The 144,179-nt window shown below is 44.5% G+C and overlaps 1 protein-coding gene, 1 long non-coding RNA gene and 1 other non-coding gene across 4 annotated transcripts; 1 reads left to right on the forward strand and 2 right to left on the reverse strand.

The window, feature by feature from the left end:
- Positions 1-39,321: 39,321 nt before the first annotated feature.
- LOC144688622 (uncharacterized) lies at positions 39,322-112,625 on the reverse strand. Of its 2 annotated transcripts, XR_013578449.1 has the most exons (4): positions 112,543-112,625; positions 110,803-110,859; positions 39,524-39,624; positions 39,322-39,409 (listed from the first exon to the last, which is right to left on the reverse strand). It is a non-coding gene; the product is annotated as an uncharacterized LOC144688622 (long non-coding RNA). The 2 variants fall into 2 exon arrangements; XR_013578450.1 differs by lacking the exons at positions 39,322-39,409; positions 39,524-39,624 and adding an exon at positions 85,853-86,055.
- Positions 112,626-115,153: 2,528 nt separating this feature from the next.
- trnat-agu (transfer RNA threonine (anticodon AGU)) lies at positions 115,154-115,227 on the forward strand. The gene has a single exon. It is a non-coding gene; the product is annotated as a tRNA-Thr (tRNA).
- An 11,646-nt stretch (positions 115,228-126,873) lies between these two features.
- Positions 126,874-129,832, reverse strand: neurl2 (neuralized E3 ubiquitin protein ligase 2). The gene is made up of 2 exons (XM_078555415.1): positions 128,878-129,832; positions 126,874-127,166 (listed from the first exon to the last, which is right to left on the reverse strand). Exons 1-2 carry the CDS (start codon positions 129,557-129,559, stop codon positions 127,051-127,053), a joined length of 798 nt encoding a protein of 265 aa, XP_078411541.1. The 5' UTR covers positions 129,560-129,832; the 3' UTR covers positions 126,874-127,050.
- Positions 129,833-144,179: the final 14,347 nt, after the last annotated feature.

Genomic DNA, 144,179 nt, shown 5'->3' on the forward strand with positions numbered 1-144,179 from the left:
AGTGTAGCGATACAGACTGAGCCAATCCAAACTTCTCAAATGTTCAGGCCTGGAACGTTTAAAGCGAATAAACAAGACGAACTTAAACCATCCAAAGAATACCCCCATGGCACTTCGGGCTCTCTGCACATCTCTTCAAATGATAGACGCCATCTCCCGGAAACAGAATCTCCAAGCAAACAAGGTATTGAAAGATCTAAATCAGAAAAAAAGGACAACTTCCTGGAATTTCAAGCTCAAGACAAACAGAATGTCATAAAAACTGAGTATTCACAAAAAGCCTACCCAGAAGAGAAGCAACATATCCCGACATCAGATCCTCAAGCCATAGAAGCTGTACCAGTCAAACCATGTCCAAATGGGCAGGGTCTTTCAAAAACCCGATCACAAACCTTAAAAGACTTCAGAGAAATCCCCATGCAAGATGAAGACCATTTGGATATCAAACCAAGAGGCAAAAATCATATTCCAAAATCGTATCTCCAGGGTAGGCAAATTCCCCAAGAAATTCCATTAGATATGTGGATAAATTATCTCAGAGATCCAAGCTGAAATCACCCAGGATATCAATAAATTCTCCACTGAAAATGACTAGCATCTGCAAGCACAAACCCTCAAAGTCAATGCAAACAAATCCAATTCAACATTTCCTTGCCAAATGAGCAAGACCACCCAAAAGTCTCATTCCATATCATGTAAAATCTCAGAATTATCCACTCCAAAAATTATCCTAATCTCCTGGAAGCTTATTCTAGAGCGAAACAGCAAAGGCTGGTAGTGCATTTCTCAAACAGAGATTACACAAGTCTCCCCTTTGTGGATTTAAGGATCTCTCAATGTAGACAAATAAAAACATCCCTCAGAATCCAGCTTCCAAAGAAGTCAGGATTTCTTGCAAATTTCCAAAGGCAGGAATTAACTTTCAAATATCCTACTCCAACATTGTGAAATTTTCCCCGTGTCATGGAAAATAACTATCAAAGAATACAAACACTTTGCATTCTTGTTTTCCTGCAAGAATTACCATTCTATAGCATCCCATACATCAGTATGCTCCTGCACTGTGAGTTACTCATTCTTCTTTGAAACTTGCCTGTTCTCTAGACTATGTGAAGAAGAATCTAGCACAGAAGGCTACCCCAGACCCAGCATAAGAATCATCACAGAGACAAGAAAATAAGGCCATTAGGTACTTAAAATGTCTTTAGGCAATAATTTTGGAACTTCTGGAGCAGCTAATTAAAGCAGTAAAACTGATTTTACATTGATTTGAAGCACCGATGAGCAGTTTCATGTTTTGTAGTTGTGTAATAAAACTTGCGCTCAATATTTGCTCCAGTTGTCCAAATTCATTTGAACCTTGAGCCAGATTTTTGCCCCCTCATGGAGTTGGGAATGGCAAAAACTCAGGGCTATATCTTCTGATGCCAAGCACGATGAATGTTGAGATGACTGCTTCGGTAGCGCTTTAGGAGCTGTTGGAAGTCCTGACCTATGCACATGTGTGGTAATTGCCCGACAAGTTTAAACCTCCAATGGGCTGATTTACGTTGTCTGGGAGGGGTCAGAGAGTGGGTGGGGGTCGGGGGGGCATCAGGATTAGGGGATGGGGGGATCGGGGTGGGGTGGTCAGTGGTGGGGGAGGGTCGGGTCTGTCGGGGAGTACCGTGGGGTCGGTCTGGGTCTTTACAATGGTTACTCAGAAGTTAGAAGAGGTTTTAATTTTTCTGAGCAACTATTGGTGTAACCTTGGAAGAGCCATCCAAAGTTTACAATTTCAACCACATTTTCTGATTGTTCCCAGAGCAGGGCAATTGTCCAGAGGAAGTGTGCACTTCTGGGCAATTGTAATGCAAACCCTTACCTGGGAGCTTCTGAGAGGGATTCCCCAGCGCATCTTTGGGGCACCCCCAAATCTGACGCTGGGAAGCTCAGAGGTTATGGCCCTATGAGAATGTCTACTACCCTCAGCTCAGTGGCAGAGACTTGAGCTAGATGTCTGATACTTATTTGCATTTTTACCCTAGTATTGTTTAATTTCTAGTGTAATTCAGTGATTAACAGTGTAACCCAAACCACCATACCCCATACATACCCCTGACCACACTCCTAAACATCTCTGACCTGACTGCCTACCCCGCAATCCCGATTACCTGACCACCAACCCAACAACCCACTCCCCTGAACCAGCTACCCACCTTCTCCTGACCCCACTACCCACCCCTAATCTGACAGCCCCCAACATGTTTACCTACATTCACCACCTAAACACCCACTAACTCACCTACCCACCTTACTCACCCACCAATTATCCACCCACCCATCAACCTACACACTCAACCACTAACTCCACTGAAACCCTTAAGCGCTTTAAAATTTTACCTGCACGCAGCAGTTGATATCTTAAAAAGGGAGTGTGTCCTCTCCCCTGCTCCTTTTTGTCATTGTCTTCATGGATGACTGCGCTGAATCTTTACTGATGTAGCTGGGACAGGAAGACTGAGCTACAAGGAAGAAAAAAGGTATGGTACAATTATTGTCACAATGAGCAGCAATACCCTCAGCATCGCCATGGTCTGGAAGATCTTTGCTTCTTTTCATTGGGATTTTGAATTTCCTACATCTTCCCAACCTCATGTCATTTATATATGGCCATTTTGCAGGTCAGGAATGGTTTGGGTCACAACTCACAAGCACATCCTCTGACATTGGGTTGCCATTGATAACCCGAGTGAAAATTTGTTTTTCCTGTCCCATCGCATGTTAGCTGGGTCAGTGTGATTTGGAAGGCTTCTAAAAACCTGCCTTGTTTCACAGTTCATGAACCCTGGAGACGGCCTGCTGAGTAACCTGGAACATTGTGATAGGTAAGTGTTAAATGATTTGATAGCTTCAAATGTCATTATTAGAAGCTGTATTATAGGTTAGATGCATTTTTACCAGTGATTGATCACAGGTTCTGTCTTACAAAGGTAAGTTGACCATTACATTGACTAGCATTGTATAAATTTTGAGATGCATTTGAGTACTTTTAACATTTGGAAAGTGCTATTATGCATTCAAAACTGAAGGAAACAGTACTTGGTAACTCTATTTTCATGATCTGATGTGATTTGAATCTCCGTAGCTCTTTAAATAAAAAAATCTGGTCTACAAGCTTTCATTTAGATAAAATAAAGACGCCTGTCCAGGACCACTTTAATTGACAGGACATCTGGTGTAGCTTAGAAAAACAATTAGCTAATTGTTTTTCCAGTTTCAATAGGTATAATGTATTCTTTTGATAACTGGGCCACTATGAATGTTTGGCTGAGTTTCAAAAGCTATAAAACCACATCTCAGCAGGGTGCTGTTTTTACCATTTAACTGACAGTTTGAAGAGTTTATTTAAGGATTATCTGTCTTTTATGTGGTTACAGAATAGAAGTTAGTTTGCTTTTACAACTGAATGGCCATTTTAGGGGATTTATTTTTTTAACACTGGGTCAAGGTTTTTTTGGTTTGTTTTCCACTGAGAGCTCTATTAGATTGTTAGAGTTTTTAAAAAATATCTATTTCAAAGCATTCTCATTGCTATTACATGATCCTGAGGATTGTACATTGCGGATACTGGGTGAATGGCTGTGGAGGATACATGGGTGCATGGAGGGTGCATGTGGGTATGAGGGGCATGGGGAATTATGACAGGGTATGAAAGGCACATGGGGCGAATGAGGATGCATGGAGGGGGCATGGGGAATAAGAGGGAGCATTGAAGGGTCATGAGGCTGGGTTGGTAGATGAAGGGAGTGAGGGGTGAGGGTAAGTGGCATATGAACAATGTTGGAGAGCTGGACTGATGTCCCAGCAAACTGAGGTGGGCCTTCTAACCAGCCTGCCTTAGCACCCGCATCCTCCGACGGTGCCTCAGAGTTGGAAAACACAAATGTTGCCTGCTCAAGTCTCCAGGAGATGAAAACATGGCGGGTGAGGGCAGAGATGATGGGCTCAGGTTTTTGAAATCAGTAAATAGCCGCATTCACATTTCCTGAGCCCAACACAAAAATCCAACAACTTCTGAATATTGAATCCAAATTACACATTGGGCCGTAACTTCCAATGGAGTGGCAATTGAGTCGGATTGCGACTCCACTCGAAAGTTCTTACCTTGAAATCCAGGTGATCCTATCTCACCTGACAGAGCAACATCTGGGCAGTGCCTTGGGAATGGTGGGGAGAATTGGGCCTGGTGGAGGTTGTGGGAGGGGAATTGGAATGGTGGGGGGCGAGGTCCATGTTGGGGGTGGAACGAGGCCCTTGGAAGTGGGGAGTCCCAGGGAGAGGGGGATGTCCCATGGTGGGGAGGTAGCCAGTGGTGGGGGGGTGGGGAGGTGGCGGAGTTCCCTGGGGGGTAGGGGTGGGGGAGACCAGTCGGAGGAAGGGGTAGGTAGGGGTTCGGGGACTCCTCTGGGAGTTCAGGGTGTGGAGGGAGACCTGTGGAGGGTTGATGTGGGACGCTAGAATTGGTTTTAATTCTTCTATCTTTCTCTGGGTACCTATTGTTGTAAGACAGTCAGAACATCCAAAGTTTGCGAAATACATTGCATTTTCAGATGTTTCCCATTGCAGGAAGTTTGCACTTCCCAGGCAAATGCCATGCAAACCTTACCTGGGAAGGAGTGGAGGGGGTTGGGGGTGTGGCATGGGGATCGCCCCCCAACATATCTTTGGGGCACCCCACCAAATACCACGTCATGGAGCTCGGAAGTTACAGCCCATAATCAATAATACAGGAACAAGTCTGGCTAAGTATAATTTCATAGTTTTTGAAGTTTCTATGAGATTACTAAATAAAGATATTTTGCCTTTGCATGTTTGGACATATATATATATATATATATATATATATAACATATATATGTTACACACACACCGTAAGGCTACCATAGTATAATTCGAAGTGAGAAAGAGGATTTGTTATTTTCTGCAACATGAGGGATGTTTATGTCGTATACAGGACATGAGTAGGATCGCTGATTTACAGTCACCCAATAACTATCTTTATAGAATGGTGCTCTGTCTTTTCTCCCTCGTTCTTTGGAAGTAAATTCTAAAACTTTATCCATTATTCTATAACGCTCATGATGTTGCATTTTCTTGCTTGGCTCAAAGTAAAACAGCAGCAAATCAGGAGTGAAGAGGTACAAAATGTACAAGCTGAAACCAAGGAAATTAGTTAGAAAAATCAGTGGCCTGAGAGCATGTTGTATATGAAATAGTATATCCTCTAACTACCTGTCACAGTATCCCTGGCCATTTTCTATTCGAATTTCCTTGATGTTGATTCACACTTCAATCAACCTATCTGACATCCCAAGGTCAGTTTCATTGGGGTGGCATCACACAGCCACAACTATGATATAAACTTTCTAAATCAGCAGCACGATTGCTCTTTTACTCAGCCTATTTCCTAACTGCAATCTGATGGTATTGAGATATGAATTAATCTTAGACAGTAGGACTAAATGGGCACTAACGAATTGGTCACCGATTTTACATCATCCACCTTTCTCTTCCATTGATTTCAATTGAAAAGAAAAACAGGCAGAGGGCAAAACAGACTGCTAATTTCCTATAACCTGTTGTGCACTACAAGGGTACAGTAGCACAGTAGTTATATTAAAATGCAGACACCGCAAGCAATAAGGAAAGCAATATAGTTTGTTAACCTTAGGGAGAGGCGGTGACATAGTGGTATTGTCATTGGATTTGTTTTCCAGAGACCCAGGATAATGCTCTGGGGACCCACATTCAAATCCCATTATAGCAGATGGTGAAATTTGAATTCAATAAAAAAAAATCTGGAGTTAAAAGTTTGATGATGAACCATTGCTGATTGTTGTAAAAACCTAGCTGGTTCACTAGGAAGGAAATCTGCCCTCCTCACCTGGTTTGGTCTGGCCTATATGTGACTCCAGACCCACAGCAATATGGTTGACTCTTAAATGCCCTCTGAACAAGGGCAATTAGGGATGGGCAACAAATGCTGGCCACACCAGTGACACCTACATCCTATGAATGAATAACAAAAAAATTAAAAGAGGTTGGAGTGTGTGAGTAAGGAAAGCTTACTTCAATTGCATAAAGCATGCGTGAGGTCAAACCTGGAGTATTGAGTGTTTTGTTTTGAATAATATGAAAGAACTAAACTTCTCAAATGATCCCAATGGAAAATCCCAATTGACAAGATTTCACTTTTTAAAACTGAAACAATCAAACCAAAATCAATACCAATTGAACATGAATTAACAGACAGCAGTCCATGTCCAAATGCAGCAAGACCTGGACAATATCCAGGCCAGGGCTGACAGGTGGCAAGTAACCTTTAGGCCACACAAGTGCCAGGCAATGACCATCTGCAACATGGGAGAATCTAACCATCGCCCCATGACATCCAATGGCATTGCCATCGGTGAATCCCCACTATCAACACCCTGGGGGTTACCATTGACCAGAAACTAAACTGGACTAGCATTATAAATACTGTGGCTACAAGAGCAGCTCAGGGACTGGGATTCCTGAGGTGAGTTACTCACCCCCTGACTCTCCAAAGCTTATTCACCATCTACAAGGCACAAGTCAGGAGTGTGATGGAATACTCTCCACTTGCCTGGATGAGTGTAGCTCCAACAACATTCAAGAAGCTTGACATCATCCAGAAAAAAGCAGCCTGTTTGATTGGCACCACATTCACAAACATTCACTCCCTCCACCAACGATGCACAGTGGCAGCAGTGTGTAACACCTACAAGATGCACTGCAGGAACTCATCAAGGCTCCTTAGCACCTTCCAAAGCAACAACCACTACCACCTAGAAGGACAATGGCAGCAGGCACATGGGAACGCCACCACCTGGAATTTCCCCTCAAAACTGCACACCATCCTGTCTTGGAAACATATTGCCATTCCTTCACTGTCGCTGGGTCAAAATCCTGGAACTCCCTTCCTAACAGCACTGTGGGTGTACCTACACTACATGGACTGCAGCGGTTCAAGAAGGCAACTCACTATCACCTTCTGCAGGGCAGTTAGGGGTAGGCAATTTCCCAGGTGTTCCCTCCAGCATGTATGGCATTAATCTCAGGCATAGAGATCCCACAAAATACTGTTCTTCCCAGGTAGAGTTTCAGTTCCTTTATTCATGCAGGTGTTAGGCCCAAAGTCCCATTCGACAGCAGCTTTACTACACCTGAGTCCCATGATACAATGTCCACCAAAAGGTTCAACTTTCCGGAATCATTTGAACTCTGCTTCCAGAAGTAGTCTTTTTGGTCTCCTTCTTCAGCTGTGTCATAACTTTCCACCTTGCTTGCCTTACGCTCGCAGATTCACAGCCATTGTCCTGTTCTTCTTCTGATGAAAAAAGACTAAACTTTTCAGAGCCCTGCCTATTCTGACTATTGGCTTAAATTTCACCTCTCAGCCTAGCGTTTGTTTTTTTTCTCTCAATCAGCTTCCATTTGCCCAGCAACCTCAGCCACAGGCTGATTTCATAGAAGTCTGATGTTACTGCCAGGAAATCCATTAATTAGTCACCCCTTCCCAGAAACCCAGAGTTGTTTTCTGTTTCAGTCAGGGACTGTCTCAAAAAACAGACTTTAAAACCACGATCAGTTCAGCCAACAGCTTGCAAACTTTCAATTTCATCACAATAGTTTTGGTCTCCTTACCTAAGAAAGCATATACTTGCCTCAGGGATGGTGCCACATACTGTTTTTCCCAGGTAGAGGTTCAGTTCCTTTATTCATGCAGGAGTTAGGTCCAAAGTTCCATTTGACAGCAGCTTTACTACACCTGAGTCCCATGATACAATGTCCACCACCAAAAGGTTCAACTTTCCGGGTGAAGAAAGGGTGAGGAAATGATTCCTAGGATGAGAGGGCTGTCCTGTGAGGAGAGATTGAGTAGAATGTGCCTATAATATCCAAAGACCATTTCCACTACAGCCCATACCAATCGTCATGGTGTGGAGGCCAATAGTGTGGATGTCCTGTATATGGGTCAGAAGCATGCAGTGTGGCAGATTGTAATGTCAGTCAATGCTTAACATTGATTTGGTGTCTGTCCTGCAATTTCGAACCTTGCTGCTCCTATTAACACACTCTCTTAAACAGGTGCATTTCAACAAGTGTTCAGGTGAAAGCAAAATACTGCGGATGCTGGAAATCTGAAATAAAAGCATAAAATGCTAGAAAAACACAGCAGGTCTGGCAGCATCTGTGGAGAGAGAAACAGGGTTAACATTTCAAGTATGTATGACTCTTCTTTAGTGTTCAAGTGAGGTGCTTTTGACTGTCTACTTGCTGCTGAAGAGTTAGTGTATATACAGAGTTGTTAGAGGTTTTGAAAGATGCACTTTAGTTCAGAAAGGAGTGGTGGTGGACCTTTGGGAGGAGTTGCATGCTTTTTTAAAAGTCTCTAAATACTCCACTTCACCAGGCAAGAGGGCTGTTGTTGCAGTTCCACTTTTGCTGCAGCATCAGAGAGTGTTGCAGAGATGGAGCAGTGGCTGCAGAGAAGACAAACTGTTTGCAGAGGGATGAGAGGGAGGAAGGGGATGAGGGCTCTCAGCAGAAGTCCTTACCTACCTAGGGTCTTTTTGATAACTTCTCCTTCCTCGACTTCAGCCAGCAATAGTGTATTCAGTGGCTGTGATTCGCCAATGAGATGGTCACTGAACCTGTATCACATCCTCGAAACCTGGAGCGCAGCTCCAGAGTAGTGACCTGTCATTGGCCATCAAGGTTACCTTGGCCTTCAATTCCTACACCAAAAGATCCTTCCAGGCTGAAGCCAGTGATCGCTAACATCTTGCAGTTCATTGTCTATCACTATATTAAGTAGATCACAGAGGCTCTATAAACCAGAAGTGGGGACTTCATTGTCTTTTCTCTCAGCAGAGAAAGGCAGGCAGAGAGGGCATGTGACTTTGCCAGGATAGCGGGCTTCCTTGCAGAGAGCCATTGACTGCAGATAGGTGGCTTTGAGGCTTCTGCATCTCATTAGGGAGATATACTGCAACCTAAAGGGATACCAATCACTCCATATTCAGTTAATGTGTGACCATGACCAGAACATCATTTTGATGAATTCTTGCTACCTTGGCAGCAGTCATGGTGCTTTTATCCTGCACCAGTCTGCTGTTCTAGTCATTGTTGAGCTACCATGTTGAACAATAGAGTTGACAACAAAGACTTTTTACTGCATATGTGGCTGATGACTCCTGCTCACAGCCTGACCACATATAGCCAATGAGCTTAGAATAAGAGCATTACTGCAATGAGGAACAATGTTGAGCAGATCATTGGCATCCTGATGTAATGGTACTATTGCCTGGACTGCTCAGAGGGGACCGCTCCAGTACTTGTCAGAGAAAGTCTGCCAATTTGTGATGGTCTGCTACATCCTCAAAAAAACCTGCCAATCATGGTGCCACAGTGCTGGCCACCAGAATTTCGATGACCACCTCAGGAGGTGGAGGAAGGGAGGGGGCAAGTGGCACACCCGCAGTCGGGTTGGGCTGTCCATGAACCTCTCTTCAGGCTCTGGTTCCCTACAATACACCCTGCGATCACCATTGCTCTCCACTTCGCCACCTTACAACTCTGTTACAGACTATCTCAGTGTCTTCTTGACCACTGTTATGTTCGTGCTGAACAAGCCAGATCTCAGATTGAATCTGCCTCATCTGATCCTAATTTTTTTTTGTATTGTAGAAACAAGGAGGGAAAGTTACTGAACACAAAAACACAGGACTATAATGATAACTCTTAAAATGTGAAGAATTAAAAATGTTTATTAAAAGACAGAAAAAAAACTTAAAACACTCAAGATAAAAGATACACAGTTAGAAAAATATTACAAAACAACCCCCAAAATGCTTTATCAAAGATATGCAATAAAACTATCTTTTTGGCAATAGCCCTTATAGATTCTTAACCATAAAATCCAGGAAATATTACCCAAACTGAGAAATTGCTTTAATTTTAAACAGAAGTATGATCCACGATTTCCCAGACAACTGATGTGGTTTTTCCAAAGGGAGATTTGAAACTAATAGTTTCTCAGGACAAATATTCTTCTGGCCTAAAACTTGAGTTGCTTTTCTTCAATTAAGAGACTTTCACAGCTTTTCCAGCACACTCCACACACACAGGAGTTGGCTTTCAGTGGGGCTTCCCCCACAGCAACTCTCTACAGCTGAAACCCTGTTTTCATAAAAAACCCTTTTCACCCCTTTCATCTTAGTTCTCTATTATCTTCATATATCTCTTTGAAAACTCAGTTTCCCAAATATTAAAACCTTTCACGTTCCTATTTCACTAATATTTTGGGTCAATAAAACTTTTAAACATCTGCTCCTGTTAACTCATGAATCTCTGGTAAAATGTAAATGTTCTTTGAAACTCCTTTGAAATGCAATAACTACACATCAATTTCAACACTTAACCCCCAAATGCAAATTTCAAATCTGCTCTGTTTACTTGTAAGTTAAAACCCACCATAAGGCTTATTTACAAAATGCAAGAAGATAACACATCTAGTCTTTTGTCCCTTACTTTCTACAGACAATCTGCTCCAACAACCTCGGCTTTTACTAAGATAAAAACAAAAAGCTAAAAGCTACTGCGGATGCTGGAAATCCAAAACAAAAACAGAATTACCTGGAAAAACTCAGCAGGTCTGGCAGCATCGGTGGAGAAGAAATCAGTTAACGTTTCGAGCCTTCACGGCCCTTCGGCAGAACTGAAGCATAGTTAGGAGAAAGGAGAAATATAAGCTGGTTTAAGGTGGGGGGGGGTGCGGTGGGGGGGGGGCGGGGGGGGGGGGGGAAGAGACTCTTCCCCCCCCCGCCCCCCCCCACCTTAAACCAGCTTATATTTTTCCTTTCTCCTAACCATGCTTCAGTTCTGCCGAAGGGCCGTGAAGGCTCGAAACATTAACTGATTTCTTCTCCACCGATGCTGCCAGACCTGCTGAGCTTTTCCAGGTAATTCTGTTTTTGTTTCGGCTTTTACTAACCCTGGACACAGACAGACACAATTTACCCTTACCTACACAGAATAGATACATGAACACAGAAATACAACAAAAAACACTTACCATCACACCACAGTGTTGAAATAAAAGACACTACAAACAACTTTGTCCAACATAACTTCCAATGACCCATACAACACTCAAAAAATAATCACCCTTATGCATTCTCTTAGTGTCTGTCTTGTGAGTGCCTTCGTGTGGCCTAATGCTCCTACACAGTCCCACCACATAGCAGCAACATGGCTGATGCAAGGTTGCTGACTTTTGGCGTGGGGAATTGCCAATGCTCTTGCTGGACCCGCTTGTGGAACCCTGGGCCTTGAGGACCTTGCCTTGGTCTGCACCACTCAGCATGAGTGGCAGCTGCCTGGGCTGACAGGAAACAGCTGGGGTACTAGCAGACTGGCACTGGTGGAAGGATGAATGTTGTCGGCCTGAGAGATGACAACTGAGGTGTGTGCCACAGAGACACTTCCACTCCCTCAGGCTGACACCTCAGCAACCCGAGTAATCTGTGGGAGGATAGATTGCTAGACTGCTCTGAGAGCATGCAAGCACCTTTGAGCACTGAGATCGACAGCCATGATGACAGCAACCAGAGCCTGCATGGAAACAAGCTAAGATCTCATGACCACAGTCTGAGCTTCCACCACAGCACTCAGACATCGCGTAGCTTCTGCCTGTGCTGCAATGGAAGATGAGCCATCAGCCATCAGAGACTGCACCATGGCTGGGTCTCCAAATGTTCTCAAGGGGTTAGCCACCAGTTCCCCATTGGAAAAGATGAGCTGCAGCTCTGTGAAAAGCCCTGTGACAAGTTGGAGCCGGGCTTCTCTGTGCTCCTTGACTGACGGTGAGCCATTGGCAGACGTGACAATACACCAAGCATTTCATTGTGCACATTCAATTCTGATGAAGAATCATATTGGACTCAAAATGTTAACTCAGTTTCTCTTTCCACAGATGCTTCTAGACCGGCATTTTCTGCTTTTGTTTCATTATGCATATCCATTAGTGTTTACCTGTATTCCACCTGATCAAAGTCCTCATCTGAGTCCTCTACAGCAGAACCTGTCTGTGATCCTGCCCTCTAATGTGTTGGCACATGCACGATCAGCCCACACATGCTCAGTGAATCACCACATACAGGTCACATCTCTATACCACCCTCTAAGGTTTGCGCAGTGCTAATATCTGAGCTGATGATTGTGAGTGTCTAAGCACGGGATCTTCAGAGATCTGTTCTTTTTCTGGGTTTTCATCCTCTGGCACCACTCCCTGGCCAGGCAGCAGTTCTTGGGTTGCTGGCAGCATGAATACACAGGGGGAGGATTAGAGGTGAGGGAAGAGGGGTAGGGGGAAAGGAAGAACTGCATGTTCGATCATCATCTGTTTGTGGGATTAGGGTTTTGAGAAAGTGCATAAGGCAAGAACATACCATCATCCTGGATGGCTTCAATGGTGCCTCAGCAATAGTCTACCATTATCTAATATCCTGTAGCTCACTATGAATATTCACAAACCCCTGGAACAAACTGTCATTCTCCCTGATCCCACAATTTCCCTCAGTGCTCCCAGATTCTGAGACCATATTCCTCAATTGTTCAAAATCCAAACACCTGCCTCAGTGTTCCCACATTCTGTTACAGAATGCTCTATCTAGTGCTTCCAGCCCCTGCAATCCCCTCAAAACACAATTAGATCATGAGAAGCTGTTACTGAAAGATTCTGGGACCCCCATCCCCATGTCCCTGTTCCCCAGGGCCGCATGAAATATCAGTGCTCTGAATAAGGGTCATACAGACTCGAAACATTAAGTCTGTTTCTCTCTTCAAAGATGCTGTCAGCCATGCTGGGTTTGTCCAGAATTTCTGTTTCTAATACAAAGAAACATTGGTGGAAGCAAAATCCATAATAGTCTGTAACAGGGAAGTGAATAAATACTTGAAAAAGGAAAAGAAATGTTTAGGGAAAGCACGGGGAATGGAATTAAGTGCATACATTTTTCAGCAAGCTTTCACAAGTGTGATGGGCTGAAACAAAAACAGAAAACGCTGGAAAAACTCAGCAGGTCTAATAGCATCTGTGGAGAAAGAAAAAAACAGTTAACGTTTCGAGTCCTTATGACTTTGAAGAAGAGTCATAAGGACTCGAAACATTAACTCTGTTTTTTTTCTCTCCACAGATGCTGTTAGACCTGCTGAGTTTTTCCAGCATTTTCTGTTCTTGTTTCAGGTTTCCAGCATCCGCAGTATTTTGCTTTTATCCGTGATGGGCTGAATGCCTTCTATTCCATGACTGGATGGGAGAGCCATGCTGCTATATACATTCTTCTAACTTATAAATGTTTTGTCCTTAATTAACTATTGTGTCCTTCAATTTTTCATAGCTCCGCTTTAATTTTTTTGGGCGTTGGCCTCCAGCTCCAGGTGGAAGTCCCGCCTCTTGGAACTGCTGGCCAATCAGAGGCCAGCAGCTATGCGCCACACCAGGATCAGTGGCCACTGGTACTGCAGGATGCCCTGAAACCAAGCCAACTCCAAGATGTCACCCAGGCCGGGTTGACAGGACACAGGGAGGGCAGTAGGGGGAGCATGTTGGACAGGGCAGAGAGGGGAGGGTGGATGTCAGAGGCAAAACTTCCAATTCACATAAGGAGCTTGGAAGGAGGCACTTGACCCCATTTACTGACCTGCTGGGCTACACATTGGGCTCAGGCCTCTCCTGTCCTTCATTAAATGGAACAGAGATGAGACCCTTAACTGAGCATTAATTGCCCACTTAAGGGCCTCAATTAGGCCACAGATGAGTGACCCACCCAAAGCCTCTCCCGTCACCCGTAAAATCATGGTGGAGCAGAGCTGGTTTGGCTAGCGGCGTACACGTGCTGATAGCTTGGCGGTTTAATTTGTGGGTCCATCTGCCTGTTTCCCCGCTTACGGGTAGCCTGTAAAATGCAGTCCTATATTCCCAAAAAGTGGGTATTCCAGGTTGCTGCTTACCTCTTCAGACTGGAGAATATGTGAAGGCTCCAACTGCAACCACTTTCCCCCTCCAGGCAGATAAGTTTGACATTTGTTTGGGTCAGGAAGGCACAATATTGGGCCTGGAATACATCTGGCTGCATTTTTTGACAACAGTCACCGGTATGATGTATGACTTTAAGGTTTGTAGCAGTGATCAACTTTTCCTCAGTGAGGCACATTTAGTCCATTGATCATTTCAGTCCAGGTAGTGGTTATTCCAGGCAAATTAGCCGAAACTGGAAACGTTTGGGGTTTAAGTATGCTTAAATTGGCCGGGTTTCAAAGGCATCCTTCACAACTTATGCTTGGAAATCATCCCCAATTACTTTTACAGTTTATACAGTTATGGATAGGTATTAATTTCCACCTTTATTGAATGGTGAATATCATTCCTGTCTTTCCGAAAGTAGTCTTTTGATAAGTGAATAGCCTATGAATTTGACCTCACTCATTTTTGGATGCTATGCAGCCGACTAAGCTCCTAATATGGTGGAAAAGAGGAAGGTGTACAGTTCATGCATCCCATTCACCTGGCAACAGTCATGAGCTAGTGATCCTGTGACAGTTAGTCAGTAACATGTGAACTGTGTCACAGCAGTCTACGATGAGAGCCATCCTACCATAAGGAATACCCTCAAGTAAGCATTCCATGATTAAAATTAAAATGTAAGAAAAACAGCTGTCTCACTCCTTATTCACCAACAGTTCCACAGTCCTTATCATTCTGCATATGGGCACCATCTGATTGCCTTCCCTCACTCAAATCATGAGTTTGGCCCTCGCTTTCATAACAAAGACACAACTCCAAAAGCCAAAGGCAGATCAAAAATCAAATTTTTCAAACAAATCATGTCAGCATTGACAAAAAAGAGTGAACACCCTTAGTGGTTGTGTGGCGCACTTGTTTTCCTATCCTGGTGATCTATTGAGTTGTTTCCTTAATGGGAGTTTGAAGGATGCAGCAGCTCTGGGATTAAAGGGCCCAACTGCAAACAAGCATCTTTCTTGGCAGGCTGGCAGAGTGACACCATCAAGAGCTCTGGTGGAGTGTCTGGGGGTGGGAGGGTGGTCAGGGTTGTGGTAGGGAGCAGGCAAGTTGTCATCCTGAGAGGGAACAGCAGATGACACCCTCACAGAGCCAAAGGCACTCTCCAAGATGGTGCTAAAGCACATTTTGGACTTTATTGGAGAATGCAGAAGTGATGTAACTCCCTTAAGACCCTTTTCAACAGTGCCCCCCCTCCCCCCCACAAATCCAGGATGGCAGTCATCTCCACTTACCAACCATGGCGAGCTGCCATGGTTGCTGTCAGAGTTGTTAGCAGTGGTTCCCTCATGGTGGCCATCAGTGTCATGTTCATAGAGCTTATCATTAGGTTCATATTGGAGTTCATATTTGGTGCAAAGACTTGGCACAAGTTGGAGCTGGATTCCTCCATGCTCCATGATGTTTTGCTTATAAGGGGCAGAAGGTTTAGTGAAGTATGGTGCAGTAACTGCAGGACAGTGTGGAGCAGTGTTGTGAGCCATTCTGATTATTGATGAGGCTGAGGGTAGTGCAGTCTTTTTACCTTGATAATTCAAATTCAATCATTGAATATTTTCTTGTGTTCCAGCCACGTTCTTGGGGCAATGCTCTTGGCATTGATGTACTTGGTTATCTCTTCCCACTGCCTCCTGAGTAAATGCCTCTGGAGCTTTTGTCCCCCTTGGAAAAAAAAGATGCTTCTCCTCATCTCCACTGCGTGACCCAAAACCTCCAGCACAGCATCAAAGAAACTTGGTGCTCATTTCTTCTTCAACTTCTTCCACAGTCTTTGCTGCTAGAATACACCTCCCTTTTAAACAGTGTTAACTGTGTTTATGAAGTGTCCTACACACCAGGTATTATTGTCAGGGTCTCTGTCTTAATTAAATAAAACACAAAATTATTTTCCTGCTGATATTTTTTTCTATTTCTGTAAACAAGTGACAATCTACCTGGGCATTACAATTATTACAAGTTGAACTATTTTTCATGGACGTAGAATAAACTTTAAAAACAAACTAATTTAGGAACTATTGCTGCAGTTTTTTAAATACCAGCAAATGAGGGGAAAATGCCTGATGACATCATTTTGCCATTATGATATCATAGCATTTGGGGCATAAACTTTTTACCAGCACTGAAGACTCTGCACAAGGATGGAGGCAAATCAAAGACTTTTACGTTAACGGCCCATTAGAAGACACTGTGTTCATCGATGTGATAGCTTTCCTAATAACTGGCTAGTAAGTAATGAAGGGTTGGATTTGATTTGAGAGTTAGGTTAACTCTCATCATAATAGCGATGATCATTTGTTAACGTTATGAACATTCGCAGGCTGAGCAATAACACTTAAGTTACGTTGATTAAAGGCAAAACATAGTTGTAAGATAATTGCTACAAACCATCCTGTGATATGATTCACAGGCAGTATAACAGAAATGCTTTTGTGTATGGAAAGTAATACTTTATGACAATTGAGACATAGTACCTTGATATTACTGAATACAGGGAAAATATTTCCCCTTTTTAAAATAGGCAATTTCATATCATTTCACAAAATGCATTAACAGATATGGTGAAGTTTAAAAAGTGGAATTGAGTTAATATTTGGATCCAAAGTGGCATCTACACACATCCGCCATAGCCCACACGGAATGCCATCTAGCTGAGGGTGTTAGGAGAGTGCTCTGAAAGTATGTAGAATAGGTAGATCATGACATCAGTCAGCCTATAATGCTGATCTGATGCCAGAGCTGCCATTTTTGACCTCCCCGTTCTAGCTAATATCCTTCCTTAACCTCATACAATGTTTTAGCAGCAGGAAGGAACCCAACCAGTGCTATTTAAAAGGATATTAGGAACTTGCGGGATATTTGCTGATTACATTCTACTGGTTCTGTTTGAGATTGTAGAAATGCTGAATGTTTTGAGGAGATCATTACATTTGGTGACGTTTGCAGTGAGTGGTGCTGTGCATGGAGAAGGCGTTGGTTGTAACCACAATGGTTCTGGTCAGATGATCACTCCCAGTCATGTGTGCTATAGTTGCAAATCCCCTTGGGATGCAGCATGAGAGGGAGATAGAGCAGAGGCAGCAGAGAAGAGGTCAAGCTGCTCACAGAGGAAGGAAGGAGACGGTTTAAAGGACCCTCACCAGGAGGCCTTATCCACTTCAACATTTCCAGGAGCATTTCTTTTATCTCCATTAAAGCCAGGAGCAGTCTGTTTTATGAAGAAAATGCTCACAGATGTCTGCCACCTCTTGCAACCAGACCTGCAGCCTCAGCGCAAGGTAAAGGCAGCACTGCTGGAAGCTATGAAGGTGACTGTGGTTTAAATTTCTTCACATCACAAACCTTCCAGGCTGGAGCAGACAACACCTTTAACGTCTCCCAGTTCGCTATGCACTACTGCATCAGAGAGGTGACAGGCTCTCTCTATTGCCAAAAGAGGGGAATTTATTGTGTTCTCTCTGAATAGAGAGAAGCAGGCAGAGTATGCATGTGGCTTTGCCAAGATAGTGGGCTTCCCCATGGTGCAAGTTGCCATTAGCTACACACATGTGGCTTTGCAGGAGCAGCATGAGATATACAACAAACATAAATGTTGTCATTCCCTGAATAGGCAGTTGGTGTGCGATCACACTTAGTAAATCATGCTTGTGAATGCCCACTAACCTGTTGCCAGTTTGCTGTCCCATTATCCTTTCAGCATCATGTCAAACCAGAAGGTGGTAACTAAGCAATAAGGGCTCTACATCTAGATCATATCTTCCCTCACTTAATCCAACCACATATAGCCAGCAAGCTTGCAAGGAGAGCCATGTTGTCACAAGATGCATCATTAGGCAGACCCACGGCGGGGCTGAAGCTGCTTTGACTGCTTCAGAAGACCCCCCCAGCACTCACATGGTGGTCTGCTGTATCATTCACAACCTGCCACCATGAGGACACAGCCTTTGCCACCAGCTGGCACATCTGCATTCTGGATGGGCTATTTGTGAATGCCATTGTACAACATTCCAATATTGTACCATCCTTCCATTATGGAAATTCATAGTGACACCTTGGCTACAATGCTAAAATAAAACTCACAACAAAACAATCATTCCATAGCAATCTTATCCAATAAAACATCCAATATTCCACACGATACTCAACTAAGCACCCTTGTACGTTCCATTAGTGCCTCTCTTGTAGGTGGCTTTGCCAGGCCTACTGTTCCTAAACAGTACTACAGCCCAGTGGGTGCAGCATGGCTGGTGGAAGGCTCCTAATGTTCACTGGAAAGATGGTAGATGCCCTTTCAGGATGCCCTTGTTTGTCTCTGGGCCTTGTGGGTCCTCCTTTGGGTATGGAAGGCAGCAGTCTGGGCTGGCTAGCTGAGAGCCACCAGCTGCAGCACTGGCAGTGTGGTAGGGAGGGGAGTATGAATGTAGAGAGGACAGCAAGTTTGTGCTCCATGGAGCTACTGCCACTCACATGGGGAAGCACCTCAGAAGTCCTAGTAACCTGCTGCACAATGGATTACAAACACAATAAACTGCTGTGAGACCCTGAAAGCCTGTTTGAACACTGGCATCTGCAGCCATAAGGCAGAAATCTAAGCCAACAGGGTAACTAGCTGTGACTTCATGATTTCACTCTGTGCTTTCATTGCAACACTCAGGTGGTGGGTGACAGCGGTCAACCACATCAACCGCAAGGGCTTCCACTCGCTGAATGTGCAGTTGGCGTGCGACCACTACAAACACATCCTGCAGGTCTGCGCACGGTTCCCAGGGAGTGTCCACAACTGCTACATTCTTAGTAGGTCTCAGGTCCCTGACACCTTCCAGGGTCCACAGATGCTGCAGGGTTGGCTCCTCGGGGACAAGGGCTACCCACAGAAGACATAACTAATGACACCCTTGCGGCGGCCTCAGACTGCAGCAGAGTTACAGTACAATGAGGCTCACACTGCAACTTGCAAGTTGGTGAAGAAAACTGTTGGAATGTTGAAAATGATGTTCCGTTGCTTAGATCGGTCTGGTGGAGCCCCACAGTACAGTCCAGAGGGTGTCACACATCGTCGTTGCCTGCTGCACCCTTCACAACCAGGCACTGCAACAGGGGGAGGAGCTGGCTGAGGAGGAAATCGAGGAGCTGCACCTCTCCTTGCACTCGACATTACACTCTTGGAGCCCTCATAGCTGCTAGATTTGTGGAGAATGATGACAACATGCAGTGAGTAGACACTGTAGATTCTCACATTGTATCTGTGAGCATTTGACTCCACTTTGGCTGATGGCAGTGCACATATGCTCTATGATAAGGCTCCTGTCATGGAGACGCAGAGGATGCCCATAGTCCCTACATTCCAGGAGGATGATGATGACGTGCAGCGAGGACACTCCATATATCCTCACATAGTTTATGTGAATGTCTGACTCCTGCCTGGCTGATCACACCTCACTTGCACTCTGTGAACAATGTCATCTCATGGAGATGCAGAGGGGAAACTTTAACTTCTAATCCTATGGCATAATTTGTGAGCTGAACCCTTCAGGACCACACTGTCACCATCACAGATACTGATGAGATGGGGGGGCCAGCCGTGCCTCAAAAGTGCTGGGAGCACAGAAAGAGAATGAGGGAACTCTGCTGCCACCGGCCCAGGACATTCTGGCAGCAATGATAAACACCATCGAGGTGCAGACATGACTGATGTGACCAGTGACAGTGGAGGCCAGGCCAGTACTTTGGTCTGAAGGTTACACAATGCAAAGGGAAGAGGCCTTGGACTGAGACACCTGCCTTATCTTGTGCAGGGACCAAGGTTTCATATCTGAGTGACACGAACACTGCTCATCATAACAAGGAGCCACAAGCAAGGAGACATTCTTGAGAGTTTATTAACAAAGTGAACATTATGTACAAGTGACTAACACCCGTGCCCAGGCTGTGCAACTACATCTTCTTAACCTTCCTAACCCCACCACTACATGTTGGTGCTTCCCCAACGTCCACAGTGGAGGTGGAGGCAGCCTGCTGACTGCTACACCCCGTCTGTGATGACCTTGGTAGCGTCCTCTGGAGGGACGAGACCTGGAGGACTCCGGTCTGCTTTCGGGATCCTGGTGTGTGGCAGTGGCACCCACCTCAGCCTGTGGAGCTGGATTTGCTGGAGTCACAGGAAGAGGGGATTCAGTTGGGCTGGACACTCCCAGAGTCACCTGGGTGGATGGCCCTGGGCTATGCACCTGCTGATCCTCCTCCCATGGGTGCCCAAGCTTGCCTTTGCAGCTCCAGTGACTGAGGTATGACTGAGTCCAGAGGCTTGTCATCTGATTCCAACTCAGCAGATTTCTGGTCTCCATCAGTCCTCCAAGTGCCGGAAACCTGGGAAGTCCCTGCTGCCGCCTGCTGTGGATCAGAAAGTGCGATGTGCTCACCAGATTGTAACCCGAGACTATTCTAAAGCTAGGTCCCAACAAAGTGCGTGTCTCTGCACTGGTGGAGTATGTGTGTGAGCACTGTGTCGGGTCTTCAATGAGGGTTTCTGCAGATTCCTCTTCTGAGGTGTCTTCGGTGCTTGAGTCGAGGACCTGGGTTGTGGACTGTCTTGGCCATTTCCCAGATGTACCTGCAAAAGCAAGGAGAGATAATTTGTGCATGGCAGTGGCTTGTGAAACAGGAAACGTCACTCACAGCATGATTGTCTGATGGATGTTGCACTATTGGATCCTCACTTGGTTGAGCACCACCAACCTCACCATAAGTTTCTCCTCTAGCAGTAAATTTGTTCTCACTGTGGGGTCTTGTAGGCCTAAGACTAATCAATCTTCAATCAGATTATCTTTTAGCTGTCCGAATTCACATGATTCTGCAAGCTGTGTTACATACTCATCTATGGTTTCCTTTTCCTTTGCTCTAGTGTTGAATACACAGCATTCATAAATAACGTTCACTTAGGGTTCAAAAATAGGTAGGAAAGTAAATTGTGAAAAGGATGTAAGGAGGCTACAGAGTGACATAAATAGATTAATTGAGTGACAAAGACCTGGCAAATGGAGTATAATGTGGACAAATGTGAAATTGTCCATTTGGGCAGGAAGAATAAAAAAGCAAATTATCTAAATGGTGAGAGATTGCAGAGCTCTGAGATTCAGAGGAATCTGGTGACCGAGTGCATGAATCACAAAAGGCTAGTATGCTGGTACAGCAAGTAATTAGAATAGCTAATAGAATGCTATAATTTATTGTGAGGAGAATTGAATACAAAAGTAGGGAGGTTATGCTTCAGTTGTACAGGGCACTGGTGAGACTAACTTCTGGAGTACTGTACATTATTGGTCTCCTTATTTAAGGAAAGATGTAAATGCATTAGAAGCAGTTCAGAGAAGATTTACTCGGCTAATATCAGGTATGGGTGGGTTGTCTTACGAGGAGTGGTTGGACAGGCTAGGCTTGTATCCACTGAAGTTCTGAAGAGTAAGAAGTGACTTAAACAAAACCTTTAAGATCCTGAGGGGTCTTGACAGAGTGGGTATGGAGAGGATGTTTTCTCTTGTGGGAGAATCTAGAACTAGGGGTCATGGTTTAAAAATAAGGGGTTGCTCATTTAGGACAGAGATGAGGAGAATTTTTTTCTCTCAGAGGGTCATGAGTCTTTGGAACTCTCTTCCTCAAAAGGCAGTGAAGCTGGATCTTTGAATATTTTTAAGGCAGAGCTAGATAGATTCTTGATTAACAAGGGAGTGAAATGTTATCAGGGGTAAGCGGCAGGTTACAATCATATCAGCCATGATCTTATTGAATGGCAGAGCAGGCTTGAAGGGCCAAGTGGCCTACTCGTGCTCCTAGTTCGTATGTTTGTATGTTCGTATGTTCGTAAAATGTGTGTTCAAGGCTTTCAAAATCTCTGTCGTCTATTCCTTTTGTTCGTCGGTTAGATTTAGAGTGGTATACACTTTGTAGCAGTCCCTCCTCAGCAGTGTTAGAAATGTAGCTACTCTTATTGGTTCCGGCTTATTAAGTAAACCTGTTGCAAGTTTGTAGTTTTGCCATTGCAAATGGAAAAGCTTCCAGTTCTGCCGCATATCACTTTTCATTTCGAGAGGATCTGGGAGGAGGAAGTTTACAGCAGCTATATTTCTCACTCAGTATCTTACTTAAAGCATTTGGTATTTGTTCACTTTTTCTTGTCCTTTTTTCAGCAGCTTTTAGCAGAATGAACATTTCTGTGTGCCTGCCTGAGCTGTGTTTTCTCTGCAGCAATTCCAGGATTTTTAAAACTCAGTTTTATCACCACTTCCTGACACTATGTTACATGTTTAAAGACAGCAGAGCTTCTCTGTGCTTTCTTATTGTAAATCTTTATTGAACTGATCTCATGATGTCTGCTCACAGAGACTGCCTCATGGCGGAGGTTTCCTGAATACAGAAAGCCAGATATGACATATAGAACTGATTGCATTTCAAACCCAAGCAGACCTGGGTGTTGAGAGCATTTGCGTACTGTGCCAATTGTCTAGTACCGACTGAAGCCCCTATCCATTCAGGCTCATAGCCTATCCATAGCGCAGGAAATGGTTGATCCAGAACCTTCATAGTCCCAGTATAAGCATCCTACAGAGATGCTATTACTGGTGCTTGAAATCTTGCGGGAAAGGCCCAAATGCTGTATTTATGGAAATAACAACACTGTCCATGGTTTACTAAAGAATGTTGATGCCAAGCTCTGAGGTAAGTTATCAAAAATGTGCAGCAACTGATGGAGGTGACTCAAAGATTTATTATTCTCATTTGCAATGATCAGTCCTGTAAGGCTCCTTATAATTCTGTCAAATATGCATCGCTCTCAATAAGAAGCAAATTCAGAGCTGTTACATGCAGTCTCCATCTAAAGGTTGGTGATTGCCTGCAAAATAATGTACTCACTTGGTTTATCACTTAGTAAACTCTTTTCCAGATTTACATTTCTGAGAGTTGCTTGAGATTGGGAAAATCTTTAATTTACTTTAGATCTTTCAGGTTTTCACCATGTTTAAAAAAAACCTATAATCAGTTTGACCAAGTGAACTCAACTTAACTTGTTTCCCTTCTGGAGTTCACAGCTGAAAGTCAGGTTTGATGATATGTTTGCATTTAACAATTAAAGTCATTGCATATTCAAAGTGCATCACTAGCATAAAACATCTAAAAAAAAATCCTCTTTTTGCAAATTGCAATTGGATGGAAGTCATTTTTTAACCAATCTAGAGACTTATTGATAGAAATTAGTAACAAAAAAATTTAAAGATTTCTATTCTATGCCTCCAGATGCAAAACGAAGGATTCTCTTTGACAATGTTATTTTTCTATTTCAACTGACACCTTTAATAACCTGTGTATCTGCACAGTAAAATCCATATATTCCTGACTATTTAAAATTTTATTATCTGTTGTGTACTTCCTATCCCTATCCTTACTTTCAATATACATTGTGTTATATTCATTTATTTAGGAAAGTGTTTTCCATTAGTCAGGCCCATTATGCACTCCTATATTTATTTTTTTAATCTATCCTCTCTCTTGCTTCTTCAAATAATTCTTTTCAGTTGGTGAAGTTCGACTCACCTTTTAGAAAAGCTTGTTGATTGGCTCAGCTTCTCCAAGTGCTCAGTAATTTCATCCACAGTTGCAGACTCTAGGAAATATAAATTTGGTCATCAATTTGCCCAATGATCAATTAGCATGGCTAAGTCCTTTACCTGAAGAACATTTGAAAAACATAAATACCATATTGGGTTCAGATGATTTCCAAGCATGCTGGACAACTGCCTAAACCAGGCATTAGTCCCCTACAATAGAAGGTGATCCGTAGAATAAGCTAGAAAATGATCTCCTGCGAGAAATTGGATGTGTATGTGGCCCGGGAACCAGCTGCCATCAAAAATTTTAAATAATTTTGAAAAGCCTTAAAAATGTTAAAACACGGAGTCAAGAGAAGCAATCTAAAATTAAGAGCTGGAACTTGTTGGATTTAATATATTTTAAAAGATGGTATTGGAGAAAACAATGGGATTTGGGTAGACCAGTCTCCAGGACCTTATGTTTTCTACCCTAGAATACTAAAAGACACAGGAAATGAAATTAAAGAATGTTAGTCATAACCTTCCAAAGTTATTGCAGGCAGGTAAGGGGAAAGTAGGGTGGGGGTTCCATCTTTGTAATGCTGCCACTGATCTACAAAGGGCAACCCCTTTCCTTCCCGCCCTTTGATGAAATTAATTAATTTTAAAATTCGGGCTGGCCGATCCCGCCTGACTGTCCATGCCAAATGTTTTATGGCGTGGACAGTGTATTATCAGGGACAATTGGCTTGGTAACAAGCCTAACTGACCATTGATTACCTATGTAAATATGGTGGGTGGGCTGCCAATTTTGGTGCCCGCCCCCCACCCCCGTCTTATGGGGGTGAGTACGGGGGTGGGTGGGAAGTTGATGTGGTGGGAACCTGCCCTATTTTACGTGCCTACCAACTAAAAACTGCCTGGCGAAAGCATGTAAAATGCAGCCCATGCTCTTTAGCTCTCAAGGGGGTTAAATTACAAAGGGGAAGAACTTATGCTTGCATCAGAAAAAGCCTTATCCAGACCCATTCTGGAGTAGTGCATTCAACCTTGAGCACCACATCTCAGAAAGAATATATTAGCCTTGGAAGTAGTGCAGCCCAGATTCGCCAGAATTATACCAAGGCCAAAAGGGTTAAATAATGAGTATGGGTTTCATGAATATAGCTTGTAATCCCTTGAATTTAGTAGGTTTGAAATGATAAAATGATTCAATAACATAGACATGGGAAGATATTTTCTTTGGTAGGGGAGCCCAGACCAAAGGGGTGCAGTCTTAAAATTAAAGCTAGGCCATTCAGAGATGAAATTAGGATGCATTTTTTCATGTAATTGGTAGAGAGATCTGGAAATCTTATCTTCAAAATGCTTTGAATCTGTAGCAATTGAAACTTCAAGATTTAGATCAACAGACTTTTATAAGGTAAGAGCTTTAGGGATATGGATCAAAGACGTGTAATGAAATTGTGGTACAGATCAGCTAAGATCTAACTGATATAAAAACAAAAAACTGCGGATGCTGGAAATCCAAAACAAAAACAGAATTACCTGGAAAAACTCAGCAGGTCTGGCAGCATCGGCGGAGAAGAAAAGAGTTGACGTTTCGAGTCCTCATGACCCTTCAACAGAACTGAGTAATATTAGGAGAGGGGTGAAATATAAGCTGGTTTAAGGTGAGGGGAGAGAAGTTGGTGGGGGGGTGGTTGTAGGGACAAGCAAGCAGTGATAGGAGCAGATAATCAAAAGATGTCACAGACAAAGGAACAAAGAGGTGTTGAAGGTGGTGATATTATCTAAACGAATGTGCTAATTAAGAATGGATGGCAGGATACTCAAGGTACAGCTCTAGTGGGGGTGGGGTGGAAAGACTAACAGGGCATAAAAGGTATAGATTTAAAAATAATGGAAATAGGTGGGGAAAGAAAAATCTATATAAATTATTGGAAAAAACAAAAGGGAGGGGGAAGAAATGGAAAGGGGGTGGGGATGGAGGAGGGTGTTCAAGATCTAAAGTTGTTGAATTCAAAATTCAGTCCAGAAGGCTGTAAAGTGGCTAGTCGGAAGTTGAGGTGCTGTTCCTCCAGTTTACGTTGGGCTTCACTGGAACAATGCAGCAAGCCAAGGACAGACATGTGGGCAAGAGAGCAGGGTGGAGTGTTAAAATGGCAAGCGACAGGGAGGTTTGGGTCTTTCTTGCGGACAGACCGCAGGTGTTCTGCAAAGCGGTTGCCCAGTTTACGTTTGGTCTCTCCAATGTAGAGGAGACCACATTGGGAGCAACGAATGCAGTAGACTAAGTTAGGGGAAATGCAAGTGAAATGCTGCTTCACTTGAAAGGAGTGTTTGGGCCCTTGGACAGTGAGGAGAGAGGAAGTGAAGGGGCAGGTGTTGCATCTTTTGCGTGGGCATGGGGAGGTGCCATAGGTGGGGGTTGAGGAGTAGGGGGTGATGGAAGAGTGGACCAGGGTGTCCCGGAGGGAACGATCCCTACAGAATGCCGCCGGGGGGGGTAAAGGGAAGATGTGTTTGGTGGTGGCATCATGCTGGAGTTGGCGGAAATGGCAGAGGATGATCCTTTGAATGCGGAGGCTGGTGGGGTGATAAATGAGGACAAGGGGGACCCTATCGTGTTTCTGGGAGGGAGGAGAAGGCGTGAGGGCGGATGCGCGGGAGATGGGCCAGACACGGTTGAGGGCCCTGTCAACAACCGTGGGTGGAAAACCTCGGTTAAGGAAGAAGGAGGACATGTCAGAGGAACTGTTTTTGAAGGTAGCATCATCAGAACAGATGCGACGGAGGCGAAGGAACTGAGAGAATTGGATGGAGTCCTTACAGGAAGCGGGGTGTGAGGAGCTGTTGTCGAGGTAGCTGTGGGAGTCGGTAGGCTTGTAATGGATATTGGTGGACAGTCTATCACCAGAAATTGGGACAGAGAGGTCAAGGGAGGGAAGGGAAGTGTCAGAGATGGACCATGTGAAAATGATGGAGGGGTGGAGATTGGAAGCAAAATTAATAAATTTTTCCAGGTCCCGACAAGAGCATGAAGCAGCACCGAAGTAATCATCGATGTACCGGAGAAAGAGTTGTGGGAGGTGCCGGAGTAGGACTGGAACAAGGAATGTTCCACATACCCTATAAAGAGACAGGCCCATGCAGGTACCCATAGCTACACCTTTTATTTGGCCCGCTTCTATCTCCTATCCAAAATCCACAAACAGAACTGTTCCGGCAGACCGATTGTGTTAGCCTGTTCCTGCCCCACGGAACTCGTTTCTTGTTATCTTGACTCCCTTCTCTCTCCCCTTGTCCAGTCCCTTCCCACCTACATCCGTGATTCCTCTGACACCTTACGTCACATCGACAATTTCCAGTTCCCTGGCCCCAACCGCTTCCTCTTCACCATGGACGTCCAATCCCTCTACACCTCCATCCCCCACCAGGATGGTCTGAGGGCACTTAGCTTCTTCCTCGAACAGAGGCCCGAACAATCCCCATCCACCACTACTCTCCGTCTGGCTGCACCTGTTCTCACACTGAACAATTTCTCCTTTAACTCCTCTCACTTCCTCCAAATAAAAGGTGTGGCTATGGGTACCCGCATGGCCCCAGCTATGCCTGTCTCTTTATGGGGTATGTGGAACATTCCTTGTTCCAGTCCTACTCCGGCCCCCTCCCACAACTCTTTCTCCGGTACATCGATGATTACTTCGGTGCTGCTTCATGCTCTCGTCGGGACCTGGAAAAATTTATTAATTTTGTTTCCAATCTCCACCCCTCCATCATTTTCACATGGTACATCTTTGACACTTCCCTTCCCTTCCTTGACCTCTCTGTCTCAATTTCTGGTGATAGACTGTCCACCAACATCCATTACAAGCCTACCGACTCCCACAGCTTCCTCGACTACAGCTCCTCACACCCAGCTTCCTGTAAGGACTCCATCCAATTCTCTCAGTTCCTTCGCCTCCGTCGCATCTGTTCTGATGATGCTACCATCAAAAACAGTTCCTCCCGCATGTCCTCCTTCTTCCTTAACCGAGGTTTTCCACCCACGGTCGTTGACAGGGCCCTCAACCGTGTCCGGCCCATCTCCCGCGCATCCGCCCTCACGCCTTCTCCTCCCTCCCAGAAACATGATAGAGTCCCCCTTGTCCTCACTTATCACCCCACCAGCCTTCACATTCAAAGGATCATCCTCTGCCATTTCCGCCAACTCCAGCATGATGCCACCACCAAACATATCTTCCCTTCACCCACCCTGGCGGCATACCAGAGGGATCGTTCCCTCCGGGACACCCTGGTCCACTCCTCCATCATCCCCTTCTCCTCAACCCCCACCTATGGCATCTCCCCATGCCCACGTAAAAGATGCAACACCTGCCCCTTCACTTCCTCTCTCCTCACTGTCCAAGGGCCCAAACACTCCTTTCAAGTGAAGCAGCTTTTCACTTGCATTTCCCCTAACTTAGTCTACTGCATTCATTGCTCCCAATGCGGTCTACAGTGGAGAGACCAAACGTAAACTGGGCAACCGCTTTGCAGAACACCTGCGGTCTGTCCGCAAGAAAGACCCAAACCTCCCTGTCGCTTGCCATTTTAACACTCCACCCTGCTCTCTTGCCCACATGTCTGTCCTTGGCTTGCTGCATTGTTCCAGTGAAGCCCAACGTAAACTGGAGGAACAGCACCTCATCTTCCGACTAGCCACTTTACAGCTTTCCGGACTGAATATTGAATTCAACAACTTTAGATCTTGAACTCCCTCCTCCATCGCCACTCCCTTTCCGTTTCTTCCCCCTCCCTTTTGTTTTTTCCAATAATTTATACAGATTTTTCTTTTCCCACCTTTTTCCATTATTTTTAAATCTATACCTTTTATGCACTGTTAGTCTTTCCACCCCACCCCCACTAGAGGTGTACCTTGAGTGTCCTGCCATCTATTCTTAATTAGCACATTCGTTTAGATAATATCACCACCTTCAACACCTCTTTGTTCCTTTGTCTGTGACATCTTTTGATTATCTGCTCCTATCACTGCTTGCTTGTCCCTACAACCACCCCCCCAACTTCTTTCCCCCCACCCCTCCCCCCACCTTAAACCAGCTTATATTTCACCCCTCTCCTAATATTACTCAGTTCTGTTGAAGGGTCATGAGGATTCGAAACGTCAACTCTTTTCTTCTCCGCTGATGCTGCCAGACCTGCTGAGTTTTTCCAGGTAATTCTGTTTTTGTTTAAGGTCAAACTGAATGGTTGAAAAACACTCAGGGCTAAATGCCCAGCCCCCGGTCCTATGTTCCTATATTATGCATCATTGTCACAGAACATTTACACATTTGTTACAACCAATCAGGACCCAGCCTTTCTTTGCCACTCCTCAATTGATCGTAACAGGGTTTTTTTTTTCAATTTATAAGGATGAAGGTATTAACTCAGTGTCTCTACTTAACCATTTATCTTCTGATTGCAAAGAGCTCAGCCTGACAGGCTTTCTTGTGTTTAAACATAGGGGGTTAGTTTATATTGTGCTAAAAACCCACCCAGGTAAAGATATAAAGATATTTTAAAAAGGCAAATACATGTCCTGACCTTTGCAACACACACACTCAGAAGCATGCAAAATTAGAAGTTAGACAGTAGCAGGTTATTTCCTGACCAAATTTAAGATTCGATGATAAAAGGTAAAAAAATATATAGCGAGTTCACCGTTTATGAGTCCTGCGCTGGTGTTTGTGGATGGGGCAGATTTTTTTTTGAAATTCCAGTGGGTTTGAGACAAATGCAATTTCTGGAGTCAGTCTCCCTTTTAAACATAATCCATCTTTTCCAAAAGTCGATAATGTTGCACCTGTGGTTCCTTTCAATTGAAATTCTCTATCTCTGTGATGAATTCCAAGCTGTAACAGAGACAGGCTCTGAACTTGAAAACAAGGGTAAGAGAGATGGTGTCACTGCTGCATTGGCATATTTCTTCTAGACCATTTTTTTTAACAGCTTGGGTGTTGTAATAAAAGATATTTCAAAATGGTTATTCTAGTCACATGACCTCTCTCCCCATAATGATGAGTATTCTACAAAAGGTAATTGCTTAACTCATGACTGGACAGACCTTGGCTATTGTATTATGGCCTATGTGATTGGTTTCTCTAATGCCTCAGCCATCACTTCTGAATACACCATTCTTCCCTGTGATGAGCTAGGAAAAACTTAACAACACACTCTATTTAGCCATTGTCCCAGTAGACTTTCTGTCCCTGCCTGAAAGGTAGTTTTATAGAAATGCAAATGGTAAGAGCCAGTTACAAGTTTCAGTACATCTGTGTAGTAATTCTTGACATCAGCAGGTGTGAAATTTCATAGGAGGTTGCCGTGGCATGTCTTACTTGTAATCTGCATTGGAAATTTCCAGAAACTGAGCAACTTGTAATACCAGATGTGTCAGGTGACCTATGGCAGCCATCTTAAATCAATGTATTTGTTTGTTTTAAAATGTCATTTTAAAGAAGTTAAATATATAGTTGACCAGTTGATGGAATTAAAGATTTAAGTCAAAATTCTTTATTCAAGAAAGGGCCACATTGGCCTAAAAAGCCCACACGGCTACACGCATGCCATTACTAATACAAAATAATTTGCAGAATCTAGCCTGATGTAAAACTTCTGATCTTGCTGTATGATTTCATGGTGAATTAGATTAATAGTGCAGCTCAGACAAACAAAGCACCTTTTAACTGACTGAATACAATTGTTCCCTTCAGGTTGGGATATTGGGCAGGCATTTTCTGTTATTACAAGGACCCAATGGTGCAAAACATTAAAGGAATTTCTTATCTGGATATTAAAGACTGAACCATCCTTTCCCACGAAATGTTTTCCAGGTCTGGATGCAGTATTGAGCAGAGTTCAATGTTTGCCTGTCTGGAAAATTAATGTCTATTTGCAGGATTTTAAAAAAATATGTTGAGGTATGACTGTCTGGTCCTGTTGCATTGTAAATTGCCTCTGATGTCTAGCATGTTTCCTATTACTTTGATTCTAGTTGCTTGTTCCATGTGTGGCATGAAGAGAATACATGATGACTAACTGTGGGATATGTTATATACTTTATTTGTGGTGTTGATGACAGTTGCTAGTCAGGTCACCTGTGGGTTAAAAATTTTATTTTATGCATTTTGTAATGTAATTTTTCTTTATTTATTAATTCTGAATTTTAGCTTTCCTTAAAGTAAAACTTGTGTGCACAGTACAATATCCACAGTAATGGCTTTATTAAACCTATGTAGCAAATTACTCTTTTTATATTAGTCACTACCTACATTTTTATTGGCCCAAAAATTGCTCCAACCAGCACCTGCTTTTAGTTAGACTTGATCTTGCCCATTTAATCTCTATGGGATGAATTTTATAGGGTACCTTGGTCCCCACCTCACCCACCAGCCTAAAATGTCGGGGGTGGGGGGTGTAGCCTGCCAAGGCTCGCAACAATTTAACATTGGGAGCAACATTAATTGCTTTAAGGGGAGACTTCTACTCCTTTCTCAGGAGGAAGCCCCACTTTAGTGACCTGCCAGCCAATTGGATTGGTTAGCATCTGTAACCCCAACTGCGCTGCTAGGAGCCACTGCTGGGACTTGGAGAAGTCCCCAGTGGTGAGGAGGCCAGACTGACAGGTAAGTCTGGGGTGGGGGGTCTTGGCGAGGTGGGGGTGAGTGTGGAATGGCGAGGTGGGGGCAGGTTCAAAAGACCAGGGGGAAAGATAAAAGCCGAGGATGTTGTCGGGTGCCTCCAATGGGCCCAGGGGACTCCCAAAGGAGGTGTTTCCCCACCACCTGACAGCAGCCCTTGCAGCTAAAACTGCCAGGCTTCCCGCATGGCATAGGCCTCCCCTCACTGGTGGTAAAACACTGCCAGTGGCAGGATGAGGCCTTTAAATGGCCATTAATTGGCGGGCCCAAGGGTGAGTGGGGCATCCAATGCTTTCTCCACTCCCGGTAAATTTCAGACAGGTTTGGGGGGAACGCGGGTGGATATATAGTGGGAAGGCCATCTGCCTTCAAAATCCGCCGGCAGGGGAGCATGAAATGCAGCCCCATATTTTGCCCTACAAGCTGCTGAAATTGAGATGAGAATGTATGGCACCCTCTACAGGCCATCTGGGATCTGAGTGAACAGGGCAATCAACTGTGTATTTCCTTAACCAATCAGGTAACAGGATTGTGAAATTAACAGTGCAGGGTCTGAACAAGTAAGTACAAGTTAAAATGCTGAATTCAATGTCAACTCAGGTACAGAAGGAGAAAAAAAGTGCAGGAATGAAAGATTGAACAAAATGAGAGAGAAAAGGGGAGACAGCAAATGTAAGAAAGGGGAAATTAAATTTTACATTTTATTTCAAATCTCAAACAACAGTTAAAATCTGAAGGAATGAGACTCCATACTTGTAATAGTTAATTTTCAGTGCCAGATATGTTGGTTGACAGTAACTAACAATTTATTAAACAGGTACTTAGACTTGACAACATAAGAAATACCAGCTGGAGTAGGCCACTTAGCTCTTCAAGTCTTCTCCACCATTCAACAAGGTTATGATTGATCTTCAACCTCAACTCCACCTCTGTATGGTGAGTTTATTGTATATCCACTGTGCAAGCACAGAAACTTCACACTGCTCAATGCATTTGAATGGGGAACCAGGCACCAAGATGACATTTTGCAAAGCTAGGGGCAGAGCCATGCATTTCTGACAGCTACTTTAATTTCAGCATTTAATCCAGCATCTGCCCTCACCTGAAGTTGCTGTTGCACATAAATAACAGGGAGTGCTATTAGCCTCATGGCTATTTTGACAGCAATTTTTGGACCACTATATTTTCCTAGAAGCACATAAACTCTAGCCTTAACTTGTATAGCCATTTTCATTTTAAAGCTATATAAAGTGTTTTCAAATTGCTGGTGTAAACAGGAACTGTTATTTTTTACATTGTTATTTTCAGAAAGTTAGAAACATATGATTGCTGCAAAGTTGACCAAGTATGGAGGAAAACAGATCCTTGGATGGCAATGATCTTAATATGATTATGAACCATGGAAGAGACAATGAACATGATGAGACACTGCAGCATGTTTCTATATGTCTAAATCTTGGACATATTCCTGTGAATAAGGTGAATTCAACAATCAATGGTAGAACAATAAATATCTTTGGAGATCAGTCAATTACCATACAGGATGAACATGGAATGATCAGAAATATTTTTCATGGGTTTTGTAACAAATTTGATTTCCCACTAGATGCTGATCTAGATTCTCTGAAGTTGATTCCTTCTAGTAGCAACAGCATTACTATCAGCATTAGTCAAAAAATAAGTGCCATCAAGGCAGAAAAGTTAAATACTCCCATTATATCCAACACTTTGTTCCAACCCACTGGCAATCCAAAAAAAAATATTTCATGCGACCCAGAAAAACACAATACCAAATCCAATAAACACAATACGTCAATAAAAACTAATGATGAACTAAGTCTGCATATGCCACCTGTCACTGAAGACCAAACAACACCCCTGATTTCATTTACAGGCCAGAAACCCCAAAAGACAGACGGAACGATATATGAAAAACAACAGTCACTGTCTCAGAACATGGATACTGAAAATCTATTGATAGCTGACCATCAAAAAAACGAAAAGGAATTAACACTACCACTACCACTCAAAGCACTTAATGGATGCCAACCTATACCTCCTGTGACAGATAAGGATTTACAGCCACAGCCTCCTGAGAGTGAATGTCTGCCATCACCTCTCAAAACAGTTGAAGAACACGTGCCACCAGCTCCCAATGTGGCTAATGAACATCTCCCAATAGCTCCTGGGATACATGATGAAAATCCCTCACCACCTCCTGAGGTATGTGATGATCTGTCAACCCCTTCTAAAGAGCTTGAAAGTCATCTGATTCCTGTTCTGGATACAGGCCGTATTCTCAGCAAGGAAAGGATAATCCCTTTGAACCCTAAAGCACCCAACTGGGACTTGAATTATTTCCAAGAGAAGGGTATTGAAACGCCACCAAGGCGCACAAAATCATTACCCAAGACTGACGCAATATGTAACAAGAGCTTGAAAACCTGTGAAAAGTGTGAGGTAGAAAGAAATATCCAGACATCCACCACTGATTTAGGCACAAAGCATCGATCATCTAAATCAAAACAAAAGAGAGAGGCTAAACATGACAAGCAAACACAAACCAAAGATTCCTATCATTACAGTCAATATATTTCAAAGTTCTTTCCAACAGAAAGACAAGAACTAAAAGCACAATCCCCAGTCACACAAGACATTAAAATATCTGGTGATCAAAGAGAAGAAGATCTTTTGGAAAGCCACCCTGAAAACAAGCAACATAAACCAAAGGTTTATCTCCAAGATGGACAAGTATACTCAGAAATTTCTTCTGAAAATGGACAAGATCTTCTAGAAACTCATTCCCAAATCAAACAAAGTGATAGAAATGCTCATAGCCAAAACCAACATAATTTCTTGGCTATACAACCTGATAAGATGCAAGATAAACCAAAAGCGTATCTCCATGGTGGAGAAGCAGCCCCAGAAATTCCTTCTGAAAATAGACAAGATCTTCTAGAAACTCATTCCCAGCTCTTGGCTATGCAACCTGATAAGATGCAAGATAAACCAAAAGCGTATCTCCATGGTGGACAAGCAACCTCAGGAATTTCTTCTGAAAATAGACAAGATCTTCTAGAAGCTCATTCCCAAATCAAACAAGATGATAGAAATACTCATAGCCAAAACCAACAGGATTTCTTGGATATTGAATCTAAAAAGCAGCAATATATCACAAAACCCAGCTCTGAAAGCAAAGAACTACCCTTGAAAATATCCTCCCAAAATGGCCCAGATCTCAATAAGGAAATAATAACCCCTTCAATCCCAAACACACCTGAATGCCTTTGGAATTCTTCTCAAAAACAATGCAAAGAAACAGCACTCATGCCTCCAAATACTGCACCTGAAAAAGATTCAATGTCCACAAAATCAAACCCCAAAACTTTGAAGCAGTCTCAAAAGTCTGAACTGGAGGGAAACAATATCCAGACACCCAGCACTGAGTCAGAAAAAATAAGCCGGTCATTCAAGTCAAAACATAGGAAAAGGGCTGGACACAAAGAACAAACTAAAATTTCCCATCAAGATTTATTGGTGTTCTCTACAAGAGACGTGCAAGATCTTCATGATGTCCAAAATTTGGCCAAACAAGACATTGAAATAATTCACGTCCAAAGGGGACAGGATTTCGTGGGAAATCACAATGAAGACACACAATATTTACTGAAACATTATCCCCAGTGCAGGCATGTTTCCATAAAATCTTCTTCCCAAGAAGAAAAAGATTTCCCAGGAATGCAAAACCAAATCACACAAGGTGGCAGAAATATTCACAACCAAAATAATCAAGATCTCCCAGATGTCCACCCTGAAGACACAGAACATATCTCAAAAATCTATTGTCAAAGTGAGGAAATACTCATGGGCACATCTTCTGAAAATAATCTACTTTTCATGACTGAGGAGATGGTATCCTCAACCCCCAAAACACCCAGACAACATTCCATTATTTTCCTAAAGAATGAGAAAGAAACTCCATGGAGATCAACAAAATGTATACCTGAGAGAGATATAATGCCTCCTGCTGAGATATCCCAAAATTCCAATCAAGTGGAACAGAATAGTCAAACATCCATTGCAACAGGTAAAATATATCAATCATCCCAATCAGAGGAAAAGAAAAGGGTGATGCAAGGCAAACAAACAACTGCACAAAACAAAACTTCACATGATGACAGCCAAGATACATTCACTCCAGCAGTTTGGGGAAACCGTTTAGAAACTCAGTTTCCAGCTAAAGTAACACCTCAATGTCAAAACAGACATGATTTTCTCAAACACCATAATGCAGACAAGCAACATGCCCAAAAATTATATCCCCAAGTCAGTCAAGTTCTCCTGGAAACTAACACCCAAACTCAGATTGATTCCGCTGAAATTCAAACTCAAGTCATACAAGAAGTCAGAAAACCCCACACCCGAAATGAACAGAATACCCACCCGATAACCAAAAAGATTACCTCAAGACCCTATTCTCAAAACAGAGAAGCTCATCAAGAAATGTCTTCCCAAAATGGGAACTCTCTCTCAGAAAACCCATTTAAACCTACCCAAGGTCACACCAACATTCACTCCCATGAGAAGCAGAACCTCCCAACAGCCCAATGCAAATGTAGGCATACTCATTCAATGTTCACCACTCAAAACAGTCAATATCCCTTAGAAACTTCCCTTGATGAAGAAGATCACATGAGAGGGATTCACTTCCATCACAGTCGACAACTCCTAGAGAAAGGTGAGAAAACCACAAGGGAATGCAAATGTGGCCGTAAACACATGCTTCGTACTTGCCCTCGCTGCAAAAAAAGGATTAGATAATCCTAATATGCTGCTGATGGTCAAGATGGACTCAAACACTGAAGGTTTTCTATCAGATGATGAAAAGCCAGATCTTAAATTTGCACTGTCTTCTAAAATACAAGGGAAAAGATCTTTAGGCACTTGAAAAGTTTCTAAAGAAACATTTCTGGAACTTCTGGAGCAGTTAGCAAGGACAGCAAAGTTAAGGCAACTTCATTTTCATTTAGAACTGAAAGAACTGCCACCATTTATGCACTTGTTGAATAAAACTCAGTCCCAGTACTTGTTCCAGTTCTTCAACTTTATTTCTCATGTCTGATTTTATCGAGAGTTATGCAGCGTGACTAACATTACAGATTTGAAAAGAATTCAAATCTCAATGCCATGGTTTTTGATAGGATGATAGGCTGTAATAAAATAAGAAAAATAGATTCCTAGTTGCTTAATACATATGGAGCACAGATTGGGCGGGTGCTAATTGGAGTGATGTCAACACCTGACCATTTGCACCAGTGAGATCTGAACCATTTTCATGGAACTTGCGTGTATATGCCAGTGAGCTACAATCGACAGGGGCAGATTGCAGGGCTAGTAATGCATGGAGTACAGTAAAAGGTTTCAACAGCAGCCTGAGTGAGCAACAGGGTTTTTTTCCCCAAAAAATATACTTTATTCATAAAATTTATAAAACATTCCAACTTGAAAATTACAGAATGTGCAATAAAATTCAACTTGTCTCCATACAGCATGTTCTACTCTTGAGTTGCCTCAATACAGTTGTAACACCCTTGATATTTACAATATACATTCCATGTCAGACATACAGCCTGAGGGCAAAACGTTTCAAATGGAAGATTATAGAAAATGCAGTACTGTAGAATTCAGTTTGACTCCATACAGCATGTTCCACTCTGAGGTGCCTCAATACAATTTCAATAGTCTTGATATTTACAATATACATTCCTTGTCAGGCATACAGTCAAGGGGTTCTACACTCTTTCTAGCCCCTTGGTGTACTATGGCTGAAAGGCCTTAGACAGTGACCTTTGAGCAGCAGGTAAGTAAGGGACAGTGCTCAGCTCACTCACTTGATTTTCAATTAGTTTTGCTGCAGGCTTCATGATACTTATGTTCTGAGATATGTTTCAAGAACATCTGTAACAGAAGAATCTGGCACAAGTACCCAAAAGGCCAGGGGAAAGAAGATGACAGGTGGAACCTTGCCCACTTTAAAAATAGTTGCTGGTCAGAACCATTTCCAGGTTCAGACCCCACAATTACTGGTAGCATACCCATGGGAGTTGGCTTCCTAATTGGCCACCTCTGCATCCACTGTCCAATTAAGATCAGTGAGTGGTTTCCTGAGGCTGCAGGTCCAATCACGGGGCCTGTAGTCTTGGAAGGATGGCAGCCCTACCAGCAGAGGTGGGCACAGCCACTGTAGGAGAGGGACTGCGATGGGGACCTTCATCTTGAGGTGCCTTCTGAAGACATTTCCTGATGGGGGTTAAGTGGAGGAGGCCTCAGGGGGCCTGCCAATCAGCTCCTGGCAAGCCGCTTCCATGCAACTCCCAGGCTTTGACCTCAGCGGAGGAGCCAGTGGTACCCCAATCTGCCCATGAGTGGACACTTACATGTTGAAATCGGGTACAGGACATACCCAGGGATGGTGATGGTGTTGTCTGCAGCATTGCCCATAAGGTCTGATTCCGTGAGCATGACTGTGTCAGGCTGTTGCTTGACTAGCCTGTGGACAGCTCTCCCAATACGTTAGGAGGGAGGATTTTTCAGAGTCTACAGGGCTGGGTGTGCCATTGTCATTTCTGGTGCCTAGATCGATATCAGGTGGCTATCCAGTTTCATTCCTTATTGATTTTGCTGTCATGGTTTGCTACAACTGAGTGGCTTGCTAGACCATTTCAGTGGGCATGTAAAAGTCAACCACACTGCTGTGGGCTTGAAGTCACATGTAGACCAGACCAGGTCAGTACGGCAGGTTTTCTATCTGAAAGGCCATTAGTTAAACAAATGGGTTTTTACAACAATCAGCAATGGTTTCATGGTCACCATTACTAGTTTTTAATTCCAGATTTATTAGCTAAATTTAAATTCCATCAGCTGCCATGGTTGCCAGAGCATTAGCCTGGGCCTCTGGATTACTAATCTGGTGACATTACCACTATGCTACTGCCAACCCATTAAGCATGTTGAGAATGTGGAACTCGCTACCCCATGGACAGGAATAGATGGTTTGGGTGGTAGATTCAGATGAGAAAATGATGGGAAGATGAACACTGGCATGGATTGAGTGGGCTGAATGGCCTGTTTCTGTGCTGTATAACCTATGATACAACCTCCGTGGGGAACCATAAACTAAAATAACCAAAGTTGCCAAATGGCCCCAAATGAAGAAATTATCAATAAGATTTCAATTTTTGTAACTTTTACTTAACCACAAATCAGAACAAACACAAAATAAACATGAATTTACAGGCAAATCACACTTCAAGTAAAAAGATAAATTTCACTTTAAAATGTCAATACAATAAAGATACATCTTATGCAACCACAGGCGCCTGCAGCATACCCTGCACAAATGTGGCACCACGTGAAATCTCACAGTCTTTCCAACTCAATCGATTCAGCCCTCGAGTCGCGTTCACTGGCAGATTTATTCTACCTGAGGTTCCCAGATACAGATGGCACTGACACAGCACACATCTATCAACCCTCTCTCACTCAGCTCATATCAGTCCTGATGGCATAGCTTTCCAGAGTTCCTTTTAAACCGACCTACCAACAAAACCCAGTTCACAATCTGGTCCTCTGATACAAACACACAGCTCTTCTGCATGCTGAGCTATTCATACCACTTTTTAGGGTGTGATCACTTTAAGTTTGCTAATACATCTCTTCCCCAAAAACTTTCGGAACCCTATTTTTCATCTTACCTCAAAACATAGAGCTTTGCTGGTTTCTGATCACATGAACTCTTTGTTCCACTTTCTGTCCCTATCTGTTTTCTTTTTGTGTCGGCATCTGTGTGCTAATCATCTTCACCAAAGCTGTCCTTTGTGCACAGCTTTCCTTTGTGTCTGCCAGCCACATGGCTTCTGGTCTTAATTTACTTCCTGTTGGTACTGCTCCTGGCTCAAGGGTTGCCAGTTCAAATGGACCAGTACTTTTATTATCTGAGAAAATTCCAGTTGATGCAACTGATGCAAACTCTTAAAAGTCTTTTTAAACCATTCTTAGGAACAATTACAGATTCCACAGACATTAAAGAAATTATAGATTCTCCTTACCGTACTGCCTCTGGGTCAAAGGTTGTTACATCTATGCAATGATTATACTAAACCTGTTCTGCACCTTCTCCAATCTTGACATCATTCCTGAAGTGTGGTGCCTAGAATTGAATAAAATACTGCAGCTGAGCCCTGAACAGTGTTTTATAACGGTGTAACAGAACATTCCTTGCTTTTATACTCTATTGCTCTATTAATATAACCAAAGATTCTATTTTCTTTTTTACCAGGCTTCTCAACTTGTCCTGTTCAACGATTTTGTGTACATACACTCCCAGATCTTTCTGTTCTTGCACCCCTTTAAGCTGTACCATTTAATTCATATTTCATCTCCTCATTCTTCCTACCAAAATGTATCACTTCTGAATTCTGTCTAAGATTTTGTCTATGATATGCCTGTCAATTTCATTAGTTTATGTCCTGCTGAATTAACCTGCTATTGTTTACTACATTTTTGAGTTTCATATCATCTGCAAATTTTGAAATTATGCCAAGTGTACCCAAATCCAGATCATTTGGATTTTCCTCTGCACAGTGGATTCTTCTGCTGCTTTTCAGCCGTTTTTTCCTCTTTCGAATTTTGCTCAGCCTTTTTTGATATAGTTCGGTCCCTTGACTCTGCATTTGATCAGGTCTGGCTTTCCACCTGCCCAGTGGATTCTTCTAAGGGTGCACTGGCAAAGCAAGGGTTAATATGGGACTGGAGAACAGTACCGCCCATGGTATGGTTTAGGGAGTCAAATGATGGTAGATTGTGTGTTGTGGAGTCTGGAAGGAGTCAGCATGGAGACAGCACCCATGCAGGGCTGTACCTTGGAGATGTATATAGTTATGAGTTACCAATAAATGGTTTATGTTCAACCATACAAGCCTCCAGACCTCTTAGTGAGACACCAAGCAGCCTTACAACATGGTGGCAGGAAAGGACGGACCCCGAGAACACGGAGAAAATGGAGAAGGAACTCAGAATCCCAAAGCATGAAAAAGTAAAGGAGCTGCAGTCTGACCTGCGAGAATGCACCTAAATTGAAGACACAGTTGGAGATCATCTAAAAAGAAGCTCCATCGCATACATGGAGGCTGAAGGACTCCACCAGGGCACGTGGAACTCCATTGCCAGTCCTGATCGAACGTGAGTCAAAGGACCTAGCTAAATTAAAAAAGGCTGAGCAAAATTCAAAAAAGGGAAAAAGGCTGAAAGGCAGAAAAATAATCTACTGTGCAGACGAAAAGGAGAACCTAAGTGACCGCAAAATCAGGACACATAGATCACAAGCAGGGTGAGCAAGATACAGTAAGAAGGCAGAAATTATCTTTTAAATTAGGCAGCAATCAAGATCAGCATTAGCATACCAAAGCACAACTGCAATAAAGCTGCAGCAACAGGTCCAAAGCAGGTGCCATAATACGTGGTGGCTGAGCTCGACTAAATGAAAAAAAAGTTTTTAAAACGGCAGGCAGAGCTAAAAAAAAAAATCACCTTCCATTTGATTACCAGGCTTTAAAAAGAAGTAACTGGCCCAAACAACTTGTTTTGATGATTTTCTGTGGAAGGGATAGTTTTAAAAAAAGACCCCTTCAGCGCAATGGGAGCCTGCCAAAATCTGAGAAACGCAGGAAGAACAAAGGGAAAAAATGGCAGCTCCATAGCCACCTCGAAGAAGAAAGGAAATTTAAAGAGGGACTCACCTGTTATGAATAACGGCCATGGATAGTAAATTAATACTAGCAAACCAATTTAGGCTAAGGCAGGGGCCAAACTAAACCCAAAATTGGGTGCTCTGGAGAAGAAATTTTTTAGATTACAGGAATAAAACAGGATTAAGCAAGAAATCAGAAAAAGTTCAAGGTATTACATTTTTATACTTGGTTGGTGCATTTTTGGATGAAGTAATCCGAAAACAAGGTTTAGGTGAATCCTCAAACACATTTGATGAGCCATTAAAAGTTTTTGACAAATATTTTAAATTCCAAGTTGTGGAGAGCAAATACCTTAAAAGAAGGTCTAGATCACCTCCAATAAAGCACCAAAGGGGAAAGGAGACCCCAGGCTGAGGGATTCAATACCTAGGCAAACCATAAGATGGTCTTAGACCATGTCAGTCCAATGAGGTGCACAATCTGAAGAGTTTAGTGCAGAGGGGAAAAGGGGCTGAGAAGCAGTTGAAAGCCTTAAAAATATATATTTTTGAAAATGCTGACTCCTAAACTGCAACAGCAGATGGCAGTGCAAAGTGAGCAGCTGGCTGTGAATGAAGGAAAGCTATCTGAGGTAACCCAAAAGAATAAAAACTGGCAAAGAGGAAATGAAGCTGTTCCACAGGAAAATGTTTGTATCAAAGCTGAGTTGGGAGCACTCAACCAAAAGTACAGGTAGGCACAATGGCAGGCAGAAAAGGTACTCAAAGAAGTCGCCACCCTGAAAGAATCTGTGAAGAATCAATATGTGGCCCTGGAAAGACATGAGGACCCAAAAAAATCGTTGAATGCTACTTCAACAAAAGCTGTGTTGGAGCTTTTAGTAATGACAAAGCAATGCACTGAACCACAGTGTGAGTTGGCAAGTGGTCAACAAGAAAATAAACAGTTGAAAAGACAGCTGATTTTCCTTCAAGGTCAAATGCAAAAGGAATACATTACCCTTCAGCAACATGAAGACTGTCTTGCACAGCAGAATGGACGAACAGCAGAAAGAAGTTGACAAGGCTGTGCTGAATTATAAGAAAACTTAAGACAAAGCAATTGAGCTGCACAAAGAAAAGGAAAACCTATTGGAGAGCTTTCACATGCTGCAAGGATCCATCAGGTCAAAGTTTATTCCTCTGGAAGATAACGAAGGGAAGCAAATTAAATGTAATTTTAGTCCGAAAGAACTGAAGAACCAGTTGGCAGAGAAGACTCAACAATGTTCAATATTCAAGGAGGAAGCCAGGAGGCACAAGAAAGAGACTGAAGAGCTGAAGAACCAGCTGAATGGAAAAGAGGGGACACTGAATGGAAAAGCTATAGAACTTTCCAAGATGCAAGTGGATACTGAAGCCATAAGTAGCACAATTACAAAACTAAAACAATTTAAGGCTTCACCTGGTGAACTGTGGAACCAAAATGAAGGACAAGGACAAAGCACTGCTGCAGGCAAAGAAAGAAAACACAGAAATAAGATTGGATAAAGGAAAATCTGATGCAGAAGCTCAAGGAACTAGAAGAAAAAGCACTGGATGCCTAAAACATACTGAGAACCATTGAGTTCATGAGAAATTACATGGCTGAAATGAAAATCAAGAATCTAGAACATTAAGGAAAAGTTGAACAGTTGGAAGAGAAAGCAGAAGTTCTAATTTTGCGTCATTTTACGTGTTGGCGAGCGGGGCCCGCCCCCACTCACTGACGGGAAAATTCTTGCCTATGAGTACAGAGGAATGCTGCATGTTGATTCCTGAACTTAAGGGAGCTGACTTTGTAGACAGATAGTCCACCCATGGGATCTTACTGTCTGAGCAAGAGCAGAATGAGGGTAGACATTACAGTGGTCCTCAAAATGTTCACAGATATGGAGAATTGGATGCACAAAAGTTATCCTGCTGGGCAAAGAATTTGAGAATTCATCGACATAATTTAAAACTGACGGTGCCAAAAACCTTTTCAGGAAAGTTAAGCAATTTCTTCCTGTTACAAGGTGATGGGATTCTGGAATAGATTAATAGTAAGGGTGACGGAAGGAGAAACCCAAAGAAGATTTTAGAACGAACTGCATGAATACCTATTAATTATTACCAACTAAAAAGGATATAGAATTAATGGTTCCAGAATTAAATTAAGGAAACTAAGGAACATACAAACGTACGAATTAGGAGCAGGAATAGGCCACTCGGTCCCTCAAGCCTGCTCCACCATTCAATACGATCATGGCTGATCTGATTGCAACCTCAATGCCACATTCCTGCCTACCCCCGATAACTTTTCACCCCCTTGTAAATCAAGAATCTATCTAGCTGATTTAAAAATATTCAAAGACTCTGCTTCCTCCGCCTGTTGAGGAAGAGATTTCCAAAGACTCACCACCCTCTGAGAGAAAAAAATTCTCCTAATCTCTGTCTGAAATGAGCAACCCCTTAATTTTAAACTGTGACCCCTAGTTCTAGATTCTCCCACAACAGGAAACAGCTTCTCCACATCTGCCCTGTCAAGACCTCTCAGGATCTTAAAGGTTTCAATCAAGTCACCTCTTAGTCTTCTAAACTCCAGTGGATACAAGCCTAACCTGTCCAACCGTTCCTCATAAGCCCATTCCTGGTATTAGTCTAGTAAACCTTCTCTCAACCGCTTCTAACATTTTTACATCTTTCCTTAAATAAGGAGACCAGTACTGTACACACTTCTCCAGTTTTGGTCTCACCAGTGCCCTGTACAACTGAAGCATAACCTCCCGGCTTTTGTAATCAATTTCCCTCACAATAAATGATAAAATTCTATTCACTTTCCTAATCACTTGATGTACCTGCATACTAGCCTTTTGTGATTCATGCACTGGGACACCCAGACCCCTCTGAATCTCAGAGCTCTGCAATCTCTTTATTCTTCCTACCAAAATGAACAATTTCACATTTGCCCACATTATATTCCATTTGCCAGATCTTTGCCCACTCACAACCTATTGTAAAGGAAAATATTTTTTCCAATATTACTGTGGGATACTGTGAAGCAGGCCTGTGTGTATGTTGTGTGTGTGTGTGTGTGTGTGTGGCTATTTTAATTAAACTGAAGACAGCCAGACTGCAAGGTTTAAATCATCAAAGAGTTCGGTGTAAAAGTCAGCATTTTGATGTGGAGATGAACAAGCAAAGATGGGATAGTGGTAAATACAACTCAAATAGGAATTTGCATTAGGAGATGAGTGAGGAGTTGAATTTTCAGCTGTTGAATTTTAAAGAGAAATCAAAGGAAGTTTTACAAATGGCAAAGATCGTAAATGACTAAGGCAAAGTTATTGGGCAGAATTTTCCCCCTGTCAGTGGGGAGGTTGATGGGCTGGCGCATATGGGCGTGCTTCCAATCGGCGCCCCCGATCAGAGGTGTGGTGCCATTTTACGTGAGCGGACCAATTAAGGCCTGCCTAGCGTGACATCTGCAGGGAAGCACTATGCGCTCCCTGTGCAGACAGGGGGAAATCCCTAAAATCGAGAGTGCGCTCTTTCGCGTATGCACACAAAAGAGCGCACTCATCTCCCTGAGGCTAAGTGCTGCCTCAGGGAGATCGCCTCTACTTTCAACAATATTAAAAATAGAAAAAAAAAATTCCCTTACATGTCCCCTCATGTGACAATGTCACATGAGTTGGAATATGTTCATAATTTCCATAACAACTTTATTAAAATTTTTATAACCCTACATGAAACCTCATCCCGCCAGTGGATGATCTTTCGTGTTTTTTCTAGTTCCCGTCGGGGCTCCTGGCCAACCCGCCAACCTTAAGGTTGGACGGGCAGGTCCTTTAATTGCTTAATTGATCTTGCCAATGGCCTCAAGTGGCCATTGACAGGTCGTCGGGCGTGCAGCTGATTTTGCTGCGCCCCCGCCTTCCTGAAAATTTAAATGGGGCGGGGTGACGTCAGGAGTTCCGCCTGACATCATCCCGTGTCATCTTACGCGTCAGCGAGCGGGGGCGGGGCTTGCTCGCCGACGGTAAATTCCTGCCCATTAAGTTTATTTGGCCCAGAAGTACTATCCATAAAGACAACATGAAAGATTTTTATATTCTGTGAAAGGTAACTTCCAAAGAAAGTTAAAAACAATGGCTCTAAAGATGAAAGAGAAGAAACATATTTAAGGAAAGATTAAAAGCTGTATGAGGTGTGTGGCCATGTGATCTTGAAGAGTGTGCTGTGCGAGCACAAATTTTTGAACTCTTGCCACCCCAGAGAAGTCATTGTTTGTTCCTGGAACAAGGTTTTGTTACAAGTCTTGGATCTTCCATTAATGAGTGAGATGGAGGGAGAAGCCTGTGAAATACCTCACCAATGGCAACAGTGGGTGCCTTGCGGTAATATAACTGGATTTTTCATAGATTAGGAATATATAGGGTCTGTTGCCTGGAAAAAGGTGTTTATTTGTGATTCTAGCTAAGTAGAAATCTGTTGGGAAATATTGTAAGACTAAATTTAACTGTGTAACAGTAACCTTGTGTGTTTAAGTTTTCTTTTCTTTTGTTAATAAGTGTTTTAATTTAATATTTAAAATTTACAAAAGTGGTAGCAGAATCTTTACTTCTGACTTCAGTACACATGCCTTCGCATAATAAATACAAATTGCAAATCACTTTGATAGCTTGACCAAATTTCCCTTTGGGATTTGGTCAGCCCGGCAATTGCCACCTGCCATATCATAATACTATCTATGTCCCTTTGTAGCCTCCTTATGTCATCTTCACAATTTACTTTCCTACCTATATTTCTGTCATCAGCAAATTTAGCAACCACACCTTCAGTCCTTTCATCGAAGTCACTTATACAAATGGTAAAAAGATGAGGCCCCAACACTGATCCCTGTGGCACACCACACATCACATCCTGCCAACCAGAAAAAGACCCATTTATGCCAGCTCTCTGCTTCCTGTTAACCAGCCAATCTTCTATCCACGCCAATATGTTACCCCCAAGATCATAAGCTTTTATTTTCTGCAATAACCTTGGATGTGGCACCTTCTCAAATGCTTTCTGGAAATCTAAGTACAGTATATCCACCAGGTCCTCTTTATTCACAGCACACATGACTCCTTCAAAGAACTCCAATAAATTGGTTAAACATGATTTCCCTTTCAGAAAACCACGTTGACTCTGGCTGATTGTTTTGAATTGTTCTAAGTGCATTGCTATAACACTTTTAATAATAGCTTCCAACATTTTCCCTATGGCAGATGTTAGGCTAGCTGGCCTTTTTTCCTTTCTGTCTCCCTCCCTTTTTGAATAAAGGAGTTACATTTGCTATTTTCCAATGTAATAGAACCTTCCCTGAATCTAGGGAATTTTGGAAAATTAAAACCAGTGTATCAACTATCTCACTAACCACTTCTTTCAAGACTTTAGGGTGAAGTCCATCAGACCCAGGGATTTGTCAGTCTGCAGCCCAACAATTTGCTCAATACCATTTACCTGGTGATTGTAATTTTCCCGAGTTCCTCCTCCCCTTCCATTTCCTGATTTGCAGCTATTTCTGGGGTGTTACTTGTGTCCTCTATAGTGAAGATTGATACAAAATACCTATTTAATTCACCCGCCATCTCTCTACTTTCCATTGGGCAGGATCTTCCAATTGGCAAGCGGGGATGGGGCCAACATGTAAAATGACGTGGGATGACGTCAGGTAGAACTCCCAACGTCACCCCGCATCATTTCCATTTTCAGGTCGGCGGGGACACAGCCGAATCAGCTGCGCGCCCGCTGACCTGTCAACGGCCTATTGAGGCCATTGAAAAACTAATTAAGGTTGTTAATGGACCTGCCCATCTAACTTCGGAAAAGCATGAAACCTCATACATAGGCGGGATAAGTTTTCATGAGGGTATTTAAATTTTTAAGAAAGGTTTCAATAAAACTTATGGACATGTCCCAACTCACGTGACAGTGTCACATGAGGGGACATGGCAGGGAAAATTTTTAAACATGTTTATTTAAAGTTTTAAATCAGAGCTGATCTCCCTGAGGCAGCACTTAGCCTTAGGGAGATCTGTGCGCATGCACAAAAGAGTGCACTCCCGGCTCAGGGAATTCCACCCCCCCCACCTGCATGGGGAGTGCATAGCACTTCCTGGCGGACGTCACACTGGGTGGGCTTAATTGGCCCACACAGGTAAAATGGCGGTGCGCCCCCGATTGGGGGGCGCTGATCGGAGGCACACCCACTCCCGCACTTCCCCCTCAGGTGCACTTTCTATAGAATCAAAGCTCACTCTTACTATCCGTCTTTATATTACTAGCTAGCTTTCTCTCATACTCTAAATTTTTCCCTCCTTATTAATCTTTTTGTCATTCTTTGTTGTCCTTTACATTCTTTTCAATCTTCTAAACTGCCACCCATCTTTGCATAATTATATGCTTTTCCTTTAAGATTGATACGGTATTTAACCTTTTTAGTTAACCGTGGATTGTGTGCCCTCCCCTTGGAATTTTTCTTCCTCATTGGTACGTACATATTCTGTGCATTCTGAGATATCCCTTTAAATGTCTGCCACTGAACCTTGATTAACCTATCCCTTAACCTAAAACAAAAACAGAATTACCTGGAAAAACTCAGCAGGTCTGGCAGCATCGGTGGAGAAGAAATCAGTTGACGTTTCGAGTCCTCACGACCCTTCGGCAGAACGGAACTTTTTTGCCAGTTCACTTTAGCTCGCTCTGCTTTCATGCCCTCATAATTGCCCTTATTTAAGTTTAAAATATTAATCTTGGACGGGCTCATTTGTCCCACATGAATGTAAAGTTCACTCATATGATGATCGCTGCTACCAAGAAGTGTCTTCATTATGAGGTTATCAATTAATCCTATCTTGTTGCACAATACCAGGTCTAGTATAGCTTTTCCTAACTTCCTGTCCTTCCTAAATGTCATGCACCCTTCAATATTCAGGCCTCAATCCATGTCATCCTGTAGCAGTGTCTCTGTATGGCTATCAGGTCGTACTTATTTATTTCTATTTGTGTGATCAGTTCATCTGTTTTGTTTCGAATGCTATGTATGTTTAGATACAGAACCTTTAGTTTTGTCATTTTATTATTTTTGTACTGCCTAGCCTTATCTTCTGAATTACTCTGACATTTGTACTCTCTGTCCCTTCCTGTCATGGTCTGCTTTTCATTTCCCATATCAGTACCTTTCTCTCTTGCTTTGTCTCTACTCTTTGGTTTACCACATCTTCCCTAATTTAATCCCTTGACAACACTATTCAGTTTAAAACCCTCTCTACTTCCTTAATTATGTGGCTCACTAGGGCTCCAGCCCCCACACGGTTCAGGTATAGATCACCCCAATGGTACAGGTCCCACTTTCCCCAATTCTAGCGCCAGTGCCCCACAAACCAGAACCTAATTCTCCCACACCAGTCTTTGAGCCGCACATTCATTTATCTAATTTTATTTGTCCTATGCCGATTTGTAGGTAGCTCAGGTAATAATCCAGAAGTTATTACCTTTGGGGTTCTGCTTCTTAATTTGGTGCCCAGCTCCTCATACTGACTATGCAGGACCTCCTTCCTCATCCTGCCAATATCATTAGTACCTACATGGACCACAACCAATTGATCCTCCTCCTCCCACTGCAAGTTCATCTCCAGCCCTGAGCAAATGTCCCGAACCCTGGCACCGGGCAGACAACACAGCCGTCTGGACTCTCGCTCCTTGCTACAGGGAACAGAGTTGATCCCCCTTGCTATACTGTTCCCTACTACCACTACATTCCTTTGTGCTCGCCCCACTTGAATGGCTTCCTGTACCAAAGTACCATGGTCAGTCGACTCATTCACCCTGTAGCCCCCACTCACATCCAAGCAAGCTGAAAGGACCTAAAACCCATTGGACAATTGCAGAGGCTGACACTCTTGCAATCCTGCCCTCTAGGTCCCCCTACCTGCCTCAGTCACACCGTCCTGTCCCTGACCACCTTCCAAATCAGAAGACCCTATCCTAAGGGATGTGACTGCCTCCTAGTACAAAGCATTAAGGTAACTCTCGTCCTCCTTGATGTGTTGCAGTGTCTGCAGCTCAGCCTCCGACTCTGAGCTGAAGCTCCTCAAGCCGCAGACACTTACTACAGACACGCGCTTGTCCTGGATAACACTGGTACCCAGGAGCTCCCACATGCTGCAGACATGACACATCACCTGTCCTGCCATACCTATGCGCTTTAATTAATTACTTAACTATTTTATTAAATTATTTATTTTCTTTTTTATATCTATGAACCTTGTCACAAATTCCTATACTATTTTAAACCTTAGGAATAGCATAGACCTTGGCCACTTACCGGATACTGACCAAACAGTTAGCTTCTTCCTCTGTAGTAGAGCCAGAACCAGTTCCTACAGGTTGAAAAAGTTAGAAAAAAATGAAGGAGCACCTCCCTCTCCTCCTCTCCGAACTCCCTCAGCTCATCAAACTCTCACATTCCATTGAGGTCGAACTCCAGTGCTGGTTGCACTAAGAATATCTGAATTTATATGTCCTGAAACAAATGGACTAGCTGACCTCAGGTACAGCAAGACCAGTTCAAGCTAGTGTCCTTAATTAACTATTTCAGTTGCTGCCAGCAGATAACTTTTATCTCCTTTCTAAGGCCCCTACATGAGACTTAGCAGTCATACAGTACTTGCAGTTAAATGTTAAATACAAACATTATTAGATTTCTAGAAAGATATTTAAGTTTCCCTCAGCTCACCAAGCTCTCACATTCCATTGAGCTTGCACTTCAGGGAGCTTTGAAAGGGTGGTTTGGATGAGTTAATGCCATTCTCCTCCCCAAAATATTACTGTTATCCTATTATGTTAAGCTATGCACTGCAAGAATTGCTAAACACGATTTAGACAATAATTATTTGGAAGGCAGCTTGACAAGGTGATTACAATTAATTTAGAACATCCAGCAACTATATTGCTACCTGAAATTATTGCTGTCCTCCGTACCTTCAATGTATGAAAACTGGTGTATTGTATAAATTACCCAAGTGGTCTACATACACCCACACACACACACACACAAATATGTGTGTTTGTGCGTGTGTAGAGTTAGGATTTGGTTTAATTCATAAGGTTAAGATATTTGCTATCTTTTTGCTTTCGAATGGCTTGTGGATTTGTGCTTTAGCCAGACAATAATGAAATGGTTAAAGTCGTTTGTTCTCTGGATGCGTTAGGATTCAGTTTTTTCCAGGTACAATTTAACTGACTTCTGTTTAACTTCTGCTGTAAGTGCAGGATGTGTGATTTATGCCTGCTGACTTACTTTTGTCACCACATTGTGAATAAGATTTCAAAGACAGATTTAGAATAAGAAGTGAGATAATCGACCAGAATGATAAACAATTTGTCATCCTATATTTTGAAGGAAATATTTCCTATCTGGGGGTCTTCACAATAACATTTGTTATGTCATAATGAATCTCTAAGGGCACTGTGTGTGAAAGATGGTTATAAAGATCTTGATCTTTTCTTAATAACTCCTAGAGAGAGTTATGTTTGAAATGATTGATTAAGGTTATATTTCTATGTAGGGGAGCATGGGGTAATATTGTTTATTTTTATGTATGTCTACTGTTCAAAAATATTACATGTGTCTGAACTTAGTTGAGCACAGCAACTTTTTGTTTATTTATTTGGTGAACTGTTTTAAAACTGGTAGCATGAATCAGCATGAATTCTCCCACACCCATGATGGAACCAGGAATCTAGACCTGTTTGCTCTTTACAGAAGAATACATGAGAAATTTTTGACAAGGATTATATAGATAACATAAGTAACCGCAAACCAGGAAGCATGCCAAAAGTAATGGCTCATACCTTAATGTTTGTGTCATAAATTTGCATATGACTGTAATAAGTTTAAAGGAACACTGAAAAATTCATGTTAAAATGTACACAAAATCATCATTTGCTGTCAATTTTTCTTTCTTCATTATCATTCTGTACAATGATTTATTTCTTTTAATCTATGTTATTGCAAAAAAAAACTTATTGCTCAATGTTACTAGCTCTACATTGTATATGCATGACAATTCAATATAAAACAAAAGCATACCACATGATCCTTGTATAAGACCTTGGTTTGGCCTCAGTTAGAACACGGTGCCAAATTTTGGTCTCCTCATATTGCGGAGTTTATTGATGCTTTGGAGAGGGTGCTGTGGAGGGCTATAAGATTAATTCCCTGTTTAATACAACTTACCTATCCAGATAAACTCAACCAGCTTGGTGTGATTTGATTGAGGTTTATAAGATAATGAAGGGACTAGACTGTGTATATCCATCAATTGAATAGGTGGGGAGAGGATCAGTGGTCATCCATAACAGTTATGTAAGGATACAACTAGGTTGGATGTTAGGCAGTTTTTTTTTCATTTAAGAGTGGGCCTGTGGAACAGGTTGTCAATTGGTGAACAGTGATTCACTATATTCCTTCAAGCAAAATATGGACATGTTATTGGCTGGGCTGGAGATCACCCTGGATGAGAGATAGGTATCCCATAATGTAAATCAGAGCAAATGTGGGACCACCCACAGGCGGGAAAACAGGTTGGTCAACCCAGAAATTAGGGCATTATGTTATTGAATGTCTGCTTCCCACTGGCCCACCCACCCAGAACCCAGCCATGATTTTACAGGCAGTAGGGGAGGTGTCGGGTTGGCTGTCTGCCCATGGCCCACTCAAGGCCCTGACCCCCATTTAAGGGCCTCATCCAGCCACCACTTCAATTTAATGGGCGGCAGGAGAGATCTCCACCCAACCCTGTGGCTGCTGGCCAGTGAAAGGGGGTACCTTCTTCTTGGGACCCTGTGTTAAATGAAACCCCTCCCACAGTTTCGCCTCCCCTTGAACACGCGCCAACATGCCCCCAAACCCCTCACTGGGTCCCTGCCAGCCTGGCCCTGGTGGCATCCCAAACTTAGCTGGGTTTGGGGGCATTGTGACTCGTCTTCCTCTTGGGCCTCTGCAATACCGGCAGTGGCACATCTGAAAAATCCCCACCATCTGAAAAATCCTGCCCCTCAACTAGTTTTGATCACATCAGAGGTTCAAAGAAGGATTTAATTTGCCAATCCGTTCCACAGCCTCCCCCCAGCCCCCCCGCCGCCCCCCCCAACCCCGCGCCCCCCCCCCCCCCCCCCCCCCCACCGCCCCACCCACACCCATCCCAAAATTGGCCTGGATTTTAAACTTTTTGTTTGCCTTTCCCAGCAGCTTATATGGCTCCAGATGGATATGATGTGTATGTTTGTGAAGGAATCGCAACTATATAGAACAGGCTGGATGGACCAAAGGGTCTTTTCCTATCCATCATTTCTGTATGTTTGTATGATCCCTGCCATTTTGTTTATTCACTTTGGCAAGATGTTTCTCCATCATAAATATTATTTGTTCCTATTATTCTCTTTTTACTGCTTCTCCTTTCTTATCCTCTCTTTAGTAAGCTACCTTATAAAATAACTCATGGGTTAGAATCAAGGAATATAAGGAAATAGGCTCATCAAATCCATTCTGGGGAAAAAAGCATCATGTTCAGTTTGCCTTATTACATTAAAACAGTGACTACTCTTCCAAAGTACACCATTGGGTGTAGAATGCTTTGGGATGTTCAGAGATTGTGGAAGGATTATATAAATACAATTTTTTCTTTTTTTTTATTATGGTCCTAATGTCACAGAGATAACCAATCATAGGTAAAACTTTGAAGATGATAAAGCTCTGAAATTTTAACTTCACGTAGCAATCTCTTGAATAGTGAACCTTTTATTAACATTCTTTCTCAGGTCAAAAGAAATGAAGCTACCACAAAAAAGGAAGATGCAGTAAGAGATTATATGAATTTTGACGAAGAAAAAGTCACTCAAGTGAATCCTTATGATATTTTCCCACGCACTGTGCATCTTAAATTTTAAGCTGATGCCAGAAAATGGAAATAACAAATGGAACTTGTAGAGAATAACTTGGTATTCTATTTATACCATATCCTTATTTACCAGGAGGAAGGATGATAAATTGCTTCACTGCTATTTCACCTATTATCTCAGGAAATGGCCAAACTTTCAGTTGACATAACTCAGCCATTGTGACATCACTGGTGTGGAAAATTGTTGTTTTTATTTGTATCCTGGGCTGCGTTGAGATATGAGATACATTACAGAGGATATGATGTCACTGGAAGATGGTAAATAGGGTCCATTCCACTGGTAAGTTTAATACTTTCTCTTTGATCATAGTTTTCACTATGCTGTTTTCTACTTAAGCCTGTGATAAAAACAGAACATATGTCAAGCACAGACTGGATGATATATTTATCCAGTGAAGTAGATATACACATCAAAGTAATACAAAAAATTACAGGAGACATTTCCCATTCCCTTGCATTGGTAGTTCAGGGATATGCTGGGCACAGGGATGGGGTGGAAGCATCAGGCACCAAGTATGAATGTCAACTGGGCAGTGCTGGACTCAAAGGAGAGGTAGGAGAAGCGATATCGGAGGGGGACTCAGCAGGTCCATTCCTACCCAAATAGACAGATATAAAGACAATTTTACCTGGGAATATCCAAGGAGCCTTGTCTTTGCCAGCTGTACTACATGAAGGAGACAGTCTCAAAGCTGTACTGTCTCCAGCAGTCAAGCTCAGAAACCTCATTTATGACAGGGACAGTTGTGAATTGGCAGACAAAGCCATTACTGCCTTGAACTTTGGTGCAAGTAAATATTTTCAAGCTTTCTCAGGTGACATTCATCAGATTAGTCAGTTTAGTATTAGTATTGCTCTACAGGCTTCAGGTCATTGATATCCTGTTTGCCTGGGCACAGGACTTTTCCTAAGGACAACTACCAACTGTAAGAGAAGATTCTTCATTTTTCAGAATTCTTGTCTTTCTAAGAGAGCAAGGCCTCACAGAGTAATCTAAAGTATTCGTTGATCCCATAGAGGGTGAAAATGGGGAATTAATAATAGGAAACATGGGAACGGCAGAAGCATTGAACAGGTTTTTTTTGTCTGTCTGTAGAAAACACAAAAAAATCCCAAGAATACTTGAAAATCAAGATGTAAAAGGGAGGGAGGAACATAAAACAATCACAATCATGAGGGAAAAGGTATTGGGAAAACTATTAGAACATAAGGTTGACAAGTCCCCTGGACCAGATGGCTTTCATCCTAGGGTCTTAAATGATGTGGCTGCAGACGCAGTAGATGTATTGGTTGTGAACTCCCAAAATTTCTTAGATCCTGGAAAGATCCCAGCAGATTGGAAAATCTCTAATGTAACACCTCTATTCAATAAAGAAGGGAGACAGAAAGCAGAAAACTATAGGCCAGTTAGCCTAATGTCTGTCATAAGGAAAATGTCAGAATCCATTATTAAAGAGGTAATAATAGGGCATTTAGAAAGTCAGAATACAATCAGACAGAGTCAACATGGTTTCTTTGAAAGGGAAACCATGTTTGACAAATTTATTGGTCTTTGAGGAAGTAACAAGTAATGTGGATAAATGTGAATCTGTATATGTGGTGCATTTGAGTTTCTAAAAGGCATTCGAAAAGGTACCACATAGCTGCACAAAATAAGAGCTGATGGTGTTTAGGGTAACACGTTATCATCGATAGAAGATTGGTTAGCTGGAAACAGAGAGTAGGGTTAAAAGGGTAATTTTTCGGACTGTCACAGGGATCAGTGCCAGGGTCAGAGCTATTTACAATCTATATCAATGCCTTGGTTGAAGGGACCAAATGTATTGTTGCTAAATTTGCTGATGACACAAAGATAGGTAGGAAATTAAATTGTCAAGAGGACATAAAGAGTCTAGAGAGGGATTTAGATAGGTTAAGCGAGTGGGCAAAAATTTGGAAGCTGGAGTAAAATGTAGGAAAATGTGAACTTGTCCACTTTGGCAGGAAGAATAGAAAAGCAATATATTATTAGAATGGATAGAGACTGCAAAACTCTACTGTACGGAGAGATCTGGGTCTCCTGGAATATGAATCACAAAAAGTTGGTATGCAGGCAGAGCAAATGATCAGGAAGGCAAATAGAATGTTGTTATTTATTGCAAAGGGGATGGAATATTAAAGTGAGAATGTTTTGCTACAGTTGTACAGGGCATTAGTGAGACCACATCTGGAATACTGAGTACAGTTTTGGTTTCCTTACTTAAGAAAGGATATAATTACATTAGTTGAAGTTCCAAAAAGGTTCACTTGACTCATTCCTGGGATGAAGGGGCTATCTTATGAAGAAAGTTTGAGCAGGTTGGATTTATACCCATTGGAGTTTAGAAGAATGAGAGTTGAGCTCATTGAAACATATAAGATTCTGAGGAGACTTGACAGGGTGGAGCTGGGAGGATGTTTCCCTTTGTGGGGGAGTCTAGAACTAGGGGACACCATTTAAACATTAGGGGTCTCCCATTTAAGACTGAGCTAAGGGGATTTTTTTTTTCTGAGGATTGTTAGTCTGTGGAATTCTCTTCCCCAGAAAGCAGTGGTGGCTGGGTCATTGGATATATTCAAGGCTAAGTTAGATAGATTTTTGATCAACAAGTGAGTCAAGGGTTATGGGGGGTGGTAGGGGGGCAGGCAGGGCTGGGGGGCGGTGGGGGGGAAACAGGAAATTGGAGTTGAGGCCACAATCAGATCAACCATGATCTGATTGAATGGTGGAGCAGGCTCGAGGGGCCAAATGGCCTATTGCTGCTCTTAATTCTTGTGTTCTTATATTTAACCCTTGTGGCCATACAGAATCATCCACCAATGCAATTTCGTTTATGAATAGGAAGGGTTTCTATTCCATCAAATCCTAGTTCTACATGACCATCAGAATGACATCATTTCAGGTATCCAGCAAATTTGTCTGCATGTAATTAGTCTATTCAATAGTCCAGCAATTAATTCAAGGCACTTCTGCCATTGGGATCCCCTGCAGCAGGGCCAGCAAGCCATTGAAATCTCCATTCACATCAGCCGGACCGGAAGGTTCTGCCGGCATGAGGGGCTGGAAAATTCCGTCCACTCTCCAGTTGAGGCTGAATCAGAGGTTTATACAGGTATATCATAACTTCCTTACTTTCATACTCCATGCCCCTATTTATAAAGCTTTATTAACTGCTTTCTCATTCTGGGCTACCACCTTCAATGATTTGTGCACATATACCCCCAGGTCCCTCGGCTCTTAATTGCACCCCCTTTCAAATTGTACCCTTAATTTTATATTGCCTCTCTTCATTCTTCCTATCAAAATTAATTGGAGAGATTCAAACACATGGACTTGGAAATTCTACAAGCGCAAGCAAGAAACAGTGCTGGTTGTGGTGTCAGTGTTTTTACATTGGTGTTTTCCCTTTATGGCTGCTGATGGATCCTACTGGATACTCTAGTACTCCTTCTAGGTCTCTAAGTGCAAACCTCATGGGAGAAGGAACTGTAAAAATTGGTTAAAGGATGTCTCCAAAGGATTTCAGAGCTGGCTTTGTTCCTCCTTCTGTAAAGCCATAAGGTGGTCCTTTTAGTTCAGGCAACATGTTTGCTACTATGATTGCTGTCTGGCCTACCAACTTTCTGGTTTTGCCAGGGCTTTGAGTGAGATAGCTGTGCAGCATGGATGTAGAGCTATCTTGAAGGATGGCTCCCTCATTTGTGCCTGCTTCTGCCTTGCTTTTGCTGCTGTGTACGCTCTCACCTATCTGCATGGCATTGCAATGAAGCCACTGAAGCTCTATGTGAACGCACTATTCAGATGATTCACAGCATGATGAATCCAAAGAAAACTTACATATGGACCAGGATTTTCCAGTCGTCAGGTGGGCTTGGCGTTGCCAAGCAGGAATGGCTGCGAATCAGGCCGTTGCTCGCGATCGGGCTGCGATCGCCATTTCACGCTGTTTGGCCAATTACCGGCCAGCCAGCATAAATCTCGCGTTGCAGCGCTCAGCACTGCCGGGATGGGGGTGGGCGGGCAAGCGTGGAACTTCACAGTAAAAGCTCCCTAAGACAGCTTATGCCTCAGGTAGCTGAAGCTTTTTGAAAATAAAAAATAAAGAATTTAAAAATGTTAATAAGACGTCTCCTCATGTGACTCCGTCACATGAGCAGGGACATGTAACAAATTAGCTTGAAAAATTATTTTTTAATCTCTGATAAAAAACCTCATCCCGCCTGCAGATGAGGTTTCGCAAAAAATCCAAAGGCCACTTGGTCTTTTCACCTGCCCGCCAACCGTAAGGTTGGATGGGCAGCGAAAAATTTCATTTAATTAGATCTTTAATGACCTTAAATAGGCCTGTTAATTGTCGGTGGGTGCATTGCTGACTCCTGCGCGCCTGCTGACCGAACTATCACGCAAGTGCGCGATGACGTCGGGGCGCTCGCCTGATGTCAGCGCATGTCATTTTATGCTTATTTGGGTCGGTCGCGCACCCACCGGACGAGCACAATATTCTGCCCTATGTTGCTGCCGACTGCCTGTTTGTGTTCCTTCTCTCTTTAGAAAACTGTTTTGAAAATGTAGCGTTGGACTGGGTTTATAGCAAATCCCCTGATAGTTATGTCAACCCACCATAAGATAAATACACATTCTAACATCCTGAATCAAATGAAACCCTTTCGAGATGAAAACGGGATCTGCTGCAATCATCAAAGTAGATTGAACACATAAAAATAAAGGCTAAGTACTGTGAATGCTGGAGATCTGAGATGAAAACAAATACTGCTAACTCAGCAGGTCTGGCAGCTTCTGTGGAGAGAGAAACAAAGTTAATGTTTCGAGCCCAATACGGTTCCTAAAAAGAGTCATATTGGACTTGAAACATTAACTCTGTTTCTTTGGGGGCTTTCAGGGGAGAATTCACCTGCCTCCCCTGTGTATTTTGGACCCTGATCCAGAGCAAAGCAGCCCATCTGATCGCACCTCATCCACCACCTTAAACATTCACTCCCTCCACCACCAGCACACAATGGCATCAGTGGCATCAGTGTGTTATCTACAAGATGCACTGCAGCAATTTGTCAAGGCTCCTTCAACATCACTTTCCAAACCTGTGACCTCAAACACCTAGAGGGATAAGATGCATGGGAACACCACCACTTACAAATTCTCCTTCCAAGTTCCATGCCATCCTGACTTGGAACTATATCACTGTTCTTTAACAGTCCCTGGATGAAAATCCTTAAACTCCCTCCCTAACAAGTCTGTGGCTGTATCTGCACCACATACACTTCAATGGTTCAAGAAAGTGATTCAACATCACCTTCTCAAGGAAAATTAGGGATGAGCATTAAATGCTGGCCTTGCAGCAACATTCACAACCTATGAGTGAAGAAAAATGGGTATACAGGCACTGGAGAAAGTGAAAAGAGATTTACATGAATGGCTCCTGACTGAGAGGTTGTAACTATCGGGAAGGACAGAATTATCTCAGGTTCTTTTCTACAGAAAAGAGATGGCTGAAGGGTGAATTAATAGATCTTTTAAATTATGCAGGGGTTTCATAGGGTAGCTCTAGCAAAGATGTTTTCACTTATGAGGGGAATCCAAAACTAGGTGCCATAAATATAAGAAAATTGTTAAAAATACAAGACAAACTCTGAAGACACTTCTTTACTGAGACAGTGGTTAGAACGTGGAACTTGCTATAACATGTAGTAGTTTAGGTGAATAGTATAGCGAATCTATATAAGACGTGAGGGAGAGAAGAATAGAAGGATATGCTGATGTGTTAGATGAAGTAGGATGGGAGGAGACTTACATGAAACAAAAACACTGACATAGAAGGTTGAGCCAAATGGCATGTTTCTGTGTTGTAAATTCTATAACTTTCACATTTTCAAATACTGTCATACTGATTTCTTTGTTAACATGTGACAAACAGAATTCTGTATGGGGGTGAAATATAACAAATATTTTCACTGCTGGATCAGCCTAAACTCCTTTGTGAATGTTTCTTCAAGAGTTATCACATCAGTCCACTGAAGAAATATTAGTGGTGAGTAATTTATTGTACCACAAATTTAATTTTTTTGTATGAACATTCACTTTTAAAACTTATTTTCTGTCTCTTAACCACAAGGGTTAGTGATGGTGGCAATAGTGCTGACCCAGTTCTGTGAAAAACAGATAGCCTTTTGTAAATTGGATCATTTTCAAAAATTGGACTTACTGAAGGTGAATCACAGAATCACAGAATTGTAACAGTGTAGAAGGAGGCCATTTGGCCCATCGTGTTGGCACTGGCTCCCTGAGCATTTTAACTTCGTGCCAATCTCCTGCCCTTTCCCCATAACCCTGCATGTTGCTTCTATAATCATCCAATGCCCTCTTGAATGCCTCAATTGAACCTGCCTCCACCAGACATCCAGGCAATGCATTCCAAACCCTAACTACTCATTGTGCGAAAAAAGTTTTTCTCACTTCATATTTGCTTCTTTTGCAAAGCACTTTAAAACTTGATCCTTCTGGTTCTTAATCCATTTACGAACGGGAACAGTTTCTCCCTATCTACTCTGTCCAAACCCCTCATGATTTTGAAAACTTCTATCAAGTCCCCTCTTAGCCTTCTCCATTCCAAGCAAAACAGTCCCAACTTCTCCAATCTTTCCTCATAACTGAAGTGTCTTATTCCTGGAACCATTCTCATAAACCTCTTCTGCACTCTTTCCAATGCGTTCACATCCTTCCTATAGTGTGGCACCCAGAACTGTGCACAATACTCCAATTAAGGTCTAACCAGTGTCCTATATAAGTTGATCATAACCTCCTTGCTCTTGTACCCTATGCCCCTATTAATGAAGCCTAGAATACTGTATGCTTTAGAAATAGATGATTGATTCATATTAGAAGGATTAAGGAGCTGAGTGTTCAGTAAGATCATATTTAACGTGTCACATAAACATACTGAATTCCTCTTTATTAAATGATTGTGTATTACTCTGTTTCTGCTTTTCAATTGCCTGTTGAGCCATCCACATATATGGACAAAATAGCCTTTTGGACCATGTCACTGACTGATTAAGCTGGGAAGTAATGCATGAGAGTGACCTTCTGAACATTAACAAGCCTAATTTGGAGACTGTTAACCTGTATTTCCCTTCCACACATCAACCCCCACCTCTTCCTCACCCCATGTGGATTCATGTAGCTTCTAAATGGCATCTCCACCAGTGCCAGCATTGACATCAGGAGTTCATTGGAATGGGCCATAATAACCACCATTTCGCTCTAACTTTCTTTCTGAAAGATGTTTTGACACATATATGTTGAATGCAATTGTAATGGTAAATATTGCCAACTGTGTGCATCATTCTCAGCAGTAATATTTTGATAACATAATTCACAATGTCCAGATAGGTTTGATCCCATACAGTCTCTAACTGGTATTTTAGAATGCATTTACATTGCAGCAGCGCTAACTTGAGGCCAGTAGTTGCAGTATCAATTCTAACCAAGCACTTCCTCATTTACTCTCCTCTCCTTCAAATTGATTCTCACCAGCCCAGGAGACAGTGCTGCACAAATGAGTTTATAGGAAGAACTCCTTTCTCTCTCCATGGTTAAATTTGAAATATTAAGGATCGCAGAATTGTCTGCATTCTCTAAACGTTAAAGTCAGCTTCATGTCATTGTTTAAAGGTCTTGAAATCACAGGAAACCATTGAGAATGCAATAAAATCACTGAAGTTATACTCTATGTGGTGCCAAGCCTAAACACAGTGATCTGTAATTTCTGTAAGACTTCAGTCCAGATATGTTTAACTTGCTCAGAATCAAACAGATTTGCATAAAGATCATAAAAGTCTCATAGTCCAAAGCAGATACCGCTCACAAAACTGGCCACATCGCCAGGCCAGAATGGCAATTTTTGGTCAATTACAGCAATTCAAGGATGCTCGTCACATTGGCCCGGATTTTGCCATCAGAGGTGTGAGGGGATTTGCATTTTAGATAAATGTAGGGATATTTGGATTTCAAAAGGATTTTAGTCTGTTTAAAACTAGCCAGATAAGCAAGGTGTTTATTTTTCTCAAAGGTTACTGGAAATAGTGGCAACATGAACATTTTTATATTGTGAGGAAGATACAGTTTCAAAGATGCATGGAACAATAGAATTTACATGTTAAAAAGAGAGAAACATATATAAAGGAGAATGAAAGGCTATGTGAGAGGAGAAGGCCATGTAAGATCTAACAGGAGTGTGTGAAATAGCTTTAATGAAGCTGCTAGCATTTGTGCATAAGTCTGTTGTCTACAGAAACTGAAGCTAGAGCAAAGTCATTTGGAATTCCACTGTCCAGGGTGTTGTGTTAACTTGCTGGATCTGTTTAAAATCTAAAATCTATTTTTGGACTGTTGCCTTAAATGGATGTATAGGGCAGAAATTTCCCGTCGGGGGTTGTGTGGGGGCGGGTGGGGGCAGGCGTGAACCTGATCGGCGCCCCAGATCGGAGCCATGCCACCATTTTATGTGGGCGGACCAATTGAGGCCGGCCCAGCGTGACACATGCCCAGCAGTGCTGAGCGCTCCCTGTGCGGGCAGGGGGAGGATTCCCTGAGTCGGGGCCTGGGAGCTGGGACATGTTTATCAAATGTTTGAAATTTTTTAATTTAATTAATTAACCCTTCATGAAACCTCATCCTGCCTGTGGATGAGGTTTCATGAAAAATGTGAAGGTCACCTGGGCTCTTCGCCTGCCCGCCAACCTTAAGGTTAGACGGGCAGCATTCTTAACTACTTTAATTACTTTCTTAATGGCCTTAATAGGCCTTTGACAGTTCGGCGGATGCGCAACCGAGTTGGCTGCTCGCCTGCCAAACTGAAAATCTAAATGATGTGTGGCGACGTCAGCGCGCGTCATTTTATGTGTCGGTGAGCCCCTGCTCACTGACCCAAAAATTCTTCTCATATGAAGGAGAATAAAAGGCTATGTTAGCGGGGAAGGCCATGTAAGATCTAACAAGAATGTGTGAAATAGCTTTAATGAAGCCTCCAGTATTTGTACTTAAGTCTGCTGACTATAAAAACTGAAGCTGGAGAAAAGCCATTTGGAATTCCATTGTCCAGGGTATTGCATTAACTTGCTGGATCTGTTTAAAAATTAAAATCTATTCTTGGACCGTTGCCTTAAATGGAGTGTAACTGGGTGTCAGATGAATTGGGAATTTTAGGAGTTATTATAGTAGCAATTGTAGTTTTATGTATGTGCTTGACATTTTTTATTTTGAAAATAAATATTTTAATTTACTTTTTTAAATCCCTAAAGGTGTTGAACTTATTACTTCTGAATTCAGAGCTCGCATCTCATAATAAATGCAAATTGCAGAACTATTGTGACAGTGTGACCAAGTTTCCCTCATGGATTTGGTCAACCTGGCACACATCATCTGCCACATCATAACAAGACATTAAAAACATTCCAAAAAGAAAATATTTTTTCAAGGCCAGATTGGTTGTTCAATAGTTCAGCTGACTGATTGAAGACTTGGGGCAGAATTTTCTGCCTATCGGGCGGGCAGGCCCAACCCAATCTCTGGCGGGTGGGGAGCCGATCCCCGCCGGAGAAGCGGTCCTGCCGCCATTTTAAGCAGGTGGGCCAATTAAGGCCCGTCCAGCGCGACATCCGGCGGGAAGCGCTATGCACTTCTTGTGCGGACGGGGGTGGGGTTTCCCCAAATGCGAGAGTGCGCTCTTTCATGCATGCACACGAAAAAGTGCACGTCTCCCTGAGGCTAAGTGCTGCCCCAGGGAGATCGCTGACAGCTGTATACACATTAAAAATAGAAAAAAAAATCCTTAACATGTCCCCCTCATGTGACAATGTCACACGAGATGGGACATGTTAATAAATTTCACTAAAACTATTACACTTTTTAAAACCCTACATGAAACCTCATCCCACCGGTGGATGAGGTTTCATGTTTTTTCTATTGCCCGCCGGGGCTCCTGGTCTGCCCGCCAACCTTAAGGTTGGACGTGCAGGCCCTTTAATTGTTTTAATGATCCTGTCAATGGCCTCAATTGGCCATTGACAGGTCGGCGGGCGGACAGCTGATTTCACTGTTCCCCCACCTTCCTGAAGATTTAAATGGGGCGGGATGACATCGGGGGTTCATTTTGCGCGTCGCGAGCAGGCCCCGCCCCCTGCTCGCCGATGGCAAAATTCAGCCCTTGGATTTTGGTGAGAGGGGAAGTTTAAATGTTAATTTTGCTCTTAAAATCTAATCTAGTCTTTAATTAGCAATCACTGGAAAGTATTGTGTAAACTCTTTCTTTCTTGCAGTTTAGACAGGGTAAACTCACTCTCAGCTGCAGGAGCTGAGTAGTTAATTAGCTAACTGGTTGAATCTGATTACTTTAGCCCCAGTTCCGTTTACTTTAAATTCAGGTTCTTTAGTGCAGCCAAGGCAAACGGACTGCATCTGACATAGGTGAATTAAGACTTGGATTTTGGTGAGAGGAGGAGTTCAGTGAAGGCAGGGAAGGAAGTGTTTGTTTCCTTTTTCTATCTTTCTCACCCCATAGGAATTGGTTCTTGCTCTACTACAGGGAAAGGAGCTAGCTGTTTGGTAAGTATAGGGTAAGTGGGTGAGTTCTATTCTATCCCCAAGGTTTGAAATAGTACACAAATTAGTGGTAAAGCTAATAAAATACATAAGAAAGCAACATAAATGTGATTAATTTAATTAAGTAATTACTTAAAACACATTATAGATGGTAGGAGAGGTGATGTGTCAAGGCTGCAGCATGTAGGAGCTCCTGGTTAACATTGTAATCTAGGGCAAACACGATGCAGCAAGTGTTTTTGACTTGAGGAACTTTGGCTCAGAGTTATTGAGCTGGAGGCTGAGCTGCAGACTCTGCAACACCTCAGGGAGGGGGAAAGTTACCTGGATGCTTTATAACAGGAGTCAGTCACACTACTTAGGATAGGGTCTTCTAATTTGGTCAGTGGCCAGGGACTATAGGGTGTGACTGAGAGTGAGGCAGGTAAGGGGAACAAGAGGGCAGGAGTGCAGGAATGTCAGCCTCTGCAATTGTCCAACAGGTTTGAAGTTCTCTCAGCTTGTTTGGATAAGAGCAGGGGCTGCAGAGTGGATGAGCAAACTGACCATGGCACCGTGGTACAGGAAGCCATTCAAATCGGGGGAGCAAAAAGGAATGTAATGGTAGTGGGGGACAGCCTAGTGAGGGGGATTGACAACGTTCCCTGTAGGAAAGAGCGAGAGTCCAGATGGTTGTGTTGCCTGCTTGGTACCAGGGTTTGGGACATTTGCTCAGGACTGGAGAGGAACTTGCAATTGGGGGCATGGGAAGGATCCAGTGGTCATGGTCCTTGTAGGTACCAACGGCATAGGCAGATTGAGGAAGGAAGCTCTGCATAGTCAGTATGAGGAGCTAGGCACCAAATTAAAAAGCAGAACCTCAAAGGTAATAATTTCTGGATTATTAACTGAGCCACATGCAAATTAGCAAAGGGTAAATAAGAATAGAGAAATGAAAGCGTGGCTCAAAGACTGATGTGGGAGATGTGGGTTCTGGTTTGTGGGCACTGGCACCAGTATTGGGGAAAGTGGGATCAGTACCGTTGGGACATTCTACACCTGAACCATGCTGGAGCTGGTGTTCTCGCAAGCCGTATAACAAGGGAATTAGAGAGGGTTTTAAACTGAATAGTGGGGGCAAGGGATCAAATTTGGGAAGATGTGGTAAACCAAACAGTAGAGACAAGGCAGGTGAGAAAGGTAATAATATGGGAAATGATATACAGACCGTGACAGGAACAGGCAAAGAGTACAAATCTAAGCGTAAATCAGCATATAAGGCTAGACACTACAAAATAAGAAAGGGACAAAGCTAAAGGCTCTGTATCTAAATACACATAGCATTCAAAACAAAACAGATGAACTGAAAGTGTTAATGGAAATAAATAAGTACAATCTGATAGCCATTACATAGGCATTGCTACAGGGTGACATAGATTGGGACCTGAATATTGAAGGGTACGTGACATTTAGGAAGGACAGGAAGTTAAGAAAAGGTGGGGGTGGCTCTGTTAATTAATTATGGCATTATCACATTAGAGAGGGATGATCTAAGCTCAGGAAACCAGGATGTAGAAGCGGTTTGGGTTGAGATGAGAAATGATAAAGGCGAGAGATCACTTGGGGGAGTAGTGTACAGCCACCCTAATTGTAACTACATTGTACGACAAAGTATAAAAGAAGGGATAATCTGAGCTGGTCAGAAGGGTACAGCAATAATCATGAGGGATTCTAATCTACACATAGGCTGGAAAAATCAGATGTGCAATGGTGGCGTAGATGAGGAGTTCATAGAATGTTTTCAGGGTAGTTTCTTAGAACAGCATATTCTGAAGCCAACCAGAGAGCAGGCTATACCAGGCCTGGTATTGAGCAACGAGATAAGATTAATTGATAACCTCCTCATGAAAGCACCCTGAGGTGGCAGTGATCATAATGTGAATGAATTTTATATTAATTTTGAGGGAGAAACAAGTAAATCCAAGGATAGTTTTTAAACTTAAATAAGGGCAATTATAAGGGCATGTAAACAGAGCTAGCTAAAGTGAAATGGCAAGTAAGAGTCTCTATAGATAATTAAATAAGAAAAGAATTAACAAAGTGAGCGTTAATCCTAAAGAAACTGCAAATGGGGAACTGATAATGGAAAATAGGGAGATGGCAGATGAATTAAACAGATATTTTGTTTCGGTCTTCACTATAGAGGATTCAAGTAACATCCTGGAAATAGCTGTAAATCAGGAAATGGAAGGGAGGGAGGAACTCTGGAAATTTACAATCACCAGGGAAGTGGTATTGAGCAAACCGCTGGGGCTGCAGGCTGACAATTTCCCAGATCTGGATGGACTTCATCCTAAGGTCTTGAAAGAAGTGTCCAGTGAGATAGTTGATGCATTGGTTTTAATTTTCCAAAAACTCCTTAGATTCGGGGGAGGTCCCATTAGGTTGGAAAATAGCAAACGTAACTCCTTTATTCAAAAAGGGAAGGAGACAGAAAGCAAGAAACTACAGACCAGTTAGCCTTACATCTGTCATAGGGAAAATGTTAGAAACTATTATTAAAGATGTTACAGCAGGGCACTTAGAAAAATTCAAGGCAATCAGGCAGAGTCAACATGGTTTTTTGAAAGGGAAATCAGGTTTAACCAATTTATTGGATTTCTATGAAGGAGTCACATGTGCTGTAGATAAAGGGGAACCATTGGATGTACTGGACTTGAAATTTCCAGAAGGCATTTGATAAAATGCCAAATCAAAGATTATTGTGGAAAATAAAAGATCATGGTGTAGAGGGTAATATAATGGCATGGATAGAAGATTGGCTAGCTAACAGGAAGCGGAGAGTTGGCATAAATGAGTTTTTTTCTGGTTGGCAGGATGTGACGAGTGGTGTGCCACAGGGATCAGTGTTGGGGCCTCAATTTTTTACAATTTATATAAATGACTTGGATGAAAGGACCAAAGGAATAGTTGCTAAATTTGCTGGTGACACAAAGATAGGTAGGAAAGTAAATTGTGAAGAGGGCATAAGGAACATAGATAGATACAAAGGGACATAGATAGGCTGAGTAGGCAAAGATCTGGCAAGTGGAGTATAATGTGGGCAAATGTGAAATTGTTCATTTTGACAGGAAGAATAAAAAAGCATATTATCTAAATGGTGAGAGATTGCAGAGCTCTGAGATTCAGAGGGACCTGGGTGTCCCACTGCATGAATCACAAAAGGTTAGTATGCAGCTTCAGCAGGTAATTAGGAAAGCTAATAGAATGTTATCACTTATTCTGAGGGGAATTGATTACAAAAGTAGGGAGGTTATGCCTCATTTGTACAGGGCAGTGGTGAGACCACATCTGGAGTATCATGTGCAGTATTGGTCTCCTTATTTAAGGAGAGATGTAAATGCATTAGAAGCAGTTCAGAGAGCAGTATTAGACTAATGCCAGGAATGGGCGGGTTGTCCAATGAGGAAAGGTTGGCAGGTTAGGCTTCTATCCACTGGAATTTAGAAGAGCAAGATGTGGCTTGATTGAAACCTTTAAGATCCTGAGAAGTCTTGACAGGGTGGATGTGAAGAGGATGTTTCCTCTTGTCGGCGAATCTAGGACAAGGGGTCGCTGTTTAAAAATAAGGGCTCGTTTATTGAAGACAAAGATGAGAATTTTTTTCTCTCGGAGTCCTCAAAAGATGGTGGAAGCAGAGTCTGAATATTTTTAATGCAGAGCTAGATAGATTCTTGATTAGCAAGGGGAAAAAGGTTATTGGGGATAGGCAGGAATATGGGGTTGAGGTTATAATCATACCAGCCATGATCTTATTGAATAGTGGAGCCAAGTGGTCTATTCCTGCTCCTCATTCATATGTTCATATGTATGTTTGCATTACACGGGTTAATGTTAAAAACTTATTTATACCTCATTGAACAAGGCTTAATTTTTTATGGAGTCAATCTTCTTCAGTTCTCTGCCTGAAAGCAGTTCTGGCCCTCTGTGCCACAACCTCTACTGAATGTAGGGGAAGGAGGCAGTTCCTGAATCCACCCCAGCTGGAAGTGGGATTGAACCTTGTGCTGTTAGCACCAACCCGATCCATATATCAGTTATCCAGCCAAATGACCCAACTGACCCCCACAAAGGAGTCTGAGTTGCTGTGGCAATGTAGACTTTAATATGCATGTTGTAGCCTGGCACTATTGATAGCAATGATAGAGGTTCCAATTTCTTTATTCTTTCATGGGGTGTGGGTGTCACTGGCAAGGTCAGCATAGCTTCATGGTCAGAAATTCCAGATTTTATTATTAATTTAATTTCCACCAGCTGCCATTGGAGGGGTGTACATGTGTAATGTGTGACAAACAAAATTCTGTACGGGGATGAAATATAGTGAATATTTTCACTGCTGCATTGGCCTGAACTCACTTTGTGAATGTTTCTTCGAGAGCTATCACATCAGTTCACTGATGAAATATTAGTAGTAATTCATTGTACCACAAATTTAACCTTTTTTTTATGAATGTTCACTTTTAAAATTTGTTTTCTGTCTCTTAGCCACAAAAGTTAGTGATGGTGGCATAGTGCGGACCCAGTTCTGTGAAAAACAGATAACCTATTGTAAATTGGATCATTTTCAGAAATAGCTTGTGAACTGTGAGTGACAGGCCCCAACTTCAACATTTTTGTGTGCTTCTACACTTCTACAATTCCTGAGGTTATGTTCAGACTCAGAGGGTTTATGACAGTGGATACAGGCAACCAGGGGTTTATTACTGCCAAAGCGCACCAGAGTGCTGCTCCAGCACCTCCGACCAGGTCTTGGGCTGTGGAGTGCCAGGAAGTGGAGTACCAGGGAGCAGAGTGCCGGGGCCCCAGGGAGGAGAGGCTGGCTGCGAGGGCCAGGAGTGAAATGCTGCAGAGGCACAGGTCTCGGGGGAGAAGAGGGAGGAGGAGGGGGGAGAGGTAATGAGTAGGGCAGGAGGCTGACTGCAATGTGTGGGAGATTGAGGCTTTGTGTGTGTGAGTGAGTGAGTGTGTGAGTGTGTGTGTGTGTTTGTGTGTGTGGGAGTAAGAGTGTGTGTGTAGGGGAGAGTGAGAGAGTGTGTGTGTGTGTGGGAGTGAGACAGTGAGTTGGTGTGGTGGAGTAAGAGTGTGTGCATTTGTTGGGGAAGTGTGTGTGTGTGTGAGAGAGAGAGAGTGAGTGGTGTGTGTGTGTGTGTGCACATGGGAGTGAGAGTGTGATTGTGTGTCTGCTTTGCTCCTAGTCTCTGGGTAGAGGGGGTGGTTGGGGGAAAGGGAAGAAGTTGGAGGGGGTTGGAGTGGAGGGGGTGATTGGGGGGGAGGGAGGAAGTTGGAGGGAGTTGGAGTGGAGGGGGTGGTTGGAGGGAGGAAGTTGGAGGGGGTTGGGGTGGAGGGGTGGTTGGGAGGTAGGGAGGAAGTTGGAGGGGGTTGGGGTGGAAGGGTTGGTGGGGGAAGGAAGTTAGAGTGGGTTGGGGCGGAAGGGGTAGTTGGGGAAGGGAGGATGTTGGAGGGGGTTGGGGTGGAGGGGGTGGTTGGGGGAAGGGAGGAAGTTGGAGGGAGCTGGGGTGGAGGAGGAGGTTGGGGGATTGGGGGGAGGGAGGAAGTTGGAGGGGGTTAGGGTGGTTGGGGGAAGTTGCAAGGGGTTGGGGTGGAGGGGTGGTTGGGGAGTTGGGAGGTAGGAAGGAAGTTGGATGGGGTTGGGGTGGAAGGGGTGGTTGGGGGAGGAAGTTGGAGCGGGATGGGGTAGTTGAGGGAGGGAGGAGGCTGGACGGGGTTGGGGTGGAGGGGGTGGTTGGGAGAGGGAGGAAGTTCGAGGGGGTTGGGGTGGAAGGGATGGTTGGGGGAGAGAGGAAGCTGGAGGAGGTTGGGGTGGAGGGGATGGTTGGGGGAGAGAGGAAGCTGGAGGGGGTTGGGGTTCAGGGGGTGGTTGGGGGTTTGGGGGGAGGGAGCAAGTTGGAGGGGGTAGGGGTGGAAGGGGTGGTTGGGGGAGGAAGTTGGAGGGGGATGGGGTAGTTGAGGGAGGGAGGAGGCTGGAGGGGGTTGGGGTGGAGGGGGTGGTTAGGAGAGGGAGGAAGTTTGAGGGGGTTGGGGTGGAGGGGATGGTTGGTGGAGAGAGGAAGCTGGAGGAGTTTGGGGTGGAGGGGATGGTTGGGGAGGGAGGAAGTTGGAGGGGGTTGGGGTGGAAGAGGTGGTTGGGGGGAGGGAGGAAGTTGGAGGGGGTAGGGGTAGAGGGGGCGTTAGGGGAGTTGGGTTGGGGGAGGTTGTTGGAGGGAGTGGTGAGAAAGAGAATTGGTGGCAGTGGGGACACATACTTCTCACTTAAAAAGTATAGTTTTACTGACTTTGAGGGACTCAAATGATTAATGCATAAGAAAACAACATAATACTAGATTTAGAAATGGTAGGGCCAACACATTTTCTCAAGGAGTTCCAGCATCTCAAAATGTAGCACTCCGCCCATGCTGGCAAGTCCATTAGAGACCATTGGAAACTAAGCGCCAGTGAGATGAGCTGCTTTTCGACCCAGTCAGATCAGCCCCATTGCTAAGTTACACTGCAACAGGAGCATCAGGGTCAAGCAGAAATCACTAAACATACCCCAGCACACAGAACAAATGTGACTGGCAAACAGCAATGTGCAGGGAAAACTTTTACAATATTTCCCATAATGTAACAACTCAGTTATACCTTTACCAGGCTGAAATTGGGTTTTGAATGTCCATTTCACCCCTAAACCTCGCCACTTATGTAAACTTTGCTGAAAATAACAAGTATTATTGGTGCTACAATCATTTCATCATAGACGTGTAAGAGACGTTTTTCAGTTCTGTGGCGTAAGCAGATGCACTGTCGTTTTCAGAAAAATTTAAACCTGTGAATTGTACAACGTGGGGCAGCGCATCGTGCTTCCTGGCCTCACGCCGCTTTGGAATCTATGGCAGGTAAGAAAATGCCAAAGAAAAAAGAGAAAGGACACGCATCCTTCGCTTACTCGCCGAACAAGTACACGGTGGCTGTCAATTTGCAGGACGCTGAGGGGCCACACAGGGTGAACGCGACCGTTAGGGACACGAGGGTCAACGTGTATGGACAACACGTAGACGAGATCAAAAATAAAGACGGGGAAGTTAGGTACAACTTTCATGGTTTCTCCAACGAATTTGAACTGCCCGGTGACGTGGATCCGGATTCCCTGACTCTCAGTATGGCCGATAACCAAACGATCCTAATTCAAGGCAACAAGCGCAATCGCCGAGGAAGTCAGCGGAGACGAAATGCCGCCGAGCAGATGCCACAGAAAAGCCGGGGTCAGACCAAACCTCAGGACCCGGGCCAGCCCGTCGAGGCAAACAAGGAGGATCGAAAGCCCGAGAGCACAGAAGAGCTAACGTCTTGGAAGGCAAAGAAAGACGAAGATATACAGGCCAAGAAAAACCAAGGCAGCACCATGATAACTCCCTGTGAGCCTGACAACAACTGGGTGAAGCTGAAATATACCTCGCCCCCAAGGACACCCTGTTGCCCACTTTGCTGCGGCCCCGTCTAAAATAGCGAGGCTACACGAAGCTCAAAAACACTTGCCCTGTAACTATAAGAGGCAGAGAGACCACACCAGAATAAGCCAGGAATTGGGGAAGGCGTATAACTCGCTTCTCCAAGTGTTGCAATAATCTGAAACTTCTGTGGTCATTGGTTCGGCAGTGAAAAAAAAAACTACATTGAATTTGGAAACACCGACTCCTCAGTTTCTACCCGCTTAATAAAATTGTGAAATGACCTTTGTTGTTGTAATTATTCGACAGATTTATTTAAAAATTATTTTTAATACAAGAATATAAATTATCACAAACATGATCAGTTTGGAATAAGATTACAGGACTGTAAGATTTGCACTTTTTTAAAACATTTTCTCCAGACAGCGAACAACTGATAATTAAAGTAAAAATTCTATTTCTCGTCCCCTGTAGCTACAGGCAGTAGCAGAAGAAGGCAGATTGTCTTGCAATTTTCCCCATCCCGGTAGATAAATATCTTGTCTTCGCTCTGGCGAATATCATCATATGACTGGTCAGGAATATGAAACTGTCGTAACAGCCTCATGATACAGCACATCAGTGCACCAATGTCACTGTATCACCAGTCCATGGCCAAAGACCAAGATTTAAAACACACTGAATCGGGGCATCAGCCTGGCAAGATGATAGAGGGAGAGGTGACGAAGGTCATGGAGGAACCTTCAAGTAAATGGTCCTTCTGAAATGGTGATTCATCAAAATGAGTTGGTTCTGGTTTTGTGTAAGGCAGGGATTTTATGATGTGTCTTGGCTTGTTGAACAAACATAAACCAAGAGATGTGATGCCATCATTCATAGGTAGCTTTACGTTGCTTAGGGTTCAGACCTAGGTCACACCAGGGGCAGAATTTTCCCAGAATTGCACTAAATGCGGTAGTGGGTGGGTAAAATGGAGTCCTACACACTGATGAAAATGGTAGGTTTTTACGCAGTATCTTCCCAAGGCCGCCTCATTATTTATGCATTCCCGGGAGACACGCCATTTCCATGGGAGGGAGGGGGGGTGCGGGCTCTCATTCGCCCGCTCGCCATCACCCCACTGTTACATCACGTCGGCTGCCATCTTTAAAAGGCAGCTGTCAGCAAAACCACCAGCTCACCACCGCTGCCTGGGAGACATGGTCAGCAAAGACAAAAAGACTGCAGCTCCCCGCTTCAACAACAGGGTCCCTCAAGCGACTGCTGGATGCCATGGAGACCCAACGGGATTTGCTCTACCCCCACTCTGGCCGCAAGGTGGGTAGCAATGTCACCAACCCGGCTTGAGAGGCGGTGGCAGCGGTGGCAGAGGTGGTCAGCGTGAACGCCCTGCAGAAGAGAACAGCCACACAGTGGTGCAAAAGGATGAATCCTCTGTTGCACCAGGGTAAGTCACTCTTTTCACCACTCCCAACTCTCACAAACCCGTTACACATCCACAGGGTCCTCACTCACTGCCAGTGAAAGGGACATCACCATTCACTCTCTCTCACACACACCTTCATTGTCCTCGCCCTGTCCATGGCAGCACTCACCATCCACACAGGCCAGGCATACTTACCATTTGGCCCAGCAGGAGTCCTGATACACTCTCCCGATCTCTATCCATGCAGGACAAACTGGCACACAACAGGAGGGAAAGGTCGCAGACAGGTGGAGGGATGCCGGAAATCAAAGTTCTGACAGAATTCGAGAACAGAGCCATTCAGCTGGCCAACGATGACTGGGACCGGTCCTGTGCTGACGGTGAGGTCGGTGCTGCTCTACCAAGTGAGGATCCAGCAGTGCAACATCCATCAGACAACCATACTGTGAGTGATGTGTCCTCTTTCATAGGCCAGTGCCATGCACTAATTATCTCCTTGTTTTCGCAGGCACATCTGCCAAACAGCCGACAGAGTCCATGACCCAGGGCCTCCAATCAAGCTCTGAAGAAACCTCTGAAGAGGAATCTGAAGGCACCCTCCCTGAAGTCCCGTCACAGCGCGCACCCACACCTTCCACCAGTGCAGAGGCACACACCTCAGTGGGGCCTAGCTTTAGAGTAGCCTCAGGATCACAATTTGGTGAGCACATCGCACCTTCTGATCCACAGCAGACAGAGGCAGGGACTTCCCAGGTCCCTGGCACTGGGAGGATTGCTGGAGGCCAGAACGTTGCTGAGTCCAAGTCAGATGATGAGCCTCTGGACTCGGTCATGTCACAGTTGCTGGAGCTGCAAAGGCAAGCTCGGGAACATCAGGAAGGGATGTTTGCTGCACTCCTCAGATTGCAAAGCATGATGGAGAAGTCCATCCACCTTCAGGCTGAGGTGATAGCGCCAGCACTGCAACATGCCAAGGTCAACACTGGCAGGATGGTGGCCGCCATGGAGACCTTGGTCCAAGATGTCACTCCTGCACTGCTGCATGGGCTTAACTCCATTGCTGATGCCATAGTTGGCCTCCAACACTGTGTATGTGAGAGGGGTGCTGGGCATCTCGACCTCACTCCAGCTTCCCCTTCCACTCACAGAGTCAGCCAGGGGCCCTCAGGCACCCATAGGGAGGAGGATCAGCAGGTGCACACTCCGGGGCCATCCACCAAGGTGACACTGGGAGTGACCGGCCCATCTGAATCTCCTCTTCTTGTGACCTCCGCAGATCCAGATCCACAGGCCAAGCAGGATCCCAAAAGCAGGCCGGGGCCCACCAAGTCTCGGCCCTCCAGAGAACGCCCACCAATGTTATCACAGACGGGGCGTCACAGTCAGCAGGCTGCCTCCACCTCTGCTGTGGATGTCTGGGGAGCACCAAGAAGTAGCGGCAGGGTTAGGAAAGGTAAAAGTAGTTGCACAGCCTGGCCATGGGTGTTAATCACTTGTGCATGCTGTTCATTATTGTCAATAAACTCCCAAGAATGTCTCCCTGCCTGTGGCTCCTTGTTCTGATGAGCAGTGTTCTTGTCACTCAGATGTGAAACCTTTCTGCACAAGATAAAAGGCAGGTATCTCAGTCCAAGGCCTCTTCCCTGTGTTCTGTGCAGCCTTCAGACCACAGCGATGGTCCAGCCTCACACTCCCTGGAAACATTACTGATGCCTGCACCTTGGCAGTGCTGATCATTGCTGCTAGAATGTAGTGGGCAGGTGCCAGAGTTCTCTCATTCTGTGTGCTTTCAGGACATTTAAGGTGGCCCCCATCGCACCAGTGTCTGTGACCATTGATGCTGTGCACCAGGTCCTGAAGGGCTCAGGTGATGAAGGCAGACACAGCATCGGATGCATTTAAAGTTTCATGGCTGTGTCTCTATGAGATTGCCCTGATCAAGGAGTGCAATGAGCTGCCCTCGGCCAGACATTTTCAAATGCTATGTGAAGATCTATGGAGTGTCCTCACTGCATGTCATCATCTTCCTGCAATCGAGCGACTATTAGAGCCTCCACTGCATCTCCATGACAGGAGCATTCTGACAGAGGGTATTCGCGCTGCCATAAACCAGACTGGAGTCAAACATTCACAACTGCGCTGTGAGGATCTAAGGGGACACCTCACTGCATGTTGTCATCATCCTCCACAAATCTGGCATCTATGAGGGCCTCCCAAGTGCGCCTGCCTCGTCTAGCCAGTACGAGAGCCTCATCCCCGTCATTGTCACCACCGAGGACCTCCTCACCCTCATCCCCATTGCTGTCCTCCTCATTCGAGGAGACCTCCAGCTCCTCCATCTCCTCCTCAGCCAGCTCATCTCCCTGTTGGAGCGCCAGGTTGTAAAGTGCGCAGCAGACAACAATGATGTGTGACACCCTCTGTGGACTATATTGCAGGGCACTGCCAGACTGGTCCAGGCACCGGAATCGCATCTTCAGCATGCAAATGGTTTGCTCCACCAAGTTGCGAGTTGCAGCATGAGCCCCATTAAAGTGTCACTCTGCTGCAGTCTGAGGCCACCGCAAGGGTGTCATCAGCCACGGCCTCTGCGGGTAGCCCTTGTACCTGAGGAGCCATCCCTGCAGCCTCTGTGGACCCTGGAAGACTTCAGGGATCTACGAGCGACTCAGGATGTAGGCGGCGTCGTGCACACTCCCTGAAACCGTGTGCACACCTGCAGGATGCGTGTCTGGTGGTCGCATGCCAGCTGCACGTTCAGTGAGTGGAAGCCCTTGTGGTTGATGTAGTCCACCGTGTGGAGCGACAGAGACCTGAGCACCACGAGTGCAGTTGATCGCACCCTGCACCTGTAGGAATCCCGAGATCAGGGCGAATCCAATGGCCCTTACATCCTGGCTGTCCCAGTCCCGGGTGAAATGCACAAAGTTGTGTGCCCTCGGGAAAATACCTTCCGTGACCTCCTGGATGCATTTGTGGGTGGCGGCTTGTGAAATCCCACAGAGGTCACCTGTGAAGCCCTGAAAGGAGCCACTGGCATAGAAATTGAGCGCCGCAGTCACTTTCACAGCCACTGGCAGTGGATGCCCTCCATGTCCCCTTGGCACCAAGTCTGCAGTAAGTGGCAGATATAAGTCACCATGTCCCTAGACATGCAGTCTTCAGCGACACCGATTCTCAGTCATCTGCAGGAATGGCAGGCGGAGTTTATAGACCCTGGGTGTCGCTAGGCGCCGATCAGCCATGGCTCGCTGTCACTCCTGGGCAGTGTGCGCGGGAGCCCCAGCAGCCCCTTCTTCCTGAGGTTGCTGCTCCTGCCTTTGCATGGCCAGGAGCCTCGGTCACTCTCTCCTCTGTCTTATTTACTCTCTGTAAGCCATCAGGCATACGGCTAGGTCACCTGGATCCATGATCCTGACATCGTCCTCCTGCAGCATGAGAGAGAGAGATGTGGTTAGCATGGGTGTACTTAGCATCTTTTCCTGGCCCTGTGTGACTGCCCTTTAACGCTTCCCGGGAAGTGCTGGCCATTGCTCGGATGGCCACAGATGAGTGCGCTGCATGGCTGCCCTGTAAGCCTGCACACTGGCCCAAACTGGGATGCTGAGATTGCAAGGGGCTGTGAGCCCCTCCAGCAGTGACTGCTACATGGCCAGCGTTGGCGAGGAGATTGTACAACTTGTGCAGTCTAACTTCTGTGTAGTCCAGTAACGTGGTCACAAACTCGCAGTCTGTGCAGGGGTGGTGGGGGTAAGGTCTGGAGGGTTTGGTGGCACATTGATGCCTCCGCGTTGCTTGCGTGGGTGGGCAGTCTAGGAGCCCAACCCCAATCATATCACTGTGGCTGTACCTAAACTGACTCAGTTGCAGAAGGATGGTCAGTTTATGCAGGTGTCCCTACTGCATGGCAACTTTCCTCACCTACCCTGCCCCCACCTTGATTGCTTGTGCGCGGGATCCAACACCAGGGCAGCAGTTACCCCTGGACACCCACACCCCGAGTACAGTCACCTCCGGGGCCAGGCGTCAGTAGTCCCCAGACACCACCACCCCACCCCCTCAAAAACTGTCACTTCCGGCAGGGCGGCACTTCCCCCCCGGCATCCCTGAAGACTGCAAAGCAGCAGGCAACCCTTTCGAGCTGTGGTAAACGATGCTGCTCACTCACCTCAGTTCCCCCAAAGTGAAGGTTGCCAAGTGCATGTCGCCTGTGTGCTGTTGTGAAGCACGTTGATGTGTTTTCCTGCCGACGTCAACAATCCGGTGGGGGTCCAGAGCCTGGCAGGATGGCCTTTTAATGAGATACTGATGTATTACAATGAGGTCCCCGCCAACCGTTGGCGGGAAATGTGGCCCGCTCTCGGTGTACTGAGCAGACGATCACGTTTATCAGATTGCGCCATATTGTCCACGCCCACCACCTATCACGCCTGCTGTCAGTGGGCAGGGAAAATTCCACCCTATGTGTGAGATGGTACCTGGATAGGTCCAACAATGGTCCATGAAGTATCCAATCAAAGTAGTTCTACACCTTGAGCTACATGTGCGAGACTATGAGGCATTTTATGTAAACATGATACAGAAGCTAGTCAGAAGGTTGCCATCTTGAACTAACAATAACTTAAGTGTCAGTTAAGCACAGATTTTTTTGGAGTATCCTGCCTGCCTCCTAAAGCATTCCAACAATTAAGGGCAACATAACCATTACTGTTTGTTTTCTTCAGGAATCTTCAGATTTATGAGATCCAGGATTCAGTGGAACCTTTCTATTCTTAAGGTAAGATGAAGTAGCAGAACCTAAAACTACTTATTTCTTGGTCAGAATGTTTGTAGTTTTAACAGTTGTCGCCCTGTTTATTAACATCTTCCATTAAGGAAAGCCACACAGTGTGATAAATATGATTGTGATATCTTATGTCTATAAATAAATGTATTTGGAAATACAATATATACCCCTAGAAATAATTTTGGAAACTCAGGAAGTTGTAATGGTTTCTAACCATTTAAGTAATGAATCCTGTCAAGCAATCTCCCTATCCCCAACCCTGACAGCACTACAAGTGTTTACCAAATAATGTAATTGGGCCAACTGAGACAGTAAAATCTGTTTTATTCCTTTGTGTACGAAGCCTAGGGATTGTGACCTTGTTGTAGTCTTTTACATTATATCGGTAATAAGATTTTATAATAAAATATTTTTTCTTATGGGGCGCAGCATATTTATCTCAGATATGACTGTGCTTATCTTATGACTGTGCTTATCTTTTGCCTGCACTGAGGGCAAACTTCTGATGCTCAGCGCTTTTGTTGACGCGCAGCAGCAGCTTTGTTCACCTTTCCAGCTGATACGTTTTTAGTAACAAATTAAAAGTTTCAGACAGGAGAAGACCTTTGGTCCATCCATCCCACCTATCCACAGTATTTCTTTGGTACATTTCTAATAACTCTAAATCCTGTTTTTGACAGGAACCTGCCTAGTTCCAACTGGAAACCCATTGAGGCTTCTTATTTTTTGGCTTTTGCCACAAAAAAACATTCTTCCTATGTTTTCTATTTTCTTTTGTTGTCTTTAATGAAACTTAATCTTAAATTTTGAACATGGCAGAAAAGCTTACTTGGATCCAATTGATCCAAATCTGTCAACATTTTAAATGCTTCCTTCATATTCCCTCCTAGTCTTCTCTTTTCAAGAGAGAAAAAGACCCACTGTAGTCAATCTTTCCTCAAGTTCTGGGGTCAAGCATGTTGACATTCTCTGTACCAACAATAAATTAATAGTTTCAATATAAAATGGGATCCTTGATATTATAGTAAAATGTGTTTCTAGATGCCAACAGCTTGTGGGGGGCAACATGGAAAACTTACAGCTGAAAAGTAGCAACTTATGAATTATTGTTTATAAATTTGTAGATGACAAAAAACCTGTAGTAAACAGTAACGAGTATAGTAGCAGATTTCAAGATGATATAGACAGATTGATAATATGGCTGGAAAGATGGCAGATGAAATGCAGAGAAATATGAAGCGATGCACTTCATTAAAAAAAGAATAAGGAGAGGCAATATAATGGAAATGGTGCAATTGTAAAGGAGGTGCATAAACACAGAAAGCTAGGGTTCACATTCACAAAGCACTGGCAGAACAAGTCGATCAGGTTGTTAGGAAAGATTATGGGATCCTAGGCTTAAAATCACAAGGCGCAGCAGCACAGTCATCATGCTATTGGCTGAATAATCCAGATACCCAGACTAATGCTCTGAAGGCACGAGTTCAAATCCCACCATAGCAACTATAATTAATAAATCTGGCATAAAAAGCTGATCCTTAGTAATGATGACCATAAAACCTCAGGAAAAGAAATCTCTGAGCCTTAACCAACATGGCCTGAATGGGACTCCAAACCCACAGCAATATGGTTTTCTCTTAACTGTCCTCTGAAACATATGAGATTCTGATGGGAGCTTGACAAGGTAGATTCTAAGAGGGTGTTTCCTCCATTGGGGGAATCTAGAACAAGGGAGCACAGTTTCAAAATTAGGGATCTGCCATTTAAGACAGAGATGAGAACAAATTTCTTCTCTCAGAGGGTTGTTAAACTTTGGAATCATCTACCCCAGAGAACAGTGGGGGCTGAGTCATTGAACAGATTCAAGGCAGAGTTGAACAAAGTTTTGATCCAGCAGGGAGTCGAGGATTATGGGGGTCAGGCAGGAAAGTGGAGTTGAGGCCACGATCAGATCTGCCATGATCTTATTCAATGGCAGAGCAGTCTCAAGGGGCCAAGTGGTGTACTCCTGCTCCTATTTCATATGATTAATGTTCGTATGGTGTAGCAATACATTCAGTATCAAATGGCTACATAGAAGCCATATAATAAGACTGGAAGAACCACACAACATCAACCTAGGCACCAGAAATGACAAAGGCACATCCTGCCCATTGACCCTGCAAGGTTCTCCTCATTAACATGTAGGGACTTGACAAAATTGGGAAAGTGTCCCACAATCAAGTCAAGCAACAGCCTGACATAGTCATACTCACTGAATCATACTAATGTCCCATAGTCCTCCTTCAGGATAACAAAAGCAAAATACTGAGATGCAGGAAATCTCCCTTCAATTTTGAAGAAAGGTCCTTTACCTGAATTGTTACTGCTGTTTCTCTCTCCACAGATGCTGCCAGACCTGCTGAGTATTTCCAACATTTTCTGTTTTAATTCTTCCATCACCATTGCTGGGTATGTCCTGTCTCACATGAAGTACCAACCCACCAGAGGTGGAAGCATTGTGGCACGCAGCCAGCACTCAATGGCCAAGGGAGTCCTCAACATTGATTCTGGACCCTATGAAGTATCAGGTCAAATATGGGCAAGGAAACCTCCTGCTCCTTAACACCTACCATCCTCTCTCAACTTATGAAACAGTATTCCTCCATGTTGAACACCAATTAGAAGAGGCACTGAGGATAGCAAGGGTACAGAATATACGCTGGGTAGGGTAATATCACTAATTACTGAGTTGGCCAAGTTCTGAAGATCATGTTTTCCAGACTGCAGAAGTGGTGAGACAACAAACAAGAGGAGTGTAGGGGAGCAGCAACAGGTGCCTTACCTGTGAACTAACAACACAGGGTATAATTCTATTCTTACATGGGATGTAAGTGTTGATGGCTAGGCCAGCATTTGTTGCTCATCCCTAATTGTTCTTGACAAGGCGGTAGTGAGTCACCTTCTTGAACTGCTACAGTCCATGTAGCGTAGACACACCCACAGTGCTGATAGGAAGGGATTTACAGAATTTTGACCCAGTAAGAGTGAAGAAATTGACTTTTTGTTACAAGTCAGGATAACATGTGCTTAAAGGGGAACTGGCAGGTGATAGTTTTCACATGTGCCTGCAGCCTTTATGCTTCTAGGTGGTAGAGGTCATGGGTTTGGAAGGTGTGTCGAAGGAGCCTTGGTGAGTTCCTGCAGTGCATCTTGTAAACGGGACACACTGCTGCCACTGTGCATCAGTGGTTGAGGAAGTGAATGTTTAAGGTGGTGGATGGGATGCCGACTAAGTAGGCTGCTTTGTCCTGGATTATGTTGAGCTCCTTGAGTATTGTTGGACCCATACTCATCCAGGCAAGTGGAGAGTATATAATCATACTCCTGACTTGTGCCTTGTAACTGGTGGGTAGGTTTTGAAAAGTCAGACGGTGAGTTACTCACTGCAGAACTCCCAGCCTCTGACCTGCTCCTGTAATCACAATATCTATACAGCTAGGTCAGTTAGATTCCTGGTCAGTGGTAACACCCCAAGATGTTGATGGTGGGGTATTTAGCATTGGTAATGCCATGTTGTCATGGGGAGGTAGGTGGTAGATTCTCTTGTGTTAGAGATGGCCATTGCATGGCATTTGTATGGTGCAAACATTACTTGCCACTTCTCATCCTAAGCCTGAATTTTGTCAAAGTCATGCTGCATTTGGACACAGACTGTGTCAGTATCTGAGGAGTTGGGAATGGGGCTGAACAATGTGAAATCATCAGTGAACATTGAACATCCTCACTTCTGATCTTATGATGGAGGGAAGGTCATTGGTGAAGTAGCCAAAGAGAGTTGGGCCTAGCACGCTCCTGCAGCGATTTTCCTGGGACTGAGATGATTCCAAGTGTTTGATGAATAGCAGAAGAAGCGTATTACAGCTAGAAGTACTAAGTGGATGATACATCTCAGCCTTCTCCTGAGATCCCCAGATTCCAATCTTTAGCCAATTTGATTCACTCCTTGTGATATCAAGAACACACTGGATACATAAAAGACTAGGTGCCCTGGCAATATCCTGTCAGTAGTGCTGCAGACTGGTGCTCCAGAACTAGCTGTATCCCTAGCCAAGTTATCCCAGTTCACCTACAACATTGGCATCGTCCTGACAATGTGGAAAATTTCCAGGAATGTCCAACCCAAAAATGGCACATCTAATCGGCCAATTGCCACCTAAGCAGTTAATTCTCAATCATCTCCAAAGTAGTGGAAGGTGTCAATGACAGTGCTATCAAGTAGCACTTACTCAGCATCAACCAATATTCACTTTGGGATCCACCAGATCTATTTGGTTCAAGACCCACTACAGCCTTGATCCAAACATGGTAAAAAAAAAAGCAGAATTCCAATGGTCAGGTGAATGTGACTGCCCTTAACATCAAGGCAGCATTTGACTGAGTGTGGCATTAAGCAGCACTAGCAAAATTGAAGTCAATGGGAATCTAGGGAAAACTCTCCAGTGGTTGGAGTCATATTTGCACAGAGGGAGATGGTTGTGTTTGTTGGAGAGTAATCATCTCAGTCCCAGGTCATCACTTCAGGAGTTCCTTAGCTCTCGTTCCTCAGTCCTTGTCCCAGCCATCTTCAGCTGCTTCATCAATGACCTTCTCTCCCCCATAAAGTCAGAAGTGGGGATGTTCACTGATAATTGCACAGTGTTGGGTACCACTTGCAGCTCCTCAGATACTGAAGTATTTTGTGCCCACATGCAGCAAGGCTTGGACAACATTCAGGCTTGGATTGATAAGTGTTAAGCAATATTTGCACCACACAAGCACTAAGCAATGACCATCTCCAACAAGAGAAAATATAACCATCGCCCCTTGGTGTTCAACAGCATTACCATCACTGAATCACCCATCATCAACATCCTGGGAGTTAGCATTGACCAGAAACTGAACTGGACATATAAAAACTGTAGCAGGTCCAAGGATAGTAATTCACCTCCTGACTCCCCAAACCCTGTCTACCATCTACAAGGCACAGGAGCGTGATAAAATACTTCCCGCTTTCTTAGATGAGTGCAGCTCCAACAACACTCAAGAAACTCAACATCACCCATGACAAAGTAGCCTGCTTGATTGGTATCCCGTCCACCACCTTAAACACTCACTCCCTCGACCACTGATGCACAATGTCAGGAGTGTGTACCATATACAGGGTACACTGCAACAAGTCACCAGGGCTCCTTTGACAGGACCTTACAAACCTACAACCTCTACCACCTAGAAGGACAAAGTCAGCAGATACATGGGAACAGCACCACCTGCAAGTTCCTTTCCAAACTACACACCATCCTGACTTGGAGCTATATCCCCATTCCTTCACTGTTACTGAATCAAAATCCTAAAAGCACTATGGATGTACCTACACCATATGGACTGCAGTTCAAGAAGGCAGCTCATCACCATCTACCCAAGGGAAATTTGGGACAGGCAATAAATTCTGGCCTTGCCAGTGATACAAATCACAGGAATTAATAAAAAAGACTACAAAAGCAAGGACGTTATCAAGTGGACAAGGCACCTGATGATGATATTATAAATTATAAAACTGCATTTAAAACAAAAAGGGGAGAAATGTTAAATAAACTAATCAAACTCAAAGAGGTTGAAACCTTTAATCCAGATGCAATCCATCTGCACATTCTAAAAAAAACCTAACAAAGAGATAGGAGAGGTACTATTACATGTATGTAATAATTAATCTGAAAAATGTGTAGTGCCTGGGTATTGGTGCATTGCTAACATTGTACCTATACTTAAGAAGGAAGATGGAGCATGTCCAGGGAGGTAAAGAGTAGACAGCTTGACATTGGTAGTACCAAAATAATGGAATCCTTAACCAAGGAGAAAATAGAAAAATGACTAGAAATCAAAAATATAAAAATGAATAGTCATCATGGTTTTCAAAAGAGAATTTCTTGACCAACGTCATTGAATGTTGATGGAATAACAAAGGGAGTAAATAAGGAATTAATTGGATAACTTTTTCAGAGAGCAGCCACAGGCAGAATGGGACCAATGGCCTCCTTCCATGCTGTAAGATTCTATAAGCTTACACCAACCAGCCTGTTTATTTGCTGAGAGCTTGTCAAATATACTATACAGTCAACAAAGTGTGTCCAAAAGCTTGGTACCTAACAATTTTGGCTTTAAACTTTTTCAATTGCTTTTCCATACCATTCCTCATTTCCTGGTTCTGAAACAAGTGATTGGTGATACAGAAATTTTTTTAGTTTGCTTTTCTCAGTGTGAATTTTGGAGCAGTCAACAATTGACAAGCTGGCTGTTCAGGGGTTCCTGGACAATTTTATACTTCAGTGCTATGTTCTTAAGGCATATTTAATGGCCTTCCCTGAATTTCCAAATTCTTTCATGACATGTAGGCAAGACTAATAATGGAACCCCGAGAGTCTACAGCATCAGAAATGCATATCAAGAATACAGATGCCTTTGTAATTTTGCTTTTGAAGGACGATTTAACCGAACTTTCATACAGAGTGTCAAAGTATGTAAATCATCACCTTGACTATCTTCCCATGACTCTTTTATGGTATTGAGAAGGGCATAATTCTCATACGAACATATTAATTAGAAGCAAGAGTAACCTATTTGGCCCCTCCACAATTCAATGAGATCATGGCTGACCTGACTGTGGCCTCAACTCCACATTCTGCCTAGCCCCGATAACCTTTGACTCCCTTGTAGTATCTATCTACCTCTGCCTTAAAAATATTCAATGACCCTGCCTCCACCGCTCTCCAGGGAAAAGAATTCCAAAGACTCACGACCCTCTGACAGAAAAAAATTCTCAACTCAATAAGGGGAGACCCCTTATTTTTAAACTGTGTCCCCTGGTTCTAGTCTCTCTCACAAGAGGAACCATCCTTACAGCATCCACCCTGTCAAGTCCCCTCAGGATCTTATATGTTTCAATAAGATCACCTTGCATTCTTCTAAGCTCCAATGGATACAGGCCCAACCTGTTCAACTTTTCCTCATAAGATTATCCACCCATTCTAGGTATCAGTCGGCTGAATCTTCTCTGAACTGCTTCTAATACAGTTATATACTTTCCTAAATAAGGAGACCAAAACTGTACACAGTACTCCAGATGTGTTGTCACCAATGACCTGTACAACTGTAGAAAAACATCCCTACTTTTATATTCCATTCACCTTGCAATAAACAACAACGTTCCATTTGCCTTCCTAATCACTTGCTGTACCCGTATACTAACTTTTTGTGACTCATGTACCAGGACACCCAGATCCCTAAGTACCTCAGAGTTCTGTAAGCTCTCTCCATTTAAATAATATGCTGCTTTTCTATTCTTCCTGCCAAAGTGTACAAGTTCACATTTTCCCACATTATACTCAATCTGCCAAATTTTTGCCTACCCACTAACCTATTTGTGCCCATTTGCAGACTCATGTCCTCTTCACAACTTACTTTCCTATCTATCTTTGTGTCATTAGCAAATTTAGCAACCATATATTTGATCCCTTCGTCCAAATCATCAATCTAAATTGCAAATAGTTGACACCTCAACACTATTCCCTGCGGCACTCCTCTCATCATATTTTGCTAACTTGTAAAATGACCCATTTATACCTATTCTTTGTTTCCTGTTAGCTAACCAATCCTCTATCCATGCAATATGTTACCCCCCACACCATGAGCTCTTATTTTATGTACAAACTTTTGATGAGGCATCTTGTCAAATGCCTTCTGGAAATCTAAGTACAGGTTCCCCTTTATCCACATTGCTTGTTACTTCCTCAAAGACCTCCAATAATTTAGTAAAACATGGTTTCCCTTTCACAAACCCATGTTGATGCAACCTGATTGCATTGAGATTTTCTAAATGTCCAACTTATAACCTACTTAATAATAGATGCCAGCAATTTCCCTATGAAAAATGTTAACTTCCGTGCCTTGCTTATGTCCTGTGTCATACTCGGCCAATAGCTGTGAAATTGAAACAAGACAACTAAGGAATGCAAAAGAATGTATTATCATAGAATTATAGACCTCTCATGATTTTGAATACCTCTATTAAATCTCCTCTCAACCTTCTCCTCTAAGGAGAACAGTTCCAACTTCTCAAATATTTCTACATAACTGAAGTTCTTCATCCCTGGAACCATTCTCGTGAATCTTTTCTGCACCCTCTCTAAAACTTTTACATCCTTCCTAAAATGGTTCCCAGAAATGGATGCAATACCTCAGTTGAGACCAAACCAGTGTTTTATGCCAATATGCCAGTACATTGCTTAAATAATTTTCTGAAACGTCAAGGTCTACATTCCCTATTTCAGAATTAGAAATTTATTCCAGTGTGAGAAGACAGATATTGCTTTATTACAAGGGACACCACCGAGCATAGAATTCAGTAGTATGTTGGGATAAAGCAATAGAATAGTCCAAGCTTTATCGTGATTGAGTGGGTTCTTCCATGTTGCTTCTCCTCCTAGTCTTCCAGCAGGCAGCAGTGGCAATCCTCATTAATGCAAGAAATCCTCCTGGTGGGAGATATATCAATGTTTGAAAGGGAATGATCTCAGTCAATTTGGCAGTAGATTTAAGCAGAATATTCAATGCAAATGTTCTTAACTCTGACTCTCTTACTTATTTAAAAATTATCTCTGACATTGGGCAGAATTTTGCCCTTGATGGGCGGGCGGGCCTGACCAACTCGGCGGCGAGCGGGCAGCTGATTGCTGCCACCGAAACAGGCCCCACTGCCATTTTGAGTGGGCAGGCCAATTAAGGCCCGCCCAGCAGGCTGCCCGATGGGAAGTGCTTCCTGTGTGGGGTGGTGGGGGGGGGATTCCCCAACTGTCAGAGTGCGCTCTGTCGCGCATGCAAAAGAACACACATCTCCCTGAGACTAAGTGCTGTCTCAGGGAGAGCGCTGAAAGTTTCATAAACCTCAAAAATAGAATAATAAAAAAATTATTAACATGCCCCCTCATGTGACAATGTCACACGAGATGGGACATGTTAATGAATATGACAAAAACTTAATTAAAGATTTTTTAAACAGACATGAAACCTCATCCCGCCAGTGGATGATGTTTCATGTTTTTTCGGAAGCCTGTTGGGGCTCCTGGCCTGCCCGCCAGCCTTAAGGTTGGACGGGCAGGGCCTTTAAGTGGCTTAATTATCCTGTCAATGGCCTCAATTGGCCATTGACAGGTCGGCGGGCAGACAGCTGATTTCGCTGTCCCCCCCCCGCCTTCCTGAATTTTTAAATGGGGCGGGATGATGTCGGGAGTTCCCCCAACGTCATCCCGCGTCATTTTCGTGTCAGAAAGCGGGCCCCGCCCCCAACTCACCAACGGAAAAATTCTGCCCATTGTCTTTTTTGAATATAATTCCACTCGCCAGAACAAATGTCAGTAACATTAATAATAAAAACAGAAAGTGCTGGAAAAGCTCAGCAGATCTGGCAGCATCTGTGGAGAGAGAAACAGAGTTAATGTTTCAAGTCCAATATGACTCTTTCTTCTCAAGTTCCAAAGAAGTCATATTGGACTTGGAATATTAACTCTCTCTCCTCCACAGATGCTGCCAAACCTGCTGAGTTTTTTTTAAAAGCCCTTTCTGTTTTTATTTCAGGTCTCTAGCATCTGCAGTATTGTATTTTTATATCAGTAACATTATTTCAGGGAACATTATCTGTGATTTTGGTAGTTTGGATTATTCCCAATTAATTTTACAATCAAAATAAATTTAGCTTATTTAACTTCTTCATAGTTTAGGCATTTATGACGCTGAACCAAAGCTGACTTTTAACATGCACATTCATCAGTGATAGTTTTGTTGCAAACACATTGGGAAATTGGGTAGACTAGGAGAAAATTCACAGGCAAGTTCACTGACATGATACAATCTCTGTAGCATTTGTCCACTTTTTGCACCTGGCAAAATATCAAGTACTTCCTGATTATAAAGCAAGAATGGCATTTATGTAGTGCCTCCTCAGTTCTCAGTGTGTCCCAAAGTCTTGACAATGAAGTGCAGTCCCAGTTGTCATGGGGGGAATTGAGACAACCGATTTACATTTTTGTAAAGTCCCCTAAACAGCAAATGAGATGAAATAACTAACAAGGTAATATAGTTCTGGTAATGTTGAGGGAGGAATTTTGACCAAGAAACTGGGAGAACTCTCTTTTCTATGATTACTGCCTAGGGGTCCTTTGGGATCTACCTGATCATGCAAATGATAGCACTTCTGACAATGGAGTATTTCGTTAAAACTATGTCCAGATGTCAGCCCGAATTGCTGTACTCAAATTTTGGGCATACGACTCTCTAAATCCGAGAGCAGAACTTTATCCTCATATATAATTATGCGTAAATTAGAACAAGCCAACGTTCCATTTCCCGCGAAAGCCAATGTATTTCTTGAAAAGGTAACATTGTGCATTGGGATTAATTCAACAAGAGTTAGTTGTGAATTAGAGAATACCCCTTCATTTCTCTTTCCATTGTTAAGGTTTTCAGAAAGAGCCTTTCATTCCACAACTATGGGATGGATTCCAAACTTAGTCCATTGGCGAAAACTCGGCAGGAGATACTTTCCGCCTTATAATTTCGGTATTAAAAAAAGTTTTATTTTATTGTTGGGCCCTTGTTAAAATTAATTCCTGCACAAAAGGTGTTTTACATATTTAATAAATCTTATTGCCAACGTTTTTCACGCAGCTTTACCTTGATAGCCAGGGCAATATGATTTGCCCTTGCAATTTAATAGCTGTATATTAATACTCAATTGTGTATAGTCATTTTCATCACAGAGGTGGACAAACGCATGCAAATCGGTTGCGTGAACAAATGCACTGCCGGTTTCAGAAAGTTACAAGCCTGTGAATTATGCAACGTCGGTCAACAGAGGATGGCGATGCATATAACCACTCCGCGGAATTGGCAAGGAGCGGGGAAAATTCAAAGCTTCTCGACAGACGACGTAAACACTCAGCAAAGCATGAAGAGCCGTCGCACTTCTCCATCTGTATCAACCTGGGCGATGTCCCTCCAGACAAGGTCAACGCGACCATTACCGGCAGGACAGTAAATATCACTGGAGAGCGGGTGGAACTGATCGAGGAAAATGATGGGATGATCAGAAGAAACTACCAAGGTTTTTCCAACACGTTTAACATCCCCCTGGAGGTGGACATCGATACTCTGAACCTGACCATTTGCGAACAGCACACTCTACTGGTGGAAGCCGAATACTTAGCGGGCATTGGCGTGCTGCAGGAATATGTGCCCAGGCCCTCCCAGGCACCCGCCAGGCAATGCCGTCTGAAATTTCATTCGAAACTTAAGACCGCGGAGCCAGAATTCCAGGATGTAAAATCATCACGAACACGAAGCTCTTGGGCAAGTGTAAGTGATGAGTCCTTGTACAACACAGTAACGAACTCACCTATCGAATCATTCCAGACTGCGCCCACATTGCGGAAGAACTCGAAATCCAGTCCAGACACAAACAGGAGGGCTTCCCAAATAGACAAAGACCCCAGAATTTACAACGGCACCAACAGGAGAGGCTCCGAGAGGAGAGACTCCGAGAGAAGGGGCTCCGAGAGGAGAGACAACGAGTTGAGAGATTCAAAAGGCTCCGAGAGGAGAGACTCAGAGAGAAGGGACTCCAAATCCCACCACGAAGACAGACGATCCAGTCTAAATACAGAAAACATCCATAAATCTAATCACGGCGATAGGAAAGGCTCTACATCCACCGCAAATATATCCCACAGGCACCAGAAATCCAGCAAGGATATGGGGAGTAGACTCCTATCCCCAACCCCAGAAATCAGCAGTGAGGTCAGCAACACACCCCTGGCCTCCAGCGAAGTTACAACCTCGGACGCAAGCAAAGCTACTTTGAGCGATAAAGCTACGAGCATTGAATCGACCTCGACGATCGAGCACACCCCACCATCCATCACTGACACGGGCAGGAGGTCCCCGATCTCCACCGCGGAGTCATTCACTTACCCGCAAAGACAGCGATCATCAAACCGACCAGCACAGGCCCCCTCTTCATCCACACACAGGAGACGCAGCAGACACTGTCCAAGAACTGCCAGAAAAGGAAATAAAATTAGGTTTAATCGTTTTCCATTCTGCTGTTGTCCCCGGTTATTCTAAGAGTCTCCGCGAAACTCGGCTGCACACCTGCAGGAAGACCCCAGGAATCCCCATCCCTGTAATATAGCCCCGCCACTGGAAGACAACGAGAGCTGCAGATCGGCCCAGCCCAGACGAAAAAGAACCTCCTTTTCCCAAAAAAAAGCATTTAATTTTCTTAAACTTCTGGCATAGTTAGTCAAAGCAGAAGATCTAGCTTTACATCCATTTGGAATTACAAGTCTCTAAAACGTAACTTTAATAAAATTCTGAATTAACGTTTGGTGAACTCTCCATTTATATTCATTGTGTTATTTTTAGAAGGAACAGAAGAGCAACATATTTTGAACAAGTTCAAATAAGCTCACATTTTCGCTAGTTACACAACTTTTGGCCTCGCATGTTTCCCGGGCCGCTGATGGTGAAGACATTTAGGAAAGTCACACGCAGTAAAGATAAATGGAGTTGTTTTGAGATTATCGATTCAATAATGGTCTTTTTGTGCAATTGATATGATAGTTGGAAAGACAATCTGTGCTCTAAGATTGTTACACCCAATTCAAGATAAGGTAAGCACTAACGCAGAAATTAATAGACTCAGTTTTCCAAATATGCATTACTACACGGCCATGCATATCCCAAAATGGTAAACAATATAGCTGTGACTTCTTGATGTACTATCTTGGAGATAACCATTATAGGAACAGGATTAGGCGAATTAGCTCCTTGAGCTTTTTCTGCCCGCCATTCAATAAGACCATGGCTGTTTGGTGACCTGGCTCCATATACTACAGGCCATGTTCCATATACATTAAATACCCCCAGAGGACAGAAACCTACCAAACTCAGATGTAACATTAACAATTGACCTGGCATCAACAGGCCTTTGCAGAAGAGAATTCCAACCTTCTATCTATTTTTATGTGCCGATGCATTTTCCCTTCGCCAATCAGGTCCATCTGGAATGTGAATGAAATTTCAACGTTCACAATAAATATGAAATTAATTTGCACTTAGAAAAACATGACGTAATCAGGCATCGTCTACATGGATCTGTAAAAGGTATGTCATGCATCTTGGAGGAAATCAACAAGTATGATAAAGGGATGTTGTGAATGTTGTATTAATCGATTTTGAGAAGGAATGTGATAACATACATGTACAAAGGTAAAAATTACGGCATCTGATATTAACACAGGAACAGATGTCTAGCCCCTCCATCCCACAATTCAATGAGATCATGACTGATCTGTGACCTAGCTCCATAAGCCTTTGCCCCATATCCCTTAATACCTTTGGTTAACAAAAATGAATCAATCTTAGATATAAAACTTGCAACTGATCTAGCATCAATTGTCATTTGCAAAAGAGTGTCCCAAACTTCTACCATTTTTTGTGTGTAAAAGTGTTTTCCAATTTCACTCCTAAAAGATCAGGCTGTAATTATTGGACTCTGCCCCCCAGTCCTAGACTCCTGATAAGTGGAAAGTGTTTTGATCTTTCCGATCTGTTTGGCTTAATGTACTGAAAACATCAATCACATCACCTCTTAACCTTCTAAATTCTAGTGAATGTAACGCTAGAACTCTAGTTTTCTTGTAATTCAGCTCCAGGTGTTGTGCACTGCACTCCCTTCAAGGCCAATATATTCTTCCTAAGGTGTAGTGCTCAAAACTGCTTATAGTACTTCCAAGTGTTGTCTATCCAATGTTTTGCCTATAAAGCATGACGTTTAACTCCTTGTATTATATTCCTCTAGCTATAAAGGTCACCATTCTACTGCAAAGAATATGAGTAAATGGATTTTTTCATTTTGGTTTCATAGGATTTTAGGAGCAGTGTGTGCCATTGACTGGGACCTGTTATTTTCCATTTAGGGAAATGATTTGCACAGGCACATAAAAAGAATGGCATTGATATTTATGGAATATACCAAATAAGGGGCAGAATAAGCTGTAAGGCAGATTGGCAAAGTTTCCAGGAGGACATAGGCAGCTGAGCAGACTGGGCAAAGCAGTAGAAATCAGTAGAAAATGCAATTCAATGCAGAGAAATAAAAAATGTCACATTTAAAGAACAGAGGGAGAAAGTATACTTAAATGGCAACAGCTGCATTCCAGAGATGAGGTGAGAGTGACTGCCCTTGACATCAAGGCAGCATTTGACTGAGTGTGGGATCAAGGAGCCCTGGCAAAACTGGGAATTGGGGGGAAAACTCTGTGCTGGTTGGAGTCATGCCTAGCACAAAGGAAGTTGGTTGTGGCTGTTGGGAGTCAATCATCTCAGTTCCAGGACGTCACTGCAGGAATTCCTCAGAGTAGTGTCCTAGGCCCAACCATCTTCAGCTGCTTCATTAATGACCTTCCTTCCATCATAAGGTCAGAAGTGGGGATGTTAGCTGATGATTGTACAATGTTCAGCACCATTCACGACTCCTCAGATACTGAAGCAGTCCACGTTCAAATGCAGAAAAACCTGGACAGTATCCAGGCTTAGGCTGACAAGTGGCAAGTAACATTTGTGCTACACAAGTGCCAGGCAATGACCATCTCCAACAAGCGAGAACCTAAACATCGCCCCTTGACATTCAATGGCATTACCATTGCTGAATTCCCCACTATCAACATCCTGGCGTTACCATTGACCAGAAACTTAACTGGACTAGCCATATAAATACTGTGGCTACAAGAGCAGTTCAGAAGCTAGGAATCCTGCAGTGAGTAACTCACCTCCTGGCTCTGTCCAAAAGGCACAAGTCAGGAGTCTGATGGAATTCTCTCCACTTGTCTGGATGAGTGCAGCTCCAACAACATTCAAAAAGTTTGACACCACTCAGGACAAAGCAACCTGCTTGCTTGGCACCACATCCACAAACATTCACTCCCTCCACCGCCAACGCACAGTGGCAGCAGTGTGTACCATCTATAAGATGCACTGCAGGAGCTCACCAGAGCTTCTTAAAAAGCACTTTCCAAACCCATGACTACTACCATCTAGAAGAACAAGGACAGCTGATACTTGGGAGCACCACCACCTGGAAGTTCCCCTCCAAGCCGCTCACCATCCTAACTTGGAAATATATCACCATTCCTTCACTGTCATTGGGTCAAAATCCTGGATATCCCTCCCTAACAGCACTGTGTGTGTACCTATAGCACATGGACTGCAGCAGTTCAAGATGATAGCTCACCATTATCACTATCTCAAGGGCAATTAAGGATGGACAATAAATGCTGGCCAGTGACCCCCCCACCACATCCCAGGAATGAATAAAAAATGGTTCTTAACCAAGGAGAAGGACAGAGATGTTCATAATCTTTAAAGGTTGGAATCCAGGTAGAAAGGGTCATGAGAAAGCTGAAGGGATACTAAGTTGAAGTCTCTATTATCTCCTCATGTGCATGCTATTAGTTCAAATCTGATGGTATTATCACTAGTACCTAGGCATCAGCCAACTTTCCACTTTTTTAGAATAACAATGCAACTAACTACAAATGTATGAAAAGGGGCCAGATAATATCATTAAGTCTATACTATCTAGTCAGAAGTGCAATGTCGCACACCAGCCTTAATTTCCATTTTCAATATAATATATAATCAAAGATTATATAAAACTGTGCACACAGGTTAGCAATTCAGACAAAAACAGTACATGTAGATCAATTTAAGTAAGTTAGATGAATAAACTCAAACATGGCAGATGTCATTTAATATAGACAGATCCAATGTCATGCACTGGAATTGCAAGACTCCAGGAATGTTGTAACCACACAGGGGTATTGGTCAAAGGATACAGATTAAGTAGAAACCTGGTGACCAGAGTTGATAATTTGTTAAAGTTGTACAAGCAGTATGAGCTGGCTAAAAGTGGAAGTAAATAGGGTTTTGAGCTGTACTGCCAGGAACGAAATAGTACTAAATTGAACTATATAGTGCAAGGCCCTAATGCATCCATACTTGGAGTATTGTGTATAGTTTTGGTTCCCACGCATGCAGAAGCATAAAAAAAACCTTGACAGAATGTAAAAGATGGCAAGCAGGAAGATATCAAATGTTAAAGGATGTTACGAGGCTAGGCTCTGAAAGTAAGGGCTGTTTAATTTGGAGAAATATAAGCAGATATATTTGTTAACTTTACCATGATGATTTATGATGGCAAAAGTACTGTACAAATAAAAAGTTGATGTGGTTAATTGATTGCTGTCAGATTTGATAGGCTATTTGAAATGGATGGAGTGATCGGACTAGAGAATATGGCTAAAAACTTCGCATGCAAATGTTTGATGTCAGCAAGTGTTTCTTTTGCAAAGTCATCACACTCCAAAATCACTTGTCAAAATGTGATTGAATAGTGTTACGACAGCACTTGAAAAGGACACTTGAAAAGTTCCTGAACAAAAGTTGCTAGTTAGTAGTGATTTTGATGATTCATGAGCAACTGTAATTTCCTTGAGTTTGTTTGATTGTCTTAGGGAGTCTGAAAGAAATATTTCAGATTTTTTTGTTGAATAGCTCAAAAATTCTTTTCATCTCTCCTAGTATACAGTATTGTTAGGGAGTGGGTGGTGTATGGATGTATCAGAGCATCCTAAGTGTAGTACTCTTCATTTTGTATTCATAAGGCCATAAAACTAGGAGCAGAAGTAGCCCCTTCAGCCGATCGAGTCTGCTCCGCCATTTAATGAGATCATGGCTGATCTGATAATCCTCAACTCCACTTTCCTGCCTTTTCCCCAGAACCCTTGATTCCTTTACTGATTAAAAATCTATCTATCTCAACCTTGAATATACTTAATAACCCAGCCTCTACAACCCTCTGTGGTAAAGAATTCCACAGATTCAGTACCCTCTGAGAGAAGAAATTCCAACTCATCTGTTTTAAATGGGTGACCCCTTACTCTGAGATTATGCCCTCTGGTCCTTGACTCTCCCGCAAGGGGAAACAACCCCTCAGCATCTACCCTGTTAAGCCCCCTAAGAATCTTATATGTTTCAATAAGGTCGCCTCTCATTCTTCTAAACTCCAATAAGTACAGGCCCTACCTATGCAACCTCTCATAATAAAATTCCTCCATACCCGGGATCAACCTAGTGAACCTTCTCTGGACTGTCTCCAATGCCAGTATATCTTTCCTTCGATAAGGGACCAATGCTTCACAGTATTCTAGGTTTGGTCTAGCTAGTGCCTTGTATAGTTTTAGCAAGACTTACCTATTTTTATAGTCCATTCCCTTTGAAATAAAGGCCAACATTCCATTTGCCTTCCCTATTACCTGCTGAGCTTGTATGTTAGCTTTTTGGGATTCATGCATAAGGACTCTTAAAATCCTCTGTGCTGCAGCTTTCTGCAGTCTTTCTCCATTTAAATAATATTCAGCTCCTCTATTCTTCCTGCCAAAGTGCATAACTTCACATTTTCCCACATTACATTCCATCTGCCAAGTTTTTGCCCACTCACTTAATCTGTCTATATACCTCTGAAGACTCTTTGTGTCATCCTCACCACTTGCCTTCCCACCTATTTTTGTGTCATCTGCAAACTTGGCGGTAGTACATTTACTTTCCTTACCTAAGTCATTCCACTAGTTACAGGTTGCCATCCTGAAAATGCCCCCCTTATCCCAACTCTGTCTTCTATTAATTAGCCAATCCTCTATCCATGCTAATATACTACCTCATGGGCTCTTATCTTATTAAGTAGCCTTATGTGCAGTACCTTATTGAATGCCTTTTGGGAATCCAAATATATTACATTTACTGGTTCCCTTTTATCTATCCTGCTTGTTACCTCCTCAAAGAATTCTAATAAATACTTCTGGCATGATTTCTCCTTCATGAAGCCATGCTGACTCTACTTGACTCTACTTAAGCATTTCTAAATGCTGTTATTTCATCCATTATAATAGACTTTAACATTTTCCCAATGACGGATGTTAAGCTAACTGACCTACAGTTAACTATTTTTGTCTCCCTCCCTTTCTGAATAAGGGTTTTCCAATCATCTGGGATTTTTCCAGAATCTAATGATCCTTGGAAGATTACTATCAATGCATCCACTATTTGTGAAGCTATTTCCTTTAATATCCTAGGATGCAACCCATCAGGTCCAGGGGACTTATTGGCCTTTAGATATCCCTAGTACTTTTAGCTTCCCTAGTACTTTTTCTCCAGTGATAGTTATTTTATTTATTTCCCCCCCAGCTTTTGCCCCTTAATTATTTAGTATTTTTGGAATGTTATTAGTGTCTTCTATCGCGAAGACTGATACAAAGTATTTATTCAACTCCTCTGCCATTTCCTGGTTCCCCATTATTATTTCCCCAGCCTCATTCTCTAAAGGGCTAATGTTCACTTTGGCCTCTCTCTTCTTTTTATATATTTAAAGAAGCTTTTAATGTCCATTTTCATATTACTTGCTATTTTACCCTCAAAGTTTATTTTCTCCCTCTTGTTTTTTGACCATCTTTTGTTGGTTTTTAAAACTTTCCCAATCCCCTGGTTTACCACTAATCTTTACTACATCGTATGTTTTTTCTTTCAATTTGATATTATCCTTAACTTCTTTGGTTAACCATGGTTGGTTTATCCCCTTCCTAGAATCCTTCTTCCTCACTGGGTATATCTTTGTTGTGAGTCTTAAAACTATTTTCTTAAATGTCTGCCATTATTCATCAACCATTTTTTCTGCTAAACTCCTTTCCCAGTCCACTCCAGCCAACTCTGCCCTCATTCCTTTGTAATAACCCTCGTTTAAGTTTAGCACAGTTGTTTCCGGCCCAAGTTTCTCACTCTCAAAATAAATGCTAAATTCTACCATGTTATGGTCACTGTTTCCTAGGGGATCTTTTACTCTGAGATCACTTATTAAACCTGCCTCATTACACATTACCAGATCCAAAATAGCCTGATCCCTGGTTGGATCCACAACATATTGTTCTAGGAAACTGTCCTTAATATACTTTATGAATTCTTGCCCATGGCTATCTCGGCTAATTTGATTTTCCCAATCTGCATGAAGATTAAAGTCACCCATGATTAATGTCCTGCCTTTTTACATGTCCTCATTATCTCCTGATTTATTCTCTGCCCTATAGTATAGCTACTGTTAGGGGGCCAATAGACTACTCCCACCAGTGTCTTCTTCCCCATGTTATTTCTTACCTCCACCCATACGGATCTACATCTTCCAATCCAAGATAATTTCTTGTTATTGTACTTACTCCATCTCGTACTAACAAAGCCACCCCACCACTCTTTTCTTCCTGCCTGTCGTTTTGAAAAGTCTGAATATTTAGTTTCCAGCTTTGAGCTCCTTGCAACCATGTTTCCGTAATGGCTATAAGATCATACCCATTAATCTCTATTTGTGCAGTTAATTCATTTATTTTGTTCTGAACATCATGTGCGTCAAGTAAAGAGCCATTAATTTTGCCTTGTTATCATTTTTTTCCTTTGATCCCATTTGCTGCTTTTTTCATGTTTGCACACTCTGTTCCTAAATAGCTGCCCTGCAATGCTGCCATATCCTTTTGCTTTGTAAGCCTACGTATTCCCTCTCCAGAACCCTCCCCCACTCTATTTAGTTTGAAGCTCTCTCTACAGTTCTAGTTATTCTATTCACCAGGACACAGGTCCCAGCACGATTCAAGTGAAGCCTGTCCCACTGGAACAGGCCCCTTATACCCCAGTCCTGTGCCAGTGCCCCATGAACTGAAACCCATTCCTCCCACACAAATCTTTGAGCCATGCATTTAACTCCTTAACTTTATTTACCCTATGCCAATTTGCCTGTGGCTCAGGTAGTAATCCCGAGATTATTACCTTGGAGGTTCTGCTTTTTAATTTAGCTCCTGTTAAAATTCTTTCAGCAGAACCTCCTTTCTAGTCCTATTCTTTCTATTCTAGTCCATTCAATAATCCTAGCAATGCAACCTAAAGCTCTATTGGTTTTGCCTACCTCACACCACGTGCGTACTTATACAACTGATTAACCATTAGCTCCAAGTTTCTTTCCAGATCCATTTTTAATGGTACTTTAATAGAACAGAATCATAGAGCAACACAGAAGGAGGCCATCCAGCCCAACAAGTCTGTGCTGGCTTTTTCAAAGAATTATCCAGTAAGTCCTCTTATTCCACTCTTTCCTCGATCCTTGTAATTGTTTTTTCCTTCAAGTATTCATCTAATTCCCTGTTAAAGGCTACTATTGAATCTACCAGGATAACAAGCAGTGCATTTCAAACCTAACTACTCATCATTCCTTTGATTCTTCTGCCACTCACCTTAAATCTATACTTTCTTATTATCTTGCCTGGGATATGTGTGCCAAGAGTTTCCTAATTCCCTGTATATAGACTATATTTGTTTATCTAAATGGAATCTTCCATACATGGCTTATTCCTTAAATCAGTCACCAATTTGTTCATTATTCCTAACTCCATGCAAATATTTGTTACATCTACAAATTTGAGAGTGGTTCCACTGGTGAATGGTGACAAGACCAGGGTAAGAGCTATAGTGAGCTCCATTTGTAAGTAGGTCACAATCAAATATGCTCCTGTTAACAACAACCTTCTACATACATTTCCTGCATTCTAACCTTCAAAAAAGTATTTCATTAATTGTAAAGTGCTTTGAGACCCCTGGTGGTTATGAAAAGCACTATATAAATATAAGTCTTTCTTTTTACATGCTTTTAACAATTAGTACATATTCGCTGATACCTTTTTAACACATTGAACCAAAATACAGCCTCCCCCAGCAAAATTCATTATTATTGCACCCATAAATTCTTCCATCCCAACTTTAATTTCACATTTTTTGTGAATTATCTGCGTCAAGTCCAGCAAAACAGAATGCTGTTTACATTTTTATCACCTAGATTAGCATCAGATATATTCAGACTGATTATAGAATAGTCAGATCCAAACTATCATCTCCTTACTCTGCCTTAACAATGCACCTTAACCATAATTTTAGAATAACACTCCACTATGTGTGAACTTTTTGCAAATGCCATATTGGGTAGCTTTGGGGTACTTCTGTGTAAGATTGCCTCATACTAATTTGTGCCAAAGTGTGAATAGTTTAGTGCCCCACAGCTACAAAGAACTGCATCCATATTGTCACCAATATAGACCAATAAATGTTTAAAGCATGGAAGGAAGAGAATATTTGGCCCATGTGTCTATGCCAGTGCCTTTCTAGGGCAAGCAAACTTTAATCTTATAGCTGTGCACTCCTCTATAGGCTTGTTACCTCCTGCTGCTTCAATTGTTTGTCTACTCTTCCCTTAAAAGATGTAATGGTTTCTTCCTTAACTATTTTTCCTGGCAAAGCATTCCACACTCCAGGAACTAACTGTGTAACTAAATTTCTCTTAACCTGTCTCTTCACTTTCTCAGTGACAACACTAACTGAATAATCCTAACCAGTGGAAATAGCCTTTCCCTGCACATTCTATCAAAACTCTTCATTATTTTAAAAAGCCACAATTGGATCTCCTTTTAGTTTTCTAAGATCCATGAAAATTGTTCCAGTACCTCAAGACTCTCCCCATTATTATAATTTCTCATCCCTGGTTATTGAATCTACACTGTATGCTATCTGTGGGTTTAACTTCCTTTCTAGAAAGAGATACAATTTACCCCAGCTGTATCTGAATCATATGTTTCTACAGATTAATCCTGACTTTGGTCTTGTACTTCATGCTCCCATTTATAAAATTCAAAATGCTAGTGACCCTTTTTTTAACCATATCTTGCTACATTCAAATGCAACATTTTCACAATCAATAGAGAGTTGAGGAATTTATTCCATCAATCTGATCTGTTCCTAACATATATCATGATAATAACTGATTGTGGTTGTGGGCTCCAGTATTAGATACTATGCAGTACTCTGTACTGTATACGGGGTCGCCTGACTTGGGGGTTGAAGGTCAGATAGCACATGTTGGAACCTGTCTTGATAGAGACACTGCAGATATGTGTTCATGTTAGGAAAGCATTCTGGAGCATTCTGGGAGAAGTCATCGCAGCCACCGCGACTCAGGAGGGAATCGAGGAGGACCCACTGTCAAAGAACGGAATAGCCCCAAACATTACATTGCTGTAGTGTTTCCATCCCTCCCTCCTCCTCAAACCTACAAAAGAGAGAGAGGAAGAGGCAGTGCCTTCAGGAGTGCACCAGACCTGCGAGGGACACTCTACTGAAAGTGGATTTTAAAGAAAAAGCAGCTGATTGGTGAGTAAATCCTGGGAGCAGACTCGAAAGGAGGAGCACCGGAGCGGTGAGTATAAATCTAGCTTACCTTGGTGATTCACGGCCTTGTCTCCAGGGAGCAGACTCGGAGGGAGGAGCACCGGAGCGGTGACCTTGGGCACAGAGTAACTGAAGCCAAAACTGAAAAAGTGACATCACAGGAAAGCTGTGACCTGATTGGCTGGTAGGAAATCTGCACCAAATTTGAAAAAAAAACACTGCAAAGCTAATTAATAAATTAATTATCTAATTAGAGATGGCTGGGCAGGTGATGTGCTGTAGCAGTATGATGTGGGAGATGGCAGATCCCATTGCGAGCCGCAGTGACCACATCTGCAGCAAGTGTTGGTTGCTGGAGAAACACTGGCTCAGAATTGATGAGCTGGAGTCCAAGCTCCAGATGTTGCGGCACATCCGGGATGGGGAAGAGTTACCTGGACGCTTTGTATCAGGAGGCAGTCACACTCGGTAGATTAAGTACCTCAAGTCCGGTCAATGGTCAGGGTCAGCAGGGTGTGACTGCAAGTGAGGCAGGTAGAGGGATCCTGTGTTCAGGAACAGAGGAGCCTCAGCTCTTGATCTTGTCCAAAAGGTACGAGGTACTTGCTTCCTGTGTGGATGAGGAAGAGGGCTGTAGGAAGAATGAGCCAGTTGACCATGGCACCGTGGCACAGGAGGCCATTCAAGAGGGGGGAGCAAAAAGACAAATGGTAGTTGTAGGGGATTCTATAATTATGGGAATTGATAGCTTCCTTTGAAAGCAGGATCGAGAGACCCGCATGGTATGTTGCCTGCCCGGTGCCAGGGTGAGGGACATCTCTGACCGGCTTGAAAGGATATTGGAGAGGGAGGGGGAGGATCCAGTTGTTGTGGTCCACGTCGGGACAAATAACATAGGTAAGACAAGGAAAGAGGACCTGTTTGGGGATTATCAGGAACTAGGAACTAAATTAAAGAACAGGTCCTCAAGGGTTATAGTCTCCGGATTACTACCCGAGCCACATGCAAATTGGCAAAGCGACGCGAGAATAAGGAAAGTAAACACGTGGCTAAAGGAGTGGTGCTGGAAAGAGGAGTTCCATTTCGTGGGGCACTGGCATCAGTATTGGAACAGGAGGTATCTAACGTTGGGACGGTCTCCACCTGAACCGATCTGGGACCAATGTTCTAGCAAAAAGGGTAAATAGGGTGGTCAACAGGACTTTAAACTAGAATGTTTGGGGGGGGGGGGGGGGGGTGGGGGGGAGGGTAAAACTCCAAGAAGTATGACTAATGGGAAACAAAGCAGCAGGTTAGCATGTGAGGGGGTGGATTCAACTTCATGGAAAATTATGAAAAAACTGAAAAGAAAGGAGAGCCCTGGAGAGGCTATTAAAGTCTCCAGAACACAAAATAGGACAGAGTGTTTGGAAAGGGCTAGGAATCTAACTTCAAGGACATCAGATAAAGGGACGACATTGAGAAAGGGACAGGAAATACAGGACTGAAGGTGTTGTATCTGAATGCACGCAGTATACGAAATAAGGTAAATGAGCTTGTGGCGCAGATTGAAATTAGCAGGTATGATGTGGTGGGCATTATGGAGACATGGCTGCAAGGGGATCAGGACTGGGAGCTAAATATCCATATCTAAATATCCTATCGAAAAGATAGGCAGATTGGCAGAGGAGGTGGGGTTGCTTTGTTAGTAAGAAATGAAATTAAATCGATAGCAAGAAATGATGTAGGGTCAGATTATGTAGAATCTGTGTGGGTAGAGTTGAGGAACCGCATAGGTAAAAAACCATAATGGGAGTTATGTACAGGCCTCCGAACAGTAGTCAGGATGTGGGGCACAAGATACACCAGGAGATAGAAAAGGTGTGTAAGAAAGGCAAGGTTACAGTGATAATGGGGGATTTCAATATGCAGGTAGACTGGGAAAATCAGGTTGGTAGTGGATCCCAAGAAAAGGAATTTGTGGAATGTCTACAAGATGGCTTTTTGGAGCAGCTTGTGGTGGAGCCCACTAGGGAACAGGCAATTCTAGATTTAGTGATGTGTAATGAGGCAGACTTGATAAGGGAGCTTAAGGTGAAGGAACCCTTAGGAGGAAGTGACCATAATATGATAGAATTTACCCTGCAATTTGAGAGGAAAAAGCTGGAATCAGATGTAACGGTATTACAGTTGAATAAAGGCAACTACAGAGGCATGAGGGAGGAGCTGGCCAGAATTGACTGGGAGATGAGCCTAGCAGGAAAGACAGTAGAACAGCAATGGCAGGAGTTTCTGGGAGTAATTTGGGAGACACAGCAAAAATTCATCCCTAGGAAGAAGAAGCATACTAAAGGGAGGACGAGGCAACCATGGCTGACAAGGGAAGTCAGGGACAGCATAAAAGCTAAAGAGAAAGCATACAATGCGGTGAAGAGTAGTGGGAAACCAGGGGATTGGGATGCCTGCAAAGACCAACAGAGGACAACTAAAAAAGAAATAAGGAGGGAGAAGATTAAATATGAGGGTAAACTAGCTAGTAATATAAAAGAAGATTGCAAGAGTTTTTTTAGATATATAAAGGGTAAGAGAGAGGCAAAAGTGGATATTGGGCCACTGGAAAATGACGCTGGAGAAGTAGTAATGGGGAACAAAGAAATGGCGGAGGAGCTGAATAGTACTTTGCGTCAGTCTTCACAGTGGAAGACACGAGTGACATCCCCAACGTTCAAGAGAGTCGGGGGGCAGAGGTGAGTATGGTGGCCATTACCAAGGAGAAGGTGCTAGGAAAACTGAAAGGTCTGAAGGTGGATAAATCACCTGGAACAGATGGATTACACCCCGGAGTTCTGAAGGAGATAGCTGAAGAGATAGTGGAGGCGTTAGTGGTGATCTTTCAGGAATCACTGGAGTCAGGGAGGGTCCCATGGACTGGAAAATCGCTAATGTAACCCCCCTCCGTAAGAAGGGAGTGAGGCAAAAGACGGAAAATTACAGGCCGATTAGCCTGACCTCGGTCGTTGGTAAGATTTTAGAGTCCATTATTAAGGATGAGATTTCAGAATACTTGGAAGTGCATGGTAAAATCGGGCAAAGTCAGCATGGTTTCATCAAGGGGAGGTCATGCCTGACAAATCTGTTAGAATTCTTTGAGGAGGTAACGAGTAGGTTAGACAAAGGAGAGCCAATGGATGTTATCTACTTGGACTTCCAGAAGGCCTTTGACAAGGTGCTGCACAGGAAGCTACTCAGCAAGATAAGAGCCCATGGTGTTAGAGGCAAGGTACTAGCATGGATAGAAGATTGGCTGTCTGGCAGGAGGCAGAGAGTGGGGATAAGGACGTCCTTTTCAGGATGGCGGCCGTTGACTAGTGGAGTTCCGCAGGGGTCAATGTTGGGACCACAACTTTTCACTTTATACAGTAATGATCTAGATGAAGGAACTGAGGGCATCCTGGCTAAGTTTGCAGATGATACAAAGATAGGTGGAGGGACAGGTAGTATTGAGGAGGCGGGGAGGCTGCAGAAGGATTTGGACAGGTTAGGAGAATGGGCAAAGAAGTGGCAGATGGAATACAACGTGGGCAAGTGTGAGGTCACGCACTTTGGTAGGAAGAATAGAGGCATAGACTATTTTCTAAAGGGGAGAGAATTCAGAAATCTGGAGTGCAAAGAGACTTGAAAGTCCTAGTCCAGGATTCTCTTAAGGTTAACTTGCAGGTTGAGTCAGTAGTTAGGAAGGCAAATGCAATGTTGGCATTTATTTTGAGAGGACTAGAATATAAAAGCAGAGATGTGCTGCTGAGGCTTTATAAAGCTCTGGTCAGACCACATTTAGAATATTGTGAGCAATTTTGGGCCCCGTATCTCAGGAAGGATGTGCTGGCCCTGGAGAGGCTCCAGAGGAGGTTCATGAGAATGATCCCAGGAATGAAAGGCTTAACATATGAGGACACTGGGTCTATACTCGATGGAGTTTAGAAGGATGAGGGGGGATCTGATTGAAACTTACAGAATACTGAAAGGCCTGGATAGAGTGGACGTGGGGAAGATGTTTCCATTAGTAGGAGAGACTAGGACCTGAGGGTACAGCCTCAGAGTAAAGGGAAGACCTTTTAGAACAGAGATGAGGAGAAACTTCTTTAGCCAGAGAGTGGTGAATCTATGGAATTCATTGCCACAGAAGGCTGTGGAGGCCAGGTCATTGAGTGTATTTAAGACCGAGATAGATAGGTTCTTGATTGGTAAGGTGATCAAAGGTTACGGGGAGAAGGTGGGAGAATGGGGTTGAGAAACTTATCAGCCATGATTGAATGGCGGAGCAGACTCGATGGGTCGAATGGCCTAATTTCTGCTCCTATGTCTTATGGTCTTATGGAAAATGTGTCATCAATAAAGTTAGCTCAGTTACAATGTTGATGGCCTGTGTTCATCATTAAAAAAAGAAACAAGAAACAAGACATGGTGTGAGAAGTAAACTAAACACAACAATGGAAGTTCTGAAACCACCAACAGAGCTCGGTTTGGAGGGCAATCTCGCTGAAAACTGGAGGACGTTCTGGCAGCGATTCGAGCTGTACCTCACAGCAACGGGCAGTGATAAAAAGACCCTCAGGTACAGACTTCCATCTTTCTTCAAATAGCAGGGGAAGAAGCCCTAGAAGTCTGTGACACATTCACATTTGAAAGTGATGAAAAACAAAATGACTTGAAAGAAATAATGGAAAAATTCGAAGCCTACTGCAGCCCTAAGAAAAACATCACATTTGAAAGATACAGAATTTTTTATGTGCACACAAGTGACAACATTAGTCAGTACATAACTGAGCTGAGAAAATGAACTAAATCATGTGAATTTGGAGAGCTTGGAGAATCACTCATCTGAGATAGAATAACTTGTGGGATCGCAAATGACTCTCTGAGAGAATGGCTTTTGAGAGAAGTTAATTTCACACTGTAGAAAGCAATAACTATCTGCAGAGCAGCAGAGACAATGAAATGCCAGATTAACCAGATGACAGAAGATGATAAGCTGCACATGGTCAAGCAGTTAGGCGCAGTTAACAGAAACAGTCCCAGGAAAGAGCAAATAGACAGCCTGAAGGTAAAAAGAACAAAACAGCTATTAAAACATGTAAATGCAGCCGATGCAGAACAGAGCATTTAGCACACAGTTGTCCAGCCTACAGAAAGCAGTGCAAGAACTGTGATAAACTAAATCACTTTGCTAAGGTGTGTAAATCGAAGGAAGTGCACACGATTGCAGATGAGGACACAGACACTGAAACTGAGCTTTTCGTTGGTGCAGTGACAACAAATACCAAAGAAGACAAATGGAAGGTTGATTTAAAAATTGCCAACATGACAGTGAATTTCAAGCTTGACACATAGGCACAAGCAAATGTCATTCCCATAAGTCTGTACCATAAGATAAGCAAAGAAAAACAACTAACTAAAACACAAGTGAAGCTGTCTACTTATACAGGTGAAAAAATTAGTGTAGAAGGCAAGTGCATACTTAAAGTGAACTACAAAAAACAGTCTCGAGCACTTCCATTCATAGTGGTGAAAACTGATGCAAAGCCCATTCTTGGCATCAAAGCTTGTGAAAATCTGAAGCTTATCAATAGAATAATGACTGTCACCACTGATGACATCCTGAGCGAGCATAAAGACGTATTCCAGGGAATATGCTGCCTAAAAAGAGAACACACCATCAAGATTGACAAAACTGTGACACCCAAAATACACCCACCCAGGAAAATATCAGTAACGCTGAGAGACCGACTGAAAGCAGAATTGGACAGAGTGGAGAAACTTCACATCACCAATAAAATTGAAGAACCTACAAAGTGGGTTAATCCAATTGTAACTGTAGAAAAATCAGCTGTGAATCTATGAATCTATCGGGATCCCAGAGACCTAAACCAGGCAGTACAAAGAGAGCTTTACCAGCTGCCCACAGTAGATGAGATCACGTGTAAACTAGCTGATGCTAAACACTATTCAGTCTTGGATGCGAGTTCAGGCTTCTGGCAGGCCAAGCTGGGTGAACGCACTCTTATCTATGTACCTTCAATACACAATACGGGTGATACAGGTTTTTATGCTTACCTTTTGGTATTAATTCAGCTCCAGAGGTGTTCCACAGAACAGTGAAGCAGCTGCTTGAAATGTTAGAGGGGGTGGAAACCTATATCGACGATGTGCTGGTCTGGGGAGCCTCAGAGGAAGAACACAACCACAGGCTGAGTCAGGTGCTGGCCAGTGCTAGAGAAAGGAACCTCAAGTTGAAGAAGGAAAAGTGCAAAATAGGTCTTCATGAAATCAAGTACTTGGGACATGTGCTAACAAGTGAGGGACTGAAGCCGGGCCAGTGTAAAATTGAAGCAGTCATGAACGTGCCACCCCCAGAATGTAAGAAAGACTTGGAGAGGTTTTTGGGAATGGTGACCTATCTTGCGAAACTCATTCCGAACACGTCAGACCCGACAGCACCGCTCAGAGAACTTCTACAAAATGATGTGGAATGGCACTGGGAACAAAGTCACCAGGAAGCTTTGACTAGTCTAAGGAGCACCAGTGTTAAAGTATTACAATGTCAGTCTCCCAGGCACCAGTGTTAAAGTATTACAATGTCAGTCAGCCAGTCAAGATCTCAGTGGATGCTTCAAAGACCGGCCTGGGAGTTGTGCTCTTGCAAAATGAGGCACCAGTGACATATGCTTCAAAGGCAATGACTGAAACACAGCAGCAGTATGCCCAAATAGAAAAAGAAATGATAGTAATTGTATTTGGCCTAGAACATTTCCACCAGTTTGTCTATGGCAAAGGTGTGGAGATAGAGTCTGATCATAAGCCTTTGGAAGCTATACTTAAAAAGACCCTGAATTGTGCATCACTAAGAATCCAAAGATTACTAATGCGTCTGCAGAAGTACCAGAGTTAAATACAAACTGGGCAAGGAAATGTACATCGCAGACACTCTGTCACATGCATACCTACCTATCACAGAGGCAGAGGATAAAGAAACAGAAGCACAGATTCACATGCTGTCAAATAACTTATTTATCTGTGGCTGTAACTAAACTGGGTGAGATCAGGAAAGCGAGCAGGAATGACGCCACCCTAAGAAAACTGCAGCAAATTGTGCAAATTGGCTGGCTCACACATCGGAGTGGAGCCCCTTCTGCTGTACAAGGGCACTGGAACTTTCATGAGGAACTTCGCGTAGCAGAGGGAATACTTTTCACGGGAGAAAAGATCGTAATTCCTGCAACACTGAGGAAAGAAATGCTGGAACGCAAACATGAAAGTCACCTCAGCATAGAAACATGCAGGAGAAGGGTTCAAGATGTAATCTATTGGCCTGGAATGGGAGCATAAATTGGGGAAATGGTGGATGTGTGTGCAGTGTGCCAAAAGTACATTAAATTGCAACAAAAAGAACCACTTCAACCACACAGTGTTCCATAGAGGCCCTGGCAGAAAATTGGAGTGGACTTGTTCACATTTGACAACAGTGAGTACCTACTAGCAGTAGATTATTATTCAAAGTTTTTTGAGTTTGTGCTGCTGAGAAATGATAGTAAGGGCATCACTGTGATAAATCATTTAAAATCGATTTTTGTTCACCACGGCATACCTGAAGTGCTCATCTCAGAGAACGGCCCACAATTCTCAGGCACTAAGTTTTGCAAATTTGCATAGGACTGGGAGTTTTGCCACACTATATCAAGTCCCAAATATCCACAATCCTATGACATGGTGGAACGTACCGTGCACATCTTAAAAGACCTGTTGAAGAAGGCAAGGGCGAATGGAAGAGACCCCTACCTGGCTCTGCTGGATTTCAGGAATACTCCATTAGAGGGCATTGGTTCATCTCCTGCACAGTTCCTGATAGGGAGAAGACTAAGAACTAAGCTTCCAACTGCACCCCAACTGTTATTTGCACAGCCAGTGAGCTACAGCGGGCAAGACCTGCTCAAACTGAGACAGCAGAAACAGTATTTTGATCAAGGCGCCCGACCTCTGCCTGACTTGAACATGGGAGACAGTGAGGACTCAGCGTGAAGGGATCTGGAATCCTGCTGTTGTCACAGGAATCACAGGAGAACCAAGGTCTTACATAATGCAGACTCCAGGTGGACAACAGTACAGGAGAAACTGGAAATTCCTACAGAAAGCAAATGAAATGTGACCCTGCTCTGAACCAGAAAGTGTAGCTGAAGATCAAAAACCAGAATGCACCAGTGAAGTAACAGACAACCACGCAAAGCCTGAGAGTCCTGAAAATTATCCAAGGGGTGATAGTGACACAGAGCTGGAGAAGGCCCCTTGTCCTTCAAAATCACTTCTGTTACCATTCAGAACATCCAGTGGAAGAACTGTGAATAAACCACAGAGATACAGAGATGAGTAAAAGACAAAACAGACTGATCAAAACAGAATGAGAAAGAATAGATAAGACACTTTGTGAACTTGAGCTGTATAAGTTTTTTTTTAGAAAAGGAAATGTAATGATAATAGCTGATTGTGGTTGTGGACTCCAGTATTTGATACTACACAGTACTCTGTACTAGATAGGGGGGCTGTCACATGACCTGGGGGTTGAAAGCACATGCTGGAACTTGTCTTGGTAGATTTCAGACACAAAGATATGTGTTTATCTTAGGAAAATGTGTTATCAATAAAGTTAGCTCAGCTACAATGTCAATGGCCTGTGTGGATCATTAAAAAGAGAAACAAGAAACAAGACAACATAGATCCTAGAAACAAAAGGATAATATTTTATACCAGCCAGTCCATCATTCCTTTTTTATCACTAGCTAAGTAGAAGAGCCTATGTACTACATCTCCTACTGTTGTCCTCATTTGCTTAAATAATAATTATATATCAAGTTATTTATTAACTTAATTATCTTACTACTCAATTATCAACTTATTGCCGGGTAACATCTCAGTTTTCAGTGAGGATAGTCTCAGTCTTCCTTTCATCAAAGACTACATCATTTCTGAATGCTGTCATATACAATCTTGTAAGGAGCACAGAATGGTTTCTATTTATTTCCTCCAAGTATTTTCAACCCAATAAATATACTTCAAAAGTACTTCATTGTCTCTGAAGCCCTTTGGGGCATCCTGGGACAAAAAAGTCATTACATAAATACGACAACACAACAAATTGTATTTATAAAGCACCTTCAATGTAGTAAAACATTCCAACGTGCTTCACAGGAGCAATATAAAACAAAGAGACATCAAGCCATGTATGGATATGTTAGGGTAGATGACCAAATGCTTAACCAAGAAGATCAATTGTAAGGAGCATCTTAAAGGAGGAATGTGAAGTAGCGATGCAGAGAGGTTTAGGGAGGGAATTCCAGAGTTTAGGGCCCAGCTAGCTGAAGGCACAACCACCAATAACGGGGAAATTAGAACCGGGGATGTTCAAGAGGTCAGAATTGGAGGAGCACAGGTATCCCAAAAGGTTGTGAGGCTGCAGAAGATTACAGAGTTGGAGAGAGTTGAGTTCATGTAGCTACTTGAAAACAAGGTTGACAATTTTAAAATTGAGGCTTTCTCTAGTCCGGTAGATGTAAAAACCTGATGGAAGGATTCAAATATGGAGTTCTGGGAAAGATGGGCACCTATTTGGGAGGCAGTAACACATCACAGAACTTTGCTGAGAAAAGGCAGGTTGGAGTGGGATGGTAGTTTTAAAGGATTGTGGGATCAAGGGGTTCTTTTGAAAAGGGAGCTATAATGGCAGATCTGGAGGAGAGGGGAACAGTACCTGATGAGAGAGAGACCCATTAACGATATCAGCTAACACGGGAGCCAGGAAGGGAAGTTAGGTGGTCAGAATTTTAGTGGGAAATGTGTCAAGGGAGCAGGAGATGGGTCATATAGACTAGATGAACTTGGAGAAAGCATGAGGGTAGATAGGAGAGAAACTAGACAAAATAACAAGTTCCGGGTCAAGGCTGGGGAGGTGGATGGGGGGGGGGTCCATAAGACCATAAGACATAGGAGCAGAAATTAGGCCATTCGGCCCATCGAGTCTGCTCCGCCATTCAATCATGGCTGATAAGTTTCTCAACCCCATTCTCCCGCCTTCTCCCCGATAAGACCATAAGACATAACGGTCTTAGAGGATTTGGACTATTGAAAGAAAGGGAAGTGGCAGAGGCAGTTGATCAGATCATCTTAATCTAGATCTATATTGCTGGAGGTGAGATGGAGGAGACAGGGGAGACCTTGAAGAAGACAATTTGCAGTAGAGGAACTATGTTATCTTTGTATTCCAGGATGATCCAGGAATAGTGAACAGTTTTGGCAAGTGAGAGCAGGACCCAATAGTGCTTTATGTCATCTGGCCAAATCTTGGAGTGAATGGCTAAACTAATTGTCCTCCAAATCCATTCAAGTCTGCAACCCTTGGACTTAAGGGAATGGGACGAGGACCATTCCCAAGGTGAGAGAGAGAAATGGTCTTAATGGGGACGAGCGCATCAAAGGTGGAGGTGAGGATGTGGTTGAGCAGATCAGTCCTGGCAGAAATGTTGTACTGAACAGAGGGCCTCAGGGCAGACAGGTGGGATCTTGAAAGTGCAGTTGTAAGCATATTGGGAGAGTTTTCTTTCCTCCAAGGCAGGTACAGAAGGAAGCAAAGTCAAGCTCTTTTTTTAAACCAAGGCTTCTAACCAAGTAAAACAAATTTGCTCCTGAACAGTAATGGTGTAGCCTCAATAATTTATTGCCAGCGTACTTTTTTGAAACAAATGAACTCAAACAAATCTTTGAATATTTCAGTGATGGAACTGGCTGTTAGTAATTACTTTAGTCCACTCTCCCAGAAATATATTTAAAATCAATCTCACCTGATAAATTGGCATATGTAATCCCTGAAACTTGGTGTCTTCACTCTTTCACTGCGCCTGAAAAAGGAATGACACTACCCACTCTGTCCACAGTGAGGTTTATGACTCATACATTTGTGTGTGATGCAGCAACCAAACCAGTGTGATGCCATTGTCACAGTAAAGAGGACAAAACCATTGCCTAAGACAATCAGAAAAAGCAAACAAAATAGCATGAGCGCGTGTAACACATTTATAAATGGAGCATTTTACTCACTCACATCTTTCTCCTCTCTTTTTACATCGATTTTTATTTAAAATTCTCATCAGGTAATGGAATCAGGGCGAATATTCAGCTAGGCTTTAAAAATTAAAGGCTGGAATTTGAGAATGAGACATCACAAGCATTTGCTCAAGAATTAATGATCAGTGAATTTGATTTCGAATTTTCTTTCATTTGTATTCTGAACAAGATCCGTGTTGATTTCAAAAGAGTTCACGGACCTGAAATTACTGACTACCAACAACTTCCAAATTTCAAACGTACTGATGCTACATTTAACTTCGGATTCTCCTTGAAATGCTTGGCTGGGGAAGTGCTGGAGTTTGATCTTGGGAGTATCGAGCTTGGAATAATTTCTAAAAAAAACCCGGGCCATCTTCCTTCTGGAAATGTGAACATTTATTTATTCTTACGAAATAAACAATGCCTCAAATTTGTTTCACTTATTTGCATCACTGAGGTGCGCAGGCTTGTGTGATATCACACTAGCAGACCGGTGGCGTAACGAAAAGGCCAGCCTCTGGGGGACTCGGTCCTTTCCCAGAAAGTAACGAAAGCTGTGAAGCCGGTAAAAAGCAAATAGCGGGGGGTGGGGCAAGTCACTCTGGGAGCCTTCGCGCAGATTTGAGTGGCGGTGCGGAAATAGATAGCAGGGGCTAATGCAAACCAAGGCTGACCCTCCCGAGTTCTGCTGCACTGTCGATCTGAGCGGGGTTCCTCCCCAGGACTTGGCTGTAAAGATCAAAGACGGGAGGATGTGCATTTATGGGGAACACGTGGAGAGATCCCAGGGCGCCGACGGAGCCATGAATTTAAGCCTGCGGGGCTTCTCGAACGAGATTAACCTCCCTTCGGGCCTGTGCACTGACGCGTTGACCTTCACCGTTTGCAACAATCAGGTTCTGAAAATCCAGACTAAAAAGCCTCCTCCGTGCGCTGCCGCCGCCAGCAAGTGCCCTCAGGAGGCGCCAGTTAAATGCTGCCCCAAGACGCCGCCCGTCCCCGTACGGGACCAGCCGCCGAATGACTTCCCGAGATTAACCCGCTACCACGGCCCACATTGTCCCTACAGGAAGCAGGACAGGGGGCGGAGCCCATGCACCAACAACGTTTCGGACTCGGAGTGTTGCTTCCCCGCCACCTGTGGAGAATGAAAGGCAGGTCGGGGCCGGGAATTTAGCTGCCAGACCGACAGGGAACCGGACCAACAGGAGCGACACTTCACCAAACGGGCACTGGGGGGGGGGGGGGGGAGAAAGGGAAAAGCTGACCGACTTTTGCCAACGTTTCCAACTATCTGAATGAGGGAGAAAGTTGTAGCGAAGGCACAAGGAGCTCTTCCCCATCTCAGTGACAGCAAGCCCTCGCCTGAATCTTTTCAATAAAACCCAAGTTTGATGTTTACATTTTTTTCCAAATTCTTGTACACATTTTCCGTATACATACCAATTATAAGAAATGTAAAAAAAAATACTGACCAACAGATGAAAAAGAAAACTGACAAGCCAAGGAGCAAAGTAGTGTTGATAAAGTTCTATTATCAAGACGATTGCTTTGGTAAAAACAAAAAACTACTGCGGATGCTGGAAATCCAAAACAAAAACAGAATTACCTGGAAAAACTCCGCAGGTCTGGCAGCATCGGCGGAGAAGAAGAGTTGACGTTTCGAGTCCTCACGACCCTCTCAAACACACTCACTTACACACACACATTCTCTCACTCCCACACCCACATATTCACTCTCTCACTCACACACACTCATTCAATCTTCCACATATGGCAGTCAGCCTCCTCCCCTCTCCCCCGCCCCCTTCAACCTGGTGCTCCGCAGTGTCTCATTCTCCTGCCTCGCAGCTAGCCTCTCCCCACCAGGGCCCCGGCACTCCGCTCCCCCAGCATCGACTCCCCGGCGCTCTGCTCCCCAGCACTCAGCTCCCTGGGTCCTGGTTGGAGGTACTGAAGCTATGCTCCAGGGAACTCTGGCAGCACTACACCCCGGAGGATAGGTGACTAAGGTAGTTAAGAAGGCAAACAGGATGTTATACCAGAACTGCATAAAATAAAGTTATTCGGCTGCAGCTAGCGTACTGCATACAGCTCTAGTGACCACATTACAGGAAGAATGTGTTTGCACTAGAGAAGTTACAGAGGAAATGTGTGAGGATGTTGCCAGGAATGGGAAATTTTAGCTATGAGGAAAGTTTGGATAGGCTGTGGTGTTAAATTATATGACAAATGTCTTTAATTGTATGCAGGTGGAGGGCATTAATTGGGGTTTCATTTGAGCACATATGGGTGTCAGCTGTGGCTCAGTTCATAGCACCCTCGCCTTTGAATCAGAGGGTTGCGGGTTCGTGTCCCACTCCCGGAAACCAAGAACTGTGATTGTACTCGATAGAGTTGCAATCTGTGACTGTTGATAACTCGAAAGAATTAAAGGAACACTGCCGGGGTCGAGTTCTGGTCATAAACCAGCTGATCGCCGCCATGTTGTGGTATCGGCTGGTCACTTTGACCCCTCCCCCGGACTTTGTCGTAAAAATCCAGAGAATGCTAGTCGACTTCTTCTGGGACAAAAGATTGCACTGGGTCGCTGCTGAGGTTCTGAGTCTCCCGCTTAGGGAGGGCGGTCAGGCGCTAGTGTGCCTACGCACACAGGTGGCGACTTTCCGTCTTCAGACCCTGCAGCGATACCTTTACGTCGAGCCTCCTCCGAGATGGTGTGCCCTGGCGATTTATTTCTTCCGCCAGGTGCACGGCCTGAATTATGACGTGCAGCTCCTGTTTATAGAGCAGAGGGGCCTCGGTGGCTCCTTCCAGGCGTTGCCCGTCTTTTACCAGGACCTGATCAAAGTCTGGAACGTGGTCGCCTCGCGACGCAGCTCTCCCCTGTCAGGAGTAGCGGCTATCGTCAGAGAGCCGCTGCTCAGGAATTCGCCCCTTCGTCCCTTTCAGTGGCTGGCGGATAGGAGGGCTGTGGCTGCCGGGGTGACCAGAATCGGGGATGTGCTGGGTGGCGGAGGACTGGGCTGGATGCTCCCGCAGGAGTTGGTGCGTCGCGCGTCACTGAGTGTCCAGGTCGCAGCCGATGCCATCCAAGACCTAAGGACGGTCGTGCTCGGACCCGAAGTCATTTTAGGTCTCGAGGTGGCCCAGGTACGCGGTGGTCTTCCGTCTGAACGTTCCCCTGTTCGGACGGAATTCCACATTAGCCCCAAGACCCGAACCCTCCCTCGGGTGCCGGTGCCCCGCAATAATATGAGCCGCCTCGGGGACATGCCCTCCGTGACATTTGGCACGGCGCGGAGGGGTTTTCTGTACGGACTGCTGCTGCACACCTTCCATTTTCTCACCCTGGTCCGCCGCCCGGACACGCCCTGGCGTGCCTTGTTGCCGTCCGGCGGTGGAGGCCCCCGATGGGAGGCCCTCTACGGAGGTGTCCTCCCGCTTTCTATCGGGGACCTGGGTTGGAGGGTGTTGCACGCAGCAGTCCCCTACAATCGTAGAATGTGTAGGTTCACGGACTCCCAAGACACCTGCTCTTTTGGCGGTCTTGTGGAGTCCATGGACCACGTTTATATAGGGTGTCTTAGGCTGCACTCCCTTTTTAGTTATTTAAAAAACCTTCTGTTGCTGTTTTGTTTGCACTTCAGTCCCACGCTCCTGATCTACGGACACCAGGTGCGGAAGGGGGTCGGGAAGGAGGAGGACCTCCTCGTGAACCTGCTCCTGGGCCTGGCCAGGTTGGCCATTAACAGGTCCAGGCAGCGGGCGATCGAGGGGGGAGTCCTGCCCGATTGTTTGTCCCTGTTCCGCGGCTACGTTCGCGGCCGGGTGTCCCTGGAGAAGGAGCACGCGGTGTTTGCCGGCACCATCGAGGCCTTCCGTGCCCGGTGGGTGCCGCGGGGACTGGGGTGTTTTGTTGACCCCTTTAATCACATCTTGGTTTAATGTTTGTAAGTTTCCTTTAAACTTTGTCCTTGGTTTTACAGCTGACCTGAATTAGGGGCTGTGCTTGATTTATCCCTTGTTATTGTTAATTTAGTTAATTGTTTTGACTCGAAAAGAGTTAAAGGAACACTGCCCTTGGGCTCTGTGGCTTAGTTGGTTAAAGTGCCTGTCTAGTAAACAGGAGATCCTGTGTTCAAATCCCAGCAGAGCCTTGCTTCCATTGACAAGTTTTGAGCTGAACTGGGCTGATTTGAGCAAGTTCTTCATAACAGTGCATAAAGGAACACTTCTTAAACTGTGCTCTGGTGAAGTTAGGAGGCAGATACTTGTGATGTTTCACTTTGTAAATAAACATGAGACTGAGTAAAGATTGGCTCCAGTACTATCCTTTACCTACTGTCATGGACATGGTCACAAAAGATGGTTGTCTAAAGGTGAAAGCTGGGAGTAAAAAGAATCAGAAAGAAGACTACAATTCAAGTAGCCATTGTGAGAAATGGCAGAAAGTAAATATAAATTGTTAGGGCTTGACTACCCTCAAACGTGCTCAGAGTCTGAACCATATGATCAGCAGAAGAATGAAATGGATATGTGATCACAGGTTACAATGCTACCAAATAGGAAACAAGGTATCGCCTTGGCATTGTCGTTTCCTACCAGAAATGAAGGCCCAGATCTTCGGTCAGCGGCTGAACGGGAGCTCCCGCCACTCACTGCGATTTAACCTGCCCACTTACTAGTTTACGCTGGAGCCTTTGCACCTTCTGATCTTGTCTCCAGTTTGAATCCAGCGATGAACAGAGTCTGGAAGCTGCATGATGAGTATACTTATTTTTCATCATGAACTGAAGACACGCCCCTTAAGGTCTGTCTTCAGTTCATTGACTTGCAGAGTTTCTAAATGGACCAGTCACCCACAACACTGCACAGCTTCCCTCCTCACCCCTGACAGTGTTCACCTCCCTCACTACCCAAACAGTTCACCCCCTCCCTCATACCCCGATAATGCCCACCCTCATGGCTCGGTAATGCTCACCTCCTGACAGCACCCACCCCCTCCACAGTACTCACCCCCTCGCTCTTTCACCCTCGATAATGCTCACTCCCTGACAGTGCACATCCCCTCCACCCCCAACAGTGCTCACCCCCTCCCTCCTCACCTCCTGATAATGCTCAGTCCCCCGATATTAATTCCCCTCCTGACAGCGCTCACACCTTTCCTCACCCCCTCTCCGACAGTGCTCACCCTCTCCCTCACCCCTCAATAATTCTCAGCCCCTCACCCTCCCGACGGTACTCACCCCTCACGCTTTGACAATGCTCACCCCCTCCCTCACCCCCCTGACAATGCTCACCTGTCCTGGCAGTGCTCAACCCCTCACCCCTCGACAATGCTCACCTCCCCACAAGAATGCTCACCCCTTCCCTCGGTCTCTCCCTCAACCTTCGACAGCACTCATCTACCCGCCCTCAATCCCCGACAATACTTGCACCCCTTGTGGCTCACCCTCGCCCCAAACAATGCTCATTCCTCCCTCCCTGCACACCAACCAACAATGCTGACTCTCCCGACATCAACTAGACAGGAACCAGGGATTCCGGATGGTAAGTCGGGAGAGGGGACTAAGCATTGTTGAAGAGGGTTTGAATGTTGTCTGGAGGGGGGTGAACAATGTCTGGAGGTAAACATTGTCAGGTAGGGGTGAACATTGTCAGGAGAGGTGTAGTGAGTATTGTCGGGAGGGGGTTGAACATTGTCAGTTGGGGGTGAGCATTATTGGGAAGGTGTGAGCATTGTCGCGGGTGTTGAATATTGTCAGGAGGGGGTGAATATTGTAGGGAGATGGATGAGATGGGTTTACTTTGGTGCTGGAGTGCTTTGACATTCCAGCTGATTAGGGACCAAACTTGGGACACCAGCTAAGTTTTTGACTGTTAATGGTGCAAAATTTGCCAATGATGAGTTCAGAGAAGAAAACATGAACATTTTGTCCTAAATAATACAACTGAAATTCCTTTCAGCACTGTGAAAGGAATCATGCAGTGATTAATGAAATGCTGCATAAAAATTTTGGCTAATCAACCAGACTGTAAGCTAACAGCCACCCTGGAATGGGCAGTTCATGCAAAGAATTAACTTCATACGGTTGGTAGGAATAGTGCCTACCAATTGGTCTTTGGGCAAAATCCAAATTGCCTTATGTTCTATGTGATAATCCTCCTGCACTGGAAGGTACTACAATTTGTTCAATTTTTTTCCTGCATATTTTAATGCTTTACATGTAGAAGGATGGGCTTTCTTCAAGACTGAGGTGTCAGAGAAAATTCAGAGAGTTCTGAGGCATTCTACAAGAACACCAGAGACAACAGCATTTAATTGAGTGTATTTGCGGTATTATAAAAGAGAAGGTTGTGAATGGGAAGGCCCTGTATTAAATCATGATGATAAAACAGTACTTATCAAATATTAGAATTAAATTCATTCTTCACAATTAATCATTTTATTCTGGGATAGAACAGAGGTTGTTTTGTTTGGAGTAGAGGAAGCTGAGAGGAGATTTAATTGAGGTGTATAAAATTATGAGGGGCCTAGATTTAGATCAGATAGAAAGAATCTATTTCCCTTGGCAGAGAGTTCAATAACAGGGTGCATAAATTTAAGGTAATTGGTAGAAATATTAGAGGGGATTTGAGATTTTTAGAAGTTCTTATTTAATGGAATATGAGCGTTACTAGCAAGGTCAGCAATTATTGCTCATCCTTATTTGCCCTTGAACTGAGTGGCTTGCTAGGCCATTTCAGAGGGCAGTTAAAAGTCAACCTAAGGATGGCAGATTCCCTTCCCTAAAGGCCATTAGTGACAATAGTTTTATGGTCACCATTACTGAATTTTAATTCCACCAGCTGCCATGGTGGGATCTGAACCCATGTCCCCAGATCATTAGCCTTGGCCTTTGGATTACTGGTCCAGTAAAAGTACCCATAGGGGATGTGAGGGTCTGGAACTCACTATCTGACAAGAGTATTTGAGGCAGAAATCTTCATTACATTTACAAAAGTATTTGGTTCTGCACATGAAGTTCCATAACTTACAAGGCTACGACTGGGAAGTGCAATTAGGCTGATTAGCTGTTTTTCAGCTGGCACTCCTTATGAGCTGTAAATTTATGGTTCAATGATTTTATCATACTTGGTCATGAAAGGTGCTATTTAAATGCAAATGCTTTACTTGTATTACAGGCAAAAACTAAAAAACACAACAGTACAGATTATGTAGCTGCACATTTAAGAAAACTGAACAGATGGTGATCACTCAGGAAATTCCAATTTTAGAAAACTTTTTGTGAAAATTACATGTTTCTTACACTGTCCCTTTAGATTTCTAGCTCTTACGCTCGAGATTCACAACTTAAATATCTCTAGGTCTCGATCTCTCTCCTCCTTTATCACTCTCTTTAAAATCTACCTCCACTTGTTCTGATATCTCATTAAGTAGCTTGGGATCAAACTTTGTTTAATAACACTCCTGTGAAGTGCCTTGGGATGTTTTACAATGTTAAAGGCACTCTGCAATTGCAAGTCGATGTTGTGGAATACTTTCAGTGACATAAAAATATTTTTCGAAGAAAATTGGTACTAACAGAGCACATGGATGACAACTGTAGCATGTAATTTTTATAACCTTTGTGAATTCAAACAATTCATAAATTACTGGTCATGTGGCCAGATTAATGATCTGCTATGAAAATTCCATACACCAAGTGCAAATGCATATCATTCTGAAGAATTTTCTAATTGTCTTTTAAACTATTATCATAGGGAGAAAAGCGGAGAAACCATTCACTTGAGGGCTCTAATCAATTTTTTGAGTATAGCAAATTGGTTTTACCTTTATGCAAAGAATTTAAGGATGAGGACATGCTAAGTTCCTTAAATATCTCCAATTCCTTTCCTGTATTAGAGCACTAAAATGATTTCAGAAGATATTAAGTGATTGAATATTTCCTTTCTATCACTGGAATTGCCACTCTGCAGAGGGCTGTGATTGGTGCACTACAACACAAGCTTTGAATTGTTACTTGATTTATCTTCTGATCATATTACTTCTGGGTAGTCAATTCTTGATCATCATTGGGTAGACTTTATGGTACAATAATCATCCCTTCAATGCAAATGTCACCATGTATCAACAGCAAACATGAGATAGATTTATGTTTGTAATTGATCAGCTGTTGAAGAGATAAAATCTACCCCAATAATGTTTATTCCGTTCCTTCAACGTCTGACATACATGGAATCACGAAACCCTGCTTCACACCAACTGTCAGGTCTTTCAATTTGTGTGATGTTGAGTACACCTCACTTCCCCGGGGAACAGACTTCCAAAGATCTTAGCTTAACAAAGGAAAGATCCTCGGATCCTGAGGTGTGTGTAGGTGCATTTCTAGAATTATGCCAGCTAAAACTGCATAGTCTACAAGCACAAAACACCAATAATGTCTTTGCTGTTTTTCCAGTTAGGGCTATCCTAATTGTTAGGGAAGAATCTCAGCCCCCAGCCACAGATCTACCACCCTAGTGACACAGGACTGGCCAACATCAGCTGCATTCTAAAATCTTGAAAGCCTCGATAAAGATCAATTTGTTTTGACTTCTTCATTGTGAGGTTATAACTGACTTGGACTCAACTGTGTCCTTAAAAGAGCCTTTTACCTCCCGTAGAGATGGTTATTAGTTGGTCATTAGTAACTAGAAAGCATGGTTTTGAGTCCTTGCTAGGAGGCAGCAAGTATCAGGTGTACCTCACAAGTACATGGGAAGTTATCCCCAGTATCCTGGCCAATATTTCTCCCTCAATCAACATCACAAAAACAGATTTTCTGGTCATTATCACATTGCTGTTTGTGGGAGCTTGCTGTGTGCAGATTGGCTGTTTCTTCCATCACAGCAGTACCTACATTTCAAAAGTACTCAGCTGTAAAGTGCTTTTAGATGACAAGTGATCATGAAAGACACTGTGATAAATACAAGTCTCTTTTATTAATTGTATCAAAGACACTGTATAAATGCAAGTCTCTTTGTACATATGGGTTGAGGGCATTGATTGGGTGGCTACTTGAGTGCATACACTCGCTGACACTAGGCTGAGTGGAGTCAGGAGATATCTACATATAGTATTTCACTCTGTGAATAAATCCATTCCAGGTAAAGACTACCTTCTTCCACCAACTGGCTATCAGGAGTATAAAATCTTTCTTTATGGTGAAAATATGAGTGCATTGCCACCATGCTTATGGGCACACAATATGCCCCATGAACTAGCTCAATGTTCAAAATGTCAGTGGAAAATACTTGTCTCTTACTGAATCAAAATAGGCATCAAAACCTAAATGTATGAACACATGTTTACACACCTGATTTCCCAGAAATTGTCATTCCAAGCCTCAGAGTTTCCTTGTCAGTTATCACAGAAAATATTACTCCATACCAAAGAATAGCTTTTCCACGAACCTCATCCGGAGTGAATTCAAGATTGTATTTTGTCTTTCAGAATCAGATGACAGTTCTACATTAGTTTATGACGTCATTCATATCCTAGATTAGATGACAATTTTGGAGCCCTTTCCAGTAATTGAGTTAATCAAAGTAGCACGTAACTACCAAAAGGTCCCCCTATTGATTCCCAGCCGGTAATTCTTTGAACAGCCGTTTCTTTATCATTTGTTCACCAGATGTGGGGAACACTGGAAACGATGTATTTTTGTTATTGCCCACCCTTAGTCACCTGATAAAGTGATGTTGAACTTTCTCCTGCACTTGCCGCAGGGCTTGTGGTGATGGTAATACCACAGTTACATTAGCTAATTTTGAGACAATTATCCGGCAATGATGAAACCTCGGTCATCACTGATAAATTAATCTGGAATTTATCATGTTTGCACTCAGAATATTCGGATCACAGAGAGGAAAATTATCAGGGGTTCCTGCTCTTTCTGAGCATCATGCATTGAAGAAAGGAAAATGTGTGCGGAAGTCAGGGGAGGACATAATTAATCTCAATTATGATTCTCCCTGTGATAGGATCATGCTCCAAACGTACACATGACTATTTATAAGACATAGCAGAGCAAAAACAGTAACCTAGCACATCTCAATATAAACTGCACACACATTTATAGTCAGGTGGAAATGTGGCCCATTGGTTGCAAATCAAGTGCAATGGAGCCATATTTGTAAACGGTGTCCACTTGATGAACATTAATATATTGTCCAGTCATTAATTGAGTGATACCTTAGATAACATCATTGATTGTTAATGAGAAAATTGGTAAATTGTTGATAAACTAGATTATGGGGCTCCTTATATACATTCAACTTTATAGTGTTTTCAATGTTAATTGTATTATAATGGATTAATAATTATGATAAAGAGTGATGGGTACCATGATGCAACACTGAAGCTGTCAAGTGCTAGAGGCCCTATGGAGCAGATGGAATAGTCTGTACTTGAGAGATTTGCTTACCTAGTAGCTCATCATGTATAGTGTAAATAAAGAAGTCTTGAAGTAACCAGCCTGAGTTGACTAGAGTTTCTCATGGGGCAGAATTTTCTGCTTGTTGGGCGGGCAGTGCGGGAGCAGGCGCAGACCCGATTGCTGCCCATGATCGGGTTCGTGCCGCCATTTTACACAGGCAGGCCGATTAAGGCCCGTCCAGTGTGAATTGCGGCTCCTGAGGACAGCGGGAGTGGGCGGGTGGTGCTGGGACTGCAATGACCACCGGGTCCAATGGCAACCCGGTGGCCTGCTTTAAAAAGTTCTGCAGCCTTTCGAAGGCTGTGAAACATGGCTAGTGGAAGGGCTCCCCAGAGCACTGCTGGTGAGCAAGCCAGGCAGGAGGTTAGGGAAGGGGGCCACTGTGCCCCTTGTTTTTCTGATGATTGCCTTGTTGCCCTCCTGGAGGTTGCAGCAGCACGGCGGGAGGTCCTCATACTCCAGGAAGGGAGGAGGAGGCCCACCGCATGACCAAACGTGCCTGGGAGGAGGTGGTGGAGGTGGTGGAGGTGGTGAGCTCCCGCGACTTGGTGCGGCGCACCTGGATCCAGTGTCGCAAGCGCTTCAATGACCTGTTGCGCTCAGGAAGGGTGAGTACCATGTTGGCATTGGTCATGTAACCCAGCAGGTAGGCTTTCCCCCCCGGTGCCCCCCACCTCCCCCAGGTCTGAGTGTAGTAACTGCATTCAATCATTGACGGCATGTGTCCTTCGCTGGGTGGGCCAGCAGATATTGCCCATGCCGAGGTCAGCCTGAGAGGGTGGTGAAGAGATGGGTTCTGCTCCCGCAGCATGTGGTACACTGAGACCCACATTACTGTTTTGGGGGCAACCTGGAGGATCTGCACCTAGGCGCAGTGCTGGAACTCCAGGACATGTCAAAGTCAGGGTGATGACATGCTGGGAGGGAGCTTCAAGGTGGCGTGGCACCAATCGATCTGCTGCCCTCTGCACTCCACGTGCTTGCGCCTCTTTGCAATGAAAGGTTAGACTGTGTGGTGCCTAATGTGATGTAGGCAACATTTGGCCAAGGGTGGGCAGGTGGGGGAAACAGGCCTAGCATCTTTTTGTGAGTGTTCGGCAGCAGCGGGGTGAGGAGGCTCTGGAGCCCTGATATGTCCCACTCTGGTTGGGGTGGGCCATGCGCGAAGAGAGTCCTTGTACAATTTGCACTAATCAACGCTCATCTCTTTTTCAGGAGAAGAATGCTCATAATGCAGCAAAGTGGGTGAGGACTGGTGGTGGCCAGGTGCAGTTAGCGATTCTCAGCCACTTTGAGCAGGAGGCCCTGGATTTGCAGAGGCGCCATGCACCCAGGTCCACCGGTGTCGGTGAGGCTGGGGTGCCACGGGCAGGTATGTATGTCCAGCAGTGAGGTCACCATTGTTCTCCCAACAACAATAGCAGTGCTGAATGTTCAGTGATTGAAGTTTGCAACATGGCTTGACCATTGCTTATGGAAGGATGAGTGCATAATGATCCAGGGGACAGGGATGCACATTGTCATTTTCTCCACGTTAACTGATCCAATGTCCTTGTTTTTCCTTTCAGCATCAACGGAGCAGGGCTGGGAGGAGGAGCAGCAAATGCCCCCTCTCACACCTGAGGGCCCTGAAGTCTCACCAGCGTCACACCGTCTCTGCCAGGCAGGCACCAGCGCAGATACTAGCACCTCAATGGGAATTAGAACATTGGCTAATGTCCCCGGGTACAGCGGTGAGGCCACTTCACAGTCGCTGGAGAAGCTGGCGGAGACAGAGAGTGCCCATGGTGCCAGCAGTCGGAGGACTGCAGGGGACCAGGCATATGCTGAATCGGTGCCTGATGATCGGCCTCTGGAGTCATCCGCGACGCAGCAGCTGCAGGAAATGCGGCCAGGTGTGCAGGAGCATCTGGGGGAGATACATGAGGCAATGCTTGGCTTGGTCTCCGTGGTGGAGGAGTCTACGTGGATGATCACCGAAGCAATGAGCCTCATGTCTGAGCACTCTGCGTCCCCCATGGAGAGACTGGCGACTCTCATGGAGAGGCTCCTCCAGGAGGCCCATCAGGGCTTCCTGCGGATGCACTCTGACCAGCAAGCCCTCACATCAGCATTGACCTCAACTGGTCAGTGCCAGTGTGGGAGATGGTCTGGGCACCAAGTTTCCCAGCTCGGTGCCCATCCACCCACAGTAAGCAGTGAGGTCCGAAACGACCTCACATCGGCACAGCAGCTGCCTGTCGTCTCTGCAGGCTCCTCTCAGGATGCTCCAGATGAGGGCGGCTGCTCCTCTGCCCCTCTGCCAGTGACCATTGCATCTGGTGAAGCTGCGACAACTGGGGAGATGCCAGCTGTGGAACTGGCAGCTCCCTCCCAGGCGGGGCCAACACAGGCTCCATGGGCCAGAGGACAACCGCCAAGGTCATCGAGGCAAACAGGACAGCAGAGTCAGCAGGCTGTCTCAGATGCCACTCCCAGTGAGGGGGCAGCACCAAAACGTAGCACCCGGAAACATAAACATAAAGCACCTTAGGCACAGCATGGGTTTATCACTGGTGCTTTTGTGTTGACCCGAGATGAGGTCTTTATGAGTTGGTGTGATTTTGAACACCTTTGTCATTTTGTTTCCTATAGTTTCTTTGCTTGTGATATCAAATTCAAACATGTGACCATGGCTAAGGGTGCCTCTTTTCTTCTACGGGTGGATGGTTTCCAAAAATGTTATGAGTGTTTTGTGGGATATTCAGCTTTATTAACAAGGCCCTTAGTAAATGTTCCTAACCTGGCAGATTTTGCACTTAGGTATCGAGTATGGAGCCTACAGCCCAGGCTTCTCCTGGAGGTCCATCTGTGGTGTGCGAGCTGAAGGTTTGTTGGATTAAAGCCTCCCAGGTGTCCCTGCCTCCCTGGTGTATATCCGGGTCAGCGTCTACCCCCTCAGCATTTCCCTGTGCATGCTCATCCTCGGACTCACTGCTGGACTCATCATGCCAGACGCAGCCACTGTGTCGACATCTTCATCGACCACTGCGTCCCCCCTTTCCAGTGCACGATTGTGGAGAGCGCAGCATGCAACCACGATCACCAACACATGATCTGGGGGGGTACTGGAGTGCGCCCCCTGAGCAGTCCAGGCATCGGAAGTGCATCTTGAGAAGACCGATGGATCTCTTCACCACAGCCCTTGTGAGGCGTGGCTCCTATTGTACCGCTGCTCAGCTTCTGTTCTTGGATGGCAGAGAGGCGTCATGAGCCACTTTCTGAGGGGATAGCCCTTGTCAACCAGCAGCCAGTCATCAAGCCGGGCCGGAGCACTGAAAAGCCCCGGCACCTGGGAGTGTCTGAGGATGTAGGCGTCATGGGAGCTGCCTGGGTACCTTGCACTGACTTGTAGAATCTGCATCCTGTGATCACACACTATCTGCACATTCATGGAGTGGAAGCCCTTCCTGTTGATGAAGGCACCGGGCTCACCTGCTGGTGCCTTGATGGCCACATGTGTAGAGTCTATTGCCCCCTGGACACGGGGGAAGACAGCAATCGCTGCGAAACCTCTGGCTCACTGTGTCTGACTTGCCTGGTCCCAACAGTAGTGGATGAAGGTCAATGCACACCTGAACAGAACGTCTGTAACCTGCTTGACGTGTGTGGACAGCTGTTTGGGAGACACCGCAAAGGTCACCCACCAACCCCTGGAAGGAGCCAGAGGCATAGAAGCTGAGGGCAGCTGTGACCTTTAGAGCCGCTGGCATGGGGTGTTCACAGTTAGGGGAGATCTCAGGGCCAATCATCTGACAGATATAGTGGACTGTCTTCCTTGAGAGACGGAGCCTCCTTTGGCACTGCACCTCAGACATATTGAGGTAGCTGCTTCACCGCCTCTATACCCTGGCAGCAGGATAGTGACGTCTTCTGTGGCCCCTTACGCCTTGGACTACCTCTTGGTCCTGCACCCCTTTCGCCTGCGGATGTCCTCCCAAAGGTGGCTCCCCCAGAGGCTGAATGTGCACTCCTGCCCTCCTCCCCCTTCTAGCCCTCCCTTCCTCCTCAGAGGAGGTGCCTCCAGTGGACAGTTCAGCTCCCATTCCCAGACTAAGGGAAGGCTTCCTGAAACTTGCAGGCCCAAAAAAGATTCTTTATGCAGAGTGCTGACCTGAAGGTTGAGTCTAGACTAAGCAGTTGGTATGTGTTTTGAAGTATTGCAGATCACACAGGCAAGTTTCAGTAGCTTTGAAAAAAACATTATTTGACAGAGCACACTCGCGACCCCAGTGAGCCTTCTTATCCCGCCCATGGATGAGGTTTATCCAAAAGTGTCCTACCCTTCTGCCCGTTGCACCGATGGGCGCCAAAAAATCACCGTCAATTGGTGCCTCAAGGGACCCTTAATTAATGGCAACGATTCGCCCAATGAAACATCGCTCTGGCGCCCGGTAACGTCGGGACACTCGCCCGACATCACCGCGCATCATTTTACATGCGGACATGCCAACGAGAAATTCTGGCCATGGTAAGAGGGATACTTTCCCTGTATAGATTAGGCCATGAGGTCAACCCACAAAACATTAATGAAAGGTGATGTATTCATTAATCTTGAACAAACAAAAGGTTAATCAATAATCCATAGACTGCTGAACCTCCTTGTCCCTCAAATTCTCAGTTCTAGTGTTGCTGTTGACCTGTGGTTACTAACTGAGTGGCACACCAATAATGCTCATTCTGTTTTTTATGTACAAATTATTCACTGTATTCACTGGAGTTTAGAAGAATGAGAGGGGGTCTCATTGAAATGTATAAAATTCAGACACGGATGGACAGACTGGATGCAGTGATGATATTTCCTCTGGCTGGGGGGGGGTCTAGAACAATGGGTCACAGTCTCAAGATACAGGGATAGACCATTTAGGACTGAAATGAGGAGAAACTTCTTCACTCAGAGGGTGGTGAATCTACGGAATTCTCTACCACAGAAGACTGTGGAGGTCAAGTCACTGAATATATTTAAGAAGGAAATAGATAGATTTCTGGACTCTAAAGGTGTCAAGGGATATGGGGAGAGCACAGGAGTAAAGCATTGAGATAGAGGATCAGCCATGATCATATTGAATTGCAGAGCAGGCTCAAAGGGCTGAATTACCTACTCCTGCTCCTATTTTCTATTTCTATGTCTGTGGCTTGGAGGGGAACTTGCAGGTGGTGGTGTTCCCATGCATTTGCTGCCCTTGTCCTTCTTGTAGCGGTCGTAGGTTTGGAAGGTGCAAATTCCTAATATGGAAGGTGCTCTTTAACATTCATAAATAAATAGGCTAATATTTTGAAGTGTTCTGTTTCATGTTCCAAATTTTAGTATACCTTACATCACAGTTTACTACAAAACAAGGGTGGAACAAGAAACTGTGAGACAAGAATAAGTAACATGGATGCTAACATGAAACCATATGATTTACTGTTTTTATCATAAGCCTAGTTCAAAGATTTTTCCCGAACAACGTGGCCTCATCATTCATATTTGCAGTAATTCTTTAAAGGTCTGGGTAAGTCTAGCCAGTCGATGGCCAGTCTATGCATTATGCACCTCTGAACAAGCTGACGGCACAGAGTCTGTAGAGATGGAACTGCAGAAAAAGAAGAATGAAAAGTGACATTGTTAATCACACATCTCCTAGGTGCTTATGCATTTGGGATATAACTATCAATCAGGACATACATATTTATCTGTGCACCATTGACATTTGATCCAGAGACCCAGAGCATTTGTGAAGGGCCACAAACACAAGCATTGATTTGATTGGAGGACTGTCTCTTGGGTCTATTATGCATTCATCTCATCAGATCTTTTTTGAAATGTTCTTGTTTTTCTCTTTGAGGGTTGTGAGGGAGAATTCAAATCGGAATTCACACACTTCTTGGCCTAATGTATTGCCATTCCAAAAGCACTTTATTATAATAATGTTTTATCTGTCTAGTTTTGTTGCTCTGGTACACTGTATACAAACAGCCATTTCTCTAAATGAAAACATGATTGTGCAGTCCTGCTGTGAGCCAATTCAACTCACCTATTGATTTAATTTACGATTTATCTAAAAATTGACAGCCTGTCTGTTAATTATTTTTAAAAGAAATTGATTGATTAAAAAGTACGGCTGTCGCTATAGAGATAAAAGGAACCTGTTTCCTATTTATATAGCTGACTTGGAGTGGCCAATGAAGTAATTGACTATTTTGTACAAAGATTTTGAACAAACTTAACAGTGTTTAGCTTTAGATTCGCCAATTTTTTATTATTTCATGGGATCTGGGTGTCGCTGGCAAGGCCAGCATTTTTTTCCCATCCCTAATTGCCCTCAAATTGAGAAGCTTGCTGGGCCATTTCAGAGAAGTAACCACATTGCTGTGGGTCTGGAGTCAAATGTAGGCCAGGCCAGGTAAGAATGGCAGATTTTCTTCCTTAAAAAACATTAGTGAACCAGATGGGTTTTTAAAACAATTGATGATAGTTGTCATGGTTAATAGTACTCACGCTAGCTTCGTACTCCAGATTTAAGGGGTGATGGTGAGGTGATGGTAATGTTATTGTACTAGTAATCCAAAGGCCGTAGCTAATGATTTGGGGATACAGGTTCAAATCCCACCTTCGCAGCTGGTGGAATTTAAATTTAATTAATTAATCAAAAAAAAAACCTGGAATGAAAGTCAGTCTTTGTAATGGTGACCATGAAATTATCATTGAATGTTGTAAAAATCCATCCAGTTGCATAATGTTCTTTAGGGAAGAAAATCTGTCATACTCACCTGGTCTGGCCTGCATGTGAACCCAAGCCCATGACAATGTGGTTGACTCTTAACTGGACCTAGACTAGACTGGGCCTCTGAAATGTCCCAGCAAGCCACTCACTCAGTTCAAGAACAATTAGGGATGGCAAAAAATGCTGGTCTTTCCCACATCCCATGAAAGAATAATTTTTTAAAAAATTAATAATTGAGTTCAAATCCCACCACTGCAGCTGTGACATGAACCCATGTCCCCAGAGCATTAGCCTGGGCCTTTGGATTACTAGTCTAGTGACATTACCACAACACCACCATCTCTCCCTACTGAATACATGATATATGATAAGATGAATGCACTAAGTTAGGTTTGTAAAATAAGAACTATTACAATTTCAAAAATAGGAGCCCAGTTTTTATTCTAGCACATACTTAAGAATCACATATGCAACACACCTTGTGAAAAAGGCATTTAGGAGTATACATACAATGTTATTCATTAAATAAATAAATTGAAAGATTACACTAATGTAACAAATCCAATCTGGTGATACTTACGACCATAGTCCACTTGTATGATCCTCACAGTCTTAGTGGAAGCAAACACATCCACAACAGCATAAAGAGGCTGGTTTGTGGGGATTCCTCTTGCACAAGGACCCATGTCCTCTCCATTGATGACAATGTGCATTTCCCCCATATTAGCATGAATGATATACAAGACCCCAACCCTGCTTCCTCTGGCAGTCGCAGGAAGAACGTTAGTCTTATACAGTTGATCCAAAAGGTGACTGTACCTTCCTGGTCTGCTTCTTCCCACCAGCTTGTCCTTGGGGATCTTACATTTTCCAATTTGCAGATAGGCCTCCATAGAACAGAGTGGTGTTGGAGCAGGACTGGACTCCTGATCATCAGTGGAGACCTTATTGTGATTCCTGGTTATTGCAAAAACCCAACTGCTCCCCAGGTTTACCAAATCAGGGAGAGAATACTCTGGAACTGACTCTAGGTTTCTTGGATCGTGTGCTGTCAAACCAATCCTTACATTACCGCACCAGCCTAACTCTTTCTCTTCAATTTCTACAAGGAAAATTTTGTCAGGATCCAAAGGTTCTTTGCTGAAACAAACCCCATTGCCGAAGCTCTCAGCTCTTGTCGCCTGAGTCTGAGAATCATCCAGTCTCACGTTGGTTCCATGAATGTGGTGGAAACGTAAATACGGACCTGACATTGCAGCCATTTCTGTGATCCTTACTGCTTCAGCTATTTTTAACCACAGCAGGAATTTGTGTTACGCATCAGTTTGGAGGCTGACAGCTGGTGTGGAGAGGCTGACATAACTGAAGCCCATGTATTAACCCTGCTCTTTAGCAAGGTCTTCCCATTTGAACAGTAAATATTCCTCTATATAAATACAACAGATGCTAAAAATCTGAAATATAAACAGAAAATGTTGGAAATACTCAGGTCAGGCAGCCTCTGTGGCGGGAGAAAAGCAAAGTTAACCAGCAGAATTTTTCAAGGTTGTTGCAGGCGGGTTCAGTTGTGAGCAGGGTGGGAAAGGCCCAAAAAAGGACTTTGGGTCAGGATCCCAGTACAACACGCCCCCTTGCAGCTTCCTCCAAGGGAGGCTTGTGAGTTGAGAGGGAAATGTGTCAGTGAGTGTGTTACAAGGTATGCGTTGTGGGCTAGTCATAGCTGAATAGCTGGCAATATGTGGAAGCTGAGAAATGTGGTGTGAAGCTTGCAGCAGTGGTAAGGACATGCGAGGATGGAGCATATGAAAGTTATTCAGGAATGAGGGCTGATTGCTGATGGGTAAGTGATGCAGTTGTGTTTGAGAAGTGTGTGACATTTCAACTTATAGCTGAAATCACCACTCCAACAGGATCAACTACCACCGATCATCAGGAGATCAATGATCAATTCAAAATTTTTAATTCCACTCTTTATAGCTCAGAATCCTTTTTAGGTCCTGGTTTATTTAAAAATTTTTTTGATAGTATGGGCATCCCACCTCTAATGTCTGACTGTATGAATGCGTGAGAAGTTTCCCTTTCCCAAGATGAAATACTAAAGGCATTAAATCTATGCAAAGTAATAAGGCACCAGGGCCCGATGGAATTCCAATAGAGTTTTATTAAAAAATTCTTATCACAACTTCCTCCATTATTATTGTCTGTTTTCAAAATGCTTTCTCTCTAAAACGCTCCCTCTTATGCTGAGTGAGGCATTTTTGTCTATTCTTTTAAAGAGGGATAAGGATCCTCTGCATTGCAGTCCATACCGGCCTATTTCCCTTTTAAATGAGGATGACGAGATACTAGCTAAAGCCTTAGCTCACCATCTCGAACCTGTCCTTCCATCTATTATCTCTCCTAACCAGACAGGTTTTATACAGGGCAGGCAATCCTTCTTTAATTTAAGGCATCTTTTCAATATTATTCATATGCATTCAGTTACTCCTCTCCCTGAGGTTGTTATAACTATGGATGAAGAAAAGGCTTTTGATAGAGTGCAATGGGACTACCTTTTCTTCACTTCAAAAATTTGGATTTGGACTAATTTTTATAAAATTTATAAACCTATTGTATTCCTCACTGGTTACTCCAGTACGTACAAATAATATCCAAACTAAACTCTTTGACCTCCATCGAGGTACCAGACAGGGCTGTGCCCTTTCCCCACTACTTTTCACAGACCTGTGGAGATATACAGGGTGTTATATTGGGTGGAGTCGAGCAGAAACTCTCCCTATATGCTGATGACCTGCTTCTTTACACCTTTGCTCCAGCCCCATCTCTCTCACATATTTTCTCTATCCTTGAGCGACGTGGTCATATTTCAGGTTTTAAAATTAATTTACAAACTGAAATTTTCCTATTAACTTTATTGCACACAGTTTCCTTCTTTTTTCCCTCCCCTTCCCTCTCTCTCTCAGAACTATGATCTGCCCCACACACAGTTCTTTCGCTATTTACAAATCAGAGATTTTGCTCTCAAAAAAAAAATCGCCCAGTTTCCTCTATTGCCCTCTAAATCACCAAGATATTGTATTAGATCTAAATCCTTTTGTTAGAGGAATCATTTCCAAATTGTATTCTCTAATTTTTTCACAACACTGCCCTTCGCTTTCTATCTTTAAAAACTTTTTGGGAGCAACATTTTGACTCAGACTTATCGGAAGATAAGTGGAAGTGTATACATTCCTCATCTGTATTTGCAAGACATGTGTTGTTGCAATTTAAATTCTTACATCGTATCCATCTACCCAAGGTGAAATTATCTAATATTTATCCAGTTTGATTCAACCTGTGATAAATGCCATACTGCCCCAGCCTCTCTAATTCATATGTACAGGTCGTGTCCTAAACTGGCTTTGTTATGGACAAAATGTTTTAGATCACTCTCACATATTTTCAGTAGCAACATTGAACCTTCTCCTATTACAGCACTCTTTGGAGCGGAACCAAATGGCATCCCTCTTACAAAAATTGCACTCATATTTTCAACATTATTGGCTCAACGTATTATTCTATTAAATTAGAAACAGTCTGCCTTGCCTTCTTTTACTATTTGGATACGTTATCTTATGCAGAATCTTAAACTTGAGAAAATAAAGTACATGATAAGAGGCTCCACAGATGGATTTTATATAGCTTGGCAACCTTTCTTAGATTGCTTTGACGAACTACAGCTCTCTACTTTCATATAACTGACCCTAATTAGATCGTACGTATTATATCAGGTGAATTGTTGTTGATTTTCTTAATTTTCATTTTTTGTGGGGTTATGGAGGGTTTTTTTTCTCTTTCCTTTTTCTTCTTCATCCTCTCACTTCTCTTTTTCTTTCTTTCTCTTTCTCTTCTGAACGTAAGTACATTGAATTATTGCTGTACTGTAAGCTTTTTTTTTGTACGAAAAAAATAAAAAAGAAGTGCATGACTTTGGTGGTGCAGTGGGTAAGAGATGGCACTTGGAAGATTCATGGAGATTGGATGGGAAGGTGGAATGAAGGCTGATGATGAGCCTTGATCTTGTTAAATGGCAGAGCAGGGTAGAGGGACCAAATGGCCTACTCCTGCACCTATTTCTTATGCTCTTATGATCCGGCAGGGAACCCTCATGTCTCTAGCAGGAAGCCAATTGTGGAAATTTAGCAGGCAATTAGGAGCCTTTATAATCATGGACTTTTTCCCCCAAAATATACTTTGTTCATAAAATTTATAAAAGTACATACAGTTCAAAGTTGATGTTGAGTAAGGTGCAACACCAAATCAGTTTCTTACAATGCTGTATGTTACTGGTTACGTTTACCAATATTCATTACATGTCAAACATACAGTTTGAGGGAAAACAAAAACAGAATTACCTGGAAATACTCAGCAGGTCTGGCAGCATCGGCGGAGAAGAAAAGAGTTGACGTTTCGAGTCCTCATGACCCTTCAGCAGAGCTGAGTGAAGTTAGGAGAGGGGTGAAATATAAGCTGGTTTAAGGTGGGGGGTGGGGGGGAGGGGGTAGAGAAGTTGGGTTGGGGGGGGTGATTGTAGGGAAAAGCAAGCAGTGATAGGAGCAGATAATCAAAAGATGTCACAGACAAAAGGAACAAAGAGGTGTTGAAGGTGGTAATATTATCTAAGAGAATGTGCTAATTAAGAATGGATGGCAGGACACTTAAGGTACAGCTCTAGTGGGGGTGGGGTGGAAAGACTGACAGGGTATTACAGTTATAGATTTAAAAATAATGGAAATAGGTGGGAAAAGAAAAATCTATATAAATTATTGGAAAAAACAAAAGGGAGAGCAGGGTGGAGTGTTAAAATGCTCTCTTGCCCACATGTCGGTCCTTGGCTTGCTGCATTGTTCCAGTGAAGCCCAACGCAAACTGGAGGAACAGCACCTCATCTTCCGACTAGGCACTTTACTGCCTTCTGGGCTGAATATTGAATTCAACAACTTTAGATCTTAAACTCCCTCCCCCATCCCCACCCCCATTTCTGTTTCTTCCCCCTCCCTTTTGTTTTTTCCAATAATTTATATAGATTTTTCTTTTCCCATCTATTTCCATTATTATTAAATCTATAACTGTAATGCCCTGTCAGTCTTTCCACCCCACCCTTACTAGAGCTGTACCTTAAGTGTCCTGCCATATTCTTAATTAGCACATTCTCTTAGATAATATCACCACCTTCAACATCTCTTTGTTCCTTTTGTCTGTGACATCTTTTGATTATCTGCTCCTATCACTGCTTGCTTGTCCCTACAACCACCGCCGCCCCCCCACCACCCCCCCCCCCACCAACTTCTCTCCGCCCCCCCACCCCCCCACCTTAAACCAGCTTATATTTCACCCCTCTCCTAACTTCACTCAGTTCTGCTGAAGGGTCATGAGGACTCGAAACGTCAACTCTTTTCTTCTCCACCGATGCTGCCAGACCTGCTGAGTTTTTCCAGGTAATTTTGTTTTTGTTTTGGATTTCCAGTATCCGCAGTAGTTTTTTGTTTTTATACAGTTTGAGGGGTTTATTCCAGTTTCCAGCCCGTTGGTATCCAATGGTTGAAAAGCCTTAGATTGTGGCCTTTCCCCATTGCGCCTCTGCGACGGCTGTTCCAAGCATTAGTACGTCCCTCAGCATGTAATTCTTGTCTTTGGAACACGCCCGTCTGCAATACTTGTTTATGGACAACTCTCTGCACTGGAAAACCAGCAAGTTCCAGGCAGAATCACCACATTAATGGTTCTCCAGCTGCAGTTGATGTTTGTCTCTCTGTGCGTCCCTTGAGAACAGCCCGTAGAGCACAGAGTATTGCATCACAAAGCTGCTCAGCATGAACCTTGACAAAAACTACCATCTCTTTCCAGTACAAGGTGGACAGCGGCCTCTTCCCTACCACAGGCAGCTACCTCCAGGGCAACGTGTGGAGGGGGTGAGACTCTGGGCATGTAGGGAGGATCTCACGGGGAGTTTTTCTCACCACCAGCCAATCTTGGTGCCTGTTTTAAAGTTCTGGTGATGAGGCATTCTGCCAAACTACTTTGACAGTCTGCTCAGAGAACCATCCGACAACATCCACCATCTCCTTTTTCCACAGGACTTCAAGGATGTTCCGTGCTGACCACTGCCTAGTGGACTTGTGGTCAAAGCAGGGGTGGATTTACAATGAAACACACTGTGCCATGGCATGGACCCCCAAATGACAGGCTGGCCCCAAAATGATGAGTGACTGTTGAATTGTTGGAAGTGCCGTCTTTCAGCTGGGTCGTTAAACTGTCTGCACAGCTGTATACAAAAAAAATCATCTGGCAGTTTACCCCCTCTCAAGACACTAAAACAAACCATTATGGGGAGTCAAGTCAGAACTTGGGCAGAGTCTGCCAAGTCTTTGCAAGAGCATCTACAGCAAGCCGAGGAGGAGCTTTAGGAATTGCAGGTTAAAATTAGCCATGGGGAGTGTGGCAACTCCAGCCTCATGGCTGAGGGGAAAAACCTGCGGATATGGGTACTGGAGATGGAGGGTAAGGATGAGGAGATAACCAAGGAAGAAAATAAAACATTAGTTAAGCCACAGCTTGAGTACTGTGCGCAGTTCTGGTCGCTGCACTATAGGGTGTGATTGCACTGGAGAGGGTGCAGAGGAGATTCACCAGGATGTTGCCTGGTCTGGAGATTTTCAGCTATGAAGAGAGACTGGATAGGCTAGGGTTGTTTTCCTTTGAGTAGGGGGAGGCTGAGAGGGGTCCTGAGAGAGGTATACAAAATTATGAGGGGCATAGATAGGTAGATAGGAAGAAACTTTTCCCCTTAGTGGAGGTGTCAATAACCAGGGGGCCTAGATTTAAGGTAAGGGGAAGGAGGTTTAGAGGGGATTTGAGGAAAAGAATTTTCACCCAGAGGGTGGTTGGACTCTAGAACACACTGCCTGAGGGGGTTGGTATAGGCACGAACTCTCACAACATTTAAGAGGTATTTAGATGAGCAATTGAAACACCATAACATACAGGGCTATGGGCCAAGTGCTGGAAAATGGGATGAGAATAGATAGGTGCTTGATGGCCGGCATGGACACGGTCAGCTGAAGGGCCTGTTTCTGTGCTGTAAAACACTACAGGCAGAATTTTCCCATTGGCATGTGGGGGCGGGACCCACACACTGACATGTAAAATGACGCTCGCCCGACGTCACTGCGCGCCATTGTGATATTTCGTTGGGCAGGCGTGCATTGATCTCTGATACATGTCGGCCATTAATTAATGGGCTACCTAAGGCCCTTGAGGTGCCAATTGATGGCGATTTTTCAGTGCCCATGCGATCTTCAAGTTGTCTCACGGGTGCAACAGGCAGGCGGGTAGGATACATTTGGATAAACCTCATCCACAGGCGGGATAAGAGGGCTCATAGGGGTCGCGAGTGCACTCTGTCAAATTTTGATTTTTCAAAGTTACTGATACTTGCCTGTCTGATCTGCAGTACTTCAAAAAGCATACCAGCTGCTTGGACTGGACACACAGCCTTCAGGTCAGCACTCTGCAGCGGGACACCCCATGCCAGTGGCTCTGAAGATCACAGCTGCCCTCAACTTCTATGCCTCCGACTCTTTCCAGGGGTCGGTGGGTGATCTTTGCGGTGTCTCCCAATCAGCTGTCCACACTTGTTTCAAGCAGGCTACAGATGCTCTGTTCAGGCATGCATTGACCTTCGTCCACTACCGTTGGGACCAGGCAAGCCAGACACAGCGAGCCAGAGGCTTCGCGGCCATTGCTGGCTTCCCCCGCATCCAGGGTGCAATAGACTGTACACATGTGGCCATCAAGGCGCAAGCAAGTGAACCAGGAGCCTTTGTCCAAAGGCTTCCACTCCATGAACATGCAGATAGTGTGTGATCAGAAGATGCAGATTCTACAAGTCTGTGCCAGGTACCAAGGCAGCTCCAATGACGACTACATCCTCAGACACTCCCAGGTGCCGGGGATCTTCAGTGTTCTGGCTCGGCTTGATGGATGGCTGCTGGGTGACAAGGGCTATCCCCTTAGAAGGTGGCTCATGACGCCTCTCCGCCATCCAAGAACAGAAATTGAGCAGCGGTACAATAGGAGCCACGCCTCACAAGGGCTGTGGTGGAGAGATCCATCGGTCTTCTCAAAATGCGCTTCCAATGCCTGGACTGCACACTCCAGTACCACCCAGATCGTGTGTTGCTGATAATGGTTGCATGCTGCGCTCTCCACAATCTTGTGCTGGAAAGGGGGGACGCTGTGGGTGACGAAGATGTAGATGCAGTGGCTGCGGCTGCACACGATGAGTCCAGCAGTGAGTCCGAGGATGGGAATGCACAGGGAAATGCTGAGGGAGTAGACGCTCACCTGGGCATACTCCAGGGAGGCAGGGACACCCAGGAGGCTTTAATCCAACGAACCTTCAGCTAGCACACCACACATGGACCTCCAAGACAAGCATAGGCTGCAGGCTTTATATGCGATACCTCAGTGCAAAATTTGCCTGGACAGGAACATTAACTAAGGGCCTTGTAAATAAAGCTGAATGTCCCACAAAGCATTCATAACATTATTGATAACCATCTGCTAGCAGATGAAAAGAGGCACCCTCAGCCATGGTGACATGTCTGAATTTAATATTATAACAAAAGGAACTTAAGAAAACAAAATGACAAAGGTGTTAAACATCACACCAACTCATAAAGACCTCATTGCAGGCCAACACAAAAGCACCGGTGACAAACCTGTGGTGTGCCTAAGGTGCCTTATGTTTACGTTTTTGGGTGCTACGTCTTGGTGCTGCCCCCTCGCTGGGAGTGGCATCTGAGACAGCCTGCTGACTCTGCTGTCCTCGCTGATCTTGGAGGGCAGCTGCTGCGCTGACGTGAGGTCGCTTCGGATCTCCCTGCTCACCATGGATGGATGGGCACCGAGCTGGGAAACTTGGTGCCCAGACCATCTCCCACACTGGCACTGACCAGCTGAGGTCAATGCTGATGTGAGGACTTGCTGGTTCAAGCGCATCCCCTGGAAGCCCTGATTGGTCTCCTGGAGGAGCCTCGCCACAAGAGTCGCCACCATCTCCATGGAGGATGCATGGCACTCGGCCATGAGGCTCATTGCATTGGCGATGGACTGCGTAGACTCCTCCACCATGGACACCAAGCCAAGAATAGCCTCATGTATCTCCACCAGATGCCACCGCACACCCTGCTGCATTTCCTGCATTTGCTGCGTCGCGGACGACTCCAGAGGTGCATCATCAGGCAGCAACTGAGCATGTGCCTGGTCCCCTGCGATCCCCCGACTGCTGGCGCCATGGGCACTCTCTGTCTTTGCCAGCTCCTCCAGCAACTGTGAAGTGCCCTCACCACTGTGTCCCGGGACACTAGCCGATGTTTTAATTCCCACTGAGGTGCTAGTATCTGCGCTGGTGCCTGCCTGGCAGAGATGGTGTGATGCTGGTGAGACTTCAGGGCCCTCAGGATGTGAGAGGGGGCCCCTGCTGCTCCTCCTCCCGGCTCTGCTCCACTGATGTTGAAAGGAAGAACAAGGACATTGGATCAGTTAACATGGAGACAATGACAATGTGCATCCCTGTGCCCTGGATCATTATGCGCTCATCCTTCCGTAAGCAATGGTCAATCCATGTTGCAAACTTCAATCACTAAACATTCAGCACTGCCATGGCTGTTAGGAGAACAATGGTGCCTAACTACTGTGCAAACATACCTGTCTGTGGCACCCCAGCCTGACCGACACCAGTGGACCTGGGCGCATGGCACCTCTCCAGGTCTACGGCCTCTTGCTCGAAGTGTACTGAGAATCGCCACCTGGGCTGGCCCTCCACCAGTCCTCACCCACTCAGCGGCATTATGTGCATCCTTCTCCTGAAAAGAAGAGCATTGATTCATGCTACTTGTACCTGGTTTCTCTTCACGGACGGCCCACCCCAACCAGAGTGGGACATTGCAAGGCTCCAGTTCCTCCTCACCCTGCTGCTGCCGAACACTCACACAAAGAAGCTAGGCCTGTCCCCCCTCCCCCTCGGCCACATGCTGCCTACATCACATTAGGCACCACACAGTCTAACCTTCCATAGCAAGGAGGTGCAAGCATGTGGAGCGCAGAGGGCAGCAGATGGATTGGTGCCACGCCACCTTGAAGCTCCCCTCCCAGCATGTCATCACCCTGACTTTGACATGTCCTGGAGTTCTAGCACTGCGCCTAGGTGCAGATCCTCCAGGTTGCCCCCAAAACAGTCATGTGGGTCTCAGTGTACCACATGTTGCGGGGCAGAACCCATCTCATCACCACCCTCTCAGGGCGACCTCGGCATGGGAAATATCTGCTGGCTCACCCAGCGAAGGACACATACCGTCAATGATTCAATGCAGTAACTACACTCAGAGTTTGGGGAGGGGGAGGGGGAGGGGGAGGGGGGGTGCGCCAGGGGGGAAAGCCTACCTGCTGGGTTAAGTGACCAATGCCAACATGGTGCCCACCCTTCCTGATCGCAACAGGTTGTTGAAGCGCTTGCGACACTGGATCCACGTGCGTCACACCACGCCGTGGGCGCTCATGATCTCCGCCATCTCCTCCCAGGCACGTTTGGTCATGTGGGGGGGCCTTCTCCTCCCGTCCTGGGGTACACGGACCTCCCGCCGTGCTTCCACCTCCTCGAGGAGGGCAGCAAGGCAATCATCAGAAAAACGAGGAGCACAGTGCCCCCCTGCTCTACCCTCCTGCCTGGCCTGCTCACCAGCAGTGCTCTGGGGAGCCCTTCCACTGGCCATGATTCACAGCTTTTGAAAGGCTGCAGGAGCTTTTTAAAACAGGCCACCGGGAAGGCCATTGGACCCGGTGGTTATTGCAGTTCAACCACCGGCCGCCCACTCCCGCTGTCCTCGGGAGCCGCAATTCACGCTGGACGGGCCTTAATTGGCCCTCCTGTGTAAAATCGCGGCGTGGACCTGATTGTGTGTCCGTGCCCACTCCCGCTCCACCTGACAGGTAGAAAATTCTGCCCTATGACTCTAAGTGCAGGGCAGAGAACTGAAGGAAAGGCTGAAAGAGGAAGAGCTCCAGAGTAGGATTTTGAAACTGGAAGTGGAAAAAACTACAGAAAAGAATGGACAGAGGGTCAGCTGACAGCATGGGCTGATGTAATGGGCTGATCCAGGATTGGAAACCCACAATAAAAAAAACAAAAGTTGGGAACGCGGAGCTGACACCAGACTTAGTGTGTGGTGAGAGGTACTAGATTCAATCCGGCTTCACCAATGAACTGTTGAGTGAGGTGCGATTGAATTTGGATCTCAAGCACTTACATATCTCTCGCTCCACAATCCCTTTCCCCCTCCTCCCCAACTCCAAACCAACCAGTGTCTTACTAAAGAATAATGGGGCATTTTAAACTCTTATCGTGGCCCTTCTTGAGGAAGGGGTGGCCACATCAGTCTTAGGGGGCAAAAACACATTGCAGAAACTCTTCTTTGAGATCCCCAAAGGCACAGTTTTAGACAATTTGGAAGAATCATCTTTCACGTCAATGCTTTCAAAACGATTTCAATAAATGGAGAACGTACACAATAACCAGTCAATTAAAGTTTACAATGCCTCTTAAACCATGCGATCCAAACCCATTCTGTTAAACCTCCCAGTCCTGATTTTTATCCTTTCCAACAAATATTTCCCATCTTCACCCTCTGAATTTCCGATGCTGATAACTTGGGAAGTGGGAGTTGGATATTTTAATCCATTCCCGGGTTCTCTAATCGGAGGGAGTGAGCTATGTGTATTTTGTTTGGCTGTGATATTGGATTACACTGATGAGGACATATTTATGTTGTGGACATTATTAGCGGTAAGTCACAGCTTCATCCTTTCACTGTTTTGCCCCTCTCTCTCCCCCTCCCACTCCCCTTCCCTCCCCTCTCTCCACTTCCCTCCCTCTCTATCCTCCCTCTCCCCGTCCCTCCCCTCTCCTCTCTCTCCCCTCCCTCGACCTCCCTGTCCCCCTCCCTCGACCTCTCCGTTCCCCCTCCCTTGACCTCTCTGTCCCCTTCCCTCGCTCTCTCTTCCCCTCCCTCGCCCTCTGTCCCCCTCCCTTGCCCTCTCCCGCTCTCTCACCCTCTCTCTACCCCTCACACTCCCTCCCTCCACCCCGCTCTCTCTCTCTCTCTCGCCCCCTCCCTCCCGTTCCCCCCTCTCCCCACCCACTCTCTGTCCCCCTCCCTGCCCTCCTGCTCTCTCCTCCTTCCCCCGCTCTCTCTCCCCATCGCGGCGCTCCCGCTCGCTCCCCCTCCCCGGCCTCCTGCTTGGTCCCCCTCCCCCTGCTCGCTCCCCCTCTGTCCCCCTCCCCGCTCTCCCCCTCGCTCCCCTCTCTCTCCCCCTCCCTCGACCTCTGTCCCCCTCCCTCGACCTCTCTGTCCCCCTCCCGTGACCTCTCTGGTCCTCTCCCTCAACTTCTCTGTTCCCCCTCCCTCGACCTCCCTCTCCCCGTCCCTCCCTTCACTCTCCCCCTCCCTCCCCTCTCTCTCCCCCCCTCCCTTGACCTCTCTCTCCCCCTCCTTCTCCCTCCCTCGCCCTCTCTCTCCCCCCTCGCTCTCTCCCTCCCCCCTCTCTACCCATTGCCACCCTCTCTCTGCCCCTCACACTCCTCTTTCTCTCCCCCTCCCTCCTCCTCCTCATCCCTCCCCCCTCTCCCCTCTCCCTCCCTCTGCCCCCCTTCCCCTCCTGCCCCCTCCCCCCAAACCCTCCTGCTCCCTCCCCTCCTCTCTCTCCCCCTCCCTCGCCCTCTCTCTCCCCCTCCCTCTCTCCCCCACCCCCTCCCCTGCCACCCCGCCCCCTCTCACCCCCCACCCCCTCTCTACCCCCCCTCCCCCCCTCTCCCCCTTCCCATCCCCACCCCCCTCTCCCCCCCCCCCATCTTATTATTTAAATGGAGAGAAACTTCAGAATGTTTCTGTGCAGAGGGATCTGGGTGTCCTCGTGCATGAATCACTGAAAGCTAGTATGCAGGTACAGCAGGTAATAAGGAAGGCAAATGGAATTCTGGCATTTATTCCTAAAGGAATAGAGTATAAAAATAGGGAAGTGTTGTTGCAACTGTACAAGGCATTGGTGAGACCGCACCTGGAGTACTGTGCACAGTTTTGGTCCCCTTACTTGAGGAAAGATGTAGTTGCATTGGAGGCGGTTCAGAGGAGGTTCACTAGATTGATTCCAGAGATGCGGGACTTGTCTTATGAGGAGAGATTGAGCAGTTTAGGCTTATACTCACTAGAGTTTAGAAGGATGAGAGGAGATCTAATTGAAATATATAAGATGCTAAAGGGGATAGACAAAGTAGAGGTGGAGCGGATGTTTCCCCTTCGGGCATTCTAGATTGAGAGGCCATAGTTTTAGGCTAAGGGGTGGTAGATTTAAATCAGAGATGAGGAGGAATTACTTTTCTCAAAGGGTGGTGAATCTGTGGAATTCACAACCTCAGGGTGCAGTGGATGCCGGGACGCTGAATAAATTTAAGGAGGAGATAGACAGATTTTTAATTAGTAATGGGCTGAAAGGTTATGGGGAGAGGGCGGGAAATTGGAGTTGAGGCCGAAATGAGATCAGCTATGATCGTAATGAATGGTGGGGCAGGCTCGAGGGGCTGAATTATCTACTCCAATTCCTAGTTCTTACGTTCTCTCACCTCACCCCACTCCAACCCCCACCCCCACCCCCACTCCCCACCCCCACCCCTACCCCTACCCCCACCCCCACCCGGCACATCTCTCCCCCACCGACCCTCTATCCCCCTCTATCCACTCTGCGTCTTCTATCCCCCCTTCCCACCTCTCCCCCCACCGGTCTCCCTCCACCCACCCCTTCTCCCCGCACCCCCCTCCACTCCCCCCGCCCCCTCTACTCACGCCCTCCATTCCCCCCCTCCACTCGCTCCCTGCACTCTCTACTCATTCCAATCCCTCCACACCCCCTCTTTCCCCCTCCACTCCATACCCCTCCTCCTCTCTCCCTACCCCGCACCCTCTTTCCCTACCCCTCCCCCTCCACTCCCTACCCTGCCCCCTCTCTCCCCTTCCACTTCCTACCCCACCCCCTCTCTCCCCCTCCACTCCCTACCCCGCCCCTTCTCTCCCCTCCAATCCCTACCCGGCCCCTTCTCTCTCCTCCACTCCCTACCCCATCCTTTCTCTCCCCCTCCACTGCCTACCCCGCCCCATCTCTCCCCCTCCACTCCCTACCCCGCCCCTTCTCTCGCCCCTCCACTCTCTACCCCACCTCCTCTCTCCCCCCTCCACTCCATGCCCCTGCTCCTCTCTCCCTACCCCGCATCCTCTCTCCCTACCCCGCCCCCTCTCTCCCTACTCTGCCCCCTCTCTCCCTGCCCCGCCCCTTCTTTCCCCCTCCACTCCCTACCCCGCCACCTTTCTCCCCTTCCATTTCCTACCCTAGCCCCTCTCTCCCCTTCCACTCCCTACCCCACCCCTTCTCTCCCCCTCCACTTCTCTACCCTCCACTCCCTACCCCGCCCCTTCTCTCCCCTCCAATCCCTACCCGGCCCCTTCTCTACCCTCCACTCCCTACCCTATCCCTTCTCTCCGACTCCACTCCCAACCCCGCTCCTTCTCTACCCCTCCACTCCCTACCCCACACCTTCTCTCCCCCTCCACTCCCTACCACACCCCTTCTCTCCCCCTCCACTTCCTACCACGCCCCCTCTCTCCCTACACCGCCCCTTCTCTCCCCCTCCACTCCCTACCCCACCCCTTCTCTCCCCCTCCACTCCCTACCCCGCCCCTTCTCTCCCCCTCCACTCCCTACCCCACCCCTTCTCTCCCCCTCCACTCCCTACCCCACCCCTTCTCTCCCCCTCCACTCCCTACCCCGCCCCTTCTCTCCCCCTCCACTCCCTACCCCACCCCTTCTCTCCCCCTCCACTCCCTACCCCGCCCCTTCTCTCCCCCTCCACTCCCTACCTCAACTCCTCTCTTCCCCATCCACTACCTACCCCGCCCTTTCTCTCCCCCACCGCTACCTACCCCGCCCCTTCTCTCCCCCTCCACACCTTCTCTCCCCCTGCCCCTCTCTCTTCTCCCCACCCTCTCCCATCCCCCTCCCTCTCCCCCCTCCACATCCTCCCCATCTCTCTCCCCCCTCTCCTCCCTCCACACCCTCCCCATCTCTCTCCCCCCACCCCCTCCACATCCTCCGCCCTCTCTCCCCCTCCCTCTCCCCCTCTCCTCCTCCCTCTCCCCCTCCACACCCTCCCCATCTCTCTCCCCCTTCCACACCCTTCCCCTCTCTCTCCCTCCCTCTCCCCCCTCCACACCCTCTCCTCTATCCCCCTCCCTCTCCCCCCTCCACACCCTCCCCCTCTATCCCCCTCCCTCTCCACCCTCCAGACCCTCCCCCTCTATCCCCCTCCCTCTCCCCCTCCACACCCTTCCCCTCTCTCTCCCTCCCTCTCCCCCCTCCACACCCTCTCCTCTATCCCCCTCCCTCTCCCCCCTCCACACCCTCCCCCTCTATCCCCCTCCCTCTCCACCCTCCAGACCCTCCCTCTCTATCCTCCTCCCTCTCCCCCTCCACACCCTCCTTCCTCTCTCCCCCTCCCTCTGCTCCCTCCACACCCTCCCCATCTCTCCTCCTCCATGCTCTCCCCCTCTTCCTCCCCCCTTCACACCCTCCCCCTCTCTCTCCCCCTCCCGCTTCTCCTCCCGCTCCCTCTCTCTCTCCCCCTCCCGCTCCCCCTCTCTCTCTCCCTCAGATTCTCTTCTCCTCCTTATAGACTCTCTCTCTCTTCTCCCCTCATACTCCCTTCTCTCTCTTCCCCCCCTCATACACTCTCTCTTT

This window comes from Cetorhinus maximus, chromosome 13 (genome assembly GCF_964194155.1).
Source record: "Cetorhinus maximus chromosome 13, sCetMax3.hap1.1, whole genome shotgun sequence".
Classification (NCBI taxonomy): Eukaryota; Metazoa; Chordata; class Chondrichthyes; order Lamniformes; family Cetorhinidae; genus Cetorhinus; species Cetorhinus maximus.

Excerpts from the sequence above, each read along its gene's own strand:
- neurl2 (XM_078555415.1), bottom strand. The coding sequence starts at position 129,559 with ATGGCTGCAATGTCAGGTCCGTATTTACGTTTCCACCACATTCATGGA. Across the intron at positions 127,167-128,877 it reads CATACAAGTGGACTATGGTC|TTCCATCTCTACAGACTCTG; the intron begins GTAAGTATCACC and ends CTTTTTCTGCAG.